We start from the raw sequence: 144179 nt of genomic DNA on the forward strand, positions 1-144179 counted from the left end.
TGCATGTTATGGACTTGGCCTCAAGGACTCTTAGTTTAGATTTAAAAGCACTTCATGAAATTAATTCAGCCATTTTCAAGTCGTTCTGCAAGAACTGTATCAACTGTAAATTGCGTGTATTTAAAATATTAACTGTAAAAAACAATCTTTTAAAACTTTAAACCTGTTCTCCGACCAACAGCCAGCTGTGCAACATTTGTCTGCAGTTCATACAGAGAAGTAAAAACAGCGTTTAAAAAGACTCATTGCTGACCCCTTGTGGTGAAGAGTGAAGATAATCGCAGGCAGCTAGCTCTCCTCCAGCAGTGCTCAGAAGAGCCAGTTAAAGGGGGATGCAATCACAATACTTTTCAAATGTTGAGCACTAAGAGTCTATTATGTGCAATATTTTGTCATTTCTGTGTGATTCGCAGTAGCAGCTAATCTGCAGTTTTGTTGCTATCTCTCTTTTTTTAATAGAACCAGCTGTTTAAAACAGGGGTGGGGAACTCCAGGTCTCGAGGGCCGGTGTCCTGCAGGTTTTAGATCTCACTGTGGGTCAACCAACCTGAATCACATGATTAGTTCATTACTAGGCCTCTGGAGAACTTCAAGACATGTTGAGGAGGTCATTTAGCCATTTGCACCAGCTGTGTTGGATCAAGGACACATCTAAAACCTGCAGGACACCGGCCCTCGAGGCCTGGAGTTCCCCACTCCTGATTTAAAAGGTAGATGTTGTTCTAATTTCCATATTTCTATTCTTGGCCAGATTCACTGTTCGCAATAATCCTTATTACTCTTTTGCAGCTCAGTTCATCGTCTCATAAACAAAAGATTTAAACTATTGTTAGTGGGGCTTCTGTGCTTGACATGACCATATAACGAGACTGGTTCTCCATAGTAGGAGGATCTGAAAAAAATCTGTGTGAAACTGAGTGTTTCTGAAGCCTGAGCCTTTGGCGGGCGACTCACAGTGATTGTACGTTTCAGATTATGTTTCATTGTGAACATTGATTTAAATTAATACTATGACTCCATCCTTTCCCAAAACATGTGAGCACCAAGGAAGGAACAAATAAAAATGTGATTTCTCACCGTATTCCCGGGATTATACACTTTATTTTCTGAAATCTCAGTTGGGATGATCATTGTAGTGTCCTCTGCGCTGTTTGTGGTGTTATGAGCCATCGTCACTAAAATCACAGACACAGGAAGCACAGATACTGCTGTCAGTACCACAAAGTACTACTTCTGTTGCTAACAGTTGCTATGCTGTGTGGCTCCTGTGCTGTTACCGTAGTAGTAGTCAAAGGTGGCGTTGTAGTCATAGTCGTCATCGTATTCAGGCGTTGGTGTTGGCGTGTAGATATCATCTTGAGGACTTCCTGTATTTCCTGTGGAGGGAAATAAAGGAGAAACAACAACGTGCTGAAAGATGGATTTAAGGGAAAGAGTCTTTTTTTTTTTTTAGTGTATGTAACACCAGCAAAGTGTTGGCATAAAACGTAGCATACAAATAAGTGAAATGTTAGCATAAAACGCGTGGTCCGGATGAGCTGCTGAAGTTCAAACTGTGTGAATGTGTTGTGGTTGTTGGTGTTAGACAGGCTGGTCTGAGTATTTCAGACAATGACACGAGTCCCAACTCATGTCTCGCCATGTTTCCTGTTTTATTTTGAAAGTCTTGTTTCCACGTTCAGTGTGTTTAGTTTTGTTTCCCCTGTGGTGTCATGTTTGTTTGTGTCAGCTGTGTTTCCAGGTGTTTCCACTTCCCTCATTCTCTCCTGTGTATTGAAGTCCTCTGTCTCTTATTTCACGCTAAAGTTTTCATGTACCTGTTTAGTGTCATGTTCTAGTTTTCATGCTTGGTTATGCCCCTGTTCGCCCTGCCTTGTTTTGTGTTCATGCATTCAGCCTAATAAACAGCTCGCTTTTTGTTATACTTAGTTTCTTCTCTTCCGCGTCTGCTTTTGAGTCTGCTTCACAAACACACCGGCCGTGGCAGAAAGCATGGATTTATCCTGCTTTGTGTCAGCGGTTCAGGCTGGAGATGCTGAGGGTGTAATCGCGTGTTGGACGTGATGAAGCTTTTCTCTGTTGCAGATACACATCCTCATTTTATTATGAAAAGAAAATCTAAGTGACTGAGAGCGGGGACTTAAAAACTCCTGTATAAAAGAAAAACACTGAGGTTTACCAAAATCCCCTCTCTCATTTTCTCTCTCTGTTTTGTTATCTAATATCTACATTTAAGTGGATGTGAATACCGACAGTCCTGCTCATAAATACCAATGAGACGGTGACTAAAAATCACTTGAGAGTTAATGATTTGCAGCTGAGACTGCACTCAGATTACACACTCGGGGTTAGACTCGGGGGACTTGGCGGTAATGTGATCACCTTCCTGTGTTTGTATTTTTAGACCTCGTTTACGAGAACAATTGGCATCTTCTGGTTTAACCGTCTGTTACGCACATTTTAAAAGATCTGATCATGAAAGAAATGATAATCAGCAGAGCAAATATTATATTCACTTTATGTTCCTCATTTTAAAGGATGGCAGCTCTCTGATACAGGGAGGTACGTGTTTCTGTTGGCGTTCTGCAGAAAGAACCTGTTTTGCCATGAGTTACATGCATATACAGCCTCTCTGCCATTAAGGGGTCAAATCACTCACAGTAAAAGAGCACAAAGACATCCTGAGCACAGTCTGAATCTGTTATCACTTCTCTGTGTTCATAATAAAAGACTGAAACATTAAGAACTACAATTTAGCCTTTTTTTTTTTAACCTTATGGTGATTACAGAGACATTTCCATTTATATTCAGTCTCTAAACTAAGAAGGACAATTTTGTCCAGAATTTATTTTTATAATATTTTATAATAGATATAAAATGTTATGATGTAATAGGAAGAACTGTCATCTAGTTATTTAGGTTTGGAAGATGGATTTAAGGGAAACAGTTTCCCTCCAGTAAACTGGGGTAAAACTATCCTTCAAAGAAAGTTTTACCAAAGATTGACACATTCAGGAGGAAAGCTGGGAAATAAAATGGTTACAGTTAGAGAGCAAAGGAGGGACGGATACTGAAATGAATATGAAGAATAAATAGTAGTTTATAAAGTTATGAAATGAATAAATCTGAGAAAAAAACTGCTTTCTAGTTTTCATGGTAACATTTTGAATATCAACAACAGTTGGTGCAAAATGTTATCCAGAAAAAAAAAGAAAAACACTTTTATTGTAGGACAATTATTGAATTCAGCTGACACCACGAGTGCAACAGCAGAGACTCTGAGAGTGAAAGTGTTCACCAAAAACAGACGTTTCCTCATCAGCCTTCAGGCTGTGAAAATGTGCCGCAGCACGCTGGATGAACGAGCGCTTCGTCTCATTCTGACAGTTTGGCTCAGAGACTCGCCTCCCTCGGTGAACTTGCATGTTTAGATAAGAATGAGGACTCACGCTCCTCCTCCACGGCCGTTACAATACGGACTGAGACGTGTTGGGACCCGCAGAGTGAACTCAGGAACTCAAGAGAGAGCATTTACGGTCAGCTTAATGAAATCAAAGTTCACTCCATTAATGTTCTTTAAGGAATCCAGAGAGGGAGATGGGTCATGCAAACGAGAATTTGGCCTTTAAATACTTAAACTTTTTAATTATTTCTGTAAAAAGGTGATGTATTGGGGGGGGCTAAAACTTGAAAAACTTGAAGCAGGACTTCAAATTGACTGATTCTTATCTATTTGCATCCACAATTTTTGCAGCTTGTTGAATATGCAAATCTGTCAGCAGGTGATATATCTCCCATCTCCTTTCTCACCAGCTCGCAGGTCCCAGCAGGTTAGGAAACCCTTGCTAACTGCGCGTGTTTAACACAGTTGTGGAAGTGCAGATCTGCATGTCCAGATGTTTTAAAGTCAAAATTATAAACATCTTGTCTCAGAGTGATGTTGAAAAACTGGTCCGTGGATTTCTTCTAGTGCTCAGCTCCTCATCAGTCTTTTTGACTCACTTTTAGTTTATTCACCAAATCTTGGTTAGGATCACAAAAACATGAAGGCTTCACGCTAAGGTGGCAGAGTGTTGATGCCACGGGTGGAGAGTCTGGACATGATCTTCTCAGAGACACTGGGAGGGTTTGGAGTTTGTGTGACCCATTGGCGCCCTGCTGGCTGTGCGGGAGATTACAGACTTACCACCATGAAATGTTGTAACAAAGCAAACGTGTTGGTAACTGTTTCTGTGCTATTTGATGCTTTGATCTGTTCGCCAGACTCCAGCTCTTTTCTTTTATATCATAAGCAACTAAAGTTACTGTTAATTCACTGGTTGTGACAGCTTGCTGGTTTGTGATCATGAAATGTCTCATCTGTTCGTATTACTGGACATGAATACTCATGTTGCACACATTTTGATCTTTGTGTTGTGATGGTATTGTTGACAGACTGTGAAAGCAGAGGCTTTCTGTCTGACCTCATCCAGGAGATAAAGTTTCACAATTCAGCTTGAAAAAATTCACTGGAGGGCAAAAATGAGTGAATCAACCTGCAGCTCGCTTACAGTTGGATGTTCTCCGACTAACTCCCTTCATTATCTGAAAACACTAAACTAATGGAGACAATGAAAAGGTTCAGATGAAACCCAGATAAAGGATTTCCCATCTTTACCCTCAAGGCTAAGCCAAGCTAATCATATCCTGGATCCATTCATTAGTTTTAACTTTTAGCTAATTTTTTTCTTTTACTTGTTTGTTTTAGACACACTATACTAGTCAAATACTTATATGTGTACATGTAAGATATTTAAAATGAGGTATGGCCTCCTCCAGATGTACTGCAGGCATTCGCCCTCCTGCACGTGGAAGGCATGGTCTGCTTTGGAGGAATTGCTCTCCATTTCTGGATGAGTGCAGCCTATAGGTGTGTGACATTAATTAATTCTTCGATCTTAAATATGATCAACCTATCTCTAATAATCAGCTATGTACCTCAGGCCTTCAAGCTGGCTGTAGTTAAACCTTTACTCAAAAAGCATCTCTAGACCCAGCTGTCTTAGCTAATTATAGGCCAATCTCCAACCTTCCTTTCATATCAAACATCCTTGAAAGAGTAGTTGTCAAACAGCTAACAGATCATCTGCAGAGGAATGGCTTATTTGAAGAGTTTCAGTCAGGTTTCAGAGCTCATCACAGCACAGAAACAGCTTTAGTGAAGGTTACAAATGATCTTCTTATGGCCTCTGACAGTGGACTCATCTCTGTGCTTGTCCTGCTAGACCTCAGTGCAGCGTTCGATACTGTCGACCATAATATCCTATTAGAGCGATTAGAACATGCTGTAGGTATTACAGGTACTGCACTGCAGTGGTTTGTATCATATCTATCTAATAGACTCCAGTTTGTACATGTAAATGGAGAGTCCTCTTCACACACTGAGGTTAATTATGGAGTTCCACAGGGTTCAGTGCTAGGACCAATTCTGTTTACATTATACATGCTTCCCTTAGGCAGCATCATTAGAAGACATAGCATACATTTTCACTGCTATGCAGATGACACCCAGCTCTATCCATCCATGAAGCCAGGTAACACACACCAATGAGTTAAACTGCAGGAATGTCTTAAAGACATAAAGACCTGGATGGCCGCTAACTTTCTGCTTCTTAATTCAGATAAAACTGAGGTTATTGTACTCGGCCCTGAAAATCTTAGAAATATGGTATCTAACCAGATTCTTACTCTGGATGGCATTACCTTGGCCTCCAGTAACACTGTGAGGAACCTTGGAGTCATTTTTGACCAGGACATGTCCTTCAACGCACATATTAAACAAATATGTAAGACTGCTTTCTTCCATTTGTGCAACATCTCTAAAATTAGAAATATCCTGTCTCAGAGTGACGCTGAAAACTAGTTCATGCATTTATTACTTCCAGGCTGGACGACTGCAATTCATTATTATAAGAATGTCCTAAAAACTCCCTGAAAAGCCTTCAGTTAATCCAAAATGCTGCAGCAAGAGTCCTGACAGGGACTAGAAAGAGAGAGCAGATTTCTCCTGTATTGGCTTCCCTTCATTGGCTTCCTGTTAAATCCAGAATTCAAAATCCTGCTCCTCACATACAAGGTCTTAAATAATCAGGCCCCATCTTATCTTAATGACCTTGTAGTACCATATCACCCTATTAGAGCACTTCGCTCTCACACTGCAGGCTTACTTGTTGTTCATAGAGTATTTAAAAGTAGAATGGGAGGCAGAGCCTTCAGTTTTCAGGCCCCTCTTCTGTGGAACCAGCTTCCAGTTTGGATTCAGGAGACAGACACTATCTCTACTTTCAAGATTAGGCTTCAAACTTTCCTTTTTGCTAAAGCATATAGTTAGGGCTGGACCAGGTGACCCTGAATCCTCCCTTAGTTATGCTGCAATAGACGTAGGCTGGTGGGGGATTCCCATGATGCATTGAGTTTTTCCTTTCCAGTCACCTTTCTCACTCACTATGTGTTAACAGACCTCTCTACACTGAATCATACTTGTTATTAATCTCTGTCTCTCTTCCACAGCATGTCTTTATCCTGTCTTCCTTCTCTCACCCCAACCAATCACAGCAGATGGCCCCGCCCCTCCCTGAGCCTGGTTCTGCCGGAGGTTTCTTCCTGTTAAAAGCAGGGCTGGACTGGCCATCGGGCATACCGGGCATTTTGGCATTTGGGCATTCAGGTAGAAAGTTGCTAATTCAGTCATGAAACTGATCAATGATCAGCTGATCGGCTTTTCTCTGCGCCAGAAAGAAGAAACCAGCGGATGTCGCGCTAAACAACAGCAGCACGTTTAAGCTTGATCAGCTGTTGTTAGAATTGATTTAATATTAATTTCTAGTATCAGCTGATGTTTGCTGGAGCTACAGCTGTAAAGCTGCTGGTCATGATATCGGTTTGGATATGTGGTGAGAGGGAAAAATGAAGATGAAACCAGGAGATGTCCTTACTGAATCATCAGAGCTGAACAGGTGATGGAGAAACAGGTTTACCTTTTAGGTGACATGAATGAGTTGAAGTTATGAACCGTTTCTGAGAGACAAATAACACCAGGATCCTTTTTTTATGTAGCTGACAGCTGGTTACTGTGCAGGGGCGGGTCTAGCAAAGTTTTGCCAGGGGGGCCAGGTAGGGCATTAACAGGGAGAGGGGGGCACAAAGAAATACTTTTCTTTCTTATTCTCATTTAAAATGTCTCGTTTTTAATAAATAATTATCTGAATCTTACAACCAAAGTTTTCATCTGATGTAAAACGTATAGAAATCCATTATTGTATTCAGTAAATATTAAGCCTAGTATATATCCTAGTAAGTTATAGTATTCTTTCCTTTGGGAAGGTACCATCTGTGCAGTCTGCAATTCTGTTGAAGAAAGATGTTGAATCTATTTAATTACTGGAGAAAAATAATAGATTTTTGTGCATTTGTTTTATACGTGCATTAAATTAAAAACGTTTTTGTCAATTAAGCATCTCGAGGCAGAGGGTGGGGGAGTGGTTCCCTATTTTTTTCTTTTCTTTTTTTGCTGGGAGTTGGCAACCCTATTAGTGAGGTATATGTAATTATAAATTAGGTTGTTTTATATTTTTGCTAAGTACTGTTTAGAATACCAGAATAGGGAGGATGGTGTAGGTTTAAGTTTATTATAAAGGCTTTATGGCTTTTCCCATAATACCATGGTGGGCCGGTCACTAGTCAAAATGCCCGGGCTGGTTTTTTGGCCCAGTCCAGCCCTGGTTAAAAGGGAGTTTTTCCTTCCCACTGTCGCCAAAGTGCTTGCTCATAGGGGGTCATATGATTGTTGGCCTTTTTCTCTGTACCTATGAAGCGCCTTGAGGCGACTTTTGTTGTGATTTGGCGCTGTATAAATAAAATTGAATTGAATTGAGTTGAATTGACGGTAATGGGCTGTGGCTGAATCTCATATCACATCAACCCAGTGAGTCTCAGGCAGTGTTGGTCAAGTTATTTGAAAAAAGTAATCAGTAACTAATTACTGATTACTTCCCGAAAAGAGTAATCCTGTTACTTTACTGATTACTTATTTTCAAAAGTAATTAGTTACTTAGTTACTTAGTTACTTTTTAAAAACATGATTTATCCCCTAAATAGGTAATAAAGTGATAGATCTTTCAGCCCAATTCTATTATTTCTGCATAATCCATCATATAAAATGTAATCAAATGAAAATGTCTCTTTTTAAAACTTGTTTTATTAGTTTTAATCTTTTAACTTCATGCATCAAGCAAAAATTAAATTATATGCAACATTCTCTGACTGGAAGAAATTTGTTTAACATTTAAACCTATTTTCTGCACATTCCAGCACATAAAATAAAATAGTTTTTTGTGTTTACACTCACTCTTTCAAATAGATGCAAGTGAAACACAGCAGAAAATAAATAAAATCAAAGACTCAGCGGTCCTGTTGCTCTATTTTCACCTGTATAGCAGGAGTGGGGCAGGTGGAGGTTTGCCCTGGTGCAGGTGTGCCGCAGCGGTCAGTGGAAGAATCCGCGAGTTTGTCTGTGAATTTCACATTCCAGCGGCAGCGTACTCGGTGCTTGCTCGGAAGTTTAGGGGTTTTTTTGCTGTAAAAAGAAGTTTTCTTCCCACGCAGTGAACAGCGGACACTAATGTTTTTGTCACTTTTAACGGAATCAAACTCAAAGTAAGGTCAGTACTTCCACGCATTAAACGCTGCACGCTCATACTCTCTCCGCACTCGTTATATTATCCATTGTTGATCTGCACATACTTGTAACGCGTTACTGCCCATCTCTGGTCTCAGGCATGTTTAATAGGAGATATATCAGGTTTAAATACTGACCAAGGAAGTGTGTGTGTGTGTGCTCCTGATCCAGAAAGGCCTCAGTTGCTGTGGCAGTGTGCTGATTATAGATGGTCCACCAAAGCATGGTGGCACTCATCATGACTGTGTTGTGTATAATGTGAACCAATGCTACAAAGTCCACAGTGGAGTTTATTTATGTTAGAAAACAAATTACCAATCACGCCATTGACTAACATTAATAAACTTTGCTATGCAGATGATACACAGCTGTACTTTTCTGTTGGGCCTAGCAGCCTCGACTGCCTCTCGTGCCTCACTGATGTACATACTGTACTGTATGTATTCAAATGTCCTCCACCTCAGTTCCGGTGAAATGGAGGTTCTTGTGTTTGACCTTGATGGCTTCGCTAACAAAGTCTGTCGGTACATCGCCCCCTCGGCAGTAACAAATCATCTGCTACGAACATCTTGATGAATTCTCAAACATCCAGGTAAGTAAATCTCCAAAAGTTGATTCTGTTCATCTGGACATCACTTGGATGAGTGACGAAACGTTTCTCCCACTGAAATCGCTCCATCCAGATGAACAGAATCAACTTTTGGAGATCTGCAAAGAACCCCGTTATCATCTTTGGTAACAGACGCTTATTTAAAGAACAAAAAAGAAGAATTACATCTGAATTTTGCATCTTACATCTCAAAGCAGTGCAGAATCCAGCAGCCAGGCTCCTAACAAAAACTAGCCAGTGCTCACATATTTATCTTATTCTTGCATGCCCTCACTGTTTTGCAGTGGAACAGTTCTAAACTGACAGGCCCCTGCTTGTGTCACTGCAGTTGGCCCCTTCAGTCCTAAACCAGGGTCTCCTAACTGTCCCTCGCTCTGATTTAAAAGCAGAATGTGGGATGTTGGAATCAATGTTGTTTGGTTGATTATATGTCTGTTTATGTGTCTCTGTGTTCAAATATCTATACTTGAATTTAATGTTTGGCTTCTTCTTCTTAATATTATTAAACTGATACACAGCTGGGTTTCCTAAGACAGTCCCCAACCCCCGGGCCATGGACCGGTACTGGTCCCTGGGTCGTTTGGTACCGGGCCGCGAGAGTTGAGGCTCGGGTGTGAAATTTATGGTTTTCAGGGTTTTTATCGTTAACTCGGTTTCCCTGGGTCTTTTCCTGTGTTGTAGTTGTGCGTCTTATTTTGAAAGATATATTTATGCGTTACCGTAGCAACCAGAGAGCATTAAGCGGCAGAGAGGAGGATGTTACTCTCAGTGTTGTTGGCAAATTTCAGGAGGACGCTGCTAATAAAGTTACACAATTACACAGTGAATTCGCTTATTATTATTATATTTACAAAATACCACAGTTTTTGTCTCAGTTGTATCATTTTATTTTGTTGTATTTAAATCATGCTTTTTATTTGTTTTTAATGTCTCTGTAAAGCACTTTGAATCACCTTGTTGTTGAATTGTACTATATAAATAAACTTGCCTTGCCTTGCCTTGTATTTATCCGCGACACCTTAAAGCAGGGCTCTAGAGTGCGACCAATTTGGTCGCAAATGCGACCAAATTTTTCAGCGGTGCGACTAAAAAAAATATTTGGTCGCACCGGTGCGACCAACTGTTCGGGTAACAAAAAAAAAAAAAATCTCTGCAACTCTCCGTGTGGTCAACAACAGACACACATTATGCCCCTATCATGGACTAAACCAATCAGATAGTCAGGGGCGGGACTTCTCTGATTGGCCGTGGTCCAGTTGAAAGTGCAGTTGGAAGAGAGAGGTGAGTAGCTTGAATAAAGCGATATCGATTCATTAAATCCTGAATTGACTTTTAAATATAACTGTGTTTTGCCAGAAACGCCAGATTCTCAGATTAAAGCTCACAAAACTATTTCAACAACCATCAAACAGCAAATGAGAGCAGGTAACGGACTCCACACAAAGACGTAAACACAGACCCGACGCATCAGAATCAGCTTTGTCTTTCTCGGCTTTCTCACCCGACGACCCGCAGATGAACACGCTGTCGGAGCTCACCGATTCTGATGCGTCGGGTCCGCTCTGTGTTTACGTCTTTTTGCGCTGATTCTGAGCTGCAGGTTTTGTCTCTCTCCAACCAAAATTCACCGAGCCAGCAGCAAAATAAGCAGCAAACTACGCTTCACATTTGATCAACTTCGTCATGAATTCCCTCTGAGTTTTGCTGTTTTGCTTCCACCACGATAAAAATCACACTTCATGCACAGCTCTCTCTCTCTCTCTCTCTCTCTGTACTTCAAGAACAGTTTCCCGTCTCAAAGCTCTGTTTTCTGCATTATTCATTCGCTTATTACCCACCAGTCTACCGTTGTTTACAGCGCTGTCTTTTTCTTTTCTTTCTTTCTTTTTTCACTTAAATGACCTCGGACAAGAAAGCCTAGTTTCTGCTGTTCAGTATTGAAGAAATTTAAACTTTTTAAAATTATGCAAAATTGCAGAATATTTTTAAGGTTATCTGCTATAAAAAGCCAGACCAGGAAAATCTCCTTCATGTTTTTCTGTTTTATTCTCAGTTACTTTCACACAAAGGCATCTGCTGTGATGTTCACAATTCTGATGAAGTCTCACATGTATCAGTACTGATAAATGATCAGAATTATAATATTTCTGACTGTCTGAGGCTAAATTGAATCGAATCAGGACTTTGAGAACCGGAATCGAATGGATTATAGAAATCAGTGATGATACCCAGCCCTAGTGAGCAGCCTAGGCCTGACAGAAGTGGATGTAGCTGTGGGTAATAAGAAAAGATGAAAAGAACGATTGATAACTTTTTTGTTAAGTTAAGGCCTGATCCGTCTGAAATTCATAGCCAGTGCTCTGACACAAAGCCATCAATCTTTGAATGCTGAAAAAGCAGCAGTGTATCCAGAAAACACATTATATTCTGCAATAAATGCACTGCCCAAGTGTCCCCTCTCCCCACTGCCTTTCAGCAGCAGGCAGCAGCAAACAGGTCGTCAGAGGAGGCCAAGATGATGATTAAGTTTAACATTTTCTACAATATTGACAAATCACTTTAAGCACAAGATTGTTAGTTAATAATTTAGAAATGAATATTGTCTGTATGGACTGCAACTTCCCCCCAAAGAAAGTGCACATGTAAAACTGCGGTGTTAAGCAATGTGGTTGAAAAATTTGAGTGCGCCTAACTTTTGTGCGCCCATGGCAAAAAGTTAGTCTAGAGCCCTGCCTTAAAGGCCAGTCCATGAAAATATTGTCTGACATTAAACCGTCCGTGGCGCAAAACAGGTTGGGGACCGCTGCTCTAAGAGATCAAAAAATGTGCTAAGAAATGAATTTAAAACAAAGATTGAAAACATATTTTAAAAGATTTTGCTTAGTGCACATACAGAAGATTTCTCCATACAGGTTTGGGAGACGGGCAGTTCAAATATCTATGGATGTTTTCACAACTGATGGGAAGCCGGGTACTGTATGAGACGGAGCGGCGGATTGGTGCAGAGATAGAGTTCAACTTTCCATTTACAGATCAGTGTGTGCACGAACCCTCGTGAGCTTTGGAAGGGACTGAAAAACTGAGGTCACACATGAATGGCTAACATGAGCTTCTCTCGTCCAGAGGTCAGGCTCATCCTGAAGCTATGACCATATTTAAAAGAACATGCTTGGGGTGTACCACTTTCTAGCTAATCATTGGGACAGTTCAGTCTGTTTAAGTTGTTAATCCTCTAATGTATTTATCATTTATCGTCATATATCAGTCAACAGCATTACCCACTGACAGTCACACCACGTGCATCAAAGCTGATATTCCACCTTCTCAAATTACTGCAACTACCCCTGTGTGGAAACCCCTTAGAGATGAGGTGAGGACCTGCAAAGGGAGGTTGGTGTGGAGAAGCAGCTTCTTTGAGTCCCAAGCAGTCATTTGAGATCAGGAAGCCTCCTGGGTGCTTTTTGCCTTGAATATTTTCTCATAGAAGATTTCAGTATAGAATCAGAACTCGCTGGAGAAACTGCAGATCTTGTCTGGCCTGAGATGGGCTTTGGTTCTCCAGGGAAAAACTAAAGATTCTTTGCTAGGAGGCAGGATGTCTGGGATAGCCTGCTGCCACTGTGACTTTACTGTTTCTACATTTAATATAATTTTTTTTACTTGAGAAAACTGTGCAATGGTCCCCCTGGGCCATTACTGTTAGAGCTGCTATTTTTGGGCCCAAGGTTAGTCCCTGAAGCTGAGACAATGCAAATGGAAGAGAATCATCTGGAATCAGGGCTGAGCCATACGTACGATTGGAATATAATTTAGAAAGAAAAATAAAGGAAAGGCTCATTTTAGCTCTATGACTGCTGTTACATCGTGTGTGTTTAAGTGTGGAGCTCTTTGAGTTTATACACAGGAGCCAGGCCAAAGAACCAGATGCTTATTTAGAGAACAAAAAAAGAAGAATTACAGCAGTTTTAGCTCTCTGGGCCTCATCATCTAACCACTGGAGGCTTTTAGAGGAGTGATCGGTCTGTTTAATGATGCAGCTAATAACGACCCTCAGGAGACATCTAAGTTATGACAAGAAGACAAAATTATGCTGAGATTTATTTATTTTTGGAAAATCCACTTCATGAGAAAATAAAGATTTGTTCCATGAAGTGAATTTCTCATGTCTGATTATAAACTGAAAACAGACTAACTACTGTCAAAATGAGTGTAGTGGAAGAAAAGGTCCTAACACACTCTTCTGATGACACCACCAATCAGAAAGCGCTTCTTTCATGGCTTCTTTGCCATGGCAACATGTGGCGCGTTGGACAAAATGTGTGCTGCAGACATGAAATACACTTCCTATTGAAAAACACGAGTTACGTGCTGACTATCAACCCGAGGAGCAACACGGTAAAAGCCCCAACACGCTTGAGGGACCACACACTCAGCAACCTTCACTCCTCAGGCGAGGACGCAACGTAGCATGAAAGCAAACAGGTCTGATAAGAACTTCATCACACTACATAGCCCCAAACTCCTCCACCCTCTTTTTTAACACCTTTTCAACATTCATATCATTTTATTTTTAATAATAAGACAAAGTTGCATAAATAAAGTTACTTTTAATTTAAATGTAATTTTTTAACTTTAATGTTTAATTCTTCAACAAAATGATGATAATAAAGTGTTAGGAGAGGTGATGTCATATCGGGGGGTGTGGTTAGGGTCATGTACAGCGATAAAGCTGTCATCACTGCATTTCCTCTTCTCATCTGATCAGAGTATTTCCTGGAAAATAACCCACAACACGGTGGCAGAGACACAACGTTACTCTTAATCTGAAGAATGTACCAAATCAACTAAAGTGGGCAGATCTTTGAAATGACCTGATTTTCCTTTATTAAGAAACAAATGAATAACTAAATGCTGATGTGATTATTTTGACCCAAGAGCTGATCTTTCATCTTTGACACCATCACAAATGCACACAGTGACAGGTAAGGACATGTAAGAGCTGCAGGAGACTTTTTACAGCATGATAACTGTACCTGAAATAAAGCAACTCACCTGTCAGCAGTTAAAACTGGGGCCGACTCCCTGCATGAATATCACATTTTAGCTCTTTTATCTGTGCTCTGCTTTCATAAAACCTCCTTTAAAGTGAAGATATTTACAACACAGAGACTGGAACTAGTTTAGGTCAAAGGTCGCGGGTCACTTACCATGGCAGGACGGCACTAACAGAGCGAGCCAGAGAGAGATGGAGAGCAACATGTTCATTCCGGACGAGAGACACAAACTGTCTGAGAGAAAGAGAGAGAGCGAGAGACAGCCAGAACGAGAGGGAGGAGGTGTGTCCTCAAACACACTCACCGAAAAGTAAATTCTTCCCAGCAGAGAGAATTTACAGGCCTTTAACGAGTCCTGACTTGGTGAGTCACACTCAGTCTGCATTCACACTGGTTTGTCTCTCCACAAATGGACACTGTGGGCTTTATTAAAGTGGACCTATGCTATTTGAAAAAAAAAAAAAACATGTCCTCATACCGTCTGTTAATGCAGCCACTCTCTGTATGTAACAAGCTTGTTTTACCCCTGTCCATTTAAGGGACTCAGCCCACTTTCTTCTAATTGGAAGGCTGTGAGGAAGCCCACAGAGGGGCAGCACCAAGTGCATATGAGCCCTTCTGAAACTGTAAATCTTCAAGGCAACATAATTACTCATTGTTGATGCAAATGGAACTTTTCAGATCCGTCTGTACATGTTTAAGCTTGAATCTCATCAGGAATATGAGAGTGTACAGCTTAAAGATCCACAGGTTACCTGCTTATTATCGGACAAAGTGTGGATTAAGTCCTTCAGTCACAAGCTGTGTATAAACAAAGCCCATCATACTGAGTGAAGCAAGAAACTGTGCATAAAAGAAGAAATGCAGCCACCTTGATGTCATCTATTGTTTTGTGGACTTCGGTTTTGAAATGTCAGCTTTAGTGATTTGGCAGGGTGCAACCAGCTAATGCTAGCTTACTTAGTTAGCAAGCTGCATCCAGAAACTGTATGCATGCAATGCAAAGACACTTGATAGCTGACAGTGAGCAGTAACAGACCAATGAAATACTAGAATTTCATTGATTAAAATTGGAGCTCAGACGTATTAATGCAGTTAGCAGCCATGCTATTTGGGCTATTGGAGCCAGCCTCAAGTGGCCACTCGGGGAACTGCAGTTGTTGCTGCTTTGTGTTGGTTGTTTGTTAGGCTTGGCCTGCATTCTATCATATCTCACTACATCACTTATTTATCTGCTGGAGCAAAAGTCTTGATACAAACTTAAACTGAAAGTTAATTTAGTACAAAGCAAATCCTGACATGCAGAGAGAGAGAGAGAGAGAGAGAGAGAGCGTGTGTGTGTGTGTCATCAGCAGGGTTTTTCCAACATCTGTTTTACAGAACCAGACATGCAAACTCACTGTGTTCACTTGTTTAAATGTTTTTAATAACAAAAATGAATGTATCTGTACTGTACATGTAGACAAATACAAAGAAACCCCCCCATAAATCACACCTCTGTCACAGGGTAAGTACATGAGCTCACCTTATTCCCGTAGAAACAGGAGAATTCATTTAAAATAAAACACCAAAATTATGCTTTCTCTTTTCAGGTATCCTTAAAAGAGAAAAATCTGAAGAGTTTTTGGGCGTACCTAATGCCACATGAGACGCTTTTAGGGAAAATAGGAGGTGTCCAAAGTGATCAGGAGCTAAAAGGAGCAAAGATCTGGCTCCAGTTAGCTCCTCTTCCTCTTACCATGTGAGTCTTTCAGGTAGAACTTAGTTGGCAGCACTTTGAGGTCAGACGTTAAAGACACCCTGCATGTCTGTTACAATGACAGTGAGTTGGAGTTCGGGGGCATTCTGCACTCTGAGCTTTGTCTGCAGCTGTAAACCTGACTGCCATGAAGCTCACACTGTGTAGCAAACTGTCCACACTTTGATGCACACATTGTGTATGACGTCAGGAAATTGTTGCCACAAAATAATAAATTTTTTGAGTCATTTCCAGAGTCAAACATTAGAGTTGATGACATCATCATGTCGTCAAGTTCATTCATTTAAATTTGTTTCTTCTATTTAGAAAGACAGCAGAAGATATCAAACACATTCATATTTTTGGAGGCTTTTCTAATTGTTTGAATGTTTTCCATTCATTTCTATTAAAATATATTTGATGAGGGAACGGGCCGCAACTCGCCACAAAACTTAAAGTTGGGAAATTATCCAATTAATTTTGAAACTATGTATAAAAATGTTTGTACTTCCCAAACAGTTAATGCAAAAAAGAGTTGAATAAAAACTTAAAGTTTTTTTTAAATGATGGTGATTTAAAAATCTGTTGGTGTACAAAACTACAAAACCTGTCTGTCCAACAGATGCTGGACCATTCACACGAACTGAACCAAGAAATTCCTTTAAAACCTTTGATGACTGCATATTTACCATCAGTGCATTATACTTATTTTATACCAACACTCTAATGAAGCTGATGAGCATCAATGAGCCCTCAAACCATCTACTGCCTGCTCTTTTCCAGTTACAGAATCCTGCACAGACTCTTAGTGTTTATCATGTCATCATTACAAGAAACACCTAAAGAAACTCCAGAACTGTCTCAGTAACAGAGAACTGCTCTTTTCTTTCCGCTGCATTAAAACAACCCAAAACACTTTCCTGCGAACCCACAGACTGAATTTGGGATGATGTAAATTCATCGAAACATCCTAAATGTTTCGATGAATCCTCCTGTTTTCCTTCTCTCACCCCAACCAGTCACAGCAGATGGCCCCGCCCCTCCCTGAGCCTGGTTCTGCTGGAGGTTTCTTCCTGTTAAAAAGGGAGTTTTTCCTTCCCACTGTCGCCAAAGTGCTTGCTCATAGGGGGTCATATGATTGTTGGGCTTTTCTCTGTACCTATGAAGCGCCTTGAGGCGACTTTTGTTGTGATTTGGCGCTATATAAATAAAATTGAATTGAATTGAATTGAATTAAATGCCAGAAACTTTGGCACACTCCTGTCTTCTCATCTGTTTTTCCTCTCCTGTCTTTAGACATACAAGATTTAGCTGCCCAGTGTTCCCAGTAGCAGAGGGGCATGGAGGGTGGTTTGATGGATTGTTCGCCTGCAGGAATTCCTCCTGCTGAGAAACACACTGTAAGGAGGAACGTCTGTCCCTGTTTGCCTTTCTGAGGGACTGATTAGGTGACCATAAAGGTCCTGGGAATGTGAAAGCTTCTGATGGGATATCACTGTCATCCAATCGTACTGCAGGATATTTCATTATAAGGGACTAACTGGGAATAAGTTCATTACCAGTTAATGAAGTCTGGTGTTGAAATCAGTTCTTCTTTCATAAATGAGGCAATTTACTGAATTGTATGTGTGCTACAGCGCCCTCTGCTGGAGCTGTTACTGTAATCACATTACTGAATTTAGTACTGGAGCACTTTAAGATACTGTGTTACAGGTAAATGTGATGATGTTATTTGAGCTAAATATGTTCTTTAAGCATCTGCATGATGGATTGATCCTTTTCATGCTGTTTCCTCAACAATCGCCTGACCTCAGTTCATGCAGGAGACTTCTTCTAATTGGAAAACTGTGAGGAACAAGAATGCGATTGTAAGAAGCAAAACGATCCACCACTCTGAACATGAGATCAACGCACCTGAGAAGACGCTCACACAAAGCCTGCAGTGAGAAACTCCCGTACCCACAGACATGTTCGAGCAGAGGGTAAGTCGACTCCAACCAAGCAGCCGACGCTCGATTCACTGCTCGTTCCTGCAGCCGTAGGTGTGAGTGTGAATGAATAATGGTTAGCTCTGACTGCTGACCTGTCTGGGATGAATCTCACTTTGCAGCTGGTATAGGCTCTTATAAATATCCTGATCTTGTTTTTATAGTCAAATAGAGATAATGTGTATTTACTGTGTTTCATTGCTCTATAATGTCTTTAGGGTTGTCACAGCACATTATCACTATCTCTCTCTCTCCCTTTCCTCCTCTTCTGTCACACCAACTCTGCCTTCACTGCCTCTGTGCCTTTTGTTTTCACCCAGCAGTGACATGATTTCCATCAGCATCACCTGTGGTAGTTGTTGCTAACCTTCACCAGGCTATTGATGATCCTCATTCTTGTTTTAGTCGTAGTTTGACACTGAATGCCCTGGCAGCCCTCCCCATCCATCTGCATTTGGCACGAGGAGTCTCATTTAAACATGTTTGCAGTTGAACAAAGAGCTGCAGATGAGTCACTTGGCTCAAAGTTTCTCATCCTGAAGGCTGTTGTCCATCTTTATCTTCTAACTAATCCAAACACGAACAAGTCTGAACCACACTGTGCAGTCCTTCATGCTTCTGTAGCCGCAGAGCTAAGAATCATTGTATTCATTTAATCTTAGTTTCATTTCATTTATTTTATTCAGATTAAATCAGTAAAAACTGTTTACACTTAAATGTGGATTATTCTTTCCTGTTGCTTAGTCTGGTATTTTATACAGAACCAGGCCAAACCTGCCATCAGACCCTCTGAACAAGACTCAGCACCAGACATGCAGCAGGATCAGCATGCAGTGACTTTTTATCTGCAGCTTGAACACATGAAACTCTCAGCTGACATCAGCACACTCATGATGGAGCAGGTGACCTCACAGAAACAGCTGTTTGCAGCTTGTTCTCCGATGTGTGCCTTTCTCTGCTGTGTGTTATTTATTCCTGCTGTTTACTATTTAGATTTTATTCCGGCACAGCTGGTGTGGAGCACCCACAAATCTGTTCTACATGTACAATGACAGTAAAGGGCTATTCTATTCTATTCTATTCTATTCTATTCTATTCTATAGTCTAGTCTAATGTCGCATGAAGCTGAATGGCTGATTGGCCAGCAGTAAAAACATGCCACCACCACTGCTGATGGACGTGGGAACGAAGCTGAGCCGTGACCTCAGACCAACTCTGTAATGTTTTTCTCTTTAGCTCGGGGTCATAGGTCACGCTGACTGTTTGTGGTTGTGATTAACTGCACTCGGGCACTCACGCTGCAGTCTGAGGTCCCTCCTTTAAGACCTCCTTGAGGTCCTGGATGCAAACAAAGCTGATCAAAAACAGTCAGTCTTTCTGGACTTTTTTTAAACACACTGTGCAGATAAATTTTCTTTTCCTTGCCAGACTGAAAACTTGCATGTTTATTTTAGTTTGCCGAGCCCGTGCATCTATTCAGCTTTTTATTTTCTTTAGCAGTAAAAGACAGGGGGCGCTGTTCTGATTTACAGCTGTTTAAAAAGGCTCTTTATGCTTGTTGCCATTTATACTCTCCTCAGAAAACTCCAAATGGGGAAGACATAAAGCAATAACGAGCATATCTGGTGATAGATTTTAAACTTTTGTGAATGCAGAACTGGTACTCATGCAAAGTATTTCGCTTCTTCCCGTGTTCATTAGAACAGAAATGAAACCTGCTCCAGAGGCCTGACAGAGACCTCTCTCACCGTCTTAGCTCCACACGCTGAAAACACAAGTTATCGATAACTCAGACACAAATCACAAAAACAGAAAGCTGAAAAATAAAGAAAAACATAAAGAAACGAGTGAGAAAATACAAAAATATGCAAGAACAGGTTAAAAAAATAAATGTATGGGAAAAACTAATTTTAAAAGATGTGACATAAACTAAAAACAAAATTTAAATCTAAAACATGATGTAAAATAGAAATGAAGTGAAAATAAATCTCAAAATAAACGTAAATAATAATGTTTACTTACAAAAGTGGAATCAAATATTTATCATTTAGTCATTAAAGTCAGTTTTTCTTTTTTTTTGGTTTATTGAATTCTTTATTTTACTTTACTGTATTATATTCAGCTGTTATTACATTTTAAAAATGTAAACAAATTTTAACTGTTTTAATTATTAACTAATTTTAATTAACATTTTTTATGAATGTTTAATGTTGAGCTCTTTTGTGTCGTTTTCATCCTGATTTGTTTTTTTGTTGTTTTTTACAGGTTGTGTTTAAGCGCACACTCCTGTGAGACTTTTCCAGCTTTGTGATGAATAAAGAACATCTTATTTAATCCTTCTTTAAGTTTTGAAAGTTAAATCTGTACAGTGACATCACATCCTGTCATTGTGTGTGTGTGTGTCTGAAGGTGGTGAAACTGCAGTGACCTTATTACTGTGATGACACGTCGCAGCACTCCTGGCCAACATGAAGCTGCTGCCTCTCATCTGTCTCAGCGTCTCCGGTAAGTGTGTTTTTTAACCGCTGCAGTCTTTCACACCCTGCAATAATCTATATAATCAATAATCATTTCATGTAATAATTACCTGCTTTAATATTCAGATCAAAGGCTAAGCCACATAAAATCATTTTACAAAAACTCGATTTTTAAAAAATAAAGTTCCATTAAAAACATTTGTATGAGTTTTTTCTGATGAAAGTTTTTCTCTTTGGGGAAACTGTTGAAAGCCTAAACCTGACCACAGCTGGGCAAAAACATCTGGGGTCTGACAAAAAAAAATCATTTTTACTTGTTTGTATATGATACTGTCATCCTGTCCCACATTACCGTCTTTGTCTTTGACCATTTTTCTTGTTTTGCTTATGATGTGACTTATTTTATCTTTTAACTTGTTGTATGTACAACTGAGGCTCTTAATGAATATCATATTCTAGCCTATTTAAATGTTTAACTCAGCACTGTTGGCTTTTTACATGTACATCTTAAATATGATCAACCTATCTCTAATAATCAGCTATGTACCTCAGGCCTTCAAGCTGGCTGTAGTTAAACCTTTACTCAAAAAGCATCTCTAGACCCAGCTGTCTTAGCTAATTATAGGCCAATCTCCAACCTTCCTTTCATATCAAACATCCTTGAAAGAGTAGTTGTCAAACAGCTAACAGATCATCTGCAGAGGAATGGCTTATTTGAAGAGTTTCAGTCAGGTTTCAGAGCTCATCACAGCACAGAAACAGCTTTAGTGAAGGTTACAAATGATCTTCTTATGGCCTCTGACAGTGGACTCATCTCTGTGCTTGTCCTGCTAGACCTCAGTGCAGCGTTCGATACTGTTGATCATAATATCCTATTAGAGCGATTAGAGCACGCTGTAGGTATTACAGGTACTGCACTGCAGTGGTTTGTATCATATCTATCTAATAGACTCCAATTTGTGCATGTGAATGAATAGAATAGAATAGAATAGAATAGAATAGAATAGAATAGAATAATCCTTTAATTGAATTTGGGAATTTTGGTTGTAACAGCAGCAGAATAAAAGCACATTTACAAACAGAACAGAAACAATTTTTATAGAAAAAAATATTTTATTTACGTGAGTAGCTGACATGGACAATAGTTACAAAAACAGAGTACTGTACAGCTGTTAAGATTAAAGTCTAGTTTTTATGTGCAAGTTATAGTAGATGCAGAGTCACACACTGAGGTTAATTATTATGTTAATCACAATTGTTACACAACATTTTAAAGTATAAAACAAACATTATCACCTTAGTCCAGAAAAACAGAAAAAAGAAGATATCTGCTGTGAGGCATTTACATTTGCAGCTGAGTGAGTCTGAGCAGTAATGAAATCTCTGTACTTACAGTCACAGCTGGAATACACCTGGTTCAGTCTCCTCTTTATGTGACTGTGATGTCAGGGTCAAAGGTCAGCCTCAAATGTAACATCACTGGGACTGGTGAAACAGATGGCTGCTCTCGAGTGACATGGCTCCATATCAGGCAGGTGAGCGGTCTCAGTGCGACTCCTTGGTTTACTTCTCGAGCTCAGAGCAGGCTCTGTCTGCTGGAAGTCCCCAGAGCCACCCAGCAGGACGCTGGCATGTACTTCTGCGTCTACATCGATGGGGTCATGCCAGTGCTGGGCGGCGGAACAACGGTGATGGTCACAGGTGAGTGGTGGTCTCTTTATAACACTTTCTGACTCACAAGTCAAACAGATATTTGCTTCATGAAGGTGGACTGACTTTATCAAAATTGCCTTGACCCACTGAGTTTTGCTTCTTCTTTTTATTATCCAATAAAGATAAATCTGTTACTAATTTTATGATTTTAAAAAAGTATTTAACATTTTTTAGTCATTCAGCAACCAAGGAAACAGCTCAGCTCAGTAATAAAGTGATAATAGTCGAATCAGAAGGCAGAAACAGAGCGCAATACTGAAAATTTTTTAGTTATTACCACTCTATTACTGAAGTAATAATCAGTAAATATAGACATAATCTCATGGTAACAACAGTGGTTACAGCTGAGTGATAACACTCTTAAAGTTGTATAATTGGACAATATGGGCCTAAAACCTGTGGTAACAATGGTTATCACATTGTTACCATGGTAACATGGCTATTGACCTCTAACCTCCAAGCATCCAAACATCCAGCCGCTCCTGCAGCAAGTAGCACTGAGCCAAATTAGAAGTATTAGGAGTGTTTTTTGGAGGATATGGTAAATGATAAATGAAGGTAAATAGTCTGACAGCAGTGTGTGCGACTGATCAGTTAGTTCATTTTTTTATTGATACCCAGACTGATTGATCCGTTAAATGTTTATCATCTGCAAACAGAATGTGACATATGAAAGCCGCATTTAAGCAGAGTGTAAATGTAAATTCACAACAGGAACTAAGAGTTTTCTGTGTGCACATAAGATCAGAACAATATAAAGCTGACTCAGTGGTTATTTTCATATATTAAAGAAACAGCTCTTTACTGCGTTGCTACCTCGTACTTAGAAAACTTTCTTTATTAAAAAAACAAAAAACGAAACTGTGAAATGTTTTTACCTTTCATGTTCTCAGTTATCTGTATGGCTGTTACTTTGTTGCTTGTACACAACCAACAAAACGTGACAAGGCAGATTTATTGAAAGGCTTTGATGTAAAGTCAGCAGAAACATAAAACAGGATATTTTCACCTTGATATCAGCCCACCGGTTTGAACTCGGCTGGCTCACACCAAGATGTTTTTGGATGCCAAAAATCAAAAAACGTGGGTGTCGTGTGAAATTATCGGTCATGCTTGTATACAAGCTTGTAAGGCTGCATCACACAAACGCAGATATCTGCTAGCTAGTGCTAAGTCACACCCAAATAACACTGTATTCACTAAAACTGGAGCACAGTGGCTTCTTGGACGGTCTATTAGTATAATTAACTGCACAGTAAACCGTATTATTTATCAGAAAATTGCAAAAAAAAAAAGAAAAAAAAGGCACCAACAGCACACACAGTGTAGATGCCACATTTGGGGGTTTCTATAAGCAGAGACAAGAAGGGACTGATGCACATTAAAGTGGCCACAAAAGAGCTTTTTCAGGCAGTAGACAATCTTTGTAAAGCCAGACATGCCAGTGTGGTGACTGACTCACTTTGGTGGTAACTGGCTATGCAGTTAAAAAGAAAACCTAAATTCAGATAAAGCACGAATGATAACAACAACAAAATTATACGTTTCATGATGCTTACTGTGGATTTAAAGGTGCTGCTAAAACACGCAGAATAAATCCAGGAAGTTCAAACAAGTTCAGAATAGAGCTCAGGGAAGAAACACACCGAGGGGCGACCGACAAGGAAACACAGGTGGGAACAATTAGAGTGGGTCAGACGAAAGGTGGCAGAGATACTGAACTAAAACAATGTGCACGAAAATATGAAATTCTTTCATAATAAAACAGGAAATGAAGAAAAAAAATGTGATTTTTCCAGTGGCAATCGGCAGCCATGATACCACAGAAAAAAATTATAACAAGAAAACATCTTTAAAATCGCAAAAAGACAGAGAGGCTGCGATGATGATGCAGGGTAAGTTTAATTTGAAATCATGACCATTAAGTTTCTCACCCTGTCATCAGAATCAGAGCTCCACAGTCCTGCACTTGATCTCCTGGCTCCTTCACACGTCAGCTCGTCCCTCCCCGTCCCGTTGATCTGCCTGGCGTCCGGGCTGAACGACACCGCTCGGGTCAAAGTCGACTGGGAGGTGGACTCTGAGGAGGACGACGGAGCTCATGTGCTCAAGGAACTCAGTCCCAGAATCCTTCCTGACGGCAGGGCGGGAGTCATCAGCACGCAGGTTTATGTTCCTGCAGAAACCTGGTCTGCAGGTGTGAAAGTGTCCTGTGTGCTGAAAGATGGAGAGCTGAGGATCAGGAAGACCATCAGCAGCGGGACAGATGAGGTCAAAGGTAAGTGATTGCCTCCAGTCTTTGGCACTCACACCAACACAATCTGCTGCATCTACTGAAGGCTTTTAGTGCTTCATTTATATTCCGAGAAAAAACAAAAGGCAGCAGACACACAGTTCAAGTCTCATTTATCTGGAAGTAACAATTATAATTATATCAATCTGCAACATGTTTAAATCAGCAAGTTGTTTTGCAGCTTAGCGTGGTTGTGGTTCCAAGGTGTGTTTGTGTTAAACGCATACACCTCAGTATTTTATTATAAAAAGCCAGTAACCTATCTATAGTTTAGGTTAGGATAATATTCACCCCCATTCACGTCTGCTTGGTTTGAAAATATCTCATGCTCTAGTTTCTGAAAAGTTGCTTATTTAGCATGTGGCTAAAACAAAACCAACCCACACTCTTGCTTCTAAGCATACCTGTGGCCTCTTTGATGTTAACAGGTTTGTTTTTTAACTTTCTGAACTTTTAAAAATCCCTGCTCACGCTTCCTGTTTCTATTTTTTTCATGTGTGTGTGAAAGCGTGTGCAGGACAATCCAGCAAGTGTAAAGTTGTAAAGGTAATAAAAAAAGACGAAAGACATCTGGAAACGTAGAGATTATTCTCTGACAACAGTGTGTGCAACTGATCAATTCGTATTTTTTCTATTGATGTCATCTGTAAACAAAATGTGACATGAAAGTTGCATTTAAGCAGACTGCAAATGTAAATATTAGTGCTGTCAATAGATTAAAAAAAATTTAACTAATTAATTTCACAATTTTCCGTAATTAATTGCGATTACTTGATCAATAGCCTGGCTGCAATTACATTTTTTCAACTTTATATTTAAGCTTGTAACTGACATTTATGTAATATAATGAAGTCAATGCAGAATCAACACAAAGAATGTTAAATGCTTAAATTCAAAGAGAATTTGAATAGTTTTCTTCAGTCTTTGAACACAGGCTCTCTCCTGTAAATACAACTTTTTAAAAAACCTATATACTAACAGGTAAGTATACATGGTTATATATATTAGTGCTGTCAAACTATTAAAATGTTTAATCAGACTCATCACAGGGTTACTGTGGATTAATTTTGATTAATCACGGTTAAATATCATTTTTATTCTCTATTAATCGCACTTCATTTTGCGTGAGCAAACAGACTCGAGAAAAAAGGGAAAATATACAAACTTAACATGTTTATTGAACATCTTGAACATTCATGTTAACGAAAAACTCTGTAAACATTTATCCTTTCTCTCTGTCACTCTTGGGGAGGCTTCAAGTCCTTGAAACGAGGAACCAAGGCTCTGTAAGGCACGTGTTCTCAACGATATAAACAGGACTGCAGTTTGTTTCAATCCACTTTCCAAGGTAGACTTACTGATTCCGATGCTCCGTGAGTGGTTTGTTGCCAGCTGGGTGACGCGTTAGCCAAAGTGCTAGCAGCATCCCCGACTAACGTATGCTTCGTGTCAATGTGATATTTTAAGCTGGAAGTGTTGCGGTGAAATTTCCTTCTTGCACAATGTGCATAAGACTTTGTGTGGGTCGACTGTTCCGTCATGTTATTTTTGTAATACTCAAATTTCCCATCGAGAGGGCCGATGTGCGTTTATCTTCATCTTCCATACTGAGTTGATTGGTTCAGCTGCCCGTCACTACCAGATCAACTGCCCATTTGCACATGTGCGATGTAACTCTACTTGGACAAACTGCTCGAAATGTGTTGACGGAAACATTTCATGGATTTTGAGTCATTCTGCGCTCCAGATACGTTAATTACGTTAAAAAAAATTTTAATCGCATTGACCGTGATGGCAGATTAATTTGCATTAATGCGTTAATTTTGACAGCACTAGTAAATTCACAACAGGAACGAATTTGAGGAAGTCCAGAGCGAAACGGGGACATGAAACGCTACAATATAAAGGCTAATACACACCATCGAGCCCTGCTCTCAAAAACTGACATAGATGTAACGCTGTCTGTGAAGCTGGATTTAAGAAATAAGTGCTTAAAGTTTAGCGCCATCTTCTGTCAGTATAGAGCATGACGTCATGTGGTTGGTTGGTTGCGGCTAACAGACCTACATTAGTTCGTTAGCTAACTAGGGAGAGAATCGATGACTCAGAGGACAATAACGACACGAAAACTAAAAGTTTGTTCAAGGGGATCACATTTGTGCAGCAACAATGAGTTTTATGTTAAGAAACGAGGACATTCTGTCCACTTACACTCTCTGTCTCTTTAGCTGTACTTGGCTGTTTGTCTAGCTGCAGTCAAATGGGAAAATCCAGCTGTTAGCCACAATGTTTGGGTTCATTATGGTATCATTTTAAAAATCCCTGCTCAAACTTCCTTTTTCTATTTGTTTTTTTCATGTGTGTGAAAGTGTCCAGTCAGTGTGTGTTTCTGACCTCCATCATTGGCACTGCATGCGCCGCCTTTTTTACCTCCACCGTGGCGCTCTGCATCCTGCTGTCTCGTCGACAGAGTGAGTACGGCATTGTCACCTTAAAAACAGTTTTATGTATTTGCCGTCTTTTACTCATCTGAAGAATTTTGTTGTGAATCGCACAATTTGTGAGATATCAGCTGTAGCTGAGCAAACACATTAGCGAGCTCCACACTCCTGTTTGTTGGTGAACATATTCAAAAAAAGTTTTCTAAGTAGAAATTAACAATATCTAATGTGCACTGCATCGATTTCCTGAGGTCTGTACTACAAAGCAGGATTTCACGAGGGCTAACCCTTGGTGTTCTGCACCATGAAGGTGGTCAACTTTTTACTGCTGACTATCACCATGGTAACTTATGCTGCTACTTGTTGATATAGATTAGAGATTAACAAGTGAGAAAGGAGCGCCATTATATGCTTTCTATACAAGAAGAAGCACACTACAGCTGATATCTTCAAAACTCACTTCAAAACAAACTTGTTGGATAATTACACCGCGTTCCAAATCACTATGCAAATTGTATTTTAGTGTCATAAAGATTAAATTTGTTGTTTTTCAATTAAACTCATGGATGGCATTGTGTCTCAGGGCTCTTTGGATCACTGACATCAATCTCGGACACCTGGTATAATTAGTTTTCCAGGTGAGCCCAATTAAAAGAAAAACTAATAAATAAGGACGTTCCACATTATTAAGCAGACCACCATTTTCAAACAATATGACAAAGAAAAAGGATCTCTGCTGCTGAAAAGCCTAAAATAGTTGAATGCCTTGGACACGTAATGAAAGCCTTAGATATTTCACGAAAACTTACAGTGGCTTGCAAAAGTATTCGGCCCCCTTGAACTTTTCCACATTTTGTCACATTACAGCCACAAACATGAATCAATTTTATTGGAATTCCACGTGAAAGACCAATACAAAGTGGTGTACACGTGAGAAGTGGAACGAAAATCATACATGATTCCAAACATTTTTTACAAATAAATAACTGAAAAGTGGGGTGTGCGTAATTATTCAGCCCCCTGAGTCAATACTTTGTAGAACCACCTTTTGCTGCAATTACAGCTGCCAGTGTTTTAGGGTATGTCTCTACCAGCTTTGCACATCTAGAGACTGAAATTCTTGCCCATTCTTCTTTGCAAAACAGCTCCACAACTGCCCTGTGACGGCCTCAGAGGTTGTCTAAGAGAATATTGGGAGCAACAACACCATGAAGTCCAAAGAACACACCAGACAGGTCAGGGATAAAGTTATTGAGAAATTTAAAGCAGGCTTAGGCTACAAAAAGATTTCCCAAGCCTTGAACATCCCACGGAGCACTGTTCAAGCGATCATTCAGAAATGGAAGGAGTATGGCACAACTGTAAACCTACCAAGACAAGGCCGTCCACCTAAACTCACAGGCCGAACAAGGAGAGCGCTGATCAGAAATGCAGCCAAGAGGCCCATGGTGACTCTGGACGAGCTGCAGAGATCTACAGCTCAGGTGGGGGAATCTGTCCATAGGACAACTATTAGTCGTGCACTGCACAAAGTTGGCCTTTATGGAAGAGTGGCAAGAAGAAAGCCATTGTTAACAGAAAACCATAAGAAGTCCCGTTTGCAGTTTGCCACAAGCCATGTGGGGGACACAGCAAACATGTGGAAGAAGGTGCTCTGGTCAGATGAGACCAAAATGCAAAACACTATGTGTGGCAGAAAACTAACACTGCACATCACTCTGAACACACCATCCCCACTGTCAAATATGGTGGTGGCAGCATCATGCTCTGGGGGTGCTTCTCTTCAGCAGGGACAGGGAAGCTGGTCAGAGTTGATGGGAAGATGGATGGAGCCAAATACAGGGCAATCTTGGAAGAAAACCTCTTGGAGTCTGCAAAAGACTTGAGACTGGGGCGGAGGTTCACCTTCCAGCAGGACAACGACCCTAAACATAAAGCCAGGGCAACAATGGAATGGTTTAAAACAAAACATATCCATGTGTTAGAATGGCCCAGTCAAAGTCCAGATCTAAATCCAATCCAGAATCTGTGGCAAGATCTGAAAACTGCTGTTCACAAACGCTGTCCATCTAATCTGACTGAGCTGGAGCTGTTTTGCAAAGAAGAATGGGCAAGGATTTCAGTCTGTAGATGTGCAAAGCTGGTAGAGACATACCCTAAAAGACTGGCAGCTGTAATTGCAGCAAAAGGTGGTTCTACAAAGTATTGACTCAGGGGGCTGAATAATTACGCACACCCTACTTTGCAGTTATTTATTTGTAAAAAATGTTTGGAATCGTGTCTGATTTTCGTTCCACTTCTCACGTGTACACCACTTTGTATTGGTCTTTCACGTGGAATTCCAATAAAATTGATTCATGTTTGTGGCTGTAATGTGACAAAATGTGGAAAAGTTCAAGGGGGCCGAATACTTTTGCAAGCTGCTGTAAGTGTGATCATCGTACTGTTAAGAGATCTGTGGCTGAGTCACAGCACACACGGGTTTGTGCAGATAAGGGCACAATGAGGAAGCTTTCTGCCAGACAAATACATCAGATTAAGAGAGCAGCTGCTAAAAGGCCGTTACAAAGCAGCAAACAGATATTTGAAGCTGCTGGTGCCTCTGGAGCCTCGGTCCCCGGGGTCCAGGTGTCGGATCCTCCACAGACTTAAATAGCTTTGATTTCAGAAAATATGATCTCCTAATGCTGCAATTCAACAAATTCCCATTTTCAGTTCTTTACAACATATAAAATGTTTTGAAAGTCTGTTGTGGCTAATAATTTGGAAAAGTGCATTTTAAGTTTGTTATTTTTGAAAAACATGCTGTTTTTATTAGGTTTTTTTTTTAGTAAAATTCTAATTATAATCTAAAGGTTGATGACTCGAAGATTATGCTGACTGTCACTTGTATTGACTGTTTAGGAAAATCAGAGAAAAATCTCATTTGCATAATAACTGGAACGCGGTGTAAGTCCACAACTCCAGAAGAAAATGTTTGAAATGTTTTTTTTGTAACGAGCAAAAAAATCCAACATCCTAAAAACCTTGAAAAATGAGTTTTTGTGTTTGTGAAAAAATAATAATACATTTGATATTTTGAGACAATGTGTAAAAATCCATGTTAAATATGTTTTTATTTTATTTTTTTTTCACAGAAAAAATGGCAAAGATCAGTGATGAGGTAACAGAGAATTTACAGTGTGTTGTTGACCACATGTTTAGGGACTGTGTGAATGGGGCAGAGGGAGGGGGCGTGTCCTTACTTTGCTACACTGGTCCCAGCATCTGGATTTGTGGACATTAAATATTTACCCCGAAGAACCAAAGAATAAATGACAAATCTATGTAACCGTTCCCTGCTGATTTTACAAACTTCTACTTAATGCTTAGTTACTTCTCATGAAAAGGACTAAAATGAAGAAGAGGCTTGTGCTAATAAATGTATAATAAATATAGACTCGCCTGTCGCTTCACTAAATACAGACTCTGATTGCTTTTGACCTGATGATGTGTCCACAGACTTCTCCAGAGCTTCATTATGCTGCTCTGAGGTTTTCAGCTTCAGGTGGAAGAAACATCAGATGACTGAAGCTGCTGCGATTCGTCGAACACAGTTTTCACCGAGCCGAGGACGCAAAGAAATACCAACAAATCTGAGTGGCTGAAGATAGATAGATAGATAGATAGATCGATACAATATCTATCTATCTAACTTTCTCTCTTTGGCAATTTTATCTGAATTTTTCCAGTTCTAAAAAATATCAAACTCTTCCATTTAAAATATGCAGATACTTAGAGAAAGAAAGTATGCTTACCTAAGCTGTTTGATGCAGTGACCACAGACAGTAAACAGATGCTACAGAAGCAGAACCGTGTCCTGTAATGTTTCTAACTAACATGATGCTGACATTTTTAGTAAAGCACTTTATTATGATTCTGAACTTTACAGCTGTAGATGTTCATATCACATAAAGTTCTTTTTACAGTGGAGCCAATTTTACTCAAGAATTTTATTTAAAAAGTCAAATTTTACCTGTTTTTAATCATAAATGTATTCATATAACTTAATTATTTTTTTACTCATTGTGTCAGAGTTTGAAATTTCACAAATGTGAAGTTATATCTGCTGATTTTCTCTTGCTTGCACCTGTCTGTATAAATGGTTTCCTCTAAAGATTCTGCAGCGCTGTGTACGGCTTCAGTTCTCTGGTATTTACTCTCAGGCGAATAATAAGATCTGATGTCCTGTCTCCACTTCACACTTTTTTTTAGATAGTTTTAGGGCATGAACTGCAATGTAGGTTTGAGGTTAACCAGTCAGATGTTTCCTGTGTGTCTGTGGAAGAGAAAAGGAGTCAAAGAGGCAAACCGAAGTGTTTGAGCTGCAGACTAAAGAAAGACAGACCGACCTGTTTCTGTTCACTCAGCTGTTTTCTGTTTGCTGCAGTGGAAAATTATTTGTGCTCATTTGAATTTTGGGTTTCCGTTGCATTGATCAGTGTCTGAACAGCACGTCACATCAAAATGTGATTTCATTTTACAAGCTTCAGCTCCTGATACAGCAATAAAAACTATGTGCAGTAAAAACCTGAATGCAAATATTTGCAGTATGAAAGAAAAGAGTTGATATATGTCCACGAGGACATAACATTAACTCTTCAAAAGTCATTTTGAGGTGCCATGTGCCACCAAGGAACCAAGGAGCTGCTCGGTGCCCCTCAGGCCCCCCAAGAGGCGACAAACTTTAAACTAAATCAGTGGAAATGTACAAAGTTTGCAACATCAGTATGAGAGTGAGTTGGTGGTGCTGGTATCTGTGTGCGCAGCAGGCACTCTGATTCAGGACACTGAAACTTCTGCACAACGCCTCCAACCGTCCCGTGAATCAGCGCTGCTCGCCACTAATCCACTCATACCATTTCCGAGGTTTACGGCCCAGGGGAGAAAGTTACCGTCACCACCTGTTTCTTCACTACCATTTACAAAACAGCAGGCAGCTGCAATAATAATAGTAGTAATAACTAAAATATGCAGTTTCCAGTGCGTTTGTGGTGGGACTGGTGAAACTTTCCTTTTTGCTAAAGCATATAGTTAGGGCTGGATCAGGCGACCCTGAATCCTCCCTTAGTTATGCTGCAATAGGCGTAGGCTGCCGGGGGATTCCCATGATGCACTGGGTGTTTCTTCTTCACTCACTATGTGTTAATAGACCTCTCTGCATTGAATCATATCTGTTATCAATCTCTGTCTCTCTTCCACAGCATGTCTTTATCCTGTCTTCCTTCTCTCACCCCAACCAATCACAGCAGATGGCCCCGCCCCTCCCTGAGCCTGGTTCTGCCGGAGGTTTCTTCCTGTTAAAAGGGAGTTTTTCCTTCCCACTGTCGCCAAAGCGCTTGCTCATAGGGGGTCATATGATTGTTGGGTTTTCTCTGTATGTATTATTGGCTTTCAATTTAAGGCTTTCATTTAAAAAAAATGGGACACTCTAAACTAGAGTCCCGGGGAGATTCTGCGACTAACTGGCTGAATTTGAAATTCCATGTGATTGGAATCTCAGCAGCTGTTGAATTTAATGACAAGTCTCAGAAATGTTTCTCTTCTTCAAAAGTTTATTAAAAACAATGTTCTGAGAAGGAAAATGTCTATTTACATCCATAGCAATACAACAGTACAAAAATACACTGGCAGTGCCCTCTGGTGTTCATTCAGAGGATCACATCGTCCGAAACAAACGCCATTAAACAAAAAGATATAATTCGACATTAAAGTTAAACATGGGCAGAGCTTATGCTGAGGAAAAACATGTTTTTCTCCAATAATTATGCATGAATGTAATATAAATGCTATGAATATGGTATAAATAATTTGAGAACTACAGCTGTGAGAAATCTACATCTTGTGGTGGTGGTGGTGTGTATTTACGGCTATCACATAAACATGTTACATATTAAAACAGAATATATCTGATAATTTTGTAAGATATTGTGTTGGTTGGTTGGCGACTCACTGTGATTATTATTTGTATTTATTAGCTGGCTTTGTTGAAATCAGATATTTCCCAAGTATCACAGTGTGAACACATATATATATGTATGTTTTTTGTATGAATTCTGTCTACTTCAGCAGATTGTATGAGTGTCTGCACAGATTGTTTTGTTCTTATATATATATATGTATGTATATATATATATATCTATGTATATATATATATATATATATATATATATATATATATATATATATATATATATATATATATATATATATATATCACTCATTAGGAGCAATGGGAAAACAATATCGGACATTTTCACTGTTCTTTCTTAACATTTATATCCACAAGCAGTTGAATTTTTCCTGTTTTACAAATGCTAAATTTCCTCTTAGTAGCTTTTTGGTGATGCAGAAACAGATTACTGTGATACTGAAGGAAACCCCAAAACAGTTTTTCATCTTGTCTCTACATGCACTCCTGGATTTGATCCTGTTTTCAACACAAACTGTAAGTGTAAATTAAACTAAAGCTTAAAAACGTGTTTAATGTCTGTGAGTTCAGATGAGACTGGATTATGATTGATAATCCAGGGTGGGGGGGCACATGACCTTCCATGTTGCTTGCTCCACACACTCCAGTTGAGGTGCTTTTGCATATAAATGAGTTGTTCACACAACACTGAATCAGCACCAGATATCGGTATCAGTTAGTATAAGTGTAGATATGGATACAAGCGCAAGTACGACAATGTGCTCTTTCTAGTGGTTCTTCTATCGATTAAGTTCGTAATCACTTTAATTTATTGAACATAAAAGATGTTTTGCTCTTTTTGAATAATTTTGGTGTTGAACCATGTCTGACCATCTCAAAGTTGTTTGTTTCTGGTATAAAGATTAATTTTGCTAACAGGGGTTTAGGGATATAGTAGCAGAAGCAGTCCCTATGTTTTAGACACATCTAATTGATGGACTCCTGAAGCTGTGAAGAAGTAAGTTTGATAGTAAATGTGCCCCGCCCCCTCACAGTCACTAACACTGATCACTGAAATTAAAATCTGTGACATTAATCTATTTTTTAAATATTTCCTGGTTTCTAATCTGGAAAACAAAAGAAACAAAAACAGGAAAAATGTATCGTCTTGATGCATTCTCGTTTCTTCAGAAGTCACTTGGATGAAACGTTTCTCCCACTGAAAACGTCCAGATGAGCAGAATCAACTTTTGGAGAGGAAACATGACTTCAGCGGGAGAAACAAACTCATTTTGGTTGCTGTGTCAAATCCTGAAAGTGGGTTTGTCTTTGATTCAAGTTAGGGTCAGGTTTTTGGTTATTGAAAAGGGTCACACAGGGTCCCCACGAAGATAGCAGGGCGAACATGTGTGTTTGCGTTATCTGCGCAGTGCTGAAACCTGCTGGATCCAGCAGTCAACACACTGCATGGATTTTAGTTTGACGTGAAACTCTAATGAAGAGGAGGTGAGTGGGGGGGAGGAAGTAGAGGACTGTTCCGATCCCTTCTGAAAAATAAGGAAAAAGCATATTTCATATCATAAAATTATTAAACTAATCAATCTGTTTAATTTCCTAATAATAAAACTAATTCCAATGACAATATAACAATATGATCTTCTCCATCATTGTTTGCTTTTGAGCTGTTTTTTCTTCCTCGCTTCTTTGTAACTCATTTATATTTCCTTCCTTCCTTCCTTCCTTCCTTCCTTCCTTCTTGTTGTTGATATCCCATAATATTTCTTTCTGCTGACTTTCACTCCTCTTTCCGGTCCTCCTATACCTTTCATCCACTCTGGTTTAATCTTCCTTCTTATCACTCTTTTTTTTATTTGCGAGTATTTACCTCCTTCTTTTCTGCGCTTTGTATTTGTTGGAATCAGCCAATGAGCATGCAGAGACTCACCAGGTGTTGCAGCAGCTCGTAGTTGTGTGTGATGACTTGGTGTCTGATGTCAGGAAGGAGATCTTCAAGCTTCTTTGTGCATTGCTCATACTGAGTGAGTCTGTGGGCCACCGTGGTGCTCTGACCAAAACAAGGACCAAGAAATAAAATGAGCTTTGAATCTGCTGAGTGTATCTCACACAACATGCCAAAGCTCAAAGTGAAAGTGTGTGTTATTATTGTGTAATAGCAACAAATATTTTGATACATCTCATCTGGATTTGGATTTTTAATGTGCCTCCTGCTGTTAAATAAAGACATGTGATTTGAGTTGTACCTGGTTCAGGTAAGCAGGCGTCTCTTTGCAAGGCTCAAATGGCAGACCTTTCAGATGCGCCTGCAGCAAAAACAAAGGCGTGAGCGAGACTCATTAAACTGTTTCAAATGGGTAAAAATGCACATTTATTCAAAGAGAGTGTTGTGTGGACGCCTGAACGGCTCATGTCTCACATCCTCTTTCAGGTAGCTGTTGTATTTTTCCAGCGCCCCGTGGAGGTCCTCAACGATGCTCTTCATTTCAGCGTTTGGTGGTAATGCCCGACCTGCAGCAAGCTCCACCAAAACCCCAAGAAACGGGATGAGCAGGTACTTATAATGCACTGCAACAGAAAAAAGAGGAGTTTGGTTTCAAACCGCAGAAGCGAGACTTGTTAATGCCACCTGACCCTGAGATAACAGGGATGTTTGTGGGCTTTACATAAAATCCTGTAACCAGTAACTCCGTCAGCTACCGGCTGCTACCGGCTGTGAGATGGAGATATTAAAAACAGATGCTGCCATTTGGCCGATGACTCTGTTAGAAAAACATGCCGTAGGATGTCTTTATTGGGTGATAACAAGTCTATTCCGCAGTAGTGACTCACAGTGAACAGGATATACTGTAAAAATACTTTACTATCAGAGGTGGAGTTTAAATCTAATTCAGTGTGGGAATGAGACCCCTCCACGGGTCGTGTAGGGCCGTCACCCTGTTCCCTACACGATTAAAATATTTTACTTCAACGACGTTATTTTACCTATGAAAAAACCCCAAAGTGTTGTCTGTCAGCTGTCTCCCTTCAGTTAAAGACTGAAGGTGTAAAGAATTTAAATCTATAACTACAAAATTAAAGGGAAAGAAAAAAGGAGAACGATTTCTTAGGACATTATTTGTGATATTCGTATATTTTTCGAATATCGTGGTAATTTCAAGTTTATAGTGACTGTTATAAGGCTCAAATTTCTCTACCTTGTTTGTCTACAGTGAAAGTTCTTCAGATTAGAAATCAATCACAGTCACAGCACATGCAGGCGCACAGCCTGACGCTGGAGATACCAGCTCCAGAAAACTTCGCACTCACACATTTTCACACAAATCAATAATTTTTGACTATTTTTGATCGACCTGCTCCTGCGCTTTTTAAAATTCTCTCTCTTTCCTCCAATGTTTGTCTCAGATCGTCCTTCACTCGACTTTAACTTTACGCGCAGAAAAACACGCAGACATCGAACTTATTATACTTGTAATTTATTTTCATTTGTTTCCTTCATTGCTTAATTTTGTGGAGTTTCGTTTTCAGTTCAGTTTCATTTCTTTTAGCGTTTAGTTGTTTTTAGTTTCGGTGCCTTTGCTTGTTTCATCACCGTGACGTGCGGAACTACTTTCTAAAATGATAGAAATATCAGAATGGAGATTTCGACACACGCTCCATGCGTCTGTTTAAGGAGACGTGGGAGTTTAAAACCTCCTGATGTTCACGTCCCTGATAAATTTGACCAAACTAAGAAAGAATAAATTAAGGACGTTTCCTGTTGAATTTTATTCATGCGCAATATCATTTCAGATAGTTTTCATTTGTTTCGACTGTACTTTAAATTTTTTATTTAAAAACATTTTTTGCCATCGCTAGTTTATGGTGTAGTTTTATTTAGTGAAATAGAATAACCTTTGCGGACTCTGCGCACCTTGCCTTGAACCACAGAGAGAGGAGCACGGTCTTTGCGCAATTTACGCGCACACATGCGCGCTGCTGGCGAGAACATCATCCTGACATACGCGTCAGCGGGGTCACAACGACCCGCGGACCCCTGCTCTGCTGACCTTCAGGTTGTTAGTAAATGTGAAATTTTCAAATAGTTAAAAAATAATTCGGTGACATTGCTACAACTGTCAGATTAAAAAAGAGCAACTTTAATCTTGCTTCATATTCAAAACACAAAAAGTGAAAAAATACAAAGCAAATGGACGTTTTTACCTCCTTCCAAATAAACTATAAACTCCAATAAAAAAATCAAATCAAATCTATAAAGTGGAGAGGAATTATTTGTCGGATTTCTGAAGTGTTTTGCAAAAACTCCACCAAAAGAAACGCACCAACTTTTCTGTGCTGCGGAAATCACAGTGAAAGAAATTTGTTTAGTTTTTAGTTTCAGTTTCAGGCTTATAAAATATATCGTGTAATCTGAGTAATTCCAGGCTCAATAAGTTCATAATGAAATCAGAAAGTCACGAAGTCAAAGTTTTACTCTCCCAAACTTCATGTCTGCTAAATTAAACGTGTATTTGTGCGCGTGCAGAAACTGATTACATCAAAGAATCTGTTCGGCCTTTTTCAGACTTCATTCAAATAATAATTAATTATTCCACAATGAAACTCCAAGAATCCACACCAAACACCAACTCAGTGTGCATTTAAACACTGATGGCACAATATTATTATTTTCTTTAAATAATTTTCTAATCAAAGATCAAATCAGCCTCTGATCACCATCTCAGATATTTGCTAATGAAAATCAGTTTATTTGTCATCATAAATCCAAAAACTGATGAAATCACTTTGCACATATAGGTGACCACTGATGATGGTATCATATAATTTCCTTTAATGTTTATTCTAAGCAAAGATCAGGGCATTTCAAACTACACTAAGGTCTCACATACTTTATATAACAGCGCCTGTCACTGGGAAAACTGCACACACTTCTTGTGCATGACAACATCTTTTTGAGATAATAATAATAATAAGGACATATTTTTAATGAAAGCCCATTAAATCACGTCTTACTTTTTGCCCTTCTGTATCATTCTCCTGATTTACCTTCGAGCACTTTCATTTTTGCCATTGTCTCTTTTACATGCAAATCAGGACGTCTACTTCATTTCAGGTATTTCTGCTTGTTCAAGCATGCAGATGTTTAGCTCTGCAGCTTATCCCAGCTGCTGGGATTAGACATGCATTTGGTTGGCAGACAAATATTGAAATTCAAGCACTAACTCTAAAAAATGGTGCAAAAATATCAAGAATAATAGTTTTTAAATGTTTGAAATAAAAGGTAAGCAAAGGTAAGGAAGACATTTAAAACTGACTTGTTATCCTGTGATGGTCCAGACTTCAGTTTGGTCCCTGCTCCTCTGGTCTGTGGTCCTGTCCTGTGGAGGCTGTGATGTGAGGTCTTCATGCTCCTGATGCTCATATTTAAGCTCCGTCCGTCATGCGTTGAAGCAGATTCCGAGGAAGCCGTCGGCTCGCTTCTCAGAAGGTTTGACATCAGTTTTTTTTTCTACTAAGTCACTTTCCAGGACGGTCCGGAGACTCTCAGAGCTGAGTCAGAGTTACACTGAAGGTGTTTCCTGCCTGCACGTTATATCACATGATTAAATAAGGGAATTTCCTGATCTTCCTTATTATTCACATTTCACAATAACTCTGCGTTTCATTACTTGTAATGAGGCACTTACTCATACATACATTAAATAACCACAAAGCACAGGCACAGCGATGTAAAAGGAAAACAATACTTTAAGAAGAATTGTTTGATTTTGTATTTTTTCACTCTTCTAGTAGAGAATATCGTATATGGCACATAAAGACATGCTTTCAGAGAAAATGCTGATTGGACAATATTTGAAAGCCTTAAAATTCACACATTTCATTCACACATTTTGCAAACCACTGTTTGGTGCACTTGGTTAGTGGACAGGCATTTCTAGTGTCACTGACCTTCAAAAACACTTCACACTGCACGCATGCAGGGATTTATTTTATTAATAGAGCGCGTTTATGTGCAGGCAGCACAGTGTGGATGGCTGTCTGCGTCTATGTCACAGATGGTGACCTGTCCAGGTGTACCGCGCCTCTCGCCCTAAGACAGCTGTCCTGAAAAAGGATAAACGGAAGTGAATGGATGGAGCGTGTTTATGTATTACACATACGCGACAATGTAGTCACACAGACGACCATCACAGGAAGTGATGAAGCTGGGAAAAAGTTGTCTTTAGGGCTTTTTTTAATAGTAAAGCATATAGGGAGCTGAAAAATAGTGGAAAGGAATTTTTGCCCCAAGTAGAGGACAAGTAGAGGAGTGTCTGCAGAGCTTTGCTACAGTAGCACCAAAAATGTGATCAGAGTGCTGTTTTATGCAAATAATGAACATTTGGGGGGGTTCGTGAAGTTTTTCAGTCCTCAAATGAACGCCTGCCGGCTCGGCGGATTCTTCTCACATCCAAATTTGGAATAAGTCACACGTCTGAGGAAAAGACCTCAGGAATGCTGGAGAGATTAGATCTCTCAACCGGCTTGGGATTGCGTCAGTGTTCCCCTAAAAGAGAGGGAGGAGCAGGGCTGTCGGCTTTGTTAGACTGTTTGAACACTTACAGTAAGTGTTGAAAGATGGCTGCAGGGTGATTTGGGTCCAGGTTCATGTTCACTTCTGATTAAATGAAGGTGGATCATCAGCCTGAAACGAAATTCTGATTAAAAATCTTTAAAAGAACAAATGAAGTAAAATTAAGAAGAAGAAAAATAAAAGTGTCACCATTTTTCTTTTTAAACTGACACATTTGACCTGAACATCCTGGATTATACTCGCAGGACTTTGCTGACTGTTTGAATAACTCCTGAATAATCCAGCCTGCTTATTAATTCATTGTGTCTTTGTTTTCTCATGGTGAGTCACGTTGTTTGACCCACGTTCCCTTTCACTTTGTGATTTTAAAGTAGCTTTTCCTTGGAAAAATGAGGGTTTACAAGCACTCCAGTTTCACTGCATGCTTTTTGTGGTGGGCACAAACGTGATGCAACTCACTCAGTCATCCTCCTGCTCGCTCTGCTGTTCACTTCTGTTTAACATCTGATTCAGCGATTAATCAGATCTGAGTGATGATGAAATGACATTTAAATTTGTAGAGGAAACGTTTCAGGCTGCAGGAATGCCATGTCGTCATTTACTCTGCTTGGATGTGATTCTTTGGAAGTTTGAGGCTTTTACTTTCATAACGTTTCAGGCAGACACGTAACAACACTGTGTGTCTCCGCCTCTGTGACCAGGGCCTGCCCCCTGCTATTCTTACACTGAAGCAAAAAGAGGATTTTACCACTTTTGTATTTCCACACTCTCTTTGTTTTCAGGCCACTGCAGCTGTGTGTGAGCACATCGCCTGGTGGCTCCTCCGGTGAACAACGTAAACAGGAAAGAATCCAAAGACACACAAAAAGATGCAAAGCAAGCAGAGAGAGACTTTGTCTCTAGCAAAGAAAAACCCAAAGTGAGACGTAAAGACAACGAGATGTCGACAACACGTCTGCGTTTCCACACGCGTGATCTCCTCTGTGAGTTTACTGTGGATCACTTTTGCTGCACTGCAAACAGGAAGAATCGAATTTTCTTTATTGTCAACAAAATAAAGTGCAGCCCCTGCAGCGTCAAGAGAAACAGTTTGAATATAATTACAAAAGAATCAAATAAAAAAGAGTCATAAACACGATGTCTGCACAGTATTTGTCAGGTTGAACTGGAGGTGATTACTTGTAATTCAAAGCTACTATTTAGATCCTGTATCTTTTGCCTGACGGCTGCATCTGGAATAGATTATAGGGGGTGTTCTTCCAGAGAGGGTGAAGAACAGCCGAGGACCCCCCGTTTCCTCTGCGCTGCTGTGCAGCTGGGGACCCGCACACAGAGGCAGCAGCACAGGATGCTCTCGATAAACATCGATAGAAGGACACCGGCGGCTTTTGAGGGATGTTATTTTTAATGTATTCTATATACTTTATTCTGTTTTGTATAGTATGTTATTCTTTCTAATCTTATTCTATTGTTGCTGTTTTTTTCTTAATTTTTACTGCTCTTAACTTGTAACCGTGACCAAAACATTTCCCACATGTGGGACTAATAAAGGTTTATCTGATATTAATTTTCCTGAGGATTCTCAGGAAATAAAGCTTCTGCTTTTCACCCACAGTCACACACTCGTGTGCAGTCCTCCAAGCTCCGGGGGAGGTTTACTGAACAAACAGTAAAAAAAAAGAACCAGGGAAAAAAGGGCTTCTTTTTTATCCTGGGTCCTCATTCAGCCACAAACACATCAGGAGTGGAGATGATGGAAATTTGGGTTCAATGTTTTGCATCAGGACCTTTCAGTACATGGTGGTAGAGCAGTTAGTAGGCACCCGCTCCCACAAGTTTGAGTCCTTTGAAACCGTCTCGTCTGAACTTCATATGATGCCATTTGTCTAAATAGCAAAAGCAGACAAAGACACGCTGTAGAAGAGAGTCAGAGATGGATAATAACTAAGATCACATGCAGTGAGTAAAGAAGAAATACTCATGTTCATCATGGGAATCCCCCGGCAGCCTATTGCAGCATAACTAAGGGAGGATTCAGGGTCACCTGGTCCAGCCCTAACTATATGCTTTAGCAAAAAGGAAAGTTTGAAGCCTAATCTTAAAAGTAGAGATAGTGTCTGTCTCCTGAATCCAAACTGGAAGCTGGTTCCACAGAAGAGGGGCCTGAAAACTGAAGGCTCTGCCTCCCATTCTACTTTTAAATACTCTAGGAACAACAAGTAAGCCTGCAGTGTGAGAGCGAAGTGCTCTTGTACTGTACTGGAACATCAAAATAAAACAAAATCACAAACTATTCAACATTTCATGAGGAAATCTTTATTATCAAATTGTCAATTAGCAGCTAAATTAATTAGTTTTTTCTTTTGCACACAGATTTTTAAAGGTTCTGGATCAGCTGCAATGATCCACAAACATTCGGGGCTCTGATTAAAGTCTGTGGCCCCTGAAAGTTTCCGAGCGGCTCTGTTCCATCCAGACTGTCACCATCAGGACGCCATCTGCTGGTTTTATGGTCCCACAAATGTGTCTGTGGGGTTTTTCATCCACGGTACGGCAGACATGCTCCCATGCAGTCCTCCAAGATATAGCGCAATGCTGAAATTAGATGATGTAAGTAAACTGCCTAATGTCGACTGGTCTGAATACAAGAGGGAGTGAGAAAAGAGTTTAACGGGAGAACCGTAACCTAAAGTTCAAAGACCGAAACAAACAGGCTGCAGTGACACTTGTCATTGTTTTTAACCCTCAGTTTCAATTCAGCTCTTTGTGTTTTAGAGCTTGACATTTCTCCGTGGCTAGCTAACGGACCAACAGCAGCACAAAGACGAGTGGCCCACACATATTCTACACCGGCTCCATCTGACAGGCAGACGGGCCACGCCCGCACGTGTGGGACCATAAAACCAGCTTCAGGTGTCAGCAGTGATGTCAGCGTCTGGTGCATCACGTTTAGGTCCTCTTCCAGGTCTGTGTTTGGGAAATTTTCCAAACATTTCCTTCAGCTTCACAGTCTGAGGTCACTTCCTGTTTCTCAGGTCCTGCTAAGAGTTCCCAAAATGCTGAGCAGCAGCAGCAGCAGTGTGAGGTGAGGTCGCGTGTGCCCTGCAGATCCAACCAGCAGCAGGTGAACCCCCTCCCTGTCTGGGATCATGGTTTGGGCATCCTGCAGTGCACTGACAGCGGCCATGCTGGAGTTCAGGTCTCCGCTGGCGATCAGGTCGAACACGCAGGCCTGATAGTAGACGTCTCGAGCTGGAAGCAGCGCCGCGCAGTGGTCCTCAGCGCTGAGGGCGGTGGACATCAAAGGGTCTGATGGTGGTGGGTGAAGTGTGTTGAGTCTCTGGGAGGGGGGGCAGCCCCACACGCACAGCTGCAGGTCCTGCTCAGGGCTGAACGCCTCAACGACGCCACGTGGCGAGAGGACCGAGAGGCCGAGAGAGCGGCCGCTCTGACGCACCACCAAGACCGTGCCGACGTGCACCGCTCGGATCTCGGCGTGCCGGCCGGGATTCAGAGTCCGAACCGTGAGGCTGCGATGACCTCGCCACTCGCCGCTCCACATTGAGCCGTCAGCGAAGGCGGCGGGGACGTTATCCAGTTCGGCCTGGTACAGCTGCTGGTCGACACACTGACGCCAGTTCTTGAAGATGATGGTGATCTGAGGGGAAAAAGAAGACATTAAATGTAGTTTTCCATAATAGCTCTATGATTATTTTCATTTTAGGGTCGTAAATGTTTATTTCTGTTCACTGTTACATTTTTATTTGGTGTGATTGTGACATTTTGTCAGTTTTCAGCATGTTTGACATTCATTTCTCTCTTTTCACAGTAAACTGGATTTTGTGCACTGGGCTCTAGTTTGAGCACAATGCGATGGTGCTCTATCGGTCAGCCCTGCAGCAGACTGATGGCATGCAGGGTGTACCCCACCTTGCCCTCTGGCAGCTTGGATACGCCCCCCCCCCCCCATGACCGTAAGTTGAGGTTTACATGAGAAGCTGATGGTGCATTTGACTGCTCCTGTAAGTGTCAGCACTCACCTTGGTGAGAACTGTGGCGTACATGCCTCCCCTGGCTGGTGAGCTGGTGGCTTGTACGTACAGATACTCATTGTCGATGAGAGGCCACGCCCCCGGAACGGCACATGTGTGGAAGTCATTGTTGAAAGTTCTGATGTGCGGGTCTCCGAACACGCTGCAGTGCAGGTATTCGGGTGTCTGCCCCTCCCTGCTGAAGAAGCTCCTCTCATAGAGGCAGGTGTCCCCCGACAGCGTTTCAGCAGGGGGGGGCCGGGGCTGTGCCGTGGGCCCCACCCGGGGGCAGCGATGCTGGATGAGCAGATCTTCGATTCCTTGGACCGCAGAGTGGTAAGCGAGGTCACCACGACACGCTCGCGACAGCCTCTTGGTGCACGTGGCGTACGAGCGCAGGGCGCTGCAGTAACCGGCGTTCACCGCCTCCCTGCTGACAGCTGTTGCTCCTCCTCCTGCTGCCCCACTGCCACTGCCACTACTGCTGCTGCCCAGGTCCAGCGTTGCAGCCACAAAATCCGAGTTACACCTCAGGATATGACAGGAAGCTGCAACTGATAAGAGGGAGAAAGTGTTTAGCATAAACAGGCTTACGGACACTCGAACTACGGCTCCCACCATGCAGTAGTTTTCACATTTGCCTGATCAGCAAATGATCCCCGGTTTAATTCTGGAAGGAGATACAAATCCCTCTGGAACTGCATCAGGGAGAACATCAGAACTGCTGTGGCAATCCTTTGTGAATAAAGGAGAAGCTCAAAGTAGTTTCTTCTTATATGGGGTTGACTCTGGAGACACAAGTGGACACTGGAGCTGCAAGTTTTGCCACGACCACGTTGACTTTTTGACTTTTCACGTCACAGTTCTGGAGGTTGCTGAAAACCAGCTTCATGCAAGTGAAGCCAAATAAGGAAAAGCTATCCTGGGTATACTGAACTGGCTTCCTAGTGTAGTCTCCAGGAGCCTGTAATACAATAATACTGCAGTCTCAGCATTTTCTGGACTGAAATGATGTGAAGAATAAATATAAAAATATATTTCAAATGTAGGACTAGCTTACTTTGAAATTTGATTTGGTAAATGGTAAATGGATCAGACAGGTCGCATCACTAACAGAGAGAGAAAGACAACAATGGGCACTCACATTCACACCTATTTACAGTTCAGGTCTCAAACTCTCGGCCCGCGGGCCACTTGCAGCTCCCTTAACCTCTACTTGACGTGAAGAAATATTTTTTTTAATCATTATTCAAAAATTCTATTAATATGAAGGCAATATGAGCAGAGTGTTACAGGCATGGGCAGTGTAGTCCGTGCTGCAGGGAGAATGGACTGCCATACCCGTTATGTGTGAGCGAGGGAGGGAGAAAAAGGTGGAGAGTGGTCCCTTTACTACGGCTCGGAGCCGCGGACCTGGCCGAGGTACAGTACAAACATGTTGAGGGATTGGCTGTGTTAGTTCAGATTTATGTGTACACTGATGTCTGCATTTTTATTTTGTTAAATACGAACAAAATGATAGAAGTGCTGCCACGTGTCTGGCCAGAAAAAGCGTACCACTTTGTTTAGCTGGTGGACCAATGAAAGGCTTCAGTTAGATAAGAGTGAGAAAACAATGCATTCATGTTTGCAGTTTTGTCGTGTTATACAATACTTGAAATTTATTTGAAACAAACAAACAAAACACTACATTTCAGGAAATATCAGTGGGTGGTTTCTTGTTTGTTTGATTTTTTTGTAATACCACTAAAGTGGCCCTCCAATGAGATGACGGTGCCAGCAGCTCATTTGAGTTTGTGACCCCTGGTTTAGAATCACCATTAACCTAACTGCACTAACTGCATGTCTTTGGACTGTGGGACTGGGAGAGGACCCGTACATGCCACACAAAACAAGGATTTGTTTTGTGCAAGACCTTCTTGCTAACCACAGTGGTTTAAAACTCTTTGCCGCTTAAAGACGATTTTGGATGCATTTCCAGCCATGCATCAGTGTTTGAGGGATCTTCCAGGAATTCTGCTATTTTCCGGAGAACTGGTCAGCAGGTGGTGCTTTCATACATGCTGATCTATGACAGAGCCTGCTCTGGAGCAGGTGTAGAGTGGTGTTGTTGCTAGGGAAGTCTGAAAATTCTAGCAAAAGAAAAATCTTCAGGAGAAAAACACAAGCTTTTCGGAATCCACTGGCACTCTGTCTCTCTAATGGGAGGCTTTTATTTTGAAGGCCCTAAGCTGCTGTTAAAGGCTAATACCTGAGACATCTATTGATTAATGCTCAGTTGAAACGCTGCTGGTTAAAAATCCATATTCTTACATGTTGGCAGATAAATATTTAAAGGATCAAAATAACAGTTTGTGGTTATTATCGCTAATGGCTTTCCACTTCCTGTTGGGCTCTCATGATGAAGAACTCTCCTGTTGTGTCTGTAATGTACTGGACAGTCTTTTGTTTATCTGTGTGTGTGTGTGTGTGTGTGTGTGTGTGTGTGTGTGTGTGTGTGTGTGTGTGTGTGTGTGTGTGTGTGTGTGTGTGTGTACCTTCAGGTAAAGAGACCTGGACGAGCAGCAGAGTCAGGTGGATCCAGCACTTCCACAGCAAGGCAGCCCAGAGCGCCATCAGCAGGCTCACAGCAGGTCGTTCAGTCAATCAGCACCAGTCTGAAAAATGCCACAGACATGTGCCACACTCACCTGTCTGTTACCTGTTAGCAGCCAAACCCTGTAACCCGCCTCCACTTGTAAATGAGCTGGTTCGTTGGCTCTGATAAGGATTTCTGATCATGATGATGCTCTGAGTGGGAACTGGTACCTCTCTTCCCCTCTCATGATGCCACTCAGTATGATTCACTGGCAGGCTCATATGATAATTAAATATTACAGTCCATCAGTGATTTCTCTGCACATGAGTTCATCTGTCTGATTGCAATCATCATTCTCTTTAAAACTGATCATCAGAGTTCGTATTAATTCTGTGGTTGACTGAAACCAGTCACTAACATAATTTTGACTTCCAGGCATGAATCCCTCCTTTCAGCACACTCCTACATGTTTTCAAATCCAGACTGTAGACATGCATAGACTGTAAAAGAGAGATTTCACCGCTGCCCTCGAGTCACCAATTAGTTTTATATCTCTGTGTTTTGGGTTTTAGTGTTTTGGCTTTGTCCATGTTGATGTGACCGTACTAAAACAAATATGTAGAGTGCCAAGTTATCATCTAACGCTAACACGCTTAGTTAGCAATCTGCATCCATAAACTACACAGGTAGAACACAGGGGCACAGATTCCTGCTAATTAGGCTAAGCAGGAAGCTTGTCAGACATCTAGGCCTCACCTAAGTTGGTGCGACAGTCACTGGATGTTCCAAGTGCAGTGATGAATCTGCATAAAGATGTGGGCTTGAGCACAACCTTGGTTTGAAAACTGTGGAGACGACAGTGGAATTCAGGACGAACACCTCAGCATTGTCCCCCCTCACCTAACAGCACTGTGTCTGCAGTGGAAACCTTCAGGTTTCTAGGGTCCCAGTCTCTCAGAACCTGGAGCGACATACAATACTGACTGAATCTCCAAAGAGGCCCAGCAGAGGATGTACTTCCTGCTGCAGCTCAAAAAGTTCAACCTGCCTCTGAAGCTGTTGATCCGTCTACACTCTGCTCGTCCATCACTGTATGGTTTGGATCAGCCGCCAAACAGGACAAGAACAAACTACAATGGACAGTGAGGTCTGCAGGATTTGAACAAATCCAGAATCGACACACACAACCTGTTCACACTCCTCCCCTCTAGGAGGCGCTACAGAGCACCGCACATCAAAACAAGCAGACTTCTGTAGTTTCTTTCCAAAGGCCGTCACGCTGATAAACACATTGTCTCTGTACTCAAACATTCAGCATCCCTGCAGCTGAAAGCATGCTGTATAATATATATACTGTACAGTTGTTTCATAATTTATTGATTATTGAGCCCAGTTCCTTGGTCCACATACTTGGTCAAAAAGGCAGGTAGGCCTCACCTAAGATGTCTCTGAGTCGGACATCTCTTATATAAACTATTCATGTGAACAAGCATTCAGATAGATATGAAAAATAAATAAAATCTTCATAGGTGTCTGAACTATCCCCCGAGACCGAAACTCTTTTTAACGACATGCTGTAAACGGGTTTATTTCTGTTGTAAACACATTTTAACATGGGAGTCTGTGGGGACTGAAGCCAGCCTCAAGTGGACAATAGAGGAACTATAACTTTGGGTTGTTTCATGTTGTCTTCACTTTTAAGACCTGAGGGTTGTTCTTGGTTATAGGGTCCTCCAACACTGAGTCTGAACTGAGTTCAAGGCGAAACACCTGGAGCTGCTTTCACAGAGATCACAGAAATCATCTGTAGGGTTAGAGCAGTCCTAGATGCTAGAAGGATAATGGGTTTAAATCCACCTTCCAAAAACTACCTGAAGTAGAAGGAGTGCTGACTGTAATCAACTTTTCTCCACCTGACCTCGAATCTCACAACATGCTGATCGTCTTCTACCGCTGCTCCATGAAAGTGTGCTGACATCCTGCATCTGTGTGTGGTTCTCCAGCTGCACCATGGCACACAGAAAGGCACTTCAGAGGATCATCAATATGGCCCAAAACATCCTCTTCCCTCCCTGAAGGACCTGTACAGCACTCGCTGTCTCAGGAGGACACGCAGCATCCTACGGGACTGCACACACCCAGGACACCGGGTGTTTACGCTGCTGCCGTCTGGCAGGAGGTTCAGGCTGCTGAGGTCCCGGACCAACAGACTTAAGGACAGCTTTTACAACAGGGCGATAGCCCTAATCGATGCTAACAGCTGACCTGATTGGCTACGTCCCTGGACTTTTTGGGGGGGCAATAACAATAATAATGTGCAATAAACTTTCGCTCACTCTTTTATTTTTTATTAGATCATTCCTTTTTTTGCTCAAACCTTTCTTGCACTTTTAAAAAATCCACTTAAAGTTACTGTGTTGTGTTTGTTGTGTTTGTTGTGTTTTGTTGTGTTTAGTTGTGCGTATGCCGGCGTGGGACAGTTTCCAGTTCCGTTGTACTACTGTGCTAAGCACGACTGTGCAACGGAAATAAAGAGTTATCTTATCTTATTCATGAAAACCTCAGGAACGGAAGAATGACCAGTTCCTGTACTGTGAGTCAGCCACCAAAGACTCCTGTGTGAAAGTGTCCAAGTTTTACTGCAGAAAAAAACAACACATATTTCGAGCCTTGTGCAACAATGTTTCGGGCCCTCGGTGTGAGTTTCCCTCCCTCTAAACAAATATACAGACGGACCTGTTCAAACAGGAAACCAGCGATTCACACGTCTGAGGATAAAACATGTCTTTTTTTCACTTTCTGTGGAATCGTGTGACTGTTTTCTCACACAGTGACACAGATGTGACAGAGCGCCACCATCAGCTCACCTGCATGATGCTCACTGAAACCTTCTTCTTCTCCAGAAGCCATTAGAAAACCTGCACACACAAATGTCACATGACTCGTGATCACCTGAACGAGTCTTTAACATTTTTTCATTGATTGATTTGTTTTTATGTCATGGTCAACTTAGCGGAGCTGAACTGAAGCTGCACCGACACTTTCACTGTTTACTGTGACATTCATGGATTCCATTCCTGTTATATTCTCTCATTGCTTTTATTGTCTATGCAGCTTTTGGTTGTCTACATTTTTATTATTAAACATGTTTTTCCAGTCTGTTATTTATATCACACACAGTCGGTCCTGGCAGATGACTGGACCCCGCTGAGTCTGGTTCCCACTGATGCCAAAGCGCTTGCTCATACGGATCGTGTGATTGTTGGGGTTTTCTGTTTACTCACCCGTGAGCTAACTGTTGTTTGCTATTTGATTTGCTGGCTTGAAGGGGAGGGGCTAAAAACAGCTCTTTAAATCTACTATAGTAGAACTGAAGAATATGGATTTGGATCGACTTCAAGGACAAGACGAACGTTCAACTTGTTTCCTCACTGCTTGGTTTTCTGTTCTCTCCAAACCGCATTTATTGTCCCGTTTCTCTCTGTTAACGTTATTTATATGATCAATGCAAATGCTGCTTAAAAAATGTAAACAATTGATTATCTTTTGTTAATTAATGATGATTTATCACTTTTATCTGTTTCACATTAGTTTTTCTGGAATAAAGAAGTTAGAGGTGTGAAATTTGGTCAGAAGCTTTAATCTGAGGCCTACCTGCTCAGAGTTGGTCCTCACTGATAAACTCAATAACAAAATTGCTTCAGATCCTTAAATATCCTGTTTCTGCAGTTTCCTCCAAGTTAAGCAGATCTAAGTATTAATAAAAGAATGATAAATATTCAGCCCGAGTAATTCATTCAGGTCAACCTGCCTCCTTTTTTCTCTCTGTGCTGTAAAATGGACTCTTGTCTGTTTGTCTGTGTTTTTTCCTACAGAACAAACAGCAGCAGTCAGTGGGCGGGGCTTACTGTGATGGTTCCACACAGAACTTTGTGGACCGTCGTCTACATGTCGTCCACGTGTGCTGTTAGCAGGAGGCAGTGTCAAAAATACGTTAAACACCGCAATAAATCATTGATGTTGTTGTCTGTTCCTTTAGCTTTTAGCTGCCACCACAGATCAGACTGAAGGCAACTGGTTTGTTCAAAAACCTCCACAAACACATGAAGTCAGGCACAAATGTGGAACCACTTCAGTGCTTCATAAAAGCAGCAAATAAGGAATAACGGTGTCGCCAGGTCTGACCGGGAGACGCTACGGCTGTGACTACAGAAAGGTGACCAGACTGCTCTCTGGAGTTGGTTACTGGGACACACACACACTTGGGAATGTGGGAATGAGGGGCCTCAGCAGGGGCCCCTGTTCCAAATATGTGGCGCTGAACAGGGAGCATGCCGGCTGTTTCCAGCATTTCCAGTCTTTATATTGAGCTTAGGGGGCTTGAAATGGATCCTCAGTCAATCAAAGGATTTATCTAAAAACACTGAACTGGTCCTTTAAAATAATGACCAGCATGAACGGTGACAGACAGCTGTCAGCTGACCTTTAGCCCTCTTTAACAGCTGTGTGTGTGTGTGTGTGTGCGAGCTTGTTGTACTCGTCTGTTTACACAACTGCATGGTGGGGACTCGACCTCCTGTTGATAAGCGAGTCCCTATAAGGTGAATGATTAAATCTGAAGGTGTGTCCTCGGTTTAAGTTCTAATGTGATACATTAATATTAATATGCAAAGTTAGGTCTGCTGCAAATGCTCCTGGTCAGCGTCCTGTGTTTCCAGTAATGCAAACGTGACTGTGTGTGTGTTTTTGTGTGTGAGGGCTAAATTTAAACCTCAGTTGCTCTGCAGAGTTACGGTCACACAGGCTTATAAATACCCACATACAATATGAGCAGTTTATATGTATGAGCACACACACACACACACACTCTGGGAACATTTTTTCGAGCATGATGAGTCTCACTGGTCATACTGGTCACAGAATTCCACTCAGGCTCTATAAATGTGTCACAGGTCATTTTTTTGTGTTTCTCACGTTTTAATCGCAGGTGTCCGAATGTAAAACGAAACCTTTACCAACCCTCTAATATCCATCAGAGTAATGTCTGTGTGACTCGGCGGGTTTAAAAATCCAAAGGATGTGACTGTTGTGCTCTTTAGTGCTTCAGTGTCTCTCGGCTCAGTGAGCATTACTAGCTATCACTAACTTTGAAACAGGGTGAATGACTGGCTCTCTGCACAGAGACTGTAACACTGTTAGAGAGCTGCCCGCTGTGTTGGGGCACAGCCCGATCCATACCAGAAGCTTCCTCGTGTTCTTGCCTTTCACAATAAAAGCAGTTGACAAAATGTTGTACATTTTGGTGATAGACAAATGAATAAAATGTCTTATAAAAGTACGCCAAAGCAGTTTACCTTAAAACTCATCATTAAATGTAATAATTAACATTTTCTTGTCTTTGTTGTTGGACAAATGCATTAAAAACACTTTTGGTAAATAAACAGAAATAATTTGGATAAAGTGTTTGGGGAACTACTCCGAAGAAGTCAGACAATATCTGCTACGCAGTTTCATAGCAGTACTGTGGTGTGCTGCGAAACCAGACGCCACCAGTTTACAGTTACATCGTGTAACTAAAGTGTTTTCTGTTGGACAGCAGCTGCTAATTATTAAACCACATGAATTCACTTCTGTGAGACTGTATTCATCAAACAAAAAGTGAAAAAGTGTGGGTTTAACGATTACAGCAACATGATGGTGAAACTACAAAGAGTCTCACTTGAGCCACAAAGGCGATCGTGGCTCAAGAGTTGGGTGTTCGTCTTGTAAGCGGAAGGTTGCTGGTTCGAGCCCCGGCTCGGACAGTCTCGGTTGTTGTGTCCTTGGGCAAGACACTTCACCCGTTGCCTACTGGTGGTGGTCAGAGGGCCCGGTGGCGCCAGTGTCCGGCAGCCTCGCCCCTGTCAGTGCGCCCCAGGGCAGCTGTGACTACGATGTAGTGTGTGAATGGGTGAATGACTGAATGTAGTGTAAAGCGCTTTGGGGTCCTTAGGGACGAGTAAAGCGCTATACAAATACAGGCCATTTAATTTGTAGTTTCACTATTAGAGCCTAAAACAGGAACAAATCCAAGCACGTCCTCGACATCACGTGCTCCAGAGCCAAAAGAAGAAAAACATAATTCTATATTTTTTATACTTTTAGAGCCTGAAATGAAATTTGCTAGAGGTGTGAACAAAAAGTTCATATTACATATTTCATATTATTAATTCATATTACAGTCCAAAACCAAACCAAATAACTTGAAAAACTTTAATCATGCAGGTGATTTCTTCAGTGTAAGAAAAACTCTGTTCTGTGACGTCTGGAAGTGGAAACCTTTAAGCATTAGAGGTGATACTAAACCATAAATATTCAAATGTTGCTGAAAACACTAAATGATTTTATATTCTTTATGTTGAAGGTAAATTAGCGATACAGCCTCTTCTATAACTATTTTCCTTTTTTTGATCATTTGATAGTCTGTATCAGGTAAAATCATAATGAATAATAATAAAAATCTGATCCAAGTTTGTAATTTTCTAATTTATGTATTTTGTTTTCTGTCTCTTACCTTCTGCTGCTTCTGTCCGTCCATGTCTGCAGTTTATCGAAGGGAAATCGACCCGAGCTCCTGAACCTGCTGCTAAAGGTCTCGGTCCAAAACTCTCCCAGACTCGACTCAGATCTCAGACTCAGTCCAGGTTAGTCTCTGAGGATCTGACCCACCCCAGGTCCTGGTCTGGAACTTGTGGTGTGTTCACAGCTGACTGGGAGCTTCAGTTGTTCCTAAATAAGTCTGCAACAACCACCTGCTTCACGACAACTGTCCTCGCACACACACACACACACACACACACAGCGACAGTTTATTTATATTTCAGACCGCCATGAAGTCAAACTCTATTTGCATCCTGCTGCTGTTTTACTTGCTGTTTCTTTTTTCACATCTTTATAAGCAAGTATATGTGTGGCTGATATATGTAGATTTACAGCATTAACAGACGTAGAATATGAAAAGACTTTAAGCTTCTTTTTGTACAATGTAGTGAAAGAAGTATTTAGCAAAGTCATAATTTTACTACAGTACAAAGTGTTTAAAATACATTTTATTTTAAAGTAAGCTTTAACATTAAACGTATGGAGTACAATATCTTTATTATGCAGATTATAGTCGAGGAAGAAAAAGTATAAAGTGTTTTAATGTAGACATACCTGCTGCTAGGGGGTCAGCTAGCTGGGGATACAATAGGCCAACCCTGTGAGGATAATGAGGGGGAGGGCCGGTGGTGCTGGGGGCAAACGCGGTTCCACGTAGCGGCAGCAGGGGGCAGCACTGTCACTTTGAGGATGCAGAAAAACCACCTGCTGCTGTTTTAATGTCATCGTCATTCAGACTTGCGGGTGATGACGTCAGAGCTGAGGCAGGTGGGAGCTGCAATCAAACACTGCAGGTAAACACAGGTGATTGGCTCCTGCTCCATCGGCCCTGGATGAAGTTTTGCGAGTGTGAACGAGGTTGTAAGCGAGTGCAGATGGACGCTGCCGCAGGGCTTCCCAGGTTAAGTTGTTGGCCCTTTAAGCGTGAAGCGGGGCCCCTCTACGCCTCACTGAGCAGCTCCCAGAGCCTTTGTTAGTGTTTAGAAGTGGGGGTTTGTGGGTGTGGGTGGGGGTTCGGATTAAAACCAGCACTGACTGACCGGGACCCTCCACAGACCTGAAACAACAAGGCGACATGAACAGGCAGAGGGAGGCTGCACAGAGGTGAGCTCTTCTTCGTTTTCGCTTTTATCACAAGAACCTGAACTCATCACGTCAGCATGTGATGATGATCTGGTAAAATCACGTCAGGAGGGAGAAGCGGAACCTTTTCTGTGAACCTCAGAGGCGAAATGTTAAAGCGGTTATCATGTTAGGACATTCAGGAGCTCCTAACCTCGGATGGATCAGCTGAATCACAAACAAGGAAACTCTATACCCGCCAGAAAAAGTGCGTTTTTATTAAACGCTTTTATATCATCATTATCTGAGTGGCTGCTTTACATTTTTTTTACCCAGTTGTAAATTTCTGGGGGGGTCCTACTTCATAAGTTTGTTATAATATAATTGTGATGGCTAAATGTTTATAAATGTTTATGTCCAATCGGAAAATGACTTTTTGCAGCTACGCAAGTGAATAGAAAACTCGTCATTTTCTGTATAACATGTTCATTTAGTTTTTATAACATATATCGCTGGAAGATGTTTAACTAAAAGAACAAGTTGTTAAGTACAAGTGTATTTATCAAGGTATAAAAGTGTAAAACTTGTTTTCAGCTGTGTTTTTCCTAATTAGTGTTACCGTTTAAAATAAATTAAAGATAGCAACGTGTGTTCTACAGACAACTTTAAAGAATGACATGTGTAACCTTTACACAAACACACACACAAACACACACATAAATCCTGTGAAGATCCCTTATTTGTCACATGCGGAGGTTTGGAGGCTCCAACTCGCAATCCTAACTTTACTTTTCTCTTATTTACCTGTAACTTTCTATAAAGTCATGGTAAATAAATTATGAACGATAAATAAGTTATAAGTTGTATTACTGACAGCTGAATGTTTTGTGTTTGGTTAAAAATTAAAAACAAACAAACAAAACCTGATAAATGTACAACAATCTTAAAATTAACGTGTAGCTCTGAACAAAATAATACTACATAATATTACTACTCAGATGCATGTGTTTCTCAGTTGTATGTAATTACTATTATTACATGCAGTAATCCAAACTTTGTGTATTGAAAGTAAGTGTGCATCACTTTGAATGCAGGGTTTAGTCTGAGGAGAAATTAGGATTACGAGGTTATTAAAATGAGCTTGTTCTACAATGTCAGCTATGATGTAATATCCTCTGTAGTCACGGAAACACGGCTGTGCGTTTCAGGGTGTGTGGCGTGTTTCCTCCCGGGGTCGGGCAGGTCCGGGATGTGGTGCACTGTTGTCATATCTCCCCTCCAATATTGCACTCGTCCCGGCCTCCCCGGCCCAGGGGTCACGACCCCGCCCCCTCCCCTCCAGGCCAGCGAGAGAGCAAAAGCAGCGCTGGAGCTCAGAGACGAGGTAGATTACAAATCACGAGCTAACCCACAGTTTTTTCCTCCATGTTGTTAAACAAAAAGCCTTTATCGTTTCATTCTCAATGACGAGGCCGCCTGACTGAAATAGCTCACAAAGCTTAAGAGCAACGATGAGAGCCGCAGTTTGTCATCAGAATCGTGGATATTTAGTCTGAGCAAACTAGTTTAGCTTGTTTAAAGACGCAGACAGCTTTTACTTTATTAAACAGCTGGTGGACGGGACCGTGGGAAAAAGTTCCGTTTGTTGTTTGGGGTGTTTGTAAAAGACTCAGATCAGAGTGATGCTGCCTTTACGTCATCAGAGTGACAGCTGTGCCGCAGAGACGAGGCTGCGCTTGTGTCGCTGTGTTGGGAAAAACAAAGGCTGATTCTCTTTTTCACACACCTGTTCCTAAATACATTTTGCAGTCCATATATTTCTTTTTAGCACAATATGGCACCAGAGGCGCCTTCAGTGATGCCACTAAGAACAACACGTCCTCTAATGCAGAAATACTGACAGCAAGAAGAAAACTCGTTAGTGCTTCATTTAGCTCGTACGTGTGATTGGTGCACACATCGTCACAGGCCTGAAACAGGCCAGCAGCTGCCTGATCGACTCACCCCAAATAGGTTTTTACTGTCGGTTGTGTCAGACCTTCCTCCACATCAGTTTGTTCAGAATTTATTCCATTGAATTATTTAGTTTATTTGTCATCATCTGTCAACCACAACACGTGTGTGATAAATATCTTTGTCTCTAAATAAAAATGAATTGGTCATTTCAAACAGAAGTAGCATTTTTAATCGCCTGTGTGGTTGATAACTGTGACAGCTGAATAGTTTAACGAGCGATTTGTTTCATGTGCAAACTGAACGCGCTGATCTCTGCACAGGGCAGCGCTGCAGGCAGCTGCAAAGATGCAAAACATGCAGCAGCAGGTGAATCAGTCTGAGCACCTCTGCTAAGAAATCATGAAACAGGAAACCAGGATTGTAGGAAAAGTCATGGTTGGGTTTATTTCAACAAACATATTACATTACATTTGAAGACACACAAAACATACATTTCACTTTTTGTTTGAATCAAAGACTCTTCTCTGTAACGTTAGCTTATCAGGTCTCAGCACGAGAGGTTTGTGTTTGCTGCTCAGTTAAACTGAGACAATCTGATTTGTTAAAAAAGGTCCAAAAACGATTCAGAAATCTTTGTTCCTTCTTCTTTGTTGTAAGAGGACGCACGCTGTTTTGGAAATGAAGTCTGTGTGTGTGTTTCTGGCTGTCAGGATGCTGATTTACACGTCTTTGTCTGATTTAAACATCGGTGATGAACTTGAAATAAACCCAGATCAGTAACAAGCAGAGAGAGGAGAGTCTGGGGGAACACGAATGAAAGACGAGCGCGCCGACGTGTCGTGGAGACGAAGCAACAAGTGACAGCTTTCACGCTGCATCGCTGTTCAGAAAATAAAAGAAGCAAATCTGGAATAAAAGAAGCAAACCTGGATTATTTCGTTTGCTGGAGCTTCACAGCAAACTGGACAGGAGATGATCGAGGACTGCAGGCTCACGAGAAAAATGTAATATTGTATTTGGGGTTGAATTCCTCGAAAACAGGAATATTCACAGAGTGAAGCTGCTGCTCTTCACTCTTACTTAGTTTCACCTGCAGATGGAAAAGTCCTAGAACCACTGTGAGGGCGTTAATCTGATTTTAGGGTCAATTATGATTTTGGCTTCCAAAGATAATCAAGATAAACCCTCCAAAGGTTTAATGATGTCACGTGTACGTAAAGTGCACCCTGACACATTTTGAGCTCATTCTCTATTTCGCTCCGGTTATTAATGAGACAGACTGAGATACACAACTTCTCCTACAGTCACACAAACTCACTGACAATTTAAAAAAAAGGTACATATCATTACTATCATACACTAAATGTTAACGTGGACCTATTCTTCTTCTCCTTAGTTTCTGTCGTATGTTTCCATGTTTATGTTAAAAAAACAAACCGAGACACTCAAACGTCACGTAGAAGGACCCTGATGATGCGTTCAGGTGCTTTCCCCAGACTGTTCGCTCTTTGGCTGCTTTCTCTCTTTCATATCATTCGTGACACACACATAAACACACTCGCTCATTCAGACTGGACTTTCTCAGCTGGCATTCAGACTACAGTTAAAGTGGGTTCAGAGAAGCTCTGTGTGTACTCATGTTTTAATGGTGTGTGGGGTTGTGTTAACAGTCCACTTGCAGCTCTCAGACCTGAATGTGCATCAGAACTTGTTGACGATGAGTCTGGAAGTCTTCAGGCACCGTGTCTGGAATAAAGAAGGAAATGAGCAGAAAGAAGAGTGTCAGCAGGTTGTACTTCCTGCAGATACCAACTGAAAAGTGGACACAAGTCTTTAAGCCCTGATCTTATTGGGATTTTTCAGTTCTGTAGACATGAGAGGTAAAATGAACAGGAAGGACGATGGGTTATTAAATATTAATGCATGTGAGCTTCTAATTGTGCAACAACATAATTTGGGGCCTTTCCTCTGAGTATTTCATTTCAGGAACAAACACCAGCTCCACCATCTTGGACTGCAGACTCTGAGCTCAGCAGAGCAGAACTGGACTGCACATGGTTCAGGTTCTGGTTAGAGTGGGTCAGCGTGGATCTCCTGAGCCAGTGCTACCCCTCAGCCTGCTTGTAGATGAAACTATGGCATCAATTTGAAAATCTTAGAGACATACTTATGGAGTTATCAGTGTGTTCACAAACTTTTCAGAAAACTTGAGTTGAAGGTCAATCGAAATTTAGACTCGTGAGAGTTTGTTAGTAGATGCATGGTAACAATTTGAAAATCCTACGTTGGCTCATTCTCCAGGTATTGTATTTACCAACTAGGATGTGCACCCTTCCTGTAGATCCAAGGAGTGCCATCTGTGGAGTGCTGACAGTATTCAATCAGCCTTTTACGGCCGAGGGGTAAAAATGATAGCAGGAAGGCTGTTTAGATTTAAAAAAATTTTTTTAAAGTTCAAAAAAGTTCAAAAAATCTTCTAAAATTCCCAAATACTGGTTCCTCCTCTATTATCACATTTACAAGCTTTTCAGAAAACCTGACCTCCGACCTTGAGGTCGAGGTGACTGAGATCTTCAGTAGACATCCCCCCGCAGGGTGACGACTACATTCATCAGCCTTTTACGGCCAAAAATAAAAACCCTGCCTCACTACAGATTAGCCAATCTCCCATTCAAGATCATCTTCCTTCCTCTGGGCCATGCCAGTACAGAAGTGCGCTGCACTTGTACTGGTGTAACTGTGATATGAGCTGGACCTGTGAGTCAAAACAGTGATCCTTTAACAAGTGTTCACTTTGTGGATGAAGTCACAACGAGCCAAATGGGACAAGAGCTCCATGTGGTGAGCAAAGACTAAGTTGGTGTAACAGCACGGAAATAAAAAATGTTCACATTTCACAGATTTTCACAACTCCGTGAATGATCAAACTCTTGGGGTCAGTCCTCACCAGGTCCTTGACAAGTTGCCTCTGGACTTGGGAACTGTGGACTCTTGATCTGAAAACTGCTTGGTGGCAGCCGCAGATCCAGCTCTCATCAGTAGTGACGATCCTTGAAACAAAGCTAGGATCCCTTCAGGACAGAAGCTGGTGTTTGCATGTTTGTGGTCAGAACCGAGCTTCCAGGAAGTCATTCAACCATGTGAGAAGATGATCTTGGATGTGAGATCAGTGGTATTTAAATCAGGCAAAGTTTTAGGATTTTATGGGCTTGTTTTAAGAACTTATTGTATGTTCAGGAAAAACTGGAAAGTCTGAAGGTGAATCGGTGTCACTGGTAACACAATCGTCCACTTCAACACAGCAGTCACATTTTAGCACCATAAAAGGCTTATCAAGATATTCCAGGACTCCCCAGAAACAAATAAAACGACAGAATGCCAAGCAGGGTCAGCGGTCCTACCATTGCATCTGTAGCGCAGGTTGGACCAGATGATGTTTTCCTGGGAGAAGCAGAAGACACCGAGCCGTCCTCCTCTCATGGTGGTGTCGACCACAACGCCAGAGTCTGCCACCACGCGTGTCCCTTCAAACAGCTTCACCCTAAAACCACAAGAACACGGCGATGCTCCAGGTTAGAAGCCAATCACTCCTAGGGTTGAATACTAGCATCAGGCGTCAGGCTAGCAAATAAATGATTCTTGGGTAAATGATTGGTAAGGATTTGGAATCCAGCAGTTTCAGAGATAAAAATGCAAACACTCCAGAAGATAACTGCTGTGACGTTTGGAGAACAAAGTTTCCTAAAGATAAACATGAACTCTGGAACCCAAACCCAACCTTGCAATACAAACCTGTTAGAAACCAAACATTCCTTGGGATAAATAATAGATCGGATTGGGAATTACGTGGATACCTAGAAGAGTGTATGAAGTAGGATGAAAACCTAATTTTCACATAATGTCTGTAATAAATAAGTAAACATACTTTTATTTCTCATTTTCTGAATATTTGTGCCACATTTGGATGAATCATCAGACGTACTAAGTTTTAATGAAACGATGCAAACAGATTGGAGGTAAAACCTTCATTTCTGCACTCGTTATTTTCAGTCACATGTCCAAACTGCACAGAAAGTCTCAGCAGCAGCTCTAAAGTACTGAGCTGAAAAATGCAAAGAGGAGAGACGAGGGAAGAAAAGAGTGCGAACAACCTCGGACTCTCTGAAGAGACTTTCTGAAAACCTCCACCTCCTCCTCCTCCTGCCTCTCTGCCTTTATTTCTTTGCTTTTCTCTTTCTTCTCCTGACCGGCTAAAGAATGTGAATCCAGACTTTTATTTAATCTGCTGCCATTTCCAAAAACATAAAAGTTTTGAGAATCATGAAACTCACTGGAAGAACCAGAATCCAATCATTTATCCTTCAGTGAGCATTGTAACACTGTAACATTTAATATCAATCAATCAATCTAATAAATACAAATGTATTACAGAAATAAAACCGCACGGAGGAAGAGTGTAACTTTGAGTGGATCTGAGTCAGGCTCACTTTTCAGTAACATGACTCGAGGTCTTATTAACGACTGATTTAGCACTTCGAGTGGGTACAGTAGATATTTTATTGGATAAAGTTTTTCAGTGTGGCTGTCTCTCCCTATGATCTGCATATCAATGGCCACTGAGGTGGATTCTTGCCAGGGCTTTGGTCGTCATGGAGACAAGTACAATGGAGTACCGGGGGGCCCCGAAGCCACAAAGAAGTTTCAGAGGGTGAAGAATGCAGTAAAGAGAAAAGAAAGAAAGAGACAGAAAATAGATGAGCGTGAGGGACACAGCTGCAGGCTGAGGGAGTACTACAGAGTACTGCAGTATCTGGACTTAGTAAATATAATATACATAACTGCACTATTTGTGCTACAACAAATGAGTACTCATTGTTAGTACTTCAGACTACTGTAGTATCTGCACAAAGTACATTTTTGACGATGTTTTAACAAAGCTGCAAGGTGTGAGTACAACAGAGTACTACTAGTCTACTGCAGTATTTGTTCTACAGATTATTCATGATATCTTTACTACAGCAGCCTGCATACTGCAGGCTTTAATACTACACTAAAAAACAGGCAAGAGTTAAAACCACAGAGCGAGAGTACTACATAGTACTCAAGTTCCTGTCCTGCACTCTGCATGTGCTATGGAGTACATCCAAATAAGAGTGTAGTACAGGATACTGTCACACTGCAGTATTTAAGATACTTTAGTCAGACCTCCCTGGGGGTCTGTCTGTGCTCTCACCTGATGTATCCCACCTGCGGTCGGTGGCTGAGCTGCCAGCGATAGGACGTTTTGTCCATCCAGCCGGTGTTTCGCGGGTCCTTCCAGAGCAGCTTCACCTCTCCAGGTGTATCTCCTGTGTGCCACAAGGCATTCCTCAGGAACTCACCTGGTCCGGTCCGAGACTTTACCGCCTGCAGGATGAACACAGGGAGAAATTTGGAGTGCAGGGGGTGCAACGTCCTGAATGAGACAACTAAACTCTTCAAGAATGAGCAGCAGGCATTACAACCTGCCAACACATGATGCAATACTGGTTTCTGCTGATTAAATGTGCATTAAAGAACAGTAGAACAGAATAGAAACCTTGAGCTGCAGGGCGGGTTGGGCCATGGCTCTGAAAGGTATGGATTGCCAGTAAGCCTGCTCTGTCTGTTTCCACATCACCACATAGAAGCTGGATGAATCCTGGTAGCCAAAGATGAAGCCAGCGTAGTCGTCGTCCGTAACCGTGTTGACGTGGAACGTTCCCTCGAAGTCAACGCCATTAAATGCCGTGTAGCCTGCAGACAAACGGAGGAGGTGATGATCTGCTCGAGGACCAGGACCAGAGGACAGCTATGAATTCTCCACTTTAAAGTGGAACTCGTACCTACGGCTAAACCAGGATCGCTGTTCATCGTCTGGACAATCTCCATACCCTGAGGAAAGAGAACATCGAGATTACACAGGGAGTTATTGTTTATAGCCTGAGACAAATATGGTAGTAGAGTCCAGCTGGTGCTGGAAATGAGCAAAATAGGCACCCTTGTTGTGCTTCCAGTCCACCAGAAAGAAACGTTAGTATCAGTTACATTTTCTTGTTAATGCTTTTACCGACTTTATGCATCTGTGATTACTTTTTGTTTAACACCAATGGACAAGCGATTATGCACATTTTCTAGTACAGAACTGGTGGAGAAACAGTTGTACTTGATAAACAGCCATATTCACATAAGACTACCAAAGTTACCTGATTCAGCACCACCCAGTTGGGGTCAATCTGTGCGTCACCCTCCGGGTCCAGGATGACAGTCTGATAGGCTCTGAAGTCTGTCAGAGTGACCTCGGCACTCTCCGGGCACACATCGAGCAAATCCATCACAGCGTCGTTATCAAAGTCGTTCTCACAAACATCTCCGATACCGTTCACTGCAGACAGACACGGTGCAGCGGTTTAAATCCAGAACTTCACTGGATTTCTATGAATAAAGTTACTTCTCTGTGCAGACGACACAGTTCTATTTACTGCCAGAAAAACACAATGCACAGCTTTGCTACTGTTGACCTGTACATGCAAAATTCACTGAGGGTAATACCAACATTAGAAACACTTTGATGGCAAATACAACAAAATAACATGAATGTAGCTCCAACAAAAGACTTGTGATAACTTTTCCAAAATGGGCCACATTTGATTGCAGACATTACTACACCGATATGTAACCAGGATGTTTAAATCCTTTGAAACCAAAAGTATACATTTTATAATAAACTATTCAGTAAGAATATAAAAGTAATAATCACACAGAAAATGTAAAGTTCAAGAGGTTAATTGTGTTAACTAACCCGAGTCTAATTTTCTATCATATTTTCTTTAAAAAATAATAAATGGATGATACACAGCAGCAGGTTCTGGTTCTTTAGCCTTTGTGGGCTTTTATATGATTGTTACCATCTGAGTCTTTCTGATTGGGGTTAACGATCAGTCTGCAGTTGTCGTAGTCATCGAGGATGCCGTCGTTGTCATCGTCGTGGTCGCAGTCATCTCCCAGGCCGTCGTTATCGGAGTCCAGCTGGGAGCTGTTGGGAATGTCTGGACAGTTGTCTCTGCTGTCCTGGTGACCGTCGCCGTCCCTGCAGATGTTAAATAAGTGACCGTGTTTCTCCCTTTAATGAGCAGGTTTCTGTTTCTTAGAATTACTGTCCATTTTTAAACATGGAACTGTATGCCCACTAAAGCCTGGCTATGAAAGTGAGTCAGTCTCCATAGACATCAATATTTTCTTCTAATTAAGTTGTTTTTATATATATATCTATATATAGATATATATATAGATATATATATACAGTATTACTTGAATACCGATTTAGCTTAAACTTAGAGGTGTGGCCAATTTTAGTGACACAGCTGGCTTGTAGTTCGAGGCTGTCATAAGACATAAGACATATACAGTATTCCTATCCTTAAATGTATGTTAATAAAACATACTTACATTTATCAGAAACAGCCTGTTTGACAGTGTTTGAAACTAATTGAAAATAAAAATGAAATCACTTCAAACAAAGACATTTTAATTTTTAAGCTACAGTGTAATTTAGATCTAGATTTAGAATTAAAGCGCCTTAAGGCGCCCCTCTCTGAGCAGATGGCCCCGCCCCTCGCTGAGCCTGGTTCTGCTGGAGGTTTCTTCCTGTTAAAGGGAGTTTTTCCTTCCCACTGTCGCCAAAGTGCTTGCTCATAGGGGGTCATATGATTGTTGGGTTTTTCTTTGTATCTATTATTGTACGATCTACTGTACAATATAAAGCGCCTTGAGGCGACTGTTGTTGTGATTTGGCGCTATATAAATAAAATAACATTGAATGAATCCCATGAAAACTCAACTGCAACTAGAAAACAAGTTTTACATCATTTTTTAATTTTCATTGCATTTTTAAATGTTTTATGGCATCAAAAAGTAGAAAACTAAAATAGATCTGTGTGTGTGTGTGTGTGTGTGTGTTCCTGTCTAGCTATCTTTGTGAGGACCGAAATCTGCATTCTACTATACTTGTGAGAACCAACAGTCACTTGTGAGGACACACTCACCGGTCCTCAGAAGTTTGAAGGCCGTTTTGAGGCTCAAAATGTGGTTTTAGTGTCAGGGTTACAATTAGGTTATGGTTAAGTTTAGAGTAAGGGTCAGGATTAGGCATTCATTTTTAATGGTTAGGGTTAGGGTAAGGGGCTAGGGAAAGCATTATGTCAATGAAGGTTCTCACTAAGATAGCTGAACGGGGTTTTGTGTGTGTGTGTGTGTGTGTGTGTGTGTGTGTGTGTGTGTGTGTGTGTGTGTGTGTGTGTGTTTCCCAAACATACGTGTCCTGGTTGGTGTCGCAAACATCTCCGACCAGGTCGTTGTCTACATCAGTCTGCAGAAGAAAGAAGACAGACTGTGACCTCTGACCTTTCTGCTATTGCTAGTTACAAACACACAACAATTGTTACTGAGTTATTTGTGCACACCGTGTTACGCTGTCTCTGTTTACTGCTGAAACACCCAGAAATGCTGTTTTTACATCGAGCTGTTATTAATCAGCCGCCTCAGTTGTGAGATGTTGGTGTGACCTTTTAATTCTTTTGACTTTCTCACAACTAAAAAAGTCACAACAACAACAAAAATGCAATACGCAAATACTTTTCATAACATTTCTCAGCATTAACATTTAGTGTTTTTTGTTTGCTATTTTTATTAAAACAAATTTAAATTACATGTGTGATTATTTATGTCCAATAAAACGTAGCGTGCCACAGGGCCTGAGTGTTTGTACCTGCATTGGGTTGCTGAGCTCAGGACAGCTGTCGCAGGCGTCTCCGACTCCATCTCTGTCTCTGTCTGTCTGCATCGGGTTCGGTACCTTTGGACAGTTATCCAGAACGTTGGGAATACCTGAACACAAAGCCATTCACCAGTCTTGTTTAATGGTTATAAAGGAGATTAATGCAGCGCTGTGGCTTCACCAGTTTGCATGTTTCTGTAAATAAACAGCCTTAAAGACATCAAACTTCTAGAGCTTAATTTGCTTCACAGCTCCTGTAGTTCCTGCTCTTTGTCTCTAGAGGGCAATATAGATTCACGTGTCTCCTGCGAGGTCTGATGGCGGTTTCTAACCGTCTCCATCGATATCCTGGTCGCAGGCGTCTCCCTGTCCGTTGTTGTCTGTGTCTTTCTGGTCGCTGTTGGGGACGTTGGGACAGTTATCACAGGCGTCTCCAAAAGAGTCGCTGTCCGAGTTCTGCTGGTCTTTGTTAGGAACCAAACGACAGTTATCCTGAGGGCCAGAGGACATGTCACATGACCACATCACAGCCATGACAGCCACTGACAGATGCATTCGTGGTCTCTAACCTCCACGTTTTTGATGCCGTCTCCGTCAGCGTCCTCATCACACTGGTCTCCAATCCCGTCGTTATCGGCGTCCTCTTGGCCAGAGTTTGGTGTGAACACACAGTTGTCCTGGTGGACAAAGACAGCAGGTCACACACACACACACATCACAGTCCAAATTACTTTTTAGAGTTTAATTACTAAATTGATCTAATGACCTATTATCAATCAACAACAGGTGATCACATGTGACACCATACAGTGATTGAGTCATATGTCTGACCTGTTTGCAGTGTTTGTCGTTGTCCATGCAGGGCAGAGAGCGGTCGGGATACCCGTCAATGTCCGTGTCCATACCGCACGTGTTCCCGTTGCCGGCCCAGCCCACATTACACTGGAAACACACACGTCACACACTGTTATTGTGGGATAATTATAAAAAGGTTCATCCAGGTGATTCTCTGGTCTGTTTACATGAAACTGCAAATATATCTGAAAAACTAAGTACAAAGGCGTAAAACTTCTTATTGTACAGACAACATTACGGTGGACGTCCACCGTACTTTATTAGCCGTTAATGGTTTGTCTGACCTTTTCCAACTTCAGATGAGCCATCGCCTCATTTACTGACAATGTGTGCACCAGGAGGGTGATTATATGCTCTAAATGTTGAGAACATCGTGAAAGCTCATGACAGACTTGAGGCAATACGACCTTATCGGTGCTATCATAAAACCGAAGTTTTTCTTTCTGTTTAACTAAATCAAAAGGTTAATTAACGCTTCTGCATTTTTCATTAGTTTTTATTTTTAACCCTAATCATGAGTGGGTTTACTGCTTTTGTTTTAACTCGTTATATCCATAATTTTGTAATCTATGTCGTATTGGACAGAAGAATATTTAAGACGAAGCGGTATTAAAACACGTCACAGTATCAAAAAACGATCCACCATTGAACAAGTTTGACCAAATGAAAAAACTAAACCTAAAGAAATGTTATGCATATATTTGTTGGTTTTCATTTTTTCTGGTCACTTTTCATAAAGCACTACTCCAAAATGCCACTAGAGGGCGGTGTGGATTAGTTTACATTGAGCTGAGCTCAGTGAGCTGTGAAGCGTGATGACAGTTAGTAGTAAACTGTTTGGAAGTTTTTTAGGTTTAGTCCTTTTGAAACAGGGTTGTCTCGTGTCATTGCTCCTCTGAGGAACATCATGTTCATAAAGGTAATTTATGTGGAAACGTGGATCGTTACATGACAGTTACATAAACTCGAAACAATCAGGTCTGATGTCCTCACCCTGCAGGCAACCTCTCCGTTCCTCTCCATGGCACAGTGGGCGTTGACGTCACAGGGGTTAAAGGTCAGTGCAGCACAGGACTTCCTAGGGAAGCATCCTGATGTTTGGTTACCAAGAAAACCAGGTTTGCAGCCTCCACATTTGTACGAGCCCTGAGCAGAGAGAGAAATATAACGTAGCAGAGTTACAGCTGGATATCCACCAGAGGGCGCTGTTTCTCAGCAGGTGTCTGAATAACTGAGCTGGGAACAGAGAACAGAGAAAGCCCCTTTTCCAGTAGTAGCTACTCGGATCGAGTCGCCACGGCTTGCCACTGCTCAACTCGGATCGACTGGTTTTCCATTACAATCGAGTACCACCTAATGTGCGTGGTCATTGTCATAGCAACATGGCAGAGCATCCATAATTAGTAGGCAACATCCAGTTAACGATATACCTGCTGCTCGGTCTGCGGCTTTTCGTCAAAATCCGGAACACGGCATTGTCTCTGTAGCTGCTTCTCTCGTTGTTGGGTTTCAAAAATGGCGGTTTTGATTTTCCTGAACGAGATGCTCTCATGACTCATCGAGTGACGCCACTAAGCAGCCAATTGCACACAGTCTGATGATGTCACATTTTAGTACCTGCTCGGATCACTTGGAACCCCGGTCGAGGATGTACTAATTTATTACCTGGTACCAGGTACTATGACCTCATGGAAAACCCGGAAAACTGTGGCAAATCGATCCAAATAGGTACCAATGGAAAAGGGGCTGAAGAGAACAAAGTGCAGGTAAATTTATGTTCTCGGCAGAGACATCACAGGAATTTTTATCTGTGTGAAGAGAACAGAGATGTGAACTCACCACAGTGTTGACGCACACAGAGTTTGGCACGCAGGCGTCAGGTAGATCAACACATTCATCAATGTCCACACAGTCCTGAGAAACAGATTCAGGTTTTCAGAACACTTTCCTCTACAGACACATTGGCTCATCACAGCAGGAAAAGCACAGGTCGAACTGATTTTCCATTTATGTGAGTACGCCCAGAGTGCTGCTCACTGTCAGGGCTCACTTACAGGGACACCTGATGTACTTGTTAAAAACAAGTTTAAAAAACTACAAAAATGCTCTCTCTCTCGCTTCTCTCTCTAACGATCTCTCTCTCTCTCTATGTATATATAAATATATATATATACATATATATATATATATATAAATATAAGTTATTTTTAATTATTTCCAGCTGCATTTTCCTTTTATAAACACAGTTTTCCAGAATAAACACATCCAGCACTCGGGCTGTAAAACAGTGTGAAGTCTGGATACAGCAGACATGCTGACACAAAACTGTATCCACCCATAAAGGTACAGTGAAAGAGAGAAAACAAGCACACCTTTGTGTGTGTGTGTGTGTGTGTGTGTGTGTGTGTGTGTGTGTGTGTGTGTGTGTGTGTGTGTGTAAGAGAGAGAGAGAGAGAGAGAGTGACCCCGGGACAGAGAAATAAATCCAGAGTTGAAGTTAAAAAAAGAGTTAAACTGAGTGCCAGTGGAAAATTAAAAATAAGTGCAGTCCATTGCCTGACCTGTTTGTGCGTCTTAGCGTAGTCCAGTCCAGTTCCAGACAGTGGTGCCCCCCACAGGCCTGGAGGGCATGGCTGACAGCTGAACCCCCCAGCTGTGTTCACACAGGCTTGGGGAGAGAAACATGGCTGCACCTCGCACTGAGAGAGAGAAGACGGGTGTTACTGTAACACACATCTGGCTTTACAAACATATACTAAGTGTTGTTGTGCTTATTCTAAAGTGACAGCTTCTTCCTTTCCTTATTTTCCGTATTATGTATGTACTATTCCAGTGATCAATCTTCAAATAATGAGGTCAGTTTATGCGAAAGCCAAAAGCCAAGGATTCATTTTTTCTACTCTTACATCTGTATGATGTCAGTAAGTGAGGATATCCCTAATATGGTCATCTATGGCCCGCTTCAACCACCTGCCTGCTGTTTGTGAAGGGCAGCCAATCATTAAAGAGTTGATTCAAAGAAGGAGGAGTTAAAACAGTACGGTCTGAGAATAAAAACACAGAGCCGGAAATAAGCCGAGCACACCCCCAATGTGCAGTACTGGCATTGTTGTCTGTTGAAGTTGTATTGTTACCTCATCAATGTCCCTGCAGTGTGTCCCATTTCCAGTGGTTCCAGGTGGACAGGGACCACAGGTGTATCCTGGGTAGTGCAGACTCTCCATGCAGGACACGCCTTTGTAGCAAGGGTTAGGAAAGCAGCGGGAACGAGGCTCGTGGAAACCTGCGACAGAGATGCTGAGAGTCAGAACTTCCTCGCATTTCAAACTCAAACTACGAGGAGGACAAAGAGCACTGCCGACTCACCGCAAACCTGACACTCCAGGATGGTGTTCCTGATCAGAGACATCTCCTTCACCTGCGGACGATGACAACACACCGACAAGCTTTTCAGGTTAAAGCCACTTTACTTCTCTCCCTTTACCTCACTGTGTTTGTGTGTTTTTAAATTTATACATCTCACTCTTGGTGAACTGAGAGCTGAGCGTAAAAGAAAAGTCCTCAGTTTACTGGTTGAGCTACGTCCCAACCCTCACCTGTGGTTATGAGCTCTGGGAAGTGACTGCAAACTGAGATCAGGGATATGTCACACAGTGGAAATTTGGTTGTATTGCAAGTTTTTAGTTTGTTATTTGACATTGTTTTAATCCACTGTGTACTGGCTGGGCATGGGATAAATTAGTTGATCGTGGATGTAAGGATGGATGGATGGATGGATGTTTGGATGGATGGATGGTTGGACAGACGGACGGATGGATGGACGGACAGATGGATGGATGGATGGATGGACGGACGGATGGATGGATGGACGGACGGATGGACGGACAGATGGTTGGATGGATGGATGGATGGATGGACAGATGGTTGGCTGGATGGACGGACGGACAGATGAATGGATGGAAAGATGGATGGATGGACAGATGAACGGATGGATGGATGGACAGTTGGATGGATGGATGATGGACAGATGAATGGATGGACAGATGGTTGGATGGATGGATGGATGGATGGATGAATGGATGGACAGATGGATGGATGGACAGATGAACGGATGGATGGATGGACAGTTGGATGGATGGATGATGGACAGATGAATGGATGGACAGATGGTTGGATGGATGGATGGACGGACGGACGGATGAATGGATGGAAAGATGGTTGGATGGATGGACGGATGAATGGATGGACAGATGGATGGATGGACAGATGAACGGATGGATGGATGGACGGTTGGATGGATGGATGGATGGATGATGGACAGATGAATGGATGGATGGATGGATGGACGGATGGATGGATGGATGGACAGATGAATGGATGGACAGATGGTTGGTTGGATGGATGGATGGATGGATGGATGGATGGATGGATGGATGGATGGACAGACGGATGGATGGACGGATGGATGGATGGATGGATGGACAGATGAATGGATGGACAGATGAATGGATGACGGATGAATGGATGGACGGATGGATGGTTGGGTGGTTGGATGGACGGATGAATGGATGGATAGATGAATGGATGGATGGATGCATGGATGGACGGATAAATGGATGGACAGATGGATGGTTGGGTGGTTGGATGGACGGATGAATGGATGGATAGATGAATGGATGGATGGATGCATGGATGGACGGATAAATGGATGGACAGATGGATGGATGGATGGATGGATGGATGGACAGATGGATGGATGGCTGGATGGATGGATGGATGGATGGACAGATGGATGGATGGATAGATGAATGGATGGATAGATGAATGGATGGATGGATGCATGGATGGAGCTCACATAAAGAAACATGTATTGTATATAATGTACTCCCTGAAACATGAAAGTCTACTAACAGAAGACTTTTTCTCACCTGTCTGTCTGCCTCACCTGTTCTCTGATGTCCTGTCGCAGCTCTCCCAGGATCTGATTAAAGATAATGAGCTGGCCAATCAGAGCCTTGGTGTGGTCACCTGACAGGAAACGTATAGTCAGTTATCAGAAATCAGCTCAAATGTGATTATTGGTTTTGATTATTTGAATAAAAAAAGCAAATCTCACCCAGGATGGAGTTCACCTCGCCGCTCACTGGAAGAGAAAGAATTCATCACTGTTTATTAATATCACACAGGATATAATTGATTAAAGTTGGAAAATGATCAGCTGGAGTGTAAAGCTGCAGGAGAAACCAGCTCTCTCTGAAGGTCCGAGTGCAGAGAGCCACACTGAGTGAGATCCCAGTGAGCTGACCTGAGTTATAGGATGACGAGTCTCCTTGGAACGGGCAGTCAGTCAGAGATCCAGCTTTAGCAACGCTGCCCCCTAAAGCCATCATGAGGGACACCAAAGCCCCCTGAAACAAAGAAGGAGAGAAAGTGTGGAACAGAGCAAGAACTGTGAGGGAACCGTTCCCTTCATTTATCAAAATGTGTTCCTCACTCTCACTTTGAAGCTCAGACGCAGTTAAACTGGCAGAGGGCTGTAATTAGCACGCCCTTTAATTGGGTTTTTTCCTCATGTGAAGTGCAGACACTGACGAATGTTCCACTGGCGGTGCTGCACATCACTGCTTTATTCACTTTCCTCTGTGCTCGTCCCCGTGCTGGCTCATACACAAAGGCCCTTTCAGATGGGATTTATTTCTCTGAGAGAGGTGGAGTGATTTTAATATTACCTGCCCCACTTAGTGATTTTAATCCAGAGTTTATGCGACTCATTTTTCACCCCCTCTTTCACAAATAATTACCTCCTACTTTTTCAGCAAACTGGCTGCTCGTCAGGTAATTTAAACCCTGTTCTTCTACTTCACAGTAAAAGTCTCATCTGTATTTCCACAGCCTCAAGCAATGTCTTCAAAAATTGAGTTTAGTCCAACCAGCAGTTACCCCTGACATATCCTTCTATTTCAAAAACACCCGTAATATTTCCTTAATCATTGAACAGGTCGTTAATTTTCTGCTGCTCCAACCTGGAGTCGGGCGTAAGTCTTCTGCCCGTGTCTAATCTCCACCATCTCCACCTCTCTGGGCAGGGGAACCAGCAGCGGCAGGCCCTGGCTGGAGTCAGCCAGTCGGCAGTCAACATACAGCTCCATGTTGATGTTGTTACGCTGCAGGCCACCGACTCTCAGGATGATGGAGTGAGTCCGTCCATCAGCCAGGTTAGCGTTCTGCATGTTCACGGTGTGGACCTTCCCGTCAGCTTTGACGTAACGAACCAGGACTGAAGAACAAGAAGAACATGGACGGTAGAACAAAAGATAGTAAAAGAAAGGAGAGGAGAGAGAAGTCGTAGTTGGAGCAGAAATAGATGGAGTAGAAGAAGAAGAGAAAAAAATGAACAGTTTGACTTTTGGTTTAAATGCATCATGATCACAAACACGGCACTATTCTCGGGTATTTTATAGACTTACATATAAAGCATAGCTCTGTTTTTATAGGTTTTATATTAAGATTATGCAGAGCCAGTGACCGCTGGTTAAAGATTATAGATGACCATCTTGTAGTTTGCAGTTTGATCTAACAGTGGCAGTATTAAGTTATTGCAACAACACCTATAATTAGACACAATAATGATACAGAAGTATCATGAAGGTTTAGTGTGTCTGTCACATCTCAGAGAACCAAGTCGGCCAGAATTTATCTTTATATATTTACCTGTCGTAGTAGTTGCTATATGTAAATACAGCCGCTATATCCCAGATTTTAATAATATGTATGCATTAAGTCAATAGTAACTACATAAAAAAAAGTGCAATAAACTAGGTTTATCCCTCAAAACTGTAAATTCAAAAAGTTGCATGAAATATTTTCCAAACACTGGAAATTTATTTTGAGTGTCTTTATAGTTAAATTTTTGAGATGCACCAATTTTTATAAACTGCAGGAAAAACGAGAATAAATAATTTATGAACAATTTGCAAAAAAAGCATCAAAATAAACTATTTCCAACAACAGTGCAGTTTAAGTCCTGAGCCTCCCACAAAATGACACAGACAGTCAAACATGACTTTCACAAACACCAGCAAACCTTTGAAAGGCCCTGTAGGGAAAAACTACGTTTCCCACAAAAATGACATCACGTCCGGTTTTGGCAGGTAAGGGCGGGCGTGCGATAGTTTGCGCTGACGTTTATTCCAACGTAGGAAGTGCTGTGAACAGCTGATTGGCTCGGCAAAGCGTGTTTCTCGATTATAATGTTTTTGTTGTTGCCAGCGCTTTTTACGCAATTTTTGAAAATATGCCATTTCTGGAGGGAAACTGCGACCTGAGGCAAGCTGAATGCATGTTGCTTAAGTACACTCCTCCGGTTTCATATGCAAAAAAAATTATTGTGCTAGCTTATGTGGTTGCAATTCTACCGGGATTTAGAAATAGTTACACAAATGGGCTTTAAAGAGGACAGCTCTGCAGATGAGAACAAACCTAAGAGATGTTGATCAAAGAAAAATAGACTCATCGATATTAGACTGCAGTACTGAACAAATATTAATCCAGTTTTTAACTCCTATCTGTCTTCTACACAGAAAGTGTTACTAACATACAAATAAGAAAGTTATTTATGAGGGTCAACAGGAGAAAATCATCCACAGCTTACTCATAAAGACAGGAACTGCCCATGCTCTAATTTCTAAATGCTTTTGTTTGAAAGTGTTTTGTAGGCGATCAGGGCAACGGTTTCATGTGCTCTGTGGATGAGAAAATGGAAGAAGCGTAACGGAAAAAATTAAAAAGAATAAACAGTCTGAGGGAGCGGATGGCTGGCAGCTCGCAGCGGCAGGAAGAAGGAGCTCTGCTGACCAATAAAAACATGAGAAGCACCAAGAAAATAAAACTACCAGGATAAAATAACTGTGGTGGCGTAAAGATAAAAGTTATAGTTGTATCTTATTTCTCTGTCCCACAGAGCTGCGCTCAGTTCAACATAAATTACTGTCACCAGAGAACCCAGTGCAGATTCATCCGCTGCTGGAAATAGTCCCATTATTGGCCTAATTTCAAGGCGAGGAGGCTCTCTGCAAAATTTGTGTGGATCATATTCAGACTAAAGCATTTTGAGACAGCTAAATCACAAGGTCAAAGGTCGGTCTAAGCCAAAACACAAACACAGAGTAGTTAATGAAACATGGAGTCTGATTACAGCAATCATGTAGTTAGAGCAGCTGCAGGCTGAACTCGCAGTCTGTCATTATCAGGATGAAGAAGATTATAAAACGACAACAGAACCAGATTCCTGCGCCGGCCCGGCGGAGACCAGCTTATCAGACCAGACTGCACCCGCCCACCACAGAGCCACGCTGAAGCTCGTTTCATGAACGTCATTCAAAGCTGAACCATCAGAGCACAGTGTTCAGTTTCAGCTTCATTAAACATCATTGAGCTCTGCGTGATTACCAGCTCTGTAATCAGCCACCGTCTCAGTTCTGCAGGACTCAGAGTTTCCACAGATCTTCAGTCTGTCAGGCTCAGCTGTGTGTTTGATGTCGCAGACGTGCGTGGAGTCTGCAGGTTAAATGTGTCACTCAGTGGAAACGTCACATCTTAGTGTCTGCATCTTTACAGCCCATGTGCTCCTGGACCAGTTGATATATTTTATTTGCCACTTGTGGGTTTTTTTTTAGAAACTCTTTAAAAACTACATCAGAATGTATCAATAGGTTCATATTTGATTTTTTGACAACAGGTTTTTCCTCCATGTCTAACTGTCAGTGGACAATCTGTGAGAAGTTTCTGCTGTTCAGCCTTCATGACAGAAGTAGACACTGCACCTCGAGTGGACGTAGATGGTGACGTAGTCCTGAAGTTATATATGTTTTCATCTATAGCAAAGACAAGAGGGCGTGTAAGAGACTGATGTCACAAACTGAAACCTGAGAGAGCGGCCTGTGCAGAACCAGAAATTCCAATACATTCAATTCAATTTTATTTACACAGCGCCAGATCACAACAGTCGCCTCAAGGTGCTTTATATTGTAAGGTAGACCCTACAATAATACATACAGAGAAAAACCCAACAATCATATGACCCCCTATGAGCAAGCACTTTGGCGACAGTGGGAAGGAAAAACTCCCTTTTAACAGGAAGAAACCTCCGGCAGAACCAGGCTCAGGGAGGGGCGGGGCCATCTGCTGTGATTGGTTGGGGTGAGAGAAGGAAGACAGGATAAAGACATGCAGTGGAAGAGAGACAGATGAACAAACAAGTGTGATGGAAAACTCTGTGCCCTCTCTTTGACATAAAACTCTCTAAGAGCTCAAACTGATGAGCTGTTTAGGTCAGAGAGTCTGACTCTGGGGAACTCCAGGCACTCTAGTGGACACTCAATACTATAGACAGCTGCTGGGGTTTCTTTAACCTGAGTAGTGAGAAGTCCTCGAGCGGTGGGGGGGGGGGGGGGGGGTGGGGGGGGGGGGGGGTTGAAAACGATGTGCCGGGAGTCCGCTGTTGAGTTTTGGACGAAATGCATTCTGGGATATTTAGCTGTACCAAGTCTACACCGATGCATGCTCGATGAAACGGGCGGATCGAGAACACATCCGGGACTTTTTCGCGTTCTCGGCCTGATGCGTACTTCGAATTGGAACAGTACTTGGTCTCCGACTGATGACGTATCACGAGTACACGAGAACGCAAGTACGCACAAGTACGCATATTGATAAACGCCCCAAGACATGTTGAGGAGGTCATTTAGCCTTTAAATCAGCTGTGTTGGATCAAGGACACATCTAAAACCTGAAGAACACCGGCCCTCGAGGCCTGGAGTTCCCCACCCCTGAAGTAGAGGAAATAAAAGTGTAGTTTAACCTGTGGAATATTAAAGACTGCTTTTGTCCCCAGATTGTTCAGTGTCTCTCTGGTGAGTGGAGTGAAACAGTGTGAATAACTCTAACAAGTTGGTCATAATGGTTTTTACTTCCTTCATCATCATTGGCTGAATGATTTTAATGAAACATCTTCAACAACAACTAGGACCTTTGCAGTGACCATCACACCTCCTGAAGAACCCCACAGAGTCTCGGGATTCCTCAGTGATCTGTGGAATCTCCTTACTGATCCACGGTATGGTGTGTTACTCTCCAGGGTCCCGTGGGTTCAAAGGTAAAATAAAATGTTTCTGTCAGATGTCACAGAAACACTGTGGACCAGCTGCTAAACTAAAGATGTATTTCCTTTCCTGCCACATTTCATTCCTTGCTTTCCTTGTCCTGAACCTGCTACGTTGACCCTCTTGGTGAGGTGTTTCCTCTCAGTGAAGTATTCAAACCGCAGCCTTCATGCTTTCATGGAAAGCTTTTACAGCTCTGCTGTTTCATTTCAACAAAATCCATCCTGACACTTTTGGGATCTGTGGAAAGTTTAAGATTTCCAGCAGAGTTTAAAATAAAGAGGATTTGCATGGTGTTTGGATCAGAGCTGGAGTCAGATGAGGGTGAGCTGCTACACGTCCACCAACCTTTGTTGATCTTCCCCATGATGGCGACCTCCAGGTACTTCCTGTTGTCCTGCTTGCTGTAGATGCCCAGCAGAACTCCTCCGAGCTTTGCCGGCAGCCTAAACGTGGACACCACATAGATGTCACTGAGCGCGCTCAGACCACCAGACAGCTTCTCCACCGCTGCAACGCTCTGCTTTGAGTCCTGCAGACCCAACACGTCGATCACTGAGGAGCAGGAAAGAGTGCACACAAGTGTTTCGTTAACACGAGAGTCAGTTAGCCCAGAAACCTCAAAGAGAAAAAAGCTGAATTGGTTTTTGACTCCTGTTCAAATTTCATCAGAAACACTGTGAGACAAACCTGACACTCAAAGGACTCGAACAGGAGTATAACCCTGTCCCAAAACAGCCAATCGCAGTATCTTTGTACTGATTATCTTAGCAAAGATGTAGAGAAGTATCCTGTTTGACTTTCTCGTCATTACTAATTAATCCACATGTCACAGAAATGTAACTTGTATAAAAAAATAACCACCAACAACAACCATAAGTAAAGAATGATACAATAAAAACATCTGGTTATAACAGGCATCAAAACTAAGAAATAAAGCGATGAGGGAATTCGCTCATTTCCAGATGTTTTCGATTTGTTGAGAAAGTCATCAGATAGAAGGACTTTTTTCTTTTTATTACATTCAACACCAGGACAGATGTTTGGCAAGTCTCTTTTGTTTTGATCATCGACAACATGAAACTCGTTTGGTTTTGGTCTCAGTTTCAGAACCTTTACATACAATCAGCACACTTTTAACATTCCATCTGGAAAAGTGCGGGCGGCGTCAGGTCGATGCCGAAGCCTGGCAGCATATTTTAAGACTTTCTGTCCTAACGTAGAAACAGATACTGCCTCGAAATGGTTGATGGAAAGGCTGAAAGTTCAACACTAAAAATCATAAACTCTGTGATCGCCTGCTGAGCTGTCCAAGGTACACGCCGCCTCTCTCTCCAGCCAGCTGGGATCAGCTCCTGCCCTCAGGACGCTCTTCAGATTAAAGCAGACATAACTGATGGATAAATGGAAATAATTTAGAAAGATGTAGGAGACCCACCGTCACCCCCCTCCTCCTTATAGACCATCTTTATTGGTTTCTTCTTCATTTTTTTTATTAGAATCATATGAGGATCTGAGCATCTAACAGCTAATATCTGACTTTCTTTTGACCTTTGCACGTTTAAATTAGACTCCAAGTCACAACAATACTGAGGTCAAGAGTTAAAGCTTCCTTTTTAACATCTGAAACTTCCTGCAATCACTCAACTGCTCAGACTGCAAAACAAGACAACAGACATATTTCATTGCCTCCCAGGAAAAAAAACACCCTGCACCTCAGCTGGATTTGTACAGATGCATGAAGGTGGTTTACATCCCCCCTCTTGTTCTCACTGGGTGTCTCTAATTGTCGCTCCTCCCACTGTAGATTTAACAGTGATGATTTCAAACACGCCAGAAAATTCTGGGCGAGGATCACATGAGTCAGAGCGGCTGCTGTGGTTTAATGTCACTGGGACAAATAGATGAGATTCCTCTGGGAGCTAAAATATTGTAGTCTGAACATTGCAAAGGATGCAAGAATATTGTTTTTTAATACTTGACTCAAAGAAAAAACCTCGCCTGATCTAAGATAAATGGAACCTGTGCTCCATGAATGCTCTTTCGAGACAAATAAAAATACAAAAGTTAAGTTAACCCGTATCCTTACACAGACTAGGCGTGGTTCAGGAGTACCTGTGTGGTTCAGGAGTACCTGGCCCAGCCTCCAGGCTTTGCTGATTACCCTAAACTATGACAACCAAAGAAAAATAAGAAATCTCTACCCTGAGTGAGCTGCACACAAAACCGATTAGGGACCACCAATGCAGGAACACAAAAGTGAAGCTGCTCAGCAGAGCGGCTCTTTCAAAGCAGCTACGGTCCAATGACAGAAGGCGAGATAGAGATCAATCAGGGCAAGGGCCGGCTTGCCTTGATTGACACTAAGCAGAGCAGAGCAGAGTGCGAGGTGTTGTCGGCTATGCTGAAAGCAGTGACTCACTTTACCTGCTGATACATGAACCGACGCAGCAAACCTCAAAGTGCAGCTTCCAGCTTTTTATTGTGAAACTAAGCTACGTTGGTGAGCTCGACTCAGGAAGTTTCTGATCAGTCCATCTGCTGAACACAAACACCACAGAGGAAGAACAACACAGACAGCTGATAATCCTGCTGCTCCATCCTGCTGCCCCTCCACCCTCACACCAGCCAGGATGTCTTAGTCCAATAACAACAGATGATTCCTGATGATTTATAACAAACCCCAACGATCTTCAAACTGGAGGCTAGTGTAGCACCTGAACCACCGCAGAAAGAGGAGTCAGCTCCATGCAGCCTGCAGGAGGGGGTTCAGACCATAAACATAAGCTCAATTTACTGGTTTCACAAAGGTGGCTCAGTGTTAGACACAGTAACAGGTCAGCCTCACGCAGACACAGCTGACGCTAAAACTGATCCCAGTGTAGAGGCTTTAAAATGCAGAAGAGTCGTGAAACCAGCAGGCGACCCCACAGTGGCCACGCCCACCTTTCAGTCTGCAGAGTTAACGCTTGGTCCTAAATAAAGTCACTACTGCAAACTTTAAACACCTTTTCTCAGATCACTTGACTGAGTACAGTTTCTTTTTTATAGTTTGTTTGTCGTTTCTTAAAAGCAACAGAATCTCTGCCTCGCCTCCAAAACCCTGTTTTCCATGTTTTAATGGTAATAAAGTATTTGTTAATGAAATGAAAGATTTAAAGATGAAAACGATCTCTGTCTGCAGCGGGCTTACGTCACAGAAAATGAATCCTTAGCAGACAGGGAACCCCTTTCAAGTCCTCGGTTTTGGTCCAAATCTCTTGCAGCTGTTTTCCAGAAGATAAAATTGAAAAGATAAAAAAATGTTGTTGGAAACCCAGAAAGTTACTATAAACAATCCCAAAGTGGAAGAAAGCAGTGAAAGCACCGACACACTGAGGAAGCTTTCTTCTCATCAGATTGTTTTAAACACTTGAAAAATGGGAGCAGTGATTCTGCTGATCTATAACATCTGTTCTCTTTATTAGGCCACTGTGAAGATGGTCTCTCAGCCCAGAGCCAGCAGAGGTTTGCGCCTCAGTCCTGAACTCTTTGCTTGGTTTTTATTTGGTGTCTCTGCCATCTGCACAAATATTTTAAACTGCTCATGTATGTGTTTCTCTTCAGTCTGAGTGAATCTGTCCTCACAGAAAAATAAAATCATGACAATTCACCCAAATATGCAGCTGCTGTGTTTTATGTAACATTCATCGGTGAGCAGCAGCTGCTGTCACTGTGGATTATACAGCGTGTGCAATATGGACACCTGTGGGGATCCACGAAGATTCACATTTTGTGTTCTTTCAGTATTATTCCAAAAAGGACTTTGGAAAGTTAGGTATGATTAAAAATCTGGATCTCTAAGACCACAGACTGTATGTAGATGGACATAGATGCCATGATATCATCCACTGGTTTTGGACTCCACATTTTAAAGGTTCAGTGTTAGTGACTTAGTGACTTTTTAGTTTTTTGGAGCCAGAAACGACCACATTCAGTTATCAGCTAGTGCTAGCTAGCTCCATCACTATTTATTACTATAATGGACTAATAACGCACTCAGCAGAACTGGAGTCTTTAGCAGGCACTGATGTTATTATCAGACTGTTATTCAGATAACTTTATTAAAAAGGCTCCATCATGGACGTGAGGCCTGAGGTGAAACCTTTGTCAGCTTCCACCTGCTGTTACAACTTCCTCAGCAGCACAGTTTCTTTCACAGAAACAGCATCCTGAGCCGAACACGTCCTCGGGATGTTTTAGACCATCTCACTCTGTCTCCAGGACTAGAAATCCAAACTAAAATATCCAGGTTTTCCAGGATTTGTGCATCCATAAACCCCTTTTATCACTGCCGTACTAAGATTTCTGACTTCAGGTGATCGACTGATATCTGATACAATCTCAAGAACTTTTATTGAAGAAATAAAACATTTTAATTTGAGCAATTCATGAGTATAGTTTAGTTTTTAATAGGTTTAAGAACAGAAAAGGAGATTTTACACCACCTGGTTAGAAGGTGTAATAATGAAAAGCTTATTAATACATTTAATATAAATGTAGAACACGTTTACCTTTTTCCCATAAAATCTTAAGACCAACACTAAAACAGTATCAGTAATGATTTATTTGTTATTAATAAACCCATTAGCTATGAACTCATAAGCTGAAAGCTGGTGGTGCAATATTAGTAACACAAACCTGGTATTAACATTAATAAACACCAGTTATTAAAAAGCTGTTTTTCAATGTATTTGCTAAGTTTGCTAAAACTGTAATATGAAAACTGGTAACGTGTAGCGTTGAAACAATATTAGTAACGTGCTTGGAGTGAATAAAATCAGCAGCTATAGTTAATGTGTCAGTATGAAGTAGAGTGTAGTAAAGTAGTACTTCAGTGCAGTACTCGAGGATCAAAACTACTTTCCATCCCGTTTTACTCGGTTTCAGTTACAGTATCAGCTGCAGGTTGGTTCGGTTCTCTGACCTTGGACGTCCGGTCCGTCCGGGACTCCCGCAGCGAGCTGAGCGCCGATGAGTGACAGCAGAACCGGGACACACCAACCCATGCTGGACCTCAAAGAACCGGCTCTGGAAACTTTAAACCGGAGATCCGGGAGGTACAGAAACCCGTGCAGGTCCAACGCGATGCTGGACTTGGGGGAGCTGTCAGCCGGGAACCGAAGGAGAACCCGAGGAGCTCTCCAAAGAAGGTCGGAGAAGCTGGAGGACGGAGAGGGGAGCAGGGGCAGTTTCAGCCAGGAGGAAGGAGCAAGAGGACCCGGAGAGCGGGCTGTATCCACACCGACGAACAGCAGCGGTGAGCGGTGAGGAGAGGAGCAGAGAGAAGAGCCGAAGCACCGCAGGACAAACCAGCAACTGACGGGCGGGTTCACGAGCACAGCTGGAAACTGCTGCTGGCGCGCGCTCAAGTCGTGCGCGCGACCCGAGAGCAACAATAACAATAAAAATCAAATTAATTCAACTTTAAAAACAACAACAAAGTAAAAACAGAGAAAGAAAGTTTTTCTCATAGGTTAAAGTTTTCTTTTCTTGAAACATCTGCACACATCACTTTTTTGGTTAACAAACGGAGAAGCAGCTCGGATCAGATTACATCACAGCGAATAAAGGGTCGAGAATCAGTTTAGTGCCTGATGGCTGCAGCTGTGAGGGCAGTAAACAGAGCACTCCTCCATCCATCACAGCAGGTCAGAGGTCAGGTGTCAGAGGTCAGGAGCTGCCTCCCAGGAGCTCTGATGTCCGTACTGCCTTTGTGTTCTGGGACCCTCATTCAGTCCTGCAGGGGGCCAGCTGAGGGTCCAGGACCAGACTGTGACACCCCCGGGTGCAGGGTCCTTGTGTGAGTTCAGAAAATAATTTAAAGAGGAATTAGAAGAAACACGTCCCTCTGAAGAAAACTGAGGCAGTGATGTAAGCTGAGACTGTTTCACCCCGAGCTACAACTCCATCAGATAACCACGCACAGGGGAAGGAAGTCCCCATATGCTGAGAAATGATCAGCGCACTACCCAACACTGTAGTTCCTCTATAAACTTCTTCATATGCTGATATAAAGCTGCTTTAGCCTTTATGAATACTTTATTACTATAAAAACTGTACAGGAAGTGATTTAGGAAGTTTTAGGCCTTAAAAGTAGAGTTTGAGCGACAGGTGGATGGTGAACAGGCGGTAACCTCAGCTAATTGAAGTCCTGGAAGTTCTGGAAGTGGACCTGTTGAATCCTTTTGGATGGCTAATGGAATTAGCTGAAAAAACACACATGGCATGCTGTGCGATACGTCCCACACGTTTGTACTTCAGTGTCCACACAGGATTTTATTAGCCTGATACTGCAGTGATTTGCAATTCAATTCAATTTTATTTATACAGCGCCAAATCACAAGTCAACTTAAGGTTCTTTATATTGTAACATAAAGACCCTACAATAATACACACAGAGAAAAACCCAACAATCATATGACCCCCTATGAGCAGCACTTTGGCGACAGTGGGAAGGAAAAACTCCCTTTTAACAGGAAGAAACCTCCAGCAGAACCAGGCTCAGGGAGGGGCGGTTGGGGATCGTCTTTACAGGCTGAGACCTCAGTCTAAAGTCTGTGTGTGATGTCCAGAGATGGGCAGTAATGAGTTAATGTAATCTGATTACTTTTTTCAAGTAACAAGTAAAGTAAGGGATTACTATTGCAAAAAAAGTAATTAGATTACTGTTACTTTCCCATAAGCACACTGCGTTATGATTTTGTTTGTGAGAGTGTCTCATGACATTATTTAATTTTATGTGCCGGAATGTGCAGAAAATAGGTTTAAATGTTAAACAATTTCTTCAAGTCAAAGACTGTTGCATATAATTTATTTTTTGCTTGATGCATAAAATTAAAAGATTAAAAGTAATTAAACAAGTTTTAAAAAGAGGCTTTCCATTTGATTCAATTTATATGATGATTATGCATAAAAAATTAGAATTGGGCTGAAAGGTCTGTTGCTTTATTACATATTCAGGTTGTGTATCATGTTTTTAAAAAGTAACTAAGTAACTAATTACTTTTGATCAGCAAAAAATGTAAGTAATCAGTAAAGCAACTGGATTACTTTTTTGAAGAAGTAATCAGTAATTAGTTACTAGTTACTTTTTTTCAAGTAACTCGACCAACACTGGTGATGTCTCGCATATTTCATACAGAGTCAGTTGATCTGAAATGCATTTGATTTAAAAGTAAGTAAGAAACCCTTCCATACAGCTGAGATAAATGTTGATAAAAGTTAGACCGGATCGGCGGCAATAAGACGCTGCGTTCTCAAGCGGTTCTGACTAAATTGTTTGGTTGGTGGGTGGGCGTTTCTTAGATGGGTGGGCGTGTCTTAGATGGGCAGGCTCTACTGAAGGATTCATGCGTGAAGAATTCCTCAATGCCAAACTGGCACAGACTGAGAGGCATCAAGAGGTCGCAGGGCCCTGCAGCCAAACACACACACATGGAAACATCCATGGATTCATGATTTTAATCTTTCTAAAGTCCTCATCACAAACATGACTGAACATGAAGTAAGAGCTGGAGGTTTCCGGGCTCCCGTCCTGATGTAAAGGAGAGAAGCGAGCTTCAGTGAAAACGTAACGTGGGAGTGATTCCCGATGAAATCAGCAACGCAAAGAAGTCGAGCTCTCGGTTTCTGCTGCGGTCCTCCCTGCAGGCCTCCTCTCACGCTTTCAGACTGTTTGTTTCTGACTCCAGCACGTTGCCACGGAAACCTGTGTTTAACAGCAGGTGAGGGGAGGAAGGAAACGCCACCTCCCCACCTCCAGCCCTCCGGCTCCTTTTTGCCTCCTCAGTCTGAAGCAGAAGTGTGTGAAGAGTGAAAAAGTGTCACACAGAGTTTGCAATTCTGTCTAAACTGCGTCTGGAGAAAAAAATCCAGCTCCTCAAACTGCTTCCAGATCAGCTCATTAAGCCCAGCAGAGCAGGAGGAGAGGGGGGGGGGGGGGGCACTCACGTTAACAGCACGCAGCGGGCGAACAGAAGCCAGGCCAGGATTCCTGCGAGGTGGCGTCATGTGCAGCTGTACGTCCCCGGGGTCCAGACCCGGTCAGGACGGGTGGAGACTCGGGCCGGAGGGGTGGGGCTGAAGTCAAAAACATTCATTTCTATTATCCTGACATGTGGATGTTGTCTGCTGTCGTTTCATTGTCCAGTTTACGGTAAAATCACCTCTCGTGACCTCTCGTTTCAGTCAGAGTCCAGATGATTCCTGCTTCTCATTTTCAGCAACATGTTTTCATTCTTAAACTCCAGTAGAGTGGCTTAGCATGATTAACAGCTCAAATAATAATCCTTATTTATCTAACAGCGGACCGTGACGCAGCTCCCCCAGTTTCAACCTGTCTGAAAACTTTATTCTGATTGGCTCAGAAGATTTGAACAGAAGCGAGAAGGGAGCATACTTGATCAAATAAACATCACGTTGTATTAAATAAGAACTTAAATTGCTGTTGGAGATAACAAACTCCATCAGAGGTCACGGAAATGAGCGGAAGAGTCACCGTGCTGTCATGGAACCAAGACGGTGAAGCTTGGGTTCGGATTTGGGAACAAGCTGTTAAAGCAAAACAGGATCCATGTGTGTGAATGAGACAGAAGCAGGTGGAAAGGTGAACATGGAAGGAGAGACAGAGGAGTTTAAATACCTGGGCTCCAAAGTAACAGACAGAGGTGAAGAGGAGCGGGTGGAGACGGGTGCCGTTTATTGTGACAGGAGGGCAGGAAGTGTGAAAGTTTAAAGATGGAGGCGAGACCTGCTGTGATGTATCGTTTGGAGACGCCGGAGGCCGAACTGAAGACGTCCAGATGTTCATGATCGGGATGGACGGGATTGGAAACGAGTCCGTCAGAGGGACGGAGATGGTTGGAGGAGGGAGGCGGGGGATGGAGCTTCCAGGCAGGAGGAGAAGAGCATGGATGAAGGAGGACGTGCAGAGGTATGACAGAGGAGGATGCTGGGATAGGAGGAGATGGAGGCAGATGATCTGCTGTGGCGCCCCCTACAGCGAGCAACCAGAAGAAAAAGTAGTAGCTGGTGACTGGAACGTTGCCACGCTGGAAATGTGGTAATTTGGACCAAAATCAATGAAACTCCAGTTTGAAAGTCAGTAGAATTCCAGCATGAATAATAACTGGTAACGATTTGTTGTTATATTTGCTCGTTTAGGTGCTCTTCTGCTTCTGTGCACCTCCCCTCTGTCATTCGCTGATGATGACTTCCACAGATGAAGTGAAGACAGCTGCTGGTGACTTTGATTATATGGAGAAAAAAATCATTTAAGCCACAAAACAACAAATGAACCCAAATAAGCTTTGTTTGAATCCTCCATGAGTACTGAGCCATCTGTCTGCATTTAAAGCTTTATTCTCTTTTGTTGTTGTCACGTGATAATTAAACATGTTCAGAACAAAGATGCATCAGTAATGAACGCTGTCAACCTTTCTTCTCCTTATGCTTCATATTATGTTAAAAATAGAACATATGAAAACTAAAGAAAACCATGTGACTCCACTTTTCCTTTAATTCATTTCTGTACATACACCAGCACCAAACTCCACTTCCTGTCCACAGAGGCTCGTTTGTGTCGATAAATTAATTTTTCATTTGATAAACTTCACACTGACTCTTCCTGTTTGGTCAGATGGACCCAAACTTTGTCTAACTGCACCTGGATCTTATCCTGAACATTTTCACTGCTGTCCATGAAGTCCCACGGCGGCCTCTGCCCGTCGTCCTCAGCCGTCTCCTTCGTCCTCGTGGTCGTGATGGGAGCCGATATCCTGCAGGTCCGGCGGCTCCTCCAGCGCCTCGTGATGGGCGTGCTGGATTGACACCATGCCTGTCAGGAGGGCGTAGCTCAGCATGGCGCCCAGAGCCACCAGAGCAGACAGGAACTGCTTCCTCCGCTTGTTGGGAACGTGGTCGAAGTCTCCGCCTTCAGAGTGGGGGGAAGTCTTCTGACTGAAGCTCTCTAAACCAAAAAACAACAACAGGGAGAATGTCAGCCGTGTTTCTACTGTGTTTCTACTCTAGGCACTTTCTGCTCGCTCACGGTGGCTTTGCTAACCGCAGCGTGAAACACTACATCACAGCTGCTGGTGCACTTTGGTGCCATTTTGGCTCATCGTGCACATTCTGACTTTTTCTGCCTCGGTTGGGGTGGAAATACGAGTGTGCGGACCAGGTCTGCTGCCGTATCAATGCAGAGATTCCCACAGGACACATAAGGAAATCACCGCAGCAGTTGGAAATGAGAATTCCTGTGGAAAACTTTGCTTCTCGTCTTCCTATCGAAGAGGCGAAGCGCTTCATTTCTTTCCTGAGCTGTGATCATCCAGCAGCTCCAGAGAGCCCGGCGTGCTTGGAGCACCAGTTTAAACACTAATGTGTTGAAGTCAAAGTTTCAAGGAGCAATAAACAAAATGTCGACCACAACAACGTGTCAATGTCACATTACTGAAGTATAAGACGAAGTTATGCAGACCATCAGGAAATGTATTGCTGCAGGTTGCATTAACATGAACTACAATTCAAAAGCTCTCAGGATCATTCACGTCACAGGGTTTGTGGTTATGGTTTAGGTTTAAAGAGCTGAACCATCAGCAATGACAAGTACCCTGACCCTTGACCCCATGCTCTTAGAACATGTGACTGGACTTTTAAAAATTGCTCTTCTAAATGAAACACTGTAACTAAAAAAGGTCAGTTTTTAGTCTCCCAAACATACCAGAATGTAACAGCTGGTTCAGCAGCCATGAAACCTCAGAGTAAAGTGCTGGGTCACAGATTTGTGGGTTGATGTTGTAGTCTCTTTACTTTAGAGCATAAGGCAGGACTGTTGTGGTGAACTGGTGCTTCATAATTAAATCTGAATTGAATTGGGAACTTAAGATGTTTTCCACTGGTGTCCTCGCTCACACAGCAGGAAACGGTCCACTCACAAGACTTCGACTACTGGAAATACTCTGTGTGCTGAAATGAAAGCGAGCTGGGAGCGTTTCAGACGGCGTCAAATTCACAACCAAAACTTTCTAAAAGGCACCAACAACAAAAATCTCTCCAATAAAACAAACATCGTCTTTGTGACAGCGCTCCGATAAGCATCCCGGGTCTTTTTTCCCTAAGTGTTACAAAAATGTCTTGCCACATTTCTTCCAACATGTTTGCCTGATGTCATCTTCGTTCCTCATTAGTGATGGCAGAAGTCAAACAGCAGAAAACATTTGCACATGTTTCAGACTAAAATGAGACAATCTGTTTAGAGTGACGGTTTACATGATGTCACATCAATCTCAGACGGATAAACGATTCCAAAACATCTCAGAGGCAAAAAATGCTGACGGGCTTGAAGTTGAACTGTTGTTACTTCTCTTATTAATGGTTTCAGACATCTCGCTCTCAGAGTTTGACTTTAAAGTCTGCAAATAATTTGTCAGAAGATTAAAACGTCCTGAAGTGAGCGGGACGGCGTCCAGCCTCGTCCTGGAATCGAGAAGTCTGCTCTCGGACTGTTGTGTGCCTCACCTCGGCCGTCTTTGGGGAAGTAGAGCTGCAGGATGTTGGTGCAGAAGTTGGTCATGTTGTCGAGAGACTTCAGATGCTGTTGTAGTTTCCCATTGGGCAGTTTGCACTTCAGGATGGGCGCCAAGTGACCAAACACATAGGCATCGAGAGAGGAAGGCCTGCAGGGAGAAAAGCTTATTAGGGTCAAAGTCCAACAATCTGGTGTCACCACTGCAACTCCCAGTGACAATTACTGTGTACATCACTGTATGCAGTACAGTAAGGTACATAAGGAGGACAGACGCGCATGAACACAGGGTGTCTACAGGAGTTTTTACCACAGTTAACATGATACAGAAGTGTTTTTCAAAATGATAGCCATCAATCTATTGTCTAACGTATATTTGACCTCCTTCTCCCGAACCCTCCAGCGGGCCCCGGGTCTCCTCCTGGGTGGAGGTGCCTGAAACAGCTCAAGAAAAGCTTTTAACTTAATGACTATCTTCAAAGTTTCCTCAGAGTAATACAAGTGTGCTACCTGTGAGAAAAGCCAACTTCGTGTTTTCACGTTCAGTTAACGTGTGGATGAACTTACGAGTCTCCAAAGAAGAATTTGTGAGAGCCGAGTCGCTGGGACAGCAGGTTCATGCACTCGGCAGCATCTCGGTACAACTAAAAACCACAAGACAGACACAGAAAGACAAAACTGGGTCAAACCAGAAGTTTCAATTTATAGATCAACAATATCTGTAAAAAAGGCTCAAAAGGTGCAAGATTCTGGTCCTGCTAAAAAGCTGAAAACAAAAAAACTCTGGGCCAGTTTTGTTGTCTCGAGCTGGTGCTTTTGGGGCTTTTTCTGTTCCTGGTACTGGGACGGTAGAAGAGAGGCCTTAGGATACCCAGAGGTGTGTTCATATGTGGCCCTTTGTCCCACCAGACTTAACAAGATGGAAAGTCTTGAGTAGTCTAAGGAGCTTGGAAAGAAAAGTGTCTGGACTTCTTTAAGTTGCTTGAAGACGTTTCACCTCTCATCCGAGAAGCTTCTTCAGTTCTAAAGTCTCGTGTACTTGCCCCCGATTCCCAACCTTTAACCTTAAATTCGCCAAGGCTACAATGGAGTCTCGAGCTGCCTGGATGTCATGCTTGTGACCTTGGTGCTCCTTGTCTGGAGTAAATTTCCTGCAGTTCACTGTTGTTCCTCTCACTGTGTACACAGCTGTTCCATTACCAGCTCCTCTGACTTAGTGCTATTGAAACCAAGCATTAAAAAGCCAAGGGCCACCATAAATTTAACTGTGAAAGCTAAAGCAAGGAACTAACATGGCCAAGGTCAAAGGTCCGTGTCCAACTCCTTTGCTGAAAGTCTGCACGGTGTGATGCCTTTTACGACCACTGAGAGCTGTTCATATCTCCACTGGACACCTCCAAAGAGAGCACATAAATTCCTTTCTTCATGTCTTAGAAACTCCTGCGACTGACTGCTGAGGTCAGGTTATACCAAACTGTCTTTGACACGGTCATTTAGAAAGGGCTTCTCCAACACGAGCGTTATAGCCTCAAGTACAGCCAAATGTTCACCAAAGTCATCGGGATTTATTTGAGTGACGTGTTTAATCTTCAGGGGAAAAGTGTCTGACGAACTCACTTTCCTGGAGCATCCAAACACACCTCAGACTTTATCAGCGAAATGACCCGACCACCAAAAACGTTGACTCTGTGCAACATTTCAGGCAGTTCTTCTACGGTTTCCCTCCAGATGACGGAAACACTCAGCAGTACATTCATATTTTAACCAGTCAGTATTTTAAAGAGCGTGACATCAAATTAATAATTGAATTATCTGAATGTTAACATCATGCTGTTGGACTTGAGGCATGTTTTTGGCCCAGAGTTTCCATTTGTATCGGCAACTCTGGACATTTAAAGGGCCGGTTCATCCAGATGACCACGTTGATGCGTAACTTCCAATAAAATGAGACTTTCTCAAACTTTGATTTAATCCATTATAAATACAGCCACCACGCTGCTCTGCCGCCTTGAACACAGTGGCCAAAACGGACATCGCTCTTCCACTTAAACACGTTTTACTCATGTGGCTAGAAACTGCCCACATGCGTGGGATTTCAGCAGTGGAGGCGAATTTTAATTCGTGTCTGCATGAATGCATGTGTGAAGCAAAGAGAGAAGCCCTCAAGGCTTTCAGTTACCATCTGATCGTCTACACCCACAACCAAGAGAAAGACAATCATCGTGAAGCAGTACTGTGGTTTCAAAATCAGTTACAGGCCTGAAACTCCATCATTCCTTAGTCATATTTCTCCTGGGATCATAAATATCCACAGGACACTTTGTGCCAAACTGTGATTCAGATGTTGTCCAGATCCTCTTCTTGGATGGACCATCAGACCAACTGATGTTATCACCCTCAGGCTCCATGACTGACTTTTTTCCTCTAACTCACTCTGCTTCCTGGCATTTCTATTCCCCTTTCTGTACATACTCAAAATTCCAGCCTCACTGGTTTCTGCTTGTGGAAGAGCCAGACTACGTGTCTATAAACCATCCACCGTGACGTCTTTATCTTGGTTACGACCTGAAGGGGAGTAAAACTCAGAGGAAACAACCCTGGAAAATAAGCAACTTCGGCGATCGTTCATTCCTGAAAAGTCAACTCTGAAGGTTTCCGCACTGACAGGAACAAATTGCTTTTTAACTACCTTCCCCTGAACGCGGCGTGCCCTCTGACCTTTGTCCAAAGCAGACTGGTTGTTCTGCATGTGCACTTTTCCAAAAGAAAGCTCCGCTGACAAAAAGCTTTCCTTTCAGTCTAGATTCGTTCCAACCACTTCAGCAGCCCGAACACATGGAAACGATATCTGCGTCTGAACTGGAAAACCGCGGAGCTTCTGCATGTTCTGCTGTTACTGCAGCCGGCTGAAAGTCAGTGTTTCCTTCACAAAAACGGGGGGTCTGCTGGACGCTCCACGTACACGGTGGCCTCACTTTTTATTCTCATGCTGGAGTTTCAATTCAGGGGAAATTTGTTCACTTCTTTTATAAACACGCTAAAGGACAAAGAGAAGGCTGGGATTTATTGAGAAAGGAAGGAAGTTGGGAAAAAGAGAGCGAGGCAGATCAATCAGAGGAAGGGAAGAAAGAAATGCACGAGTTAGATTAGATAACAGGCTTTACGTATGTATCGAAGATAATAAAGAGGATGAATTTACTGCCTATAAAATATTAAAGAATGACTTCACAGTATGGCATCTTGATCTCTGGTTCTATGCTCAGACAAATCAGCTGTTTTATTCTGAAGCTGGTAAATCAGAGCCGATTCACGGAAGGTCGATCTCTTCTGACCTCCTCCCCCTCCGAGCGCTCACCTCCTTCTCCAGCTCCTCTCCGGCCTCCAGCCTCTCGTCTCCTCGCAGCAGTCGCAGTTTCTCCAGCTGCTGCCGCTGCATTCGTCCCGGCAGGAAGAAGTTCAGGGGGAACGGCATGTGCTCGGCGTACCAGCGCCGAGTCACGTCCACGTAGTTCTTCGGCTCGATCCAGAAGGCGTAAATCTACAGAGGATTGATCCAGAGATTCAGGGACGAGCTCAGGAGAAACGCACTCTCGGTTCTTTAGCAGAGAAACTCGTCTCACCAGAGCCGGCATGAGTTTTTCCTCCATCAGAGAGATGAAGGCCAGGCTGTCGGCGCCTTCCTTGGCCGACAGGTCGTAGTCTGCATTGAACTTCTGGGAAGGAAAAAAAAAGTACGTCAGGATTAAACGTCGATAAAACAGGGACAAAGAGTGGAGCAGGTTAATGATACTCCAATGAAAGGAAAAGGAGCTCATTGCAGTCGTTTCTAAGCACTTAGAATTTGTTTTTGTTCAGTGATTTGTGCATGAATGTTCAACGACTTTAAAAAACAAGAACTGGGTGCACAGTCTGAATTTATTTACAACATCACATCTTAGCGTCCTCGTTGTCCCATATTATCTAATCTCCCTGAACCTCCAAGAACTGAAGCTACGTCATGAAGAAGAGTGGGCCAAAATTCCTCCACAACAATGTGAGACACTGATGAAGCCATGCAGAAGATGATTGCTGCTGAAGGTGGTTCTAAAAGCTACCGAGTCACTGGAAGTACTGGAAGGACTGGGGTAGCAGCAGGTTTTAGGACACGCACAATACTGCAGTTAAGATGCTGTTTGAAGGAATGAGAGCTGGAAACGGGAGCGTGCTCCATGTTAGCAGGAATATCAGTGCAAAATTCATTTGCATTATGTGTCAGTTTTACAACAAGCTGTAAACGGATTACAGTTCCAGCTTTATTTGAATAACAGCAAACAAAATGGGAGAGTTTCAGACGGCAGCTGCTCTTAGAGTCAAGTTCAGTTTCTGAAGCTTCGGTCGTCTGCAGGAACGGCTCGAGTGGAGCTGAAGGTGTTTGTTTTAGTGTGTGTTGGAGGGTTTACAGGCTGCTGCCGTCTCTGCGGTTTGAACCGCCTCCATGTTTCCTCATTAGCACAAGCAGCTGTATACAGTGGCAGCTGTATACAGTGGCAGCAGCAGGGAAACCAGGACGAGCTGCAGCTGAATTCACGCTCAATGAGCCGCTCTGATAAACAGCGGAGCGCACGCAGCATTAAGAGAACACTTAACAGGTCCTCCTCGTACACGAGCAGGGACCCGAGGGGCAAGAACACCACAGAAAGATGCAAAACGGCAACATTAAGAAGATTAGAAACAACAAGTCCTGTAAAGAAAGAGAGGAGCTGAAGGGCTGGAGTTTTCTTTTCTTTCCAGCAGTTTTCTCCTCCGAGCTTCTTCAACAGCTTTCCTGTCACTGTGGTTTCTGAACAACCTACCGCATAGAGAAGGCACCGAGCATGCTGGGTAATGTGTTCCAGCTGCTGAACGAAGGCCGAGCTCCTCAGCGAGGGGAGTGTGGGCCAGAAACTGCTGCTATCACTGGGTTTGAGAGTTTCTTCCTCAAAGATATTCAAGAGCAAATGTCAAAGAGGCGCTTCCAGTTTGGGCCTGCGATGCTGCTTTAACAGCAGGCCGCACGACGCTGAAGCAAACCTGGAAGCTCGACAGCAGTTTTAGCTCATTTTACTCCAGTGAGCAGGTGCAGAGACACACCCACACTAACAATCTGATTCATGACAACATGTGATCACAAAGCATATCAAACCCCTGCAGGCTGAACAAGTCTGAGTCATGCACACCACTCTTCACGTGCACGACTGTGAAATATTTATGATAACGAGTCCAGGTCGGTGTTAAAGTTCCTGAAAAAGCTCCTTCTCCATCCACACTGTATAAAGGTGGAGGTCCACCTCGCAGCGCTGCTCTGATTTCTTTCTACCTTCTTTCTCCTGCTGAGGTTTAACAGAATTATCAGCTGGAATGTGTCTCTGGCTGCAGCTTCCTGCTGTTTAATGAGTTTTTCCAACCGGCACACACACACACACACACACACACACACACACACACACACACACACACACACACACACCACAGCAAAGGGAAACGTTTTGACTGCAGAAATAACAAGTGACATTCAGAGTTTTATTCCTCACAGCTCTGCTTTTGTTTTCCATCAATCCTGAGAGTGATGATTTTATTCCAGAATATCCAACAGAACATTTAAATGTTGAAGGCGTTTGTTTCTTCTGTCGGACCGTAACCCTGGGAACGAGGTTTTACCTGTTTTCTGAGGTGGATGATGATGTCAGAGGGTCGGGACAGAGTTTCTTTCTGATTGGTCCTCAGAGCAGGAAGAGAACCTGAAGACAGGGGAAAAAAATCAATAAGCGCTTTCAACAAGTCAGAGTTTCTTCTTCGTGTGTCTGCAGCAGAGCCGCCTCACCGCTGGGACTCCTCCAGGGGTTGGAGATCTTTCGAAGTTTGAGAGGAGCTCCAGCAAACTGGGCGTAGGCCTGAAAAAAAAAGAGAAGAAAACACGACAACACATGAAAAACACAATTCAAACTTTTTTATTTATACAGCACCAACTCACAACAACAGTCAAGCTGCTCTGTCCTGTAAAGGCCCTGCAACAAAGGACGACCCCCTATGACCACGGCAAAAATAATCCCAGATGAATGAAAGTGAACTTTCAGGAGTCCAGAATCTACATTTTATGCTCCACACTCTAAACGAATGTCATTTATTGTTTATCCTGGTGTTTAGTTTTGCTTCCTTCTTTGTGCCTGTGGGAGCGCTGACCTGCTTGTGGACTTTTTAGAAGAAAAGCATCCAGAAAACAGCACCGTCTGGACCTGATTTCATCACAATCCATCCGACGGTTGTTGAGACATTTCAGTCTGAACCGCAGTGTTGTACTGAGCAACATTTCCATGTGTGGAGCCAAGCAGGCAGCCTGAGTAAACCCACTCAGACCACACTGACATGATGTCTTCACGGGAAACTCAGACGAGTTCAAGGACTCGTTCAGGTCTGCAGCAGAAACTACAGCCTCGATGTTACGATCAGATCAGACTTTCCAGAGTTTGAACCAGAAAACCTCTGAAAACAAAGCTGCAGACGGAGAGAACCGTCAGTCACCGAGGACAGGACAAGGACGCTCATTATCCAGAGACCTGCTGACCCGAGGCTCAAAGAGCAGCTGTATGACAAACACCTGAAAGCTTCCTGAAGCCTCGCTGTTCGTCTCTTCAGTCAGAAAATCACTGACCCAATTATATTTCTGCCAGACAGAAACAACAACGACCTTATAACGAGGTCGCGCTCACACGAAGTTCACTTTTAAGATTTTTTGAATTACTATGCCCACACATTCCTCTAAAGGTGGGCGTGGCCAAACTTGGAAGCTGGATTCCCTGAAAATGAATAATTTTAAAAGGTTCATAAAAAGTTGGGAAGCTGTGAAAAACAAGAGGAGCTGAATGTCGGTAAACTGGAGAAAATGCTGGATACAAGAAACGGATCAATATTTCCCCGAGTATACTGGTGATCGTTATTAGTGCATTTGTGTTCATAGAACTTTATGTTTTCCTGGAGTTTTTTGCCTCAAAAATTCGCAGTTATGATTGAAAATAACCAAAATGTAACATCACACAATGTTTTTTTTTTAATGTTTTCTGTCTTTTGTCAATTGCCTGCAATTTAAACTAAACTATTGTAACGGTCAGAGGATAATTAGTAATGAGCAGCAGGGGATTGGGACCGACTGCTCTTACAGTAAAAGCTGGAGGTGACTCAATTCTTCTGGAAAGAAAAAATAAAAGCTTCGCTCAGAGTCGAGAGCCTCGTTCTGCTTTTACAACCAGAAAAAATGAGGAAGAATTTCCTCATAAATGTGCAGCAGTGAAGTCAGAGTATGATGAAAGTGGAGCTGTTTGTTCCACGCAGCTGTGGCAGAGCGTGAGCTGATCTCAGTAACAGATACAGGCTGCACATTCACTTTACAGGCGCGATGGGCACGCTGGATGTGCTGAAAACAGAACTGTGTCGTCCACTTCTCTGCTAAACAGTTAAATGTAGAAGCTGAAGGAAAGATTCCTCATGACTCCCAGTAAAACCAAACGATTCATAACACTGCATCTCACAAATGAACAGATAGAAGCTGAATGTGAGTAAAAAGACGTCACAAATAAAAAAATATAATCATCATGGTGAGACTGAGCTGCTGTTTTATGTGATAAATGGGTTTAATCGGAATAGATGCATCCTGTTCATGACCTCGGTTAAGAACAGGCTGCGAGCGCCTGGGGTCACAGCTGGACGCTAAGATAAGAACTCTGACTGACAGACGCCTAAAAGAAAACACACATCATCGCGCTGCTTCCGTCCAACAGGAAGACACTATTTGTCATGATGAAGTGCTGAAAGTCTTTCTCTTCACCTGTGTGGACAGCTGAAGCCCCGCCTCCTATCTGCTGGGACCACGCTAAGAAAACCAAGAAAGCTCTGACTGAAGTGCAGTAGTGGATTCACATTTCTCCGGTGGTTTGGAAAAACAGCAGCAGTGACACATTAGTGTTTTCCAACCGCTGCCGAGGAGCCCGTCATTACCCAGCATGCACTGCTGCTCTGCTGTCTGATCTCAGTCCAACACAAACATGTTTCAATCAGCTTTAATCACTCAGCAGAGCTCTGAGGCCCTCAGCGCGGTCTGCAGGCGGGGATCATCGTACCCACACTGTCACCAGAGTCTCTGGACCACGGCAGTAATGGAAACTCTGCAGCCACAAAGCATTCTGGGTGGTCACGAGTCTTTAACTACACCTAATGCCGCCACTTAAAGGACAAGTCCAACGTTTTTAAGCATGAACTGAATGAATGATGAGGGAAGCTGCTTTTACACGACGGCAGACAGTCACAGCTCTGCTCCTACAGAACAGGCTCGTTTCTTTGCCTTGTGGATGACGCTGTGCTGCACACACTGCTGCACACACTGTGCTGCTGCTGATTATAAAACATAAGAAAAGAAAATATGTTTACAAAAAAGGCAAGTAGATATTTTTGCACTGTCCATAAGTTTAGTTTTTTGCTCAGACTCAGCTCAGCAGTGTTACTGTTTGCGTCTGCTGGTGAATACCTGCACCATCAGGACACAGGGTAAGGAGCTGGTCAAGTGGGAGGAGCTCAGAGTGGGACGGTTCCAGCTCCTGACCAGGACTCCTCCTGAGCGCCTCCTTTGTGAGGCACTCAGGCGCGTCCAGATGGAATTATGGAGACTTTTGGGTGTTTCTCAATTCAGAAGATAAAACTTTTCAGGGACACAGTCCATGAAACAGCCAATGCTTCCCTGTTACATCACCAGCTGTCCTCGCCCTTACACCAGCAGCACAAAGTGCAGCTTAATACACACAGCGACTTAAAGCACTTTTAAAAACACATTTGAACCACTAGACTGACGTAAAACTGAATTCTGAGAAACATAATACTGTCTGACGAACATGTCGATAAAAGAATCTCTGGTGTCATCTGGTGGCCATATGAGGAACTACATGTCAATGACTATTTATTGGTGAGAGACAATAGCTCAGATTTAGAATTAATTTATTAATATTATAATAAATTAACTCTGGACTCTGAATACAGTGTGTAATAAAAAATACATTAGATAACAGTAGAAAGCTTTAAATAACAGGCAGCAGAAAAGAAAAGTTCTTCCTCCCGTCCACTGAGGACGAGTAAACAGTCACACTGCAGGAACCATGGCACACGGCACTGCAGCTCTCCCCTCCCTCTCTGGGCTCAGGACCAAAGCAGGAGGGTGAGACATGCCCACTGGGGCAAAATCACAGCAGGTCCTGCTAGGCCTGTAACAACACTGCTGACTGAAGAGATAGTACATTTAGGGGCTTGTACAGCTGTGTCATGTCAGATCGTCCACAATAATGCCCAAATAAATTTTTATGTAATATCAAAATATCATAATACCATGTTAATGCTATAGCAACGCCTTGTGCTCAAGTTCCCTAGGACACGCAACAGCGAGACGATCCTGGGAGGAGAGCCACGTCGGCCTCTGATGGTGATTTAGTATCTAAAAAAGGGAGCGACTGTGAGATACAACAGCTGGTAACGTTACCCACATATGAATAAACATCACCACTGAGCCGGGAAATTTTTCTCCATCATTTTTGTCCGTAGCATCAGAAATATAATTACTGCAAATGAAATATCATAATCTAGTTTTGAGGGTATATCTCCCATCCTTAGCTCGTTGCACGTTTGGAGTATCAACAGCAGCAGATGCCTCACTGCTTCCAGAAAACAGATTAGAAGGTAGAAGCTCTTAGTCTGAAAAGCCTGAGCAGAGGGAAACCAGCTTTTGTTTAACTCTTGTTAATATTTATAATATTTAGATTTGATATAATATTTATAAATATAAAATGTAAAAGATTTTGCTGTACTTCACTTCCTACAGGTGAGCTGGAGTCACTAAAGCTGGCGCTGAAAAGAGCTGGTTTCCAGCTTCACGTCATTCTCCTTCCTGAGGATTAGAGCCAGAAATCCGACTTCAGTCAGCACACAGGCACAACTCCAAACGGAATGATAGAAAGTTTTGCTGTTTTTTCTACTCATCACTGCGCTCTAAAACTCACTGTCAAACAGCACCGCACAACAAAAACAGACCCTGCTGTCATTCAAAACACCACAGACGGAAAAAGACCCACCACACAAAATCCAAAGTCCTCCATGGAGTCAGACTTTCCTGCACATCAACCAGAAGCACTGCTTCATGAAACATGAAATTCATGTTTTACTCAGATCAGCTCCAGACTGAACGTGGAGCATTTCCACCTCCCAAAGCTCCACGGCGAGCTAGTGCTGTGTGATACTGCAAATGTAGGTGCCGAGTCAGTAAAGAGCCAGTACTGCTGATACCAATACTTTTAACTCATAAAGGCAGCTGATGTACAAGAGAGCAGTGTGCCATGATTTATGAGATGATCTGCATACATTGAACTTAGCAGATAGTATCGATCCTATCGCACTACTATCGAGCCGATACCAATACCAGCTTTAATATCGACACTATCGATACTTGGATCGATCCGCCCACCTCTACAGGAGCCGAGAGGAACCGTGTCAATCAGACTCGTTGAGTATTGTTATTATGTTACCGCTGATCGGTCAGAAAACTTCCCGTTTCACCTCCAGCTGAGTCACATGGACATCAAGCTTAATTATTTTGAGAACAAATGAAAGAAAAACGTCGTTTACGCCTAAAGTCGGTTTATTGCAGTCTGGTTGTGACGCCATCACTTTACAATAATCGATCACGCTCCGTGCAGCCGGCAGTTTTATGACGAAACCTCGCTAACGCATGCTTACTGAGGCATTAGCATTAGCAGCCGTTAGCACAGAGCCGGCCCGCGCCCCTGAGCGTGAACGCGCCCGGGCACAGAGCCGGGACCGGGCCCGGTGTCGGTGTGAGCGGACACTCACCAGAACCACCAGGCAGTCGGTACTGACCGACGGCAAACCCCAGTCTCCTTCCCAGCAAAACAACTCATCGGGCGCCGCCATCTTCACCCCGGATGGTGACCTCTCACACCGGAAGTAGCTATCAAATAAAGTCTTTTGTAAAAACGCATTTCAAAGTAAAAGGATTTATAAAGTGTTTTATTTTTCGATCCAGAGAAGTAATCTGTAAAGAAGAACAAGTACTTATCTTCAGCACCACTAGCAAAACTCATGTAAGGTCATGTTAGCACCCCGGAAAACTCAGCAGGTGTTCACCAATCACAGCAGGCGGTCAGATAAATAAAGTTATTTATTTCTTCTTAGAAAACATGAAGCAGGATGTTCATCCCAAACAGCATTACTGTTTTCTGTGTAGATTAGCCTGGACCATGTCTGAGACCAGTATTCATTTATATGCTTTTGTTTTTTAAAATAAAAAACTTTACCTCACACTTACCAAAACAAACTGAGCTTGCTAAGATCACACCGCGAATGCTGAGCTAACAGTTTGAATAATGGTTGTAGTCCATGTTGGACATGTCATTGCATCATTTGGTTTAAAGGAGCACTACTGTATGTGCGTTGTCGTGGAAATGTAATCAACAAAGTCTGCAGGCACGGTCAGCTGCAATCTCTTTATCATGTGCATGAGAGAGAGTACACGCAGCGAGGCGCTGTCATGCAGTCTCTGAAACAGAAGTGGAGCTCCCACTGCTTTATGAATTCTGAAGAAAAGGGAAGAAGTCACAAACTCATCATACCACACATCACGCGGCTCGCTATGAAACCTGGGTTTGCTGTTTTGTGCCCTTGGCGTTATCAGCACCTACATAGAGGGTTGTTTTCTTCAACTGAGTCTGAAATACTTCCATCTAGCTTTAGACTGTTCAGTGAAAGTTTCTATCACGGTGTCACAACTAAGCAAACGCATGAACACTTTAAATGGGAGAAATCTTCCATTACGGCATGTACAGGCCCTGTTTTAACACTGCTTTATAACTCTGCAACACAAAGATGTTTCAGACATAAAGTCATTGCTCTTGTTTCCTCATAGTTTTAATTCACTTTAGAACACAGGCGTCAGACCCCAGGCCTCGAGGGCCGGTGTCCTGCAGGTTTTAGATGTGTCCTTGATCCAACACAGCTGATACAAATTGCTAAACGACCTCCTCAACATGTCTTGAAGTTCTCCAGAGGCCTGGTAATGAACTAATCATGTGATTCAGGTGTGTTGACCCAGGCCAGGGTGAGATCTAAAACCTGCAGGACACCGGCCCTCGAGGCCTGGAGTTCGACACCCCTGCTTTAGAAGGTTTTAAAAGTTTGTTTTACAATAAATACAATAAGGACAAACAGGTTAAATGCGTGTTTTTAGCTTGCATTGAAGGCAAATCTTTATTTTTTTAAAGGTTTTCAGTAGTTCAGCCACATTAATGGACATGCTGCTGCATGAAAGTCAGACTGGAGCTGCAGCAAACAGATCGGAGCTTCCTGCAGCTCCTCCTGTCGTCTGTGTGTTTCATCTGGTTCTGTGGCTGTGAGTGAGAGGTGGCTTCTGCCTCAGCTGGCTACTGTCGAGTAGATGACGGCGTCCTCAACCTCGCCCACATGCCTGAAAAAAAAACAACACAAATTGAAAAGCAAAACATTTTTTTAGTTATTGGAGCTTTCATAATCCATTCTCTTCTGCTCATTGTTATCAGGGTCACGGGGGCTGCATGTGTTTGGACTGTGAGGAAGCCTCCACAGTCCGAGGACCTGGACCCATATTTTCTAAAAAATATGAGACAATTTGTTCTTATTTAAAGCTATCAGATTAATTTTCTTTCTTCTGTTTACCGAGCATAATTATTAAATAAATGTTTGTTTTTTGTACAAAACTCACTAGAATTTTTTTGCAGCTGGATTAAATGCATTAAATGCAAAGCTCACACAATTTTTATGATTTCTTTATTTATCAAGGACTGAGTTCGTCTTGATGCATTCTCAATCATCCAGGTAAGAAAATCTCGAAACGTTTCTCCCACTGAAAACGCTACGTCCAGATGAACAGAATCAACTGTTGGACTGAGTGCCTTCTTTAGTGTCTCTGTCACATCTGAAAATCTAAAACCTCTGCTGGGTAAGACCAAACAGATGTGGAGTTTCCATCCCTGCAGCTGACACATCTGTCTGTCCTACCTGCCCTTCTGTTTCTTCTGTGTGAACTGGACGGACGCGTAGCTGACGTCCTCCACAGCTCGGCTGGTTTCCTGTTGGTCATCTTGTTTTTGAATGTTGCTGTAAACATTACCAGGATGCTGAAACCACAGAGAGAAGTAAAAATAGTGAAGAAGACAAAAACACAGAAAGATGCCTGTTAGTGATTAACTCTGTAAAGGAAACCCTGATCGTCTTCTTTCTCCCTTCAGGTCTGACCACAGCGGATCATCTGTCTTCATCTCACCCTCTCTCTACTCTCCTGTCACTCCAGCTCTCTCCATCATGACTGATAACAGAGGATGTTCCTCCCATCAGTAACTCACCTTCAGCTCTGTCTCACCTCCAGCAGCTCTCTGACCCTCTGCTGCTCTCAGCTTCCTGTAACAATATGACTGACATTACAATCAAATATCAAAAACTACAAAGAAAAAAGGAGAACGGGTAAAAATGTGTGAGTAGCTGCTCAGAATAAAACAGGGACTCATAACTTTATGTGTTTACTGTTGTCTAGAATAAAAAAGCTTTTGATAAATGTTTGACTTTGTAAGTTTAAAACTGTTTTGTTTGAATTTTTTAAATAAAATAATTCCCGTGTAGCACAACAGGAAATCCTCTGGTTTTGATGAGAGAGCTGTCTGATAGAGAGATGTACACCAGAGTTACCTGTGTCTATCTATCATCACGCACACTTTGTACCAGTGAGCGTGTAAAAGACAGAGTGACCGTCTTTAACATGTTTGTGCACCTGTGTGAGGTTAACTCCTGCAGGTAACTGTTGGGTGAACAAACACACAGGTGTGACTTACTGCTGAGGGCCAGATGAGAGAAGTTTAGTCTTAAATGGCAGTTGATTTAATGCAGATACAGCCACCTTCAGCTGCTACTGAAGAGGAACTCAGACTGATCTGTACCTTTTGATGATGAAGAGTACGAGCGCGATCACAGCCAGCAGGACAACAAACAGCACACCAGCTATCAGAGGAAGGTTACCACCAGCTGTAAAACACAAACGATACATAAAGAAATGTAGAAATAAAGCTGAAGTTAAAAATATGTTACTAATAACCTGCTATTGAATTTATTTATATATATTTAACTTTTCATTGTCCATCTGATTTATCCTGAGTGATGAGTTTGTCCGGTCAGTGAAGTGACCTGGATGACCGATCATGTTTCCTAATTTAGCCATCTGTTAAGTTTTTCCTGACATTATGTCACATGATGCTTTTGACTTTTGGTTTGAAGTCACAAAAGTGTCTCAAAAGAAAAACCACTTAAACAAGAAACCCAAAAATAAATTTCTAAAAATGTCAGCCTCTGTGTTTCTGTAGATGACTGTCACATCTCTGTAGGGTGGATGTTCTTGGTCTGGATGACGTCTATGAAATGTGAAAACTGAACAAACCTCCAGCCTCCGCCTGCAGGCTGTACGGCTCAGAGAGAGTCTTCATGTTCTTCAGAGCACAGGTGTAGTTCCCAGAATCCTCTGCAGTCTGAGGGCTGAGACGGAGGGAGGAGCCATTCTCTGAGAGGGCGTGGCCATCTTTCAACCAGGTGACCTCCAGTTGGTGGAAAGTGCAGACTGAAGCACAGAGCAGTGTGACGGTTTCACCTCTGCTGAACTTTTTATCATCACTGGAGCGGATTATTCTCATTTTGGTCGAATCTAAAATCAAAGTATTTTTTTCTCATTAACACTAATACAAGAAAAAGTAGCAGTACTACTTAACGATACTTTGATTATTTATTTTTTAAGAATATTTGGTTCTCACCAACAACTGTGACAGTCACTCCTGTCTTGTTAGTAAAATGTCCTTGAGGATGATCAGCTTCCATCCTGAAGCGAAAGGTTGCGTTGTCTCCCTGCTGAACATCTCTGATCTGTAAAGTGCAGTTTGTCTTCATGTCTCCCAGATATTGATAACGAGAATTGATGTTTGCTGAGTTACTGTCATACACAGACGGAGTGCTGCCCTGACAGATCTCATGGTTCTTACACCAGCGGACTCTGACGATCTTTAGAGGAACTTCTCTCTGACCATCACTGAAAGACTTCAGAGGTGTGAAGGTGCAGGGGAGGGTGACAGTGGATCCTCTGACAGCACAGGTAGACGTGAAAGGATAGATCACAGTTACACCCACAGCTCCTGGAAACCGATGGTTCAAAGATAAAAACTGATAAAGAATTATGATTTATATGAATTATGTTGAAACACAAACTACAAGCAGGTTTTCATTATTGTATTAGTGACTGCTGCTGCATTAAACGCTGTTTTCACACTGAGCCTGCAGCAGGTCAGGATTAAAACTTTGTTTTGTGTCACTCGTGCTGAGCTCACTATGAGTTTTATATTTCACTGCAGAACTTCAGTGGAAACCAACTGACAGCAGAGACTGACTTCTATTTAAAAAAAAAAGAGAAAATGTTTATTCATCATTTTATCAAACAGCTTTTTCTTAATGTCAAGTGCCATTGACAGCGCCCTCTAGTGTCTACTGTTGATACCGACACTGCATTCATTGAAACCTTGTTGTGGCAAATCCACTTAGCCAAGAAAATGGACCAAACATCAGTTATAGAAACGATAGTCTTCATATGAGACTTCAAAAGAGGTGTGTACAACACAAAAAACTGACCACCATCAGAGCAATGTAATGGCTTCCCGCAAAACTTTTTGTATCTTCTTGATGCACGCTCAATCATCCAGGAAAGTAAATCTCCAAAAGTTCATTCTGTTCATCTGGATGTTTTCAGTGGGAGAAACGTTTCGTCACTCATCAAAGTGACTTCTTCAGTCTCAGCTGACTGCAGGTTTCCCCAATCTAATAAACACTGAAACCAGCCCACTGAAGGAACAATGGGCTGGGAGGTCAGTTCCTTCATCATTAATATGCAAATTCTCATGACCATTGATCAACAACCACTGATCAATGGTCATGAGTACCATTCACAGAGAGTTGGGGAATGGCTGCAATCACAGCATTGTAAGATGGTGACAGATGTACCCTTAGGCCCCCTCCTCCATTCAGAGATGGTCTTTCCCTTTTCACGTAAATGGCCTCCTTGACTCCGCCCTCAAACCAGCGTTCCTCCCTGTCCAGGATGTGTACATCCTCATCATTGAAAGAGTGTCCACTGGCCTGTAGGTGTAAATAGACTGCAGAGTCCTGGCCTGACGAGGTAGCTCTTCTGTGTTGTGCCATCCTCTTCGCCAGAGGTTGTTTGGTTTCCCCGATGTATAAATCCTGACAATCCTCCTGGCACTTAACAGCGTACACTATGTTACTCTGTTTGTGTCGGGGGACCCAATCCTTGGGGTGGACCAGTTTTTGGTGCAGCGTTTTTTGGGGTTTAAAAGCCACAGAGACCCGGTGTTCAGAAAAAATGCGTTTCAACTGCTCCGATACTCCTGACACATACGGGATCACTACAGGTTTTCGCTTGGGCAGCGGTTGTCCTTCTCTCCTGGATCGGCTGGAGCTTTCTTTAGGTGCCTTTCCCGCTTTGACAAAAGTCCAGCTGGGATAACCACGTTTACTCAGGGCCTTCTTGATGTGCTGTTCTTCTGCCTCCCTGGCCGCTGTGTCAGTGGGGATGGTGTTCGCTCTGTGTTGTAGCGTCCTGATGACACCCAGTTTGTGCTCCAGTGGATGATATTAATATTAATATCATATTAATGCTGTAGGTGATGTCATGCCCAATGAGCATGACATCACCTAGTTATAGAGGCGTAGGTTTTGAAGTGTCACAACAATGAGCTGACTTCAGCAGTAGAGATGTCAGTCGTTTGCCCACCAGGAAGTGGGCTGGTGTAAGTGGCTGCGGTTCATTTACCTTGTTGTGTACAAACATCAGAGGCCAAGAGTTCAGAGTAGCTTTGACTTCAACGTGGAGTGAAGCTCTTCTTAATACTTTCTTGAGGTGAGTTTTCACTGATCTGATGTTCCCAGAATCCACCCCACCATTGGCAGAATATATAACTCTGCATAGTCCTCTCCTAGCTATGAATCTCTTCAGTGCTAGCAAAAATGTCTCAGTTGGCCTTCACAAACTCTAAATGGACGCTCGTGTCACAGCACAGGTAAATAGGTTAGTGGACACATCTTTCACCCTCTCCTTCGCTTATATTCCCTGCTGCTGCTTCTATGTCCTTGTCTGGGCTCATCTGACTCTAACCCTGAGAGAGCCTCTCATTCTCACTCTTGTTCTCTAAATCTAAAGAAAAATTATGGATTTGATCAACTGGTTCCTTAATGTAATTGAAAATCTATTCTCGACGAGAAGCCTGGGATCGGGAGAGCCTGAGTGTCCTGGAGGGACGTTCCCTGCTGGATACACGATGGACGGGTGGCAGACGTGGCGTGTCGTGTGCCTGGCGGGACTGTCAATCGAGGTCATTGAAGACATCTACCTATTTGGAACCATGATAACAGGGTTCTTGCTGTTTGGAGCTGGCTCGGCCCTGGCTTATCAGAAATTGAAGAAAGCGGTGACTGCTGTTCAAAACCCCACAAGGCTCGCCACTCTGATCGAAACTGTGGGAAGAGCGGTGAGTGCTCAGACTGTTCTTACTGAACGAAATATGGGAAAGATCTTGGAGGAGCTCACAACTCTTAAAAGAGAGATACACCTGGAGACCAGTGATGGACATTAGAACGACTGAAAAATTGATGCAGTTCGTTCGCCCTAAACCAGTTACCTCTATCTCCCATGCGGCTATACCCCCACCCCCCGACGGCGCCAGCTGCTTGAAGGTTGACGCTGAGGAGAACAACAACATTCCTCCAAGAGATACGAGAACGAACTGACTCTCTGCCCTGTTCCTCAAGGCCATCTGCGTAGGCTGCAGACTGTTGATCTTTGCCTAACAGGTGAAAGGACACTTTCTCAGGCTGAACTCAGGACACACACCCCGACACGCACACACACACATGCACACTGATGCTGCCATGCACTCACCACACTCCTTTCCCCGGATCGAACGCCTCCTCCCATGCTTTACCTCCCACCCGATGGAGACAGCGGCTCAGCCAGAGGCGCGATCAGGTCTCAGCGACCATGACCACTGTGTACATCGGCGTTGGACAAACAGTGGAGGCCCTGCTACAGAATCGGCTGTACCCCCCCCCCCCCCCCCCCCCCCCCCCAACCCATGTTGCTTATCTGTGCTTCATGGTGTTACAGTGTGATGATATCTGTGCTTCTTTATGTGCTATGGTTTTTTTAGCGTTTTCTCCTCATGATGACTCCCTTGTTGGAAGTCATCATGGTTCAGTACCTGGACCTCCTGGTGGAAACTCTGACGTTGCGCGACTTTGATCCAGTACTTCTCAGCATCAAGAAGCTCATTTGCTGTCAGCTCACCTTGCATCTTTGTTTGCATCGTTATTTTAGCATTAGTTATGAATCTTCTTATCTGTCATGGATACCTTTAAGATTTGCACTCTTTTCAGTTTGCTGTAGCTTTCAAGCTTCAGTACTGGTTCGCAGAGGTCAGTGTCATTGGCAGCAAACTATATAACTATTTGATAACTGGATTTAAGTTCTACATTCATTTGATCTCAAATGTTCTGACCTTCAGATTCATGTGTCTCATCTTCTAATATGAGAACACTGGGACCATTCCACTACAGCCGATTCTGTAGCAGGGCCTCCACTGTTTGTCCTCTTATGGGAAGGTCAGCGGGATTAACCAAATGAGATGTGTGACCATGAAGCTGGATTCGTAAGCGTCTGGATCTTGGTCACTCGGTTTGCAACATACGGTTTCCAACTTTGTACCGAACTGCAAATCCATTGCAAAAGTGATCATGGAGTCAGTCCACAGTTTTATTTGGGCTAGCTCCATCAATGAGATGATCAAGTTGTTTGCCAGTCTCGCCCCAGTCACGGCTCCCATGAGCTCCAGATGTGGCAGCGTCATATTGGTTTCTTTTTGCATATTGCAAAAATCTCTTGTTGCATATTGGTTTGGTACCACCTTGGTATGGTGAGCCAGCGTAACTGAGTGAGTTCTGAACACCAGTGTTGCCGTTCTTGGGCCTGATTTGGTGGCAGTTCTTCATCCCAGGAGAGCTCCTTCTCCCCCATTTCTTGGAACATGCACTTGACCCTAATGGTAAAGGGTTTCCGAAATAAATGCATGCTGAGGACTGCAGTATGCATCGTTTGGTTCCTTTCTTCTCTGTTTGAAGCCTCACTAGTGGCCTAAGGTGAAAAGTGAAATCGTCAGACTCTGGCCTCCACACTAAGCCAAGCACCTTTAATGCTACTCCATTTGTCTCTGGTGCCAACATGTAGTTTCTGGAGCTCTCCTCCCATTTCTGCATCAGTTCGGCTGAGTTTGTCATCCATTTGCAGAGCTCCATAGCAGCAGCCGCCAGTATTTCTTTGACATTTGTTGTTATATGATACGCCTCTTCAACTGCGCATGTACTTGAAATGCAGTCATCTACATAAAGTGACTCCCTTATTGTATTCATAACTTGTGGTTTGTTTGCTTTATATTGTTTTAGATGTCTTTGAATTGTAGCTGCAAGCAGAAATGGGCTTGACGTAACTCCAAACACCACTCTTGTCATCCTCAGAATGAGCAGTTGTTAGTTCACTTCTCCTTTCGGTGTTCCTGAGAACCACAAGAACCTGAATGCATCTCTGTCCTTTTCTGCACGATGTATTTGCAGTAATGCTTGTTTTACGTCAGCTAGAAAGGCGATTTTGTGTTCCCTACATCAAATGAGAACAGTGAGCAGATCTGGATTCAAGTTACAACAAACCTGCTATCTATCCATAGACAGAGGAAGCAGCATAGATGCCTTCATGTAAGTAAATGGTTCATCTGCCACTTTGTGAAACAGTCATTAATGCAAAACTATTTTTAAACTCTTGTGCAGCTTCTCTTGTAAGACATCTGTATGAGACGTTTATACATTCTGACTGTAATTTCCTGTTCGTGTTCTCCTCCAATGAAATGATGCTGACGTACACCTGCAGGCCTCAGCAACAGACTGAACAACTTTCAACAAGACACTCAGACCGAGTCCACAACTCAGCTGTTTAACTCCTGAACCACCTTTAAGAAAGTCCAGAGCATCAACAGTTACCTGACAGAAACCAGCCAATCACAGGAGAGCGGAGTGACCTTTCAACTGATCCAGTGTAGAACCAACCTTTATTTAAAGCAGCCTCAGAATAGCTCTGCACTAAAAGTAGTTTGTTAAAGTAAATGTGACGTCAGTCAGAAATAATGAGTCTGTTACAAAATGTTTGTGTGAAAACTAAAAATTAACGTAAAATAACTTCTCCTTTTTATTTCCCCTCAGCAGCTTTAAGGTGGTTACAATGATCACATCCACCTCTAAAGCTCCTCCATCACTTATTGATCTTCTACATTCAGACTCACATCTCTGATATGTGGTTTCTGCTTTTGTGGCTTTAAACAGGATTTGGATGCAGAGCAGCAGCAGCGAGCGAGTCAAAGTAAAACTCTGAACCCTGTTTTCACTGATCGTCACTAAAACAGGATCAAAATAAGACTTCAGTCTTACCTGCCAGCAGGAACATGAAGCTCCACAGAAGGTTTTTGTCCCAAACTGCCATCCTTACTTTCTGCTGTGGCTCTGCTGCAGTCAGAGGAGCGAGCAGAGAGTAAAGAGCTGGATGATGAAATGAGGCTTTTGAGGAAGTCTTCTCACTGAGTCCTGCAAACTCTGTCAAGCCCCAGTTTATAAAAGTTACTTTACGTTTATAAACAGTTTGTAGACACATTATAATGAGCTGCAGGAAGCTTTCATAGTTACTGTTATTTACAAGATGCACAAAAAGAAGAAGATAAAATTTAGCTCACTAAATGACTGAACTCAGTTTTGCTTCATGATCAGACAAACCTTCTTATAGTTACTGTAATTTCTTACTTGTACTTTTTGCATTTCTTGTTTTATTCAAAGCTCTCTGTGTTTCATTACATGTCTGAAATAAAGATGTGTTTGATGTAGAAGACGGCACTCAGAGAGTCCTCGACTCGGCTCTAAAGGAGAATTCTTAGAAAGTGACGATTGAGGAAGGAGCCAAACCAGGAGAAAAAGTTTTATATATATGGAAAACGCTGGAATTCTGGCTTTTCCCATTTCTAAGTAATGATCAGGTTGGACAGGTGTATCTTTATGTACCCTTAATGTACAGAACTGTGCAAAAGTCTTGAGCCACCCTGCATTTCTTTATATTTTGCTGGAAAAATGGGAAATAGGTTTACTAAATATGTACAAACAAAGCTGGAAATACTGTGTACAAGGTAAAAACTGTCAATATAAGCTATGAGCACCTTCATTTTTCCACACAGTCCGAGGCAGAGTTTCTGTCATTTCTGTAAGCAGCCATCAGGAATAGTTCTCCAGGCTTCTTGAAGAACATTCAGAGCTCTTCTTTGGATGTCTCTGTTCTCTCTCATAACCATCCCACACTGCTTCATTAAAGTTGAGCTCCGGGCTGAAGATTTTTACACATTAAGAATTGTATTTTAAGACTGTCCTCAGGTTTTGCTGTCAGGCTGAGTTCAGCTGATGTGTTTCACTCTCTGTGTGCATGTCTCAAACCATGCTGACCCTGTGGGTTCATCCTCCTCACAAAGCGAGCGATGTAAACATTTCTGGTGAGTCTCCACTGAAGAGTGTCTGCACTCAGCCTTAGAGACAGGGAGAGGAGTCATTCAGGAGGAGTTCAGAGTAGAGCTCCACACTGAAAGGAGGCAGCAGAGGTGATTTTAGCTGCTGCAGTGAGCTGAAACCCAGTATGGACATTTCAAAGTGTACTGATCTCCTGCTTTTGTCGCACCATTCATTAAAAAAAGAAAAATACCATCAGTACTCACAAAGTGTGTTTTGGTCAGAGACCCAAAGCACCTGAGCTGACTCCTTTCACTGCAGAGGAGGAGTAGATCTACTCTGAGCTCCTCCCGAATGACTCAATCTATACAGGTGAGGGTAACAACATGAATCAACCAGCAAGACAACAGCTTTATTTTCACTCTTTATTTATATAACTTAGTTTTCAAATAACCAATTAAATATGTTTCCTTCTAAATGTATCCGAGTACTTGTTTATAAAAGGTTGGAGTTTCTTTCTAACGATGTAAGGTCTTTACAATATAAACCACCTTCAGATGGCTGTTGTTGTGAATCGACTAATTTTAAATAAAGTTCAATTTAAAAAAGTTATATTCCTTATTATTAAAAAATGAATAATTTTAAAAACGCTCTCTTTGGCTGAACATCAAGTAAAACTGGTTTATAAATAACTGAAGTTCCTTCAAGATTGAAGTTACTTTAGACTCTGATGCTGACTGGTGGTCATCTGAGGAATTACATACTGTCAGAGGTCAAATCCATGAGCGACTGAACCAGCTTTCACTCACTGAAATGTGCATTTTATGGTTTCTGCTCGGGCTCTTCATTCTTATGTAGTCATGATGTACTTATTTTTTCACAGGACTGTTCTTATTCATAAGACTTTGTCTCTGTATTAATGAATGATCAGAATAACAATTTTGGAAGTATTGTACAACTAATGATTTTTATATTCGTCCACATCATTATAGCATTCTTCTAGCTCTGTAAGAACATAGTAACTGATGAGTCATTTCCAAATATTTTGGCCAAAACTGTGATGCAGAACCCTGTGTATATGTGCATATTAGGAAAGGACAGTGTGAGAAAGTGTAAGGTAAAAGGTAAACACAGCCACTCGTCAGGATGTGTTTCAGAAAATATTCATTGTGTATTTGATGTTTCTAAGTGGAGCTCAGAGTACGTCGAGCCCACAGGCCTGAATCTGTGCAAGTTTTTTCCACACACAGGGCAGTGGTGTTCAGTTTATTCATCATCATAACACCACCAATGAATGCAAAGGAATCCTTGAATAATATTCAGAAAGTTATCCTGTTTAGTAAAATGTTTAGTAGTAAAGAAAAGGCATTTAGATGTTTTTTAATCCAAACACAGCAAACTTTGTTTCTTCATCTACAAACAGAGAAATACATTAGAGTTGCTCAAAGCAGTGATGAGAAGAAATTCACATGTAAGCAAATGTTCACAGTGAGCTTTAAAGCTTTATAACAGCATATTAACACAGATCAGCCTTCATAGCTTTTCAGGTTAGCGCTGACGAGACGGTGGAAGGATCAGCTTCAAAGCTTGTGTGTGTGCATCCTCAACTACATCTATATATCTATATGTGTGTGTGTGTGTGTGTGTGTGTGTGTGTGTGTGTGTGTGTGTGTGTGTGTGTGTGTGTGTGTGTGTGTGTGTGTGTGTGTGTGTGTATCATCATTTGGCTATTGAAGAGTAGACGACGGCATCATCGACCTTCTGCATCTGCCTGAAAAACAGATAACAACAAAAGAAGGATTTTTGAGTTACTGGAGCTTTCATAGGTGTTTCATTTTAATTAAATAATAATCATTTTAATAATGCTAATAATAATAATAACAACACATAAATAGGTGAAGAAAAGCTAAACATTAAGCCTGAGAAAAGTCATAAATAATAAATAAACTTAGTCTGTCAGAGAGATCAACTTTAATCATCGCACAGCTTTCTGAAATATGAGACGACTACAGATGGAATTGATAAATGATTAATGGACTGGTTCTTATATAGCTCTTTCCTATTCTGAGTACACGCGCTTTACACAACTTGCACATTCACCCATTCACACAAGCACTTGTCTCTACGCTGTCTCCTATCTAACATTTACACACGTGTTCATACTCCGATCGTGCCGTATTCAAGGTTTTGGACTGCGCCGCTTTTCCCTCCTATGGCACATAAACTGAAATCAGCTGATGGTAGCACAAGTGCAGGTGGAACCGACAGACAGGCAGACTAACAATTACAAGAAACTCTCGATTCCCAAGTTTAGAGACAACTTGTTCTTGTTTTAACTGCTGGACAGAGATCTCCGATGTTGTTCCCAGTGTTGTGCCACAGTAGGTATCCCTGACAGAATTTGTTTCCCCTGCATCGGGACCACACGCTGGGCTGTCCAAAACACGGACAAAGAGTATCCTACATTGTTGATTTATAGTTCACAAACACTTCTTATTATAACGTATTACTCCTGAAACTTTGGAGCATTTAGCTCTTTATATAGTAAAGTTACAGGAGGATAAAAATAATTATCAGGCAAAGTGTTCTTCGTTTGTTAAAATAATCCCATCCGATACCACGTGAGAACAATAAATATATAATTTTTCGTTGTATTCCTCAAACTGAATGGTAATGTGACAATACTAATTTTTCACTTTTTCACAAACTAAAACATCAGTGCTTCCTGCGTGCTCCCGAGGCAGGGGAAACAAATTCTGTCGGGGATACCTACTTTGGCACGACACCGGGATCTGCTGGAGCCACTCCTCTAGCTTGGGAATCACTGCACCTAGTGCTCCAATTACCACGGGGACCACCGTTACCTTCACCCTCCACATCTTCTCCAGCTCTTCTCTGAGCCCTTGGTATTTCTCCAGCTTCTCGTGTTCCTTCTTCCTGATGTTGCTGTCATTCGGAACCGCTACATCTGTCGCTACAGCCGTCTTCTTCTGTTTGTCTCCCACCACTATGTCCGGTTGGTTAGACATCACCAGTTTGTCCGTCTGTATCTGGAAGTCCCACGGGATCTTAGCTCGGTCATTCTCCACCTCCCTTGGCATTTTGACCTCGGGACTTCCAGGCGATACTCCGCACAGATGTTTCTGCGCCGGCCACTTGGTTATGGCGTTTCATGTATGCCCTGCCTGCGTCTTGCACCCTGCTGTTATGTGCTGGATTGTTCACAGTGCAGAAGCCTGACAGCTAACATGTCGTTAATTTGACACATTATACACAAAGGTTTTTTTCTTTTTTTTCAGCTTTTCAGCTCCACCTTCTCATCCATTGGGACAAAAGTGTGTTTGCCCACCAGGAAAATGGTTAGTATGCTGTCCAGAGACCTGTCCAGCCTTGCTGTGTTTTATTAACTGCATGAACAATAAAATTTATATTACTTTTATTAATCAGTTTCTGTCTCTGAAAATCTAAAATCTCTCCTCAGTGAGACCAAACAGATGTTGAGTTTCCATCCCTGCAGCTGACACATCTGTCTGTCCTACCTGACCTCCTGTTTCTTCTGTGTGAAGTGGACGGAGGCTAAGCTGACGTCCTCCACAGCTCGGCTGGTTTCCTGTTGGTCATCTTGTTCATGAATGTTGCTGTTGACGTTATCGGGATGCTGAAACCACAGACAGAAACTGTTATACTATTATTCTGTTTTAAAAATGATAGAAAACACAAGTAAGCCTACAGTCTGATGTGCCTGTTCTCCTAAACTAAGTCTTCCTATCATACAAATGTCTTAATCTAACCCTCCATCCTCACTCTCCTCAATAACACAGACATGTGGGGGAAATGGGAGTAAAAATTGTTCCAAATCAAATAGAAAATGACTTTGATAACAGAGGATGTTCCTCCCATCAGTGACTCACCTTCAGCGCCGTCTCACCTCCAGCCGCTCTCTGACCCTCTGCTGCTCTCAGCTTCCTGTAACAATATGACTGATATTACAATCAAATATCAAAAACTACAAAGAAAACAAACATGTGCATAAAAAAGGAGAACATATAAAAATGTGTGAATGAAGACTATAGTTACTCAGGATAATATTTTAAAGAGTTAAACAGATTGATGTGAAATGGGCATGCACACGTAAGTTGCAGTAACTTCCAGTACCAGCAGGGGGCGATAGTAAGTTAATTTTCTTAATTGAAGCCTACAGCTTTGGTTTAATTAATCTCAGCAGAGTCCGCCATCAAGACTTCACCGCCGAAATATAACTCAGGTTCAGCACAGCCACCAGACTGATTTGTACCTTTCGATGATGAAGAGTACGAGCGCGATCACAGCCAGCAGGACAACAAACACCACACCAGGTATCGGAGGAAGGTTACCACCAGCTGTGAAAACAGAAACATGGCTGATGTTTAAAACATGTACTTAATAACCTGTTTTTATGTATTTATATATGTTTAAGTCAGTTTTCATCTTCCATATAATTTATCATGAGTGATGAGTTTCTGCTGTCAGTGAAGTGACCTGAGTGTCCGATCATGTTTCTATTAATTTTATTCTTTACATAATGTTGCTGGATGCTGTTGAGGTGGTGTTTTGCTAAATATATATATATATGTAGGTAGGAAAAAAAAGATTTTTTTAAGTTTTCCTTTTTAATTTTAAAACAGGAAAAAAAGTTCTGCTCCCATGTTGTAACATTATTGACTAAATAGAAAAACCAGTAATGAAAGAATTCATTCACTCAGAGATTAAGGAAAGTTACTTAAAGTTACTTGAAACATAAAAACAGAAGCAAGTTTACAAAAATTCAAATTTAATTTTCATCCTACCAAAACACTTTACAAGTCTTTAAAACTTTCTTTCAGTTTTGCTAAATTTAGCAATTTAATTTTAAGCATCCTCTAACTTTTCAAAGCTTCTTTTTTGAGTTTAAAATTATGGCCGGAGATCGCTCCCACATCTCCGAGTTTGTGTATTCTGAATGTAGCTCTTGGCATGATGGCATTGTTTATATAATTTGGATCATTTTTTTTTTATTTTGTCAAGGTCCATGCCATCGTTGTAAACTGTTTAAGCTGTACTTTATTTATGTTATGCTATTTTATGTAGTTCAAGTTATGGTGCTTTTATTTTGAAAGTCAAGCTTGCTTTCAAGTCAGGCTGTCTCCTTTTTGGGAAAAACACCTGCAAGCATGCAGCAAAAATGAGCCCCTAGTGTTCTTTATTGAAAGTCACATTACTGTATTTTTCGGACCATAAGGCACATTAAGCGAAACAAAACAGTCAGATAAATTAGACTTTACTCAACTCTTTCTTTTTGCTTCCTCCACTTCGTTCCATTGATTCATTAATGTTGAATTCTCTCCAGCTGCTCTATTCCCATGTTGTTGCAGTATAATGACTAACCTCGTATTGTGGATGGATTATCTCAGTTGTTCTCATGACTGAAGTTTGGTCCGTTAACAGCATCCTGCCGTGGGATTGCATTTGTGCCTAACCATCAGGAACTCTCACGTTAATGTTAACTTTTATAGGGCTTTGGAGCGTGATGTCACGGGAGGGGGGCCACGCCCCCTCGCGCCATGACAGTAGGCCAAGGAAAGCACACGGAAGCGTCAGCTATGGTTCGTACGTGCTGTGTTGCAACGTTAGAGCACACGATAAGGAAGGCAAGAAGCTGGAAAATTGGCTCTCTTTTCATCGTTTCCCCTCCTGGAGGCAACGGGAGGGATCTCATGTATCCGGTATTACTAAACGAAGACGTCAGGCTTGGATTGCAGCGGTCAGACGAGCGGATATCGAGTTCTCTGCCATCCCCAATTTTTTGTTGGTTTGCTCGCGGCATTTTCTTTCCGGTGAGTTCTAAATAAATTCATATCTCTCTTAATAGGCTTTTAGTGTTATTTTGAATGCGCTGAGGTCATAGATAATTAGATAAACATCGTAATGTGTGATGCTGCAGAACCACGTCATGTTGACAGAGTAGCGTATTATTTGGCATTATTGCAGGCAAACCAGCATATGAAATATGAAACAGAAAAGAAAAGTATGTTTATTTTTTTTATTCAAGATCTGTTGACATGTACTTAGCAAGTACATACACATGAAATGCAAACTATTTACATGGCAACGCACAGCTGGCAACCTCTGGCTGTATCTTGGTCATATGGTCAACGTACTCACAACGTGGAGGCTTAAAAACGGCCAAATCTTGTACCCAACCGTTTGTGAATTAGATGTGCTCCTCCAGGAATTTATAATTCCGAAAATGATTCGCCGTGTATGCGCTGACTCCACAGACAAGGTACGCGACGATATCGGGATAGGACAACGGCGGTAGGTCGTCTGGGTTTCCGCTCCACTGCCTTATTTCATACGGGTCCACATTACCGATGCACGCTATTTTTTCCAAGTACCGTCTCTTGGCGTCTGGGTGCAATCGTTCGCGATACAGCCCTTTGTCTTTTGCGCTGATTTTAAGCGTGGTTCTGGCAGTCCTGCTATCAACACAGTGTGTTTGTTTTGATTTGTGGCCTTCTGACATGGCGCCGCGATCCCACAATGCACTGCGGCGTGACGTCAACTCCAAAGCCCTATCGAGTGGAAAAAAGTTGGCGTTCATCCTCCAGCTTCACTGTGTTTATGCTATGCTAACATAGTTGTGTCACTAGCAATCACATAGCACATCATTATATACCAGCTAGCCCAAGCGGACGGAGTTTAGGACCCAGATTACTCCGTGAGGCTCCTGACTACAAGCAGTGTGGCTTCGTAGCTTAGCAAAGTCGTACTAAAACATTTTTTGACAGATTTTCGAGCGCCGTGCACCACATAAAATACGTTCAAGGTCAGTAAGCACAACCGGAATTCATACATAAGGCACACCAGTTTATAAAGGGGCACTGTCAATTTTTGAGAAAATTAAAGGGTTTTAAGTGTGCCTTATAGTCGGAAAAATACGGTTAGTAAAATGGACTTTAACTACACGCCTATAAAGAAACCTCAGAAGAATGGTGACTAATTCCCTTTGTGCAGCATGCAACCAATGAGGTGTTTATTGATTTATCTTGTTTTGATGTACAGTGTTTTACTTTTAGTTGCAGTGTTTTACTTTGAGTTTTTATTTTTTTAATGCTGTGTAGTTTTCACGGTGGCTTTGGAGAGATGTCTTCAAATAAACCAGTGACAGAAAACCACTTGTGTCTGCCTGCGCTTCGAGGGAATTATAGTTATTTTGGACTGACTGTCGCATCTCTGTAGGGTGGATGTTCTTGGTCTGGATGAGGTCTATGAAATGTGAAAACTAAACAAACCTCCAGCCTCCACCTGCAGGCTGTACGGCTCAGAGAGAGTCTCCATGTTTTTCTTCAGAGCACAGGTGTAGCTCCCAGAGTCCTCTGCAGTCTGAGGGCTGAGACGGAGGGAGGAGCCATTCTCTGAGAGGGCGTGGCCATCTTTCAACCAGGTGACCTCCAGTTGGTGCAAAGTGCAGACTGAAGCACAGAGCAGTGTGACGTTTTCACCTCTGCTGAACTTTTTATCATCACTGGAGCGGATTATTCTCATTTTGGTCGAATCTAAAATCAAAGTATTTTTTTCTCATTAACACTAATACCAGAAAAAGTAGCAGTACTACTTAACGATACTTTGATTATTTATTTTTTAAGAATATTTGGTTCTCACCAACAACTCTGACAGTCACTCCTGTGGTGTTAGTGAAATGTCCTTCACGATGATCAGCTTCCATCCTGAAGCGAAAGGTTGCGTTGTCTCCCTGCTGAACATCTCTGATCTGTAAAGTGCAGTTTGTCTTCATGTCTCCCAGATATTGATAACGAGGATTGTTGTTTGCTGAGTTACTGTCATACACAGATGGAGTGGTCTCCTGACAGAATAAATGGTTCTTACACCAGCGGACTCTGACGATCTTTAGAGGAACTTCTCTCTGACCATCACTGAAGGACTTCGGAGGTGTGAAGGTGCAGGGGAGGGTGACAGTGGATCCTCTGACAGCGCAGGTAGACGTGAAAGGATAGATCACATTCCTATCCACAGCACCTGGAAACAGATGGTTCAAAGATAAAAACTGATAAAGAATTATGATTTATATGAATTATGTTGAAACATACAAACTACAAGCAGGTTTTACATTATTGTATTAGTGACTGCTGCTGCATTAAACGCCGCTTTCACACTGAGCCTGCAGCAGGTCAGGATCAAAACTTTTTGTGTCACTCGTGCTGAGCTCACTATGAGTTTTATATTTCACTGCAGAATTTCAGTGGAAACCAACTGACAGCAGAGACTGACTTCTATTAACAAAAGAAAGAAAACTTTACAGTTATTGAAGCAAACAGCTTTATCTTAAAGCCAGCCACTGACAGCGCCCTCTACTGTCTGCTTTTATACTGACAGGAACAAAAAAAGTCAGGTACTGATGAGTTAGCAAACGTCTTGTCTTTAACCTCAAGGTCACAGTGACTACTTTTATGTAGAAATATATCAAATTAGAACAAAGCAGAAATATCCTTTTAACAAAAAAACAGCTACATAATGTCACATGTTTGTTTGTTATTGCAGCGATGATCTAAAGTGATGAAGCACATACTTTAAACCACTCCACGATCCTTCCCTGAACCAAACCTTCACCACATGACCGTTACTCATAACAGCAACAAATAGCTGTTTATGCGTCAGCTACAAACCAACTGAGCGTCCACCTGACCTGAGCAGCTAATAGAAGAAAAGGGGGAGGAGCTAAACTTTGGAGCAAATGAATGGAGGGGGTCTGATTCTCATGACATCCCAATCAATCAATTAATCCAAGCTTTATTCGCCACATGCAGGTTGCCCTGCAGTGAAATGGGACCCTCCCGACCTTACACACACAACACAGACATCACATGGGGATACAAGTCGGAGATCGGTAGCGTTACAGAAAAAAACACTGAAATGTACATTAGAATGGGAAAGTACAAGAGGAAAAAAAGAGACCTCTACTCATGCTGTGCTCCCACGGTAGGACAGCATGAGAACAGGAAACAAAAAAACTCCTCTGCACAATAAGCACATAAATGTCCACAGCACAACATTACAAAAGACATAACAAGCCACAGGGTTGGGTGGGGGGTGAGGAGTAATCCGAAGCGAACACAGCAGCCGCCCTGCACAGCGCTACCATTCCAGCGCGGCTCAGACCCGCCGTGTTCCCCCGCAGGAAACAAGCATTGAAGGCGTTTGGAAAGGCAGAGGGGATGAGTGTGTGCATATCAGTGTGTATGTATGTGTGTGCGTGTCCAGAGTTCAGCTGAGACAGTGTCCTTCACCCTGCCAGGCTAAGTAAACAGTCTACCAGCCAACCCAGGTGGCCTTGCATGGAATGGGCAGGAACAGACTAAACACAGACGTTATCAGGGAGTTTTTGTTCAGCTCCAGCCTTGAGCTCTCAGCTGGCGCCGAGGGGATAGCCGCATTAAGATGGTGGTTTTCTTTTATGCTGAACAGCTCATGAGAATTTCAAAGTTGTTCTTTAACACTCCAACACCGACACTGGTCTCTCCATTTCCCGTTGTAGAGCCGCCAACTTCTCCATGATGTTAACCAGTTTGCGCTCTGTGGTCTTGTCATTCTTGTGCCCGAAGAGCCGATTCTGAGACCTCACGACCGCAGTGAGCTGCTCCAAGATGTCATCCAACTTTCACTCAGAGGTGTTATCCTGAGTGAACTTCTCCTTGATGTTGTCCAATGTACGTTCAGAGGTGTTATTCTGAGTATTCACGGCAGCCGTAAGCTTCTCCAAGATTTTAACCATGCTGCACTCAGTGAGCCCATTCTGAGAAGTCGCTCCTCGTCCCATTGTTTCAAACCCAGCGGGCAGCCTTGGGGGGCGTTGAACAGCCGGTTCCGCTTTCTTAATTCTTCGATAAGTCAGGGCCAAGCCAGCTCCAATCAGCAAGAACCCTGTTATCATGGTTCCGAATAGGTAGATATCTTCAGCGTCCTCGATCGACAGTCCCGCCAGGCACACGACCCTCCATGTCTGCCACCCGTCCATCGTGTATCCGGCAGGGAAAGTACCTCCAGGGCACTCGGGCTCTCCCGAGCCGGGGCTTCTCATTGAGAAGAGCGTGTCAATTGCATTCAGAGACCAGTTGATCAAATCCATAATTCTCTTTTAGGTTTTAGAAACAGACTGTGAGAGAGTGTTCCAGGGAAAGTGAAAGAAAGTACGAGACAAGACAAGGACATAAGAAGCTAAGCAGGGAAGATGAGGGAGAGGAGAAAAGTGCGATCGCCTTCGCTGAGAGCCAAACGAGAATTCATCCACTGGATGCATCACTGCAGAGCTTTCAGTGTTTTCACGGATTTTACTGGATTTTATTATTTGAAAGACTACCTGAATTTTTTACTTTATTCCAGTGTTGCAGTGTTTTCACATTTATTTACATTTGCTAATTTAGATTCACTGAGTCGATGATCTCTGTGAACCAGGTGGGGCCTTCCTGTGTGGAGTCAGCATGTTCATCCTGTCTGTGTGTGGATTCTGTACAAACACATTTTCCTTACTGTGACTGAATTTTAAGGCAGTTAAAATGAATAAACCCTCAACAGGCATCGTAAACCAAACAGACTCAAACAGGAAATTTGAACGTTCTGGAGCCATGTTTAGAGCGAGTCACATTAACTACATTTGTCCAACACCAGAACTTTTCTCAGCAGACACCGTGAGGACTTGATGCTCTCATAAAATATAATTTATATTGTATAATAGATGAAATAATTTTATTTGGTTATACTAATTGTATATTTTATATTTTCTCATCACCTGTACTGCAGTGAGCCAATAGAGGGCGACAGTGATATTTTAGGCTTCATACAGTCCAGATCAGACATTTAAGACCACTTGTAGAATGGCAGAAAATCACATTTTGCAAGGTTGGATCTTAACAAGGTTTCAGGTCGAGCTTCAACATGAAACAAGAAGAAATGAGAGTGAAACAAAACACTTTTTTGAGCATGCAATTTATTGAAAACAAGCATTAAACTGAAACAGGGTGTTTCAAAAAACAAAAAAACCCACAATTTAAACTCCATTAAACCAGTTTAAGGCACCAGTACACAAACAACAGTACTTCCTTACTTTATAATAAGAGTTTTTGATACGATGAAAAAGGATGCAAATGAGTCAAACTGTAGAGATGAAGACAGAAACACATCTGATAAGCAGTAAGACGTCACAGCAAAGCTGGTCAGGAAAAAAGAAGAAGAAGAAGAACGAAGGAACTCGAGTGTCCGGCCAACAACTTCCTTAAATAACAGCCTGACTGTTCACCAGGTTCCCAGCACGAGCCGAGCAGCACCGATGTCAGGAAGGAGGTACGAGAAGATCAATGAGCAAATAAAAAAATAAATAAGTTCCAATAATAAAATCAATGACTGCATTCACTGAAACCTGCTATCTTCAATATTAACTGTAAAGTTTTTCTATCAAGTAAATGTGACGTCAGTCAGAAATAATGAGTCTGTTACAAAATGTTTGTGTGAAAACTAAAAATAACATAAAATAACTTCTCCTTTTTATTTCCCCTCAGCAGCTTTAAGGTGGTTACAATGATCACATCCACCTCTAAAGCTCCTCCATCACTTATTGATCTTCTACATTCAGACTCACATCTCTGATATGTGGTTTCTGCTTTTGTGGCTTTAAACAGGATTTGGATGCAGAGCAGCAGCAGCGAGCGAGTCAAAGTAAAACTCTGAACCCTGTTTTCACTGATCGTCACTAAAACAGGATCAAAATAAGACTTCAGTCTTACCTGCCAGCAGGAACATGAAGCTCCACAGAAGGTTTTTGTCCCAAACTGCCATCCTTACTTTCTGCTGTGGCTCTGCTGCAGTCAGAGGAGCGAGCAGAGAGTAAAGAGCTGGATGATGAAATGAGGCTGAAGACTGAGTTGGCTCTGTGGTTCAGTTTCTTTTATGGTCACTTCTCTGAAACCACATGATTCATTTAAAAAATAGAAACAATTTGCAGAAACTCAGAGACCAAAGCACTCTGAGCTGCAGAAGGAAGGTTTCATTAGATTTGCAAGATGCAACAAAGAGAACAAGAACGTTGTGTAAAAATCTTTGTTTCTTGTTTTATTCAAAGTTCTCTGTTTCATCATTTACATGAAATCTCTGCTGCACGTTGAAAACAAGTGTGGACACAAAGAAAGAAGAACGTGTTTCAGTAGTTCATCGCTAACAATCTAGGAAGTGTCCCAGTCTGATGTGCAGAAGCTCCAGATGTTGGTTTCATGTGTCAGCACCAATCGTTAGACATGGTCAGAGCTGTAATTAACACGTTTATCCAATGAAAAGTGTTAATGCATAATATATTATTTTTAGTTAGTTCGACATCTTTATTTCTTTATTTTTTGCCTTGACTGCATCAAAACAAATAAAGATTGTTATTATCAGTAGATGTTCTCTCATCTAAACCTGAACCGAGGATTCTGTATAAAGGATGTCATGGATGAAGTCATCGCTGTTACTTCTTCAGTTTTATTTTCAGCGTCTCTGTCATGTTTTTATTTTTACTTCTTTAGTTTTTTTTTCTTTTTATATTTCTGTAAAGGTTAAATCAGCAGCATTTAGAAGCTCTTTAATGAAAATTACATTTTAAAACTAAAATATAATTGTTGTCATGCATGAATTTTCAAATTTCAATAGTTTTAGTGGTTAAACTTTATGATTGATTAATTTCTGACAGACATCCAGCGTGCTGCTCAAATTTAGATATAAAAATGTAAATTCAGCTTCCTGTTTGTCGAATTAAAAAAAAAAGTTTTACACATTTTTTTGACAAAATTCTAAACATTGTTTATGTTTTGTTGTTTTTACGACAGGTTTAGTGTCAAACATGTTTCAGTCCCTGCAGGCAGAGTCTGACATCACATCCTGTCTGCTTGTTTCAGAGAAAACAGAAACTTCCTTCATCTGTTGAGTTAAAACTGTGCCATCAACTAATGTTTCACAACTTTGTCTTCCACTAAAGACATTTGTGAGGGATGATTAAACAGACGTCAGAGCAGATTAAAATATTAATATAGTCGATGTTTTCTCCTGTTTGTTTATCAAGAGGAAACAGGAACCCTCGAGAAATTTAAAGAAAATCTTTAAATTATTCATAAAAACCTTTTTACAACAAACAACAACAAACACAGACTTCTGTAAAACAACGAATAAAAAAATCATTATTTTTATTGCAATTAACATAGAAGAAAAATAAAGTAATATGTTCATAACAAATAAAAACATTTTTGACTAAAACAGAACCTGTGACACTGAAACACAGACTGTACAGGGTGGGCCATTTATATGGATACACCGTAATAACATGGGAATGGTTGGTGATATTAAAGTCCTGTTTGTGGCACATTAGTATATGTGAGGGGGCAAACTCCTCAAGATGGGTGGTGACCATGGTGGCCATTTAGAAGTCGGCCATCTTGGATACAACTTTTGTTTTTCCAATAGGAAGAGGGCCATGTGACACATCAAACTTATTGGTAATGTCACAAGAAAAACAATGGTGTGCTTGGTTTCAACGTAACTTTATTCTTTCATGAGTTATTTACAAGTTTCTGACCACTTATAAAATGTGTTCAATGTGCTGCCCATTGTGTTGGATTGTCAATGCAACCCTCTTCTCCCACTCTTCACACACTGATAGCAACACCGCAGGAGAAATGCCAGCACAGGCATCCAGTATCCGTAGTTTCAGGTGCTGCACATCTCGTATCTTCACACCATAGACAATTGCCTTCAGATGACCCCAAAGATAAAAGTCTAAGGGGGTCAGATCGGGAGACCTTGGGGGCCATTCAACTGGCTCACGACGACCAATCCACTTTCCAGGAAACTGTTCATCTAGGTATGCTCGGACCTGGCACCCATAATGTGGTGGTGCACCATCTTGCTGGAAAAACTCAGGGAACGTGCCAGCTTCAGTGCATAAAGAGGGAAACACATCATCATGTAGCAATTTCAAATATCCAGTGGCCTTGAGGTTTCCATTGATGAAGAATGGACCCACTATCGTTGTACCCCATATACCACACCAAACCATCACTTTTGTTGTTCCAACAGTCTTGGAGGGATCCATCCAATGTGGGTTAGTGTCAGACCAATAGCGGTGGTTTTGTTTGTTAACTTCACCATTCACATAAAAGTTTGCCTCATCACTGAACAAAATCTTCTGCGTGAACTGAGGATCCTGTTCCAATTTTTGTTTTGCCCATTCTGCAAATTCTGTGCGCCGATCTGGGTCATCCTCGTTGAGATGCTGCAGTAGCTGGAGTTTGTAAGGGTGCCATTTGTGAGTAGCTAATATCCGCCGAAGGGATGTTCGACTAATGCCACTCTCCAGTGACATGCGGCGAGTGCTACGCTGTGGGCTCTTGCTGAATGAAGCTAGGACAGCCACTGATGTTTCTTCATTAGTGACAGTTTTCTTGCGTCCACATTTTGGCAAATCCAACACTGAACCAGTTTCACGAAACTTAGCAAGCAGTTTGCTAACTGTAGCATGGGAGATGGGTGGTCTCGTAGGGTGTCTTGCATTGAAATCTGCTGCAATGACCCGGTTACTGTGTTCACCAGATATCAACACAATTTCGATCCGCTCCTCACGTGTTAACCTCTTCGACATGTCAATGGCTGTGAACAAAGAGAAACTTGTAAATAACTCATGAAAGAATAAAGTTACGTTGAAACCAAGCACATCATTGTTTTTCTTGTGACATTACCAATAAGTTTGATGTGTCACATGGCCCTCTTCCTATTGAAAAAAACAAAAGTTGTATCCAAGATGGCCGACTTCTAAATGGCCACCATGGTCACCACCCATCTTGAGGAGTTTGCCCCCTCACATATACTAATGTGCCACAAACAGGACTTTAATATCACCAACCATTCCCATGTTATTACGGTGTATCCATATAAATGGCCCACCCTGTACATAGAAGATGTCCACAAGGCCCATCATGACATCACAGGTTCATGTTTTTAAGACTCTGTTTTGGTATTTTGACTTGAGACGTGACGAGTGAGGCGGCTCTAACAGTGAAACCGAGACTCAGGCTTGTAAGACTTTTGGATCATTTAAAAACAGAAAAAATTGTCACAAGTGGTAGCAAAGACTCAAGCACAGAGTTTATTTACAGTTACCAGGTGCAGAATACATACAGAGGATAAAAATCCAGGGTTCCTAGGGTCCAAGGGAACACATGTTCTCTTCTTCTACACTCCAATGCATACAGCGGGTAGGTCACAGGTCCGGGGAAAAGGGTCTCGCACAATCATCCAGCAATGAGAGGGTCTGCGTCCCGGCCTTCAATGGCAAACTCATGATGGCAACATAATGACAAACAGGTGGATGTGCCAAGGGCGGAAGTCCGCAGTGAGCTCCGCCCAGGCGGAGCAGCGAGGGAGAGAGAGAGAGAGAGAGAGAGAGCAAAACAAAAACAAATGTAGCCTTGTGGGGCCGGCCGGCAGACACGGGGACCATGACAAGAATAATACCTGAAAATAACAGGAGAACTACTTCCTTCCTCCAAAGTTCTGCAATCAAGCTGCAAAACTTCTGAGGAAGTCTTAATGTGTTGCTAATTTCACTGAGCCAGTGCTGGTATAAAGAAGTGGACTCATACAGCTCTGGCAGCCATGACAGGGTAAAAATAAGCCGGTTATTCATTTCCATTTCTGCATATGGGGCGTCTGTGTGGACGACTGAATGTGTGTGAATGTAGACAGAAAGTGCTTTTATGAAAGGGTGAATCAGAGATGTTGTGTAAAGTGCTTTAAGTGCTCGAGTAAAGCAGAAGAAGTATGGAAATGAACCCCATAAAGCAAACTCTCCTCCATCATCAGCACTTGAAATGAACTTCATGTTTCATTCAGCAAAGCTTCAAACTGCAGACGAGCCTTTAACTCACTGGGAAACATTTAACGAGGTCACAGATTTAGTGAAGGTTCAGCTCATTTTCTCAGGTTTTGCAGACGTGTGACCACTAACCAAACATTATGTTTTGGATGTGTGACAGTCACAGAGACAATGAAGGATCAAATGAATTAAGTGGCAGTGATACAGGCCTGGGACCAACAAGGCCTTCTAATCCTAAACTTAATCATCTGTACGGCTATAAAAGTGAATTGTGTGCAGATCGCTCAGCTCAGGTCAGGCAGCACGTGGAGGACACAACGATGGTTGTGGTTCAGTAAAGTTTTATCTTTTGTTCTCAGAACAACCAGACGAGCTGATCAGAGAAAAGCAGCTCAGACTCTGAAGAGTATAAAGTCTGCATTGTTGCATTTTTCCTCCTCCTGGTTTAATGAGCGCTGTAAGAAGAAGTGTGCTGGGTCCTTCACTCAGACTCCAGTTTCAAACCAGCTTCCAGATGACTGGGAAAATAATGGATGTGGAATATTAGAGAGAGTGTAGAGCAGATCATGGGGAGCTGAGAGGAGCTGAGAAACAAATAATTAGATTGTGAGTTATTCCCGATATGGACAGGACAACAGCGTTCCAGTTTGGACTGAGCTGCATTCATGACTTCCTCCACCTTACAGCACACATGCTGCACCACAGAGCTGCAGATACACCTTTGGTTCATCTCTCTGAAGTTTTTTAATAGTTCTGTATAAAGTCAGAGTGGAGCCGCAGCTTCATCAAACAGATTTACACAAACTGCCACAGCTCACAGCTTCCTGCAGCTGATTGGTGGATCGAGGGAAAACAAAGTGGAAGCTCGGTCGCCGAAGGCGGCCGGGCTTCAATGCACAGGCCTTCCTTATTCTCCACTCAGGGGTCCACATGCTCCCACTACAGACCTGTAAAAGGGTTCTATTCCATTTTCATACATCGATAGGAGAGGGGAAAGGTTAGGTTTAGGGCTCAAATAAGTACCAGCATGGGGTTTAGTGAGGTTAGGGTTAGGATAAGTTTCAGGGATGGGATGTTAGAATAATGTGTGTTGAATGGGAACAAGTAATAAGCATAATCATCATAATAGAACTAGAAACACACATAGAACAATGACTATATACATCACACCAAACTTCTGGTTTTCAGAATCCCTTTTCATTCAATCCCCTGGGATACGTCGTGTTTAACCTGGCAATCCAAACCTTTTCAGCCCTCCTCCTCTGCTGGACTGACCATCTAGGATTTGATTGTATCACAGTCGCCTTAACAGATTCCCAGCCATGAGATAAAAAGTGTCTTACCAGGTACGTATGGGTGTTCTTTCTCTTTGAGATGTTGTACCTGTGCTGTGTGAATCTGGTTAACAGAGTATTACCTGTCTCCCCGACATACTGTAAACCACATTTTTTACAGGTGATCAAGTATACACAGTTTTTGGATCTGGGAGTGCCTTTACACTGTGACAAGAAGACCTCCTTATTGGAGAAGCTCCTCACCCACTTCTGGTGTTGAAAAAATTGTCCATGGTCTCTGGATTTAGGCTCAGAGAGGGGTGGCACCTTTGCCTTAATAAGGACATCACCCAGGTTCCTGTTCCTCCTAAAGGCTGCGATTATCTTATGATCAGTCAAAATTTGGTTTTTTTGAAGAAGATTCTGAAAATGGTTCCTGATTACCCAAACCACTTTGCAAGTCGCAGGGGTATATGTCACCACCACTGGGAGAATAGGGGACACATCAATTGGTTTGGTTAGTAGAAATGATTTGAGGCATTTTCTTAAGAAAGAGCGACAGTACCCTCTAGTGGCGAGTGCCGCAAATAGGATTTTGGTGGCCTGTTTAAAATCACTCTGCTGTGTGCAGATTCTGTGAAATCTGAGCAGTTGTGACTTGATTAGCCCAGCAAAGGTGTGTTTTGGGTGGAAACTGGTTTTAAACAATAGGGCATGTGTGTCAGTGGGTTTAAAAAACACTTTTACATCCAATTTGTGATCAATTAGAAAATTTGGGCCCTTGAATGTGGTGGTGTCCAAGAAATCAATCGTGGTTTTATGAATTGTGGATTTAAGTTTTATTGAGGCATTGTGGCCATTTAGGTTATTCAGGAACCCTTCAAAATCCTGCTCAGAGTGATGCCATATTCCCCAAATGTCATCCAGAAACCTGTAATAATATAGTGGCTTTTTCACACACTTGCTTAAGGCCTCAGTCTCCCATTCTGCCATAAAAATATTGGCATAAGCTGGAGCAAATTTTTCCCCATGGCTGTACCTTTTACCTGTAAATAGAAATCCCCGTTGAATTCAAAGTCATTTCTTGTGAGGTTAATTTCCAATAATTGTATTAATTCTTTGTCCGGTCTCTTTTTGTCTGGATATTTTTGGAAAATTCGTCTAATTGAGTTAATTCCTTCTTGGATGTCAATGTTTGTATACAGGCTGTCGATATCAATAGAGAACAAGAAGGCTTCATCAGGGATTTCTATTTGTTTTACTTTGTTCACAAAATCATAAGTATCTTTTATATAGCTGGGATGTTTTGTGGACAAGGGAGTCAAAAAATGTTCTAAGTACTCTGCCGTGTAGTAGGTTTCACTGTCGCAGTCTGAAACTATGGGACGTCCTGGTGGCACCTGGAAGGGAACACTCCACTCGGCCGGATCTTTGTGGATTTTTGGTAACATATAAAATAACCTTCCCCTGGGCTCAGAAGAACCTAACAGATAGCTCTTTTGTTTTGTGTTGATAAATTTCTTTTGGTGTAGATTATTTATTATCTTCTCCACGATAGGTAGGGTCTCCAGATAAATTGGTTTATTTAATTTGGCATAATATGTTTCATCATTAAGTTGTCTGTAGCCTTCCTGTAGGTATTGTTCCCTGTCCAGGATGACAACAGCACTTCCTTTGTCTGCTGGCTTTAAAATGATGTGTTTGTTTTCTTTTAGTTCCTTAAGGGCTTTTGTTTCTTCTTTCAATAAATTGGGGCTAATGCGGCCTATGTGAAAATGATTATGAAAAAATTCATAGTCTGCTCTCACCAAAGTGGTAACCTGAGGTGGAAGCTGGCTCAAGGGGGGAGACCAGTCAGACTTGGGGGTAAAAGGTCGGGGTTCTGATTAATCTTTATCCCCATAATATATTGCCAATTTGGCCCTTCTGTGATATTTTTGCATGTCAAATTTGCATTGTAAAAGTAGATTTTTATTATAGCCTATCGTGGGAATAAAGTTAAGGCCTCTGTTCAACAGGGTCAGCTGAGCAGTGGAAGGTTGGAATTTAGTCGACAAATTAACTACACCATTACTCACCCCCTCCCGTCTAATCGGGTTTATGGGGAGTCCCCATTTACACACTCACTCCAATGTTGTAGCATGCATTCAGCAGTTTCATCTGTCCAGTGAATGTCATCTCCCTCCGTAGTGAAGTCCTCATCAGGGAGTGCGGGGATATGCTGAGAGAGCTGCGATTCATCCTCGACTGGACACTGAGGAATAGACAACGTCATCATTCGCCGCTTGCAGGCGCCTACGAAGCAAAAATCAAAAGAAAATAATCTGATGACAGCTCATGAATTTTCAATTCAATTCAATTCAATTTTATTTATATAGCGCCAAATCACAACAAAAGTCGCCTCAAGGCGCTTTATATTGTACAGTAGATAGCACAATATTAAATACAATATTGTGCATGTCTATGAATGCAGCATAGACAGACACTTCTGTGGTGTTATTGTGCAGAAATAAAGTTTCTATCTTTCATCACTGTCTGTTTGTTGGAGCTGCTTCAGCCACAAATCTGAGCTGTCTGTTGTTTGTGTGACGACACAAACATGAGTGTTTAAAGGTTTCCATCTCTGGGTCCTACCTGCCCTCCTGTTTCTTCTGTTTGAACTGGACGGAGGCGTAGCTGACGTCCTCCACCGCTCGGCCGGGTTCCTGCTGCTGAGCTGCCTCAGTTTGTACAGACTTCATGATGTTGCTGTAGATGCTATCAGGATGCTGAGACACAGCAGAGAAACAAAGAGATCAGACGACTGAAGATCCAGAATCAAAGCAGCACACTTTCAATCAATGCACACATTTTGAACTCAAGATTGCTAAAATAATAAACTATACAGAATGTCACATCACATCCTATAAGATTCATTTCATGGTAAAGTCCTCCCATCACCAACTCACCTTCTGCTCCGGATCACCTCCCACAGCCCTCTGATCCTCTGCAGCTGCCAGCTTCCTGCAACAGTATCAGTATTTATGAGTATGATCACAACAGGACTGTAGAAAACAGACACAAAGACAGAAAATATTATGTTTCCATGTGATTATAAATCACACACATTAGTAGGTTAGGAGTTAGGAAACATGCTGTGATGTCAGACTTGATCAGCTGATATTGTATTGATTGTATTGTCTCTTATTAATATGAAAAACTACTCAGATTATTAAGTATTTAACAGAACTTTTGCCAACTGTCTCTTAATCAACTCTTTCATTCTTGGGCTGCAGTTTGTACCTTTCTGCATGAGCCTGTGGTGGAAATGTCTTTATTCGTGTAAAGGAAAATATTAACATGAGGAAGCATAATAATTTCTAAATGTTATCACACTTCTGCATTTTTCTCATTTATTACAAGTACAATTTAAAGAGATTTGTTTGGATGATATTTTCCAGATTGACATAAATATATAGCAAACACATTTTATTTTATTATTAATTATTTAAAAAAAATAAACCTTTGATTTATATATTTAAGGTGAATGTCTGCTTCGTGTTTACTGAGGCTGAAGTGTGAAATTCACACCAACTTCACATAATTTGGTTCTTTGCTAAAGTAAAACCAGTAAAACATGAAATACTTCAAACACTCGAGACCGTCTGTTTCTGCACCTTTTGATGATGAAGATGAAGAGTAGGAGCAGGATCACAGGCAGCAGGAGACCAAACACCACACCAAGTACCAGACGAAGGACACCATCAGCTGCTAAAACACAAACAACAGATAGAAACATGCAGTTGTCGCGGGGTCCTCTCCTAAACTTCTCCCGAACAAATGCAGGCGTAGTCAGGAAGCGTTCAGTGTGGATAGTTTATTCTAGTGATGGGTCCAGCAACACTGACGCACCGGCGCATGTATCAAGCTCACAGAGTGAAGCCTGTATCGGTGCGTGCGTTGCTTTAAGAAAAAGTCACGTGATCGATACAGCTGCTGTATCGCTCATTACCAACGCGCCAAACTGTGTTTAAAAGGTACCGCATCCGCATCTGTCAACGGAACGAGTCGCCACCAAAAACCCCACAAAATGACTCTCGCAAAGACAAATAAAAATACACATCTCTCCATAACAAAATGGAAATGTTTCTGCTGTGTGGGATCATTTTGATCTTTTAACTGCAAATAGTTTGTCTGTCTTTGTTTCAGTGTAATCTATCAGAATAGGAAAAACAGCAATGTGACCTGCAGTGTAAATGATTTATTTCATTTTATGCAGGTTAAAATCATCGTCTGTTCTGCATTTCTTACACAAACAAAAGCACCTCCTCAGTGTTTAGGCATTACAGAGCCAAATATGAAAATGAGGAGACAAACACACCGAGAATGAACACAGGTACACTGAACAGCTTTATCATCTTTTTTTTATTATTAATATGTGTTTTATTATTTTGAAATCAAGCATCTATGAAGACTGTTCTGGGCCAGGCAGTCCTGAATTTTATTATAAAGGATTGACAACCCCTTAGTATTGTGGAGAGTGTTGGAGAGAAACATTCCAAGATCAGAGGATCCTTTAATGTACTGGGGGAATAGGAAGACATTTATCTGAACCTTTTCCACCTGGCTTTACAGTTTTTGTGTACCCCAGCTTCATCTGTGCCTGTGAGTTTTCCAAAGCTGGGGAAATGGTGTCAAAAAAAAAAAACAACGCAATAGACTGAATGCTAAAACATTGAATAAACCTATTTTTCTGAATAGAAATTTATAATAAACTCTGAGTCAAATGGGTAATATTACATTCACAATACTTTCATTTTAATTTTCACATAATGTCATTCACAATATATTTTAAAGATGTCTGCAATATTTGCAATGTAAAAGATATAAAATGTTTCAATGGAAAGTACAATACCTTACAGTGGATACAAGTATGACTAGGTCATTGAATCAGTGTCTGTTGTGAGTCTCAAGTAATTTGCCTGCAATGATATTTAAGGTCCAGCAGGAGTCAGTATGGAGCAAAACAGCAACACTGTGTCGACACAGTATCGATACAGTTTGGGGAATGTGCTGAAACGCTTCACGAGGCCTCATCTACCCATCACTAGTTTATTCCGCCGGCCTCCCAGGTGCACAAAAAGGATTATTTACAAAGAAAATAGAAAACGAACTCAATTCAACACAAAACAAACATCTATATACAAAATACAAGCGGCTGAGCCAGTCTGCATGTTACCCTCTCTGTAACATCTCACATAAAGCCCAGGTAGGCCCTGACTGCCTTCTTTTATACCCCATTGCCCCTCCCACTAGGCATAATAGTCATCCCTTTATTATTTCTTTTCCCAAAACACTCTTTTTTCCCTCAGCTTATTTCCAGCTAGGGATGGGTATTGATAAGATTTTCACGATTCCATTTTCGATTCTGTATAACGATTCGATTCTTTATCGATTCTCTTATCGATTCTTTTTAAAAAAGGAGAACACTAAGGTCGATTAGCTTAGAACTTTGTTTTATATCTTCTCTTTGAACAAGATAGAAATTTAGGAGTAACATGGCCTTACAAACCCAACAGTGAGATCTTAAGAGATCCACAGCCTACGGCTCTTCAATGGGGTGTCACAGGGTCCCCGGGAAAAAAAATTGTAAATGTAAAATAATAAAATAAATATTCTTCTGTAGCAATAACAAAGTATAACATAAATTATTCTGTAGCAATTACACAAGAATATCCAGTAATGTCCCTGCCTACAATTAAACACATTCACTTACCGAAAATCGGGGGCATCTGCTGCAGCAAATGGGTGCAAGGCTTTGACCACAAACTTAGTCACTGCTCGGTGACATACTGGCCTGAAAGGAGACGCTACCGGTAGACTGCAGCGAGAACTGCCAGCATCTGAGCCAGCCAGACTCTGTCTGTCTCTCTCATCATGGTCACCTAAATGCACAGTAATGGCAGGTTTTGTAATAAGGCAGATCGCGCTAACATAATATGCACTGTTAGTTGATTATTTACCTGCCGTATTAACGGGAGAGGACGTGCAAACGTTACCGCTGCTGCTGGTTGAGATTCACGAGTCTGGAGCGGAATTAAAAACACGACATTCATTTAAGGTCATCGCGTCTTTTGTGAGCAAATGCTTTTGCATATTCGTAGTGTTTCCTCCCTTAAATGAAATATCTGCTTTGCAAGTACTGCAAGTTGCCCTGTTGTCATACGTTCTCGTAAAGTATAAACAAACTTTTGAGCGTTTGAGCCGCCATGTTTCCTGCCAGGTAAATGACGCTCCGCAACACGGTGACGTCATTCGGGGCGACTGGAATCGATAAGGGAATCATTTGCAAAAATGGCAAACAATTCCAAGGAATTGAAACAGTGGGAACCGGTTCTCAACAAGAACCGGTTTTCGATACCCATCCCTATTTCCAGCTATATTCCTACAATACATATATATGTATATACAGACATTTATGGCCACTTCCAGGCAGCCTACAGTGTTTCACAATAACAAAAAAAACCAAACAACAATAATGCAGTTCACGTGACCTTTCAAGCGTGCGCGCGAACCCACTATTTGAACCCCGGAACACCATACCATCGGCTTGCATAACCACTCGTCTTATTGGCGATCACAGAGAGTCTACGCGACTGGCTTTATTAAAGGTAAGCAAAAATATATATATGTTGGCCACCCTCTGCGCCACTCAAAATATACCTCTCACCCCTTTTTGTTTATCTGCCTGGTCGACTAAAAGACGAGCAGCCACGGTAATTGTATGGTGGTGGTGCGTGTATGCGCCCATATCAGCTATTTGCGGCCCGGGACGGTGTAACTCCGTCACAGCAGTAAAAGATAAAATAAATAAACTTCTAAAGTTTATTTATATTTAAGTCATTTTCTCCCCATATGACTTTTCATGAGTGACATCACTGAGTGCTGTGATTTTGGGATTTACAGATTTATGAAAGTGAACAAAGCTCTTCACATGTTTTACATGTGGTTCTTTATTGGCTGAGTATAAAAACAGTGTTTGCACGAAGGACTTTTTCCAGATACAAATGTCCCAATTTTATTCTGCTGCTGATCTGGAGATGATTTGGTGTCAGGCTGACCATCATTGTCATGTGTTTGCAGTCTGATGACGTCTTAAAATTTTAAAAAAGGTTTTGGAAAACTGAACAAACCTCCAGCCTCCACCTGCAGGCTGTACGGCTCAGAGAGAGTCTTCATGTTCTTCAGAGCACAGGTGTAGCTCCCAGAATCCTCTGCAGTCTGAGGGCTGAGAGGGAGGGAGGGGCTGGTCTCTGAGAGGGTGTGGCCATCTTTGAACCACTTGACCTCAAGTTGGTGGAAAGTGCAGACTGAAGCACAGAGCAGTGTGACGGTTTCACCTCTGCTGGTGTTTTTATCATCACTGGAGCGGATTATTCTCATTTTAGTCAAATCTAAAATCAAAGTGTTTATATTACTTCACACTTATTAATTCTTAATGATGAATGATTATTTGCAGAATTAAGATTTATGTTCTCACCATCAACTCTGACAGTCACTCCTGTCTTGTTAGTAAAATGTCCTTCATGATGATCAGCTTCCATCCTGAAGCGAAAGGTTGCGTTGTCTCCCTGCTGAACATCTCTGATCTGTAAAGTGCAGTTTGTCTTCATGTCTCCCAGATATTGATAACGAGGATCGTTGTTTGCTGAGTCACTGTCATACACAGACGGAGTGCCGCCATGACAGATCTCATGGTTCTTACACCAGCGGACTCTGACGATCTTTAGAGGAATATTTTTTTTACCCTCTTTGAAAGACCTCCGAGGTGTGAAGGTGACAGTGGATCCTCTGACAGCACAGGTAGACGTGAAAGGATACATCACAGTTTGACCCACAGCACCTGGAAACAGATGGTTCACAGATAAAAACTGAAAAAGAATTATGATTTATATTAAATTTAATGAGCTGTCAGGTCACTCTGATGATGATGAGTTATGTAGTCTTCTAAATATGGCAAGTCCTTTCATTTTCCCAGGCTAAAGGCCATGAATTGGACTGTATAGCTCACATATGGTGAAGCACAGATCACCTCGTTGGCTGCTGATGTTTCTGGTTAAAAAACACTGAGAACAAACAGGTCCAGAGCAAAGCTGCTGCAGGTTTACAAAGCTGTCATCATCAACAACTTTGTCAAGAAGGACAACTGGATGAACGCCTAAACACACGTGTGCACACAACTGAACACACCAGCTGTCCTGGCTGATATCAACCCCCTCATAATAATGTCGGGTCATTTGTTGTTGCATCAGTTTATCAGTTGTTGGATTTTTTTGTGCGTTTCATGTTAACAGTTTCATGTGTGAAAGTGATGTTCACTGTAAATATTGCAGGCCTGTAGTATCAGGTCACAATCCTGATCTGGATAGGGCAACCTCTGCAGAGCAGCTGGTACCTGAATAACTGGGACAGCAGTTATTATACGGGAGAGAGATGTTACACAGTTGAAATACATACGCGCTCTCTCTCTCAGTTCGTTGCATTTGTCACTCACACAGATCACTGTGGTGTTATGAGATGATTGTTGCACGTCTGACTGGTCTCACTGGTGAGTGTGTCCAGTACTGACTGCCTACCCGACCGCAGATCTCCCAGCACGTTACTGTTCAGCAGCAGATTGAACCACATTCAACAAGACGCTTAGTCCGAGTCCACAACTCAGCTGTTTAACTCCTGAACCACCTTTAGGAACGTCCAGAGCATCAACAGTTACCTGACAGTGAAGCAACCAATCACACGAGAGCAGAGCGACCTTTCAACTGATCCAATCTAGAACAAACATTTCTTTAACCTTAATTATAAGACAAGCAGTAGAAAAACCTCAGAACAGAAGTTTGTTATCAGAAATAATGTTACAAAATGTTTGTGTGAAAACTAAAAGTAACGTAAAATAACTTCTCCTTTTTATTTCCCCTCAGCAGCTTTAAGGTGGTTACAATGATCACATCCACCTCTAAAGCTCCTCCATCACTTATTGATCTTCTACATTCAGACTCACATCTCTGATATGTGGTTTCTGCTTTTGTGGCTTTAAACAGGATTTGGATGCAGAGCAGCAGCAGCGAGCGAGTCAAAGTAAAACTCTGAACCCTGTTTTCACTGATCGTCACTAAAACAGGATCAAAATAAGACTTCAGTCTTACCTGCCAGCAGGAACATGAAGCTCCACAGAAGGTTTTTGTCCCAAACTGCCATCCTTACTTTCTGCTGAGGCTCTGCTGCAGTCAGAGGAGCGAGCAGAGAGTAAAGAGCTGGATGATGAAATGAGGCTTTTGAGGAAGTCTTCTCACTGAGTCCTGCAAACTCTGTCAAGCCCCAGTTTATAAAAGTTACTTTACGTTTATAAACAGTTTGTAGACACATTATAATGAGCTGCAGGAAGCTTTCATAGTTACTGTTATTTACAAGATGCACAAAAAGAAGAAGATAAAATTTAGCTCACTAAATGACTGAACTCAGTTTTGCTTCATGATCAGACAAACCTTCTTATAGTTACTGTAATTTCTTACTTGTACTTTTTGCATTTCTTGTTTTATTCAAAGCTCTCTGTGTTTCATTACATGTCTGAAATAAAGATGTGTTTGATGTAGAAGACGGCACTCAGAGAGTCCTCGACTCGGCTCTAAAGGAGAATTCTTAGAAAGTGACGATTGAGGAAGGAGCCAAACCAGGAGAAAAAGTTTTATATATATGGAAAACGTTGGAATTCTGGCTTTTCCCATTTCTAAGTAATGATCAGGTTGGACAGGTGTATCTTTATGTACCCTTAATGTACAGAACTGTGCAAAAGTCTTGAGCCACCCTGCATTTCTTTATATTTTGCTGGAAAAATGGGAAATAGGTTTACTAAATATGTACAAACAAAGCTGGAAATACAGCGTACAAGGTAAAAACTGTCAATATAAGCTATGAGCACCTTCATTTTTCCACACAGTCCGAGGCAGAGTTTCTGTCCTTTCTGTAAGCAGCCATCAGGAATAGTTCTCCAGGCTTCTTGAAGAACATTCAGAGCTCTTCTTTGGATATCTCTGTTCTCTCTCATAACCATCCCACACTGCTTCATTAAAGTTGAGCTCCGGGCTGAAGATTTTTACACATTAAGAATTGTATTTTAAGACTGTCCTCAGGTTTTGCTGTCAGGCTGAGTTCAGCTGATGTGTTTCACTCTCTGTGTGCATGTCTCAAACCATGCTGACCCTGTGGGTTCATCCTCCTCACAAAGCGAGCGATGTAAACATTTCTGGTGAGTCTCCACTGAAGAGTGTCTGCACTCAGCCTTAGAGACAGGGAGAGGAGTCATTCAGGAGGAGTTCAGAGTAGAGCTCCACACTGAAAGGAGGCAGCAGAGGTGATTTTAGCTGCTGCAGTGAGCTGAAACCCAGTATGGACATTTCAAAGTGTACTGATCTCCTGCTTTTGTCGCACCATTCATTAAAAAAGAAAAATACCATCAGTACTCACAAAGTGTGTTTTGGTCAGAGACCCAAAGCACCTGAGCTGACTCCTTTCACTGCAGAGGAGGAGTAGATCTACTCTGAGCTCCTCCCGAATGACTCAATCTATACAGGTGAGGGTAACAACATGAATCAACCTGCAAGACAACAGCTTTATTTTCACTCTTTATTTATATAACTTAGTTTTCAAATAACCAATTAAATATGTTTCCTTCGAAATGTATCTGAGTACTTGTTTATAAAAGGTTGGAGTTTCTTTCTAACGATGTAAGGTCTTTACAATATAAACCACCTTCAGATGGCTGTTGTTGTGAATCGACTAATTTTAAATAAAGTTCAATTTAAAAAAGTTATATTCCTTATTATTAAAAAATGAATGATTTTAAAAACGCTCTCTTTGGCTGAACATCAAGTAAAACTGGTTTATAAATAACTGAAGTTCCTTCAAGATTGAAGTTACTTTAGACTCTGATGCCGACTGGTGGTCATCTGAGGAATTACATACTGTCAGAGGTCAAATCCATGAGCGACTGAACCAGCTTTCACTCACTGAAATGTGCATTTTATGGTTTCTGCTCGGGCTCTTCATTCTTATGTAGTTTGAACGTACTTATTTTTTCACAGGACTGTTCTTATTCATAAGACTTTGTCTCTGTATTAATGAATGATCAGAATAACAATTTTGGAAGTATTGTACAACTAATGATTTTTATATTCGCCCCCATCATCATAGCATTCTTCTAGCTCTGTAAGAACATAGTAACTGATGAGTCATTTCCAAATATTTTGGCCAAAACTGCGATGCAGAACCCTGTGTATATGTGCATATTAGGAAAGGACAGTGTGAGAAAGTGTAAGGTAAAAGGTAAACACAGCCACTCGTCAGGATGTGTTTCAGAAAATATTCATTGTGCATTTGATGTTTCTAAGTGGAGCTCAGAGTACGTCGAGCCCACAGGCCTGAATCTGTGCAAGTTTTTTCCACACACAGGGCAGTGGTGTTCAGTTTATTCATCATCATAACACCACCAATGAATGCAAAGGAATCCTTGAATAATATTCAGAAAGTTATCCTGTTTAGTAAAATGTTTAGTAGTAAAGAAAAGGCATTTAGATGTTTTTTAATCCAAACACAGCAAACTTTGTTTCTTCATCTACAAACAGAGAAATACATTAGAGTTGCTCAAAGCAGTGATGAGAAGAAATTCACATGTAAGCAAATGTTCACAGTGAGCTTTAAAGCTTTATAACAGCATATTAACACAGTTCAGCCTTCATAGCTTTTCAGGTTAGCGCTGACGAGACGGTGGAAGGATCAGCTTCAAAGCTTGTGTGTGTGCATCCTCAACTACATCTATATATCTATATGTGTGTGTGTGTGTGTGTGTGTGTGTGTGTGTGTGTGTGTGTGTGTGTATCATCATTTGGCTATTGAAGAGTAGACGACGGCATCATCGACCTTCTGCATCTGCCTGAAAAACAGATAACAACAAAAGAAGGATTTTTGAGTTACTGGAGCTTTCATAGGTGTTTCATTTTAATTAAATAATAATCATTTTAATAATGCTAATAATAATAATAACAACACATAAATAGGTGAAGAAAAGCTAAACATTAAGCCTGAGAAAAGTCATAAATAATAAATAAACTTAGTCTGTCAGAGAGATCAACTTTAATCATCGCACAGCTTTCTGAAATATGAGACGACTACAGATGGAATTGATAAATGATAAATGGACTGGTTCTTATATAGCTCTTTCTTATTCTGAGTACACGCGCTTTACACAACTTGCACATTCACCCATTCACACAAGCACTTGTCTCTACGCTGTCTCCTATCTAACATTTACACACGTGTTCATACTCCGATCGTGCCGTATTCAAGGTTTTGGACTGCGCCGCTTTTCCCTCCTATGGCACATAAACTGAAATCAGCTGATGGTAGCACAAGTGCAGGTGGAACCGACAGACAGGCAGACTAACAATTACAAGAAACTCTCGATTCCCAAGTTTAGAGACAACTTGTTCTTGTTTTAACTGCTGGACAGAGATCTCCGATGTTGTTCCCAGTGTTGTGCCACAGTAGGTATCCCTGACAGAATTTGTTTCCCCTGCATCGGGACCACATGCTGGGCTGTCCAAAACACGGACAAAGAGTATCCTACATTGTTGATTTATAGTTCACAAACACTTCTTATTATAACGTATTACTCCTGAAACTTTGGAGCATTTAGCTCTTTATATAGTAAAGTTACAGGAGGATAAAAATAATTATCAGGCAAAGTGTTCTTCGTTTGTTAAAATAATCCCATCCGATACCACGTGAGAACAATAAATATATAATTTTCCGTTGTATTCCTCAAACTGAATGGTAATGTGACAATACTAATTTTTCACTTTTTCACAAACTAAAACATCAGTGCTTCCTGCGTGCTCCCGAGGCAGGGGAAACAAATTCTGTCGGGGATACCTACTTTGGCACGACACCGGGATCTGCTGGAGCCACTCCTCTAGCTTGGGAATCACTGCACCTAGTGCTCCAATTACCACGGGGACCACCGTTACCTTCACCCTCCACATCTTCTCCAGCTCTTCTCTGAGCCCTTGGTATTTCTCCAGCTTCTCGTGTTCCTTCACCCTGATGTTGCTGTCATTCGGAACCGCTACATCTATCGCTACGGCCGTCTTCTTCTGTTTGTCTCCCACCACTATGTCCGGTTGGTTAGACATCACCAGTTTGTCCGTCTGTATCTGGAAGTCCCACGGGATCTTAGCTCGGTCATTCTCCACCTCCCTTGGCATTTTGACCTCGGGACTTCCAGGCGATACTCCGCACAGATGTTTCTGCGCCGGCCACTTGGTTATGGCGTTTCATGTATGCCCTGCCTGCGTCTTGCACCCTGCTGTTATGTGCTGGATTGTTCACAGTGCAGAAGCCTGACAGCTAACATGTCGTTAATTTGACAATTATACACAAAGGTTTTTTTCTTTTCTTTTTTTTCAGCTTTTCAGCTCCACCTTCTCACCCATTGGGACAAAAGTGTGTTTGCCCACCAGGAAAATGGTTAGTATGCTGTCCAGAGACCTGTCCAGTCTTGCTGTGTTTTATTAACTGCATGAACAATAAAATTTATATTATTTTTATTTATCAGTTTCTGTCACATCTGAAAATCTAAAATCTCTCCTCAGTGAGACCAAACAGATGTGGAGTTTCCATCCCTGCAGCTGACACATCTGTCTGTCCTACCTGCCCTCCTGTTTCTTCTGTGTGAAGTGGACGGAGGAGTAGCTGACGTCCTCCACAGCTCGGCTGGTTTCTTGTTGGTCATCTTGTTCTTGAATGTTGCTGTTGACGTTATCGGGATGCTGAAACCACAGACAGAAACTGTTATACTATTATTCTGTTTTAAAAATGATAGAAAACACAAGTAAGCCTACAGTCTGATGTGCCTGTTCTCCTAAACTAAGTCTTCCTATCATACAAATGTCTTAATCTAACCCTCCATCCTCACTCTCCTCAATAACACAGACGTGTGGGGGAAATGGGATTAAAAATTGTTGCAAATCAAATAGAAAATGACTTTGATAACAGAGGATGTTCCTCCCATCAGTGACTCACCTTCAGCTCCGTCTCACCTCCAGCCGCTCTCTGACCCTCTGCTGCTCTCAGCTTCCTGTAACAATATGACTGATATTACAATCAAATATCAAAAACTACAAAGAAAACAAACATGTGCATAAAAAAGGAGAACATATAAAAATGTGTGAGTCAAGACTATAGTTACTCAGGATAATATTTTAAAGAGTTAAACAGATTGATGTGAAATGGGCATGCACACGTAAGTTGCAGTAACTTCCAGTACCAGCAGGGGGCGATAGAAAGTTAATTTTCTTCATTGAAGCCTACAGCTTTGGTTTAATTAATCTCAGCAGAGTTGCCATCAAGACTTCACCGCCGAAATATAACTCAGGTTCAGCACAGCCACCTTCAGCTGCTACTGAAGAGGAACTCAGACTGATTTGTACCTTTCGATGATGAAGAGTACGAGCGCGATCACAGCCAGCAGGACAACAAACTTCACACCAGCTATCAGGGGAAGGTTACCACCAGCTGTGAAACACAAATGATACATAAAGAAATGTAGAAAAAATCTGAAGTTAAAATATGTTCTTAATAACCTGTTTTTGTATTTATTTATATAAATTTAACTTCTCATTTCTGGCATAATGTCACAAGGTGCTTTTAAATTTTGGTTTGCAGTTATGTCACAAAAGTCTTTCACTAGAAAGAAAAGGTGCTGCTTAAACAAACAAAAACACAAACGTCAGCCTCCTACTTTCTGCTTCTTCTTTGGAGTCTGACTCCACCTGCAGGCTGTACGGCTCAGAGACAGCCTTCATGTTCTTCTTCAGAGCACAGGTGTAGCTCCCAGAATCCTCTGCAGTCAGAGAGTGGAGATGGAAGGAGGGGCCAGTGTCTGAGAGGGTGTGGCCATCTTTCAACCAGGTGAGCTCCAGTTGGTGGAAAGTGCAGAGTGAAGCACAGAGCAGTGTGACGGTTTCACCTCTGCTCAACTTTTTATCATCACTGGAGCGAATTATTCTCATTTTAGTCGAATCTAAAATCAAAGTGTTCATTAGTTTCAATGAACACTCATTAATGTCTCTGACTGATGTTTATGTTAGAAAGAGAAGATTTATGTTCTCACCATCAACTCTGACAGTCACTCCTGTCTGGTTAGTAAAATGTCCTTCATGATGATCAGCTTCCATCCTGAAGCGAAAGGTTGCGTTGTCTCCCTGCTGAACATCTCTGATCTGTAAAGTGCAGTTTGTCTTCATGTCTCCCAGATATTGATAACAAGGATCGTTGTTTGCTGAGTCACTGTCATACACAGATGGAGTGCCGCCATGACAGATCTCATGGTTCTTACACCAGCGGACTCTGACGATCTTTAGAGGAATATTTTTTTTACCCTCTTTGAAAGACCTCCGAGGTGTGAAGGTGACAGTGGATCCTCTGACAGCACAGGTAGACGTGAAAGGATACATCACAGTTTGACCCACAGCACCTGGAAACAGATGGTTCACAGATAAAAACTGAAAAAGAATTATGATTTATATGAAATTTAATGAGCTGTCAGGTCACTCTGATGATGCAGAGTTATGTAGCCTGGCTAAATATGGCAAGTCCTTTCATTCTCCCAGGCTAAAGGCCATGAATTGGACTGTATAGCTCACATATGGTGAAGCACAGATCACCTCGTTGGCTGCTGATGTTTCTGGTTAAAAAACACTGAGAACAAACAGGTCCAGAGCAAAGCTGCTGCAGGTTTACAAAGCTGTCATCATCAACAACTTTGTCAAGAAGGACAACTGGATGAACGCCTAAACACACGTGTGCACACAACTGAACACACCAGCTGTCCTGTCTGATATCAACCCCCTCATAATAATGTCGGGTCGTTTGTTGTTGCATCAGTTTAACAGTTGTTGGATTTTTATTTTGTGCGTTTCATGTTAACAGTTTCATGTGTGAAAGTTGTGTTCACTGTAAATATTGCAGGCCTGTAGTATCAGGTCACAATCCTGATCTGGATAGGGCAACCTCTGCAGAGCAGCTGGTACCTGAATAACTGGGACAGCAGTTATTATACGGGAGAGAGATGTTACACAGTTTAAATACATACGCGCTCTCTCTCTCAGTTCGTTGCATTTGTCACTCACACAGATCACTGTGGTGTTATGAGATGATTGTTGCACGTCTGACTGGTCTCACTGGTGAGTGTGTCCAGTACTGACTGCCTACCCGACCGCAGATCTCCCAGCACGTTACTGTTCAGCAGCAGATTGAACCACATTCAACAAGACGCTTAGTCCGAGTCCACAACTCAGCTGTTTAACTCCTGAACCACCTTTAGGAAAGTCCAGGGATACAACAATTACCTGACAGTGAAGCAACCAATCACACGAGAGCAGAGCGACCTTTCAACTGATCCAATCTAGAACAAACATTTCTTTAACCTAATTTATAAGACAAGCAGTAGAAAAACCTCAGAACAGAAGTTTATTATCAGAAATAATGTTACAAAATGTTTGTGTGAAAACAAAAATTACGTAAAATAACTTCTTTTTATTTCCCCTCAGCAGCTTTAAGGTGGTTACAATGATCACATCCACCTCTAAAGCTCCTCCATCACTTATTGATCTTCTACATTCAGACTCACATCTCTGATAAGTGGTTTCTGCTTTTGTGGCTTTAAACAGGATTTGGATGCAGAGCAGCAGCAGCGAGCGAGTCAAAGTAAAACTCTGAACCCTGTTTTCACTGATCGTCACTAAAACAGGATCAAAATAAGACTTCAGTCTTACCTGCCAGCAGGAACATGAAGCTCCACAGAAGGTTTTTGTCCCAAACTGCCATCCTTACTTTCTGCTGAGGCTCTGCTGCAGTCAGAGGAGCGAGCAGAGAGTAAAGAGCTGGATGATGAAATGAGGCTGAAGACGAAGTCTTCTCACTGATTTGTTTCTGCAAATCTGAGAAGGCCGCTTGTTAGAGTAACTTCCCTGGAAACACATTTTCACACTTCATATGTCATCAGGTCTCATCCTCAAAATGATAAATTAAAAGACCAGACTTTATTTTAGTCTTTATTTCATTCTTTTAGTGACACAATCCCATCTTATTTTATTTTGGATTAATTTTACGATGTAGAAATTAAAGTAGACGTGTTCAAGCGTTTGATTTTTCACCGATCGACAGTTCAACAATCAGTCCTTCACTATAAACACAAGCTGCCGTCTTTCATCGTGTGCTGTGTGAAACAACAGGATGAAGGAAACTTCCTCTGCTGCGTCTCGAGTGGTGAAACTGTGGCGTGGTTGGTTTTCAGCAGCTTCCACTCTGAAGCTCAGACGTTGCACAACTAAATCTTCCTCAATCAGAACTGGGAGCAGATTAAAATGAGAAGTCAGGTGGTAGATATGGATGTTTCTTAACTCCAGACAGGAAACTATAACTGAATTATTAATTCATTTAATTACACAACACCACATTTAACACAGCAACAAAGTAACTAATGACAAATAATGCAATACTTATTTCCCTTATAAAGAGTGTGAGGGCACAAAAACACACTCAGGCTTTCTAACCAGTTAATATTTCTAACATGATCATGTCTGAATTATTCACGTTAATATAAACACGATCTGTGCTGAGAGAGTCCACAAAGATATTTTCTTTTATTTGGAGGCAAATCTTTAGTTTTCTAAATGCTTTCAGTAGTTCGGCCACAATGATCGACGAGCTGCTTTATGAAAGTCAGACTGGAGCTTCCTGCAGCTCCTCCTCTGGTCTCTGTGTTTGGTTCTGTGGTCGACAGTCAGAGGTGACTACGGCTCAGCGTTCAACGCCATCATCCCAGACAGCCTCACCACCAAACTGGAACATCTTCAGACCCCCCAGCTCCTGGATCAGACACTTCCTCACCAACTGGCCTCAATCCGTCCAACCAACTCTGTCCCCCCAGAGGTCATCGTCAGATCCTCCTGTCTCAG

At 42.0% G+C, this 144179-nt stretch overlaps 6 protein-coding genes across 6 annotated transcripts; all 6 read right to left on the minus strand.

Annotated features, from left to right (window-relative positions):
- Nucleotides 1-42600: 42600 nt before the first annotated feature.
- Nucleotides 42601-46216, minus strand: hjv (hemojuvelin BMP co-receptor). The gene is made up of 3 exons (XM_063484954.1): nucleotides 46138-46216; nucleotides 43610-44154; nucleotides 42601-43227 (listed from the first exon to the last, which is right to left on the minus strand). The coding sequence occupies exons 1-3, from the start codon at nucleotides 46214-46216 to the stop codon at nucleotides 42601-42603; spliced, it is 1251 nt and encodes a 416-aa protein (XP_063341024.1).
- A 10037-nt stretch (nucleotides 46217-56253) lies between these two features.
- thbs3a (thrombospondin 3a) lies at nucleotides 56254-81032 on the minus strand. Its single transcript, XM_063486288.1, has 23 exons — nucleotides 80611-81032; nucleotides 75993-76199; nucleotides 71508-71761; nucleotides 70790-70892; nucleotides 70601-70627; nucleotides 70430-70512; nucleotides 68851-68902; nucleotides 68619-68767; nucleotides 68046-68183; nucleotides 67324-67398; nucleotides 66478-66630; nucleotides 65461-65571; nucleotides 65199-65306; nucleotides 64962-65121; nucleotides 64621-64739; nucleotides 64169-64221; nucleotides 62762-62943; nucleotides 62060-62238; nucleotides 61700-61748; nucleotides 61414-61610; nucleotides 61069-61241; nucleotides 59237-59376; nucleotides 56254-57581 (listed from the first exon to the last, which is right to left on the minus strand). Exons 1-23 carry the CDS (start codon nucleotides 80690-80692, stop codon nucleotides 57520-57522), a joined length of 2856 nt encoding a protein of 951 aa, XP_063342358.1. The 5' UTR covers nucleotides 80693-81032; the 3' UTR covers nucleotides 56254-57519.
- A 3989-nt stretch (nucleotides 81033-85021) lies between these two features.
- On the minus strand, nucleotides 85022-98215 carry mtx1a (metaxin 1a). The gene is made up of 8 exons (XM_063487826.1): nucleotides 98110-98215; nucleotides 93053-93122; nucleotides 92890-92969; nucleotides 90834-90926; nucleotides 90569-90751; nucleotides 87781-87857; nucleotides 87207-87364; nucleotides 85022-85653 (listed from the first exon to the last, which is right to left on the minus strand). Exons 1-8 carry the CDS (start codon nucleotides 98188-98190, stop codon nucleotides 85418-85420), a joined length of 978 nt encoding a protein of 325 aa, XP_063343896.1. The 5' UTR covers nucleotides 98191-98215; the 3' UTR covers nucleotides 85022-85417.
- Nucleotides 98216-100640: 2425 nt separating this feature from the next.
- On the minus strand, nucleotides 100641-107977 carry LOC134635579 (B-cell receptor CD22-like). Its single transcript, XM_063484955.1, has 5 exons — nucleotides 107878-107977; nucleotides 102102-102476; nucleotides 101735-101995; nucleotides 101241-101325; nucleotides 100641-100707 (listed from the first exon to the last, which is right to left on the minus strand). The coding sequence occupies exons 1-5, from the start codon at nucleotides 107927-107929 to the stop codon at nucleotides 100641-100643; spliced, it is 840 nt and encodes a 279-aa protein (XP_063341025.1). The 5' UTR covers nucleotides 107930-107977.
- A 20389-nt stretch (nucleotides 107978-128366) lies between these two features.
- LOC134635581 (uncharacterized) lies at nucleotides 128367-135363 on the minus strand. Its single transcript, XM_063484957.1, has 7 exons — nucleotides 135312-135363; nucleotides 133612-134011; nucleotides 133302-133516; nucleotides 129786-129876; nucleotides 129078-129132; nucleotides 128764-128897; nucleotides 128367-128424 (listed from the first exon to the last, which is right to left on the minus strand). The coding sequence occupies exons 1-7, from the start codon at nucleotides 135361-135363 to the stop codon at nucleotides 128367-128369; spliced, it is 1005 nt and encodes a 334-aa protein (XP_063341027.1).
- Nucleotides 135364-138042: 2679 nt separating this feature from the next.
- Nucleotides 138043-143046, minus strand: LOC134635582 (uncharacterized). The gene is made up of 7 exons (XM_063484958.1): nucleotides 142995-143046; nucleotides 141332-141694; nucleotides 140960-141241; nucleotides 140649-140733; nucleotides 140242-140296; nucleotides 139870-139988; nucleotides 138043-138094 (listed from the first exon to the last, which is right to left on the minus strand). The coding sequence occupies exons 1-7, from the start codon at nucleotides 143044-143046 to the stop codon at nucleotides 138043-138045; spliced, it is 1008 nt and encodes a 335-aa protein (XP_063341028.1).
- Nucleotides 143047-144179: the final 1133 nt, after the last annotated feature.

Source organism: Pelmatolapia mariae, linkage group LG10_11, assembly GCF_036321145.2.
Source record: "Pelmatolapia mariae isolate MD_Pm_ZW linkage group LG10_11, Pm_UMD_F_2, whole genome shotgun sequence".
NCBI lineage: Eukaryota > Metazoa > Chordata > Actinopteri > Cichliformes > Cichlidae > Pelmatolapia > Pelmatolapia mariae.

What these genes read in the sequence shown, in the direction of transcription:
- hjv (XM_063484954.1), bottom strand. Translation starts at nt 46,216, where the DNA reads ATGGCGCTCTGGGCTGCCTTGCTGTGGAAGTGCTGGATCCACCTGACT. An exon ending in CCAGGTCTCTTTACCTGAAG is followed by an intron (nt 44,155 to 46,137) that starts GTACACACACAC and finishes CCCTCTTATCAG; the next exon opens with TTGCAGCTTCCTGTCATATC. An exon ending in ACGCCACAGTTCTCACCAAG is followed by an intron (nt 43,228 to 43,609) that starts GTGAGTGCTGAC and finishes TTTTCCCCTCAG; the next exon opens with ATCACCATCATCTTCAAGAA.
- LOC134635579 (XM_063484955.1), bottom strand. Translation starts at nt 107,929, where the DNA reads ATGGCAGTTTGGGACAAAAACCTTCTGTGGAGCTTCATGTTCCTGCTG. An exon ending in CTTCATGTTCCTGCTGGCAG is followed by an intron (nt 102,477 to 107,877) that starts GTAAGACTGAAG and finishes ATCGGTTTCCAG; the next exon opens with GAGCTGTGGGTGTAACTGTG. An exon ending in GTACTCTTCATCATCAAAAG is followed by an intron (nt 100,708 to 101,240) that starts GTACAGATCAGT and finishes ATATTGTTACAG; the next exon opens with GAAGCTGAGAGCAGCAGAGG.
- LOC134635582 (XM_063484958.1), bottom strand. Translation starts at nt 143,046, where the DNA reads ATGGCAGTTTGGGACAAAAACCTTCTGTGGAGCTTCATGTTCCTGCTG. An exon ending in CTTCATGTTCCTGCTGGCAG is followed by an intron (nt 141,695 to 142,994) that starts GTAAGACTGAAG and finishes ATCTGTTTCCAG; the next exon opens with GTGCTGTGGGTCAAACTGTG. An exon ending in CAGAAGAAACAGGAGGGCAG is followed by an intron (nt 138,095 to 139,869) that starts GTAGGACAGACA and finishes TCTGTTTTTCAG; the next exon opens with GCAGATGCAGAAGGTCGATG.
- thbs3a (XM_063486288.1), bottom strand. Translation starts at nt 80,692, where the DNA reads ATGGGTTGGTGTGTCCCGGTTCTGCTGTCACTCATCGGCGCTCAGCTC. An exon ending in CTGTGTGCGTCAACACTGTG is followed by an intron (nt 66,631 to 67,323) that starts GTGAGTTCACAT and finishes CTCTCTGCTCAG; the next exon opens with GGCTCGTACAAATGTGGAGG. An exon ending in CCTGCGCTACAGATGCAATG is followed by an intron (nt 57,582 to 59,236) that starts GTAGGACCGCTG and finishes TCTTTATTCCAG; the next exon opens with ACACGGTGCCTGAAGACTTC.
- mtx1a (XM_063487826.1), bottom strand. Translation starts at nt 98,190, where the DNA reads ATGGCGGCGCCCGATGAGTTGTTTTGCTGGGAAGGAGACTGGGGTTTG. An exon ending in TCATCCACCTCAGAAAACAG is followed by an intron (nt 90,927 to 92,889) that starts GTAAAACCTCGT and finishes TTTCCTTCCCAG; the next exon opens with AAGTTCAATGCAGACTACGA. An exon ending in AAAAACTCATGCCGGCTCTG is followed by an intron (nt 90,752 to 90,833) that starts GTGAGACGAGTT and finishes AATCCTCTGTAG; the next exon opens with ATTTACGCCTTCTGGATCGA.
- LOC134635581 (XM_063484957.1), bottom strand. Translation starts at nt 135,363, where the DNA reads ATGGCAGTTTGGGACAAAAACCTTCTGTGGAGCTTCATGTTCCTGCTG. An exon ending in CTTCATGTTCCTGCTGGCAG is followed by an intron (nt 134,012 to 135,311) that starts GTAAGACTGAAG and finishes ATCTGTTTCCAG; the next exon opens with GTGCTGTGGGTCAAACTGTG. An exon ending in GAGGTGATCCGGAGCAGAAG is followed by an intron (nt 128,898 to 129,077) that starts GTGAGTTGGTGA and finishes GCTGTGTCTCAG; the next exon opens with CATCCTGATAGCATCTACAG.